The sequence below is a fragment of the Neodiprion virginianus genome, chromosome 3, assembly GCF_021901495.1.
Source record: "Neodiprion virginianus isolate iyNeoVirg1 chromosome 3, iyNeoVirg1.1, whole genome shotgun sequence".
NCBI classification, from domain to species: domain Eukaryota; kingdom Metazoa; phylum Arthropoda; class Insecta; order Hymenoptera; family Diprionidae; genus Neodiprion; species Neodiprion virginianus.
Genome location: NC_060879.1, coordinates 5,628 through 129,456, shown reverse-complemented (window position 1 = coordinate 129,456; position 123,829 = coordinate 5,628). Strand labels below are relative to the sequence as shown.

The 123,829-nt window shown below is 39.4% G+C and overlaps 8 protein-coding genes and 1 long non-coding RNA gene across 48 annotated transcripts; 5 read left to right on the top strand and 4 right to left on the bottom strand.

Moving 5' to 3' along the window:
* The first annotated feature begins 12,330 nt into the window (after window positions 1-12,330).
* LOC124299934 (proteasome subunit alpha type-7) lies at window positions 12,331-14,567 on the top strand. 2 transcript variants are annotated; one of them, XM_046753408.1, is made up of 7 exons: window positions 12,331-12,629; window positions 12,935-13,061; window positions 13,166-13,279; window positions 13,385-13,518; window positions 13,650-13,832; window positions 14,002-14,098; window positions 14,242-14,567. In XM_046753408.1, exons 1-6 carry the CDS (start codon window positions 12,528-12,530, stop codon window positions 14,089-14,091), a joined length of 750 nt encoding a protein of 249 aa, XP_046609364.1. In that variant the 5' UTR covers window positions 12,331-12,527; the 3' UTR covers window positions 14,092-14,098; window positions 14,242-14,567. The 2 variants fall into 2 exon arrangements, with proteins under 2 accessions (XP_046609364.1, XP_046609363.1); XM_046753407.1 differs by lacking the exon at window positions 14,242-14,567 and having other exon boundaries at window positions 14,002-14,204.
* Window positions 14,186-19,785, bottom strand: LOC124299935 (uncharacterized). 10 transcript variants are annotated; one of them, XM_046753412.1, is made up of 4 exons: window positions 15,563-15,838; window positions 14,598-14,712; window positions 14,407-14,494; window positions 14,186-14,323 (listed from the first exon to the last, which is right to left on the bottom strand). In XM_046753412.1, the coding sequence occupies exons 1-4, from the start codon at window positions 15,614-15,616 to the stop codon at window positions 14,290-14,292; spliced, it is 291 nt and encodes a 96-aa protein (XP_046609368.1). In that variant the 5' UTR covers window positions 15,617-15,838; the 3' UTR covers window positions 14,186-14,289. The 10 variants fall into 10 exon arrangements, 5 of the variants coding, with proteins under 5 accessions (XP_046609368.1, XP_046609366.1, XP_046609369.1 ...); XR_006907113.1 differs by adding an exon at window positions 18,006-18,016 and having other exon boundaries at window positions 14,290-14,494; window positions 15,563-15,630; XR_006907118.1 differs by adding an exon at window positions 18,006-18,016 and having other exon boundaries at window positions 14,290-14,494; window positions 14,598-14,699; window positions 15,563-15,630.
* Window positions 17,378-23,724, top strand: LOC124299930 (ketohexokinase-like). Of its 3 annotated transcripts, none has more exons than XM_046753393.1 (5): window positions 17,378-17,395; window positions 17,792-17,940; window positions 19,055-19,379; window positions 21,746-22,020; window positions 22,164-23,724. In XM_046753393.1, exons 2-5 carry the CDS (start codon window positions 17,798-17,800, stop codon window positions 22,609-22,611), a joined length of 1,191 nt encoding a protein of 396 aa, XP_046609349.1. In that variant the 5' UTR covers window positions 17,378-17,395; window positions 17,792-17,797; the 3' UTR covers window positions 22,612-23,724. The 3 variants fall into 3 exon arrangements, with proteins under 3 accessions (XP_046609349.1, XP_046609350.1, XP_046609348.1); XM_046753394.1 differs by lacking the exon at window positions 17,378-17,395 and adding an exon at window positions 17,397-17,405; XM_046753392.1 differs by lacking the exon at window positions 17,378-17,395 and adding an exon at window positions 17,515-17,541 and having other exon boundaries at window positions 22,164-23,326.
* LOC124299931 (epidermal retinol dehydrogenase 2-like) lies at window positions 23,556-33,355 on the bottom strand. Of its 6 annotated transcripts, none has more exons than XM_046753400.1 (8): window positions 33,211-33,355; window positions 29,502-29,661; window positions 28,310-28,467; window positions 25,603-25,780; window positions 25,194-25,323; window positions 24,218-24,341; window positions 23,833-23,958; window positions 23,556-23,722 (listed from the first exon to the last, which is right to left on the bottom strand). In XM_046753400.1, the coding sequence occupies exons 2-8, from the start codon at window positions 29,640-29,642 to the stop codon at window positions 23,656-23,658; spliced, it is 924 nt and encodes a 307-aa protein (XP_046609356.1). In that variant the 5' UTR covers window positions 29,643-29,661; window positions 33,211-33,355; the 3' UTR covers window positions 23,556-23,655. The 6 variants fall into 6 exon arrangements, with proteins under 6 accessions (XP_046609356.1, XP_046609352.1, XP_046609351.1 ...); XM_046753396.1 differs by lacking the exon at window positions 33,211-33,355 and adding an exon at window positions 32,216-32,250; XM_046753395.1 differs by lacking the exon at window positions 33,211-33,355 and adding an exon at window positions 32,177-32,214.
* A 1,163-nt stretch (window positions 33,356-34,518) lies between these two features.
* On the top strand, window positions 34,519-94,163 carry LOC124299923 (phosphatidylinositol 4-phosphate 5-kinase type-1 beta). Of its 16 annotated transcripts, XM_046753369.1 has the most exons (23): window positions 34,519-35,382; window positions 35,703-35,737; window positions 36,451-36,579; window positions 37,568-37,816; window positions 37,931-38,083; window positions 38,279-38,443; window positions 38,569-38,641; window positions 38,744-38,784; window positions 39,293-39,516; window positions 39,970-40,105; window positions 40,302-40,389; window positions 49,828-49,890; window positions 51,310-51,387; window positions 52,177-52,224; window positions 53,168-53,533; window positions 57,217-57,424; window positions 57,544-57,755; window positions 57,878-57,978; window positions 92,084-92,227; window positions 92,334-92,481; window positions 92,568-92,778; window positions 93,514-93,730; window positions 93,951-94,163. In XM_046753369.1, the coding sequence occupies exons 1-23, from the start codon at window positions 35,271-35,273 to the stop codon at window positions 94,146-94,148; spliced, it is 3,399 nt and encodes a 1,132-aa protein (XP_046609325.1). In that variant the 5' UTR covers window positions 34,519-35,270; the 3' UTR covers window positions 94,149-94,163. The 16 variants fall into 16 exon arrangements, 10 of the variants coding, with proteins under 10 accessions (XP_046609325.1, XP_046609328.1, XP_046609329.1 ...); XM_046753372.1 differs by lacking the exons at window positions 92,334-92,481; window positions 93,514-93,730; window positions 93,951-94,163 and having other exon boundaries at window positions 34,533-35,382; window positions 38,569-38,784; window positions 92,568-92,612; XR_006907110.1 differs by lacking the exons at window positions 92,084-92,227; window positions 92,334-92,481; window positions 92,568-92,778; window positions 93,514-93,730; window positions 93,951-94,163 and adding exons at window positions 59,650-59,755; window positions 70,716-71,168 and having other exon boundaries at window positions 34,535-35,382; window positions 38,569-38,784.
* LOC124299937 (uncharacterized) lies at window positions 70,943-74,450 on the bottom strand. Its single transcript, XR_006907119.1, has 2 exons — window positions 74,164-74,450; window positions 70,943-74,089 (listed from the first exon to the last, which is right to left on the bottom strand). It is a non-coding gene; the product is annotated as an uncharacterized LOC124299937 (long non-coding RNA).
* On the bottom strand, window positions 74,843-80,994 carry LOC124299933 (epidermal retinol dehydrogenase 2-like). Of its 5 annotated transcripts, none has more exons than XM_046753403.1 (8): window positions 80,839-80,982; window positions 80,280-80,759; window positions 77,672-77,864; window positions 77,062-77,418; window positions 76,538-76,652; window positions 76,191-76,272; window positions 75,931-76,041; window positions 74,843-75,711 (listed from the first exon to the last, which is right to left on the bottom strand). In XM_046753403.1, exons 3-8 carry the CDS (start codon window positions 77,849-77,851, stop codon window positions 75,645-75,647), a joined length of 912 nt encoding a protein of 303 aa, XP_046609359.1. In that variant the 5' UTR covers window positions 77,852-77,864; window positions 80,280-80,759; window positions 80,839-80,982; the 3' UTR covers window positions 74,843-75,644. The 5 variants fall into 5 exon arrangements, with proteins under 5 accessions (XP_046609359.1, XP_046609360.1, XP_046609361.1 ...); XM_046753404.1 differs by having other exon boundaries at window positions 80,308-80,759; XM_046753405.1 differs by having other exon boundaries at window positions 80,322-80,759.
* Window positions 94,164-95,989: 1,826 nt separating the features above from the next.
* LOC124299929 (E3 ubiquitin-protein ligase Mdm2-like) lies at window positions 95,990-99,336 on the top strand. Its single transcript, XM_046753391.1, has 6 exons — window positions 95,990-96,445; window positions 96,523-96,570; window positions 96,693-96,824; window positions 97,003-97,154; window positions 97,454-97,633; window positions 98,586-99,336. Exons 1-6 carry the CDS (start codon window positions 96,406-96,408, stop codon window positions 99,276-99,278), a joined length of 1,245 nt encoding a protein of 414 aa, XP_046609347.1. The 5' UTR covers window positions 95,990-96,405; the 3' UTR covers window positions 99,279-99,336.
* A 792-nt stretch (window positions 99,337-100,128) lies between these two features.
* On the top strand, window positions 100,129-113,088 carry LOC124299927 (triokinase/FMN cyclase-like). Of its 4 annotated transcripts, none has more exons than XM_046753386.1 (10): window positions 100,129-100,719; window positions 103,962-104,031; window positions 105,170-105,280; window positions 105,504-105,592; window positions 107,401-107,617; window positions 108,822-109,067; window positions 109,408-109,815; window positions 110,609-110,889; window positions 111,600-111,733; window positions 112,448-113,088. In XM_046753386.1, the coding sequence occupies exons 1-10, from the start codon at window positions 100,594-100,596 to the stop codon at window positions 112,455-112,457; spliced, it is 1,692 nt and encodes a 563-aa protein (XP_046609342.1). In that variant the 5' UTR covers window positions 100,129-100,593; the 3' UTR covers window positions 112,458-113,088. The 4 variants fall into 4 exon arrangements, with proteins under 4 accessions (XP_046609342.1, XP_046609340.1, XP_046609341.1 ...); XM_046753384.1 differs by having other exon boundaries at window positions 100,132-100,719; window positions 112,443-113,088; XM_046753385.1 differs by having other exon boundaries at window positions 100,134-100,719; window positions 110,636-110,889; window positions 112,443-113,088.
* The last annotated feature ends 10,741 nt before the right edge of the window (window positions 113,089-123,829 follow it).

Genomic DNA, 123,829 nt, shown 5'->3' with positions numbered 1-123,829 from the left:
TAACGTTGTATGAAAGTTTTAATGCAAAAGGCTAAAGGATTTTACCGCGAGACTGTACCGGAACTAGATGACGAATCTGGAGGTAGAAACACAAGAGAGCGATCGAGTGATCGGTCGCCCTTTTTATAGGGGTCGATCGTTGCGCAGAACGATCCCCCTCTCTAGTTTTTTGGTCACCTTTGCGCACCTCCCCTCTTTTTCTAGGAATTCTAATTAGGTCACGACATCCTCGCGCATACACGCCCGTTATCTTAGTTCTTTAGCTATTACTATATCGTAGGTTTTTACGTATGGTATATCGCTGCTTGGTGCGGTGGTGTAGGTGCGTGGACTTTGTTCCGTAGTTCTCCGAACTGCGTGGGCTTTTCGTTGTGGCGCCAGCCCCCTTTGTGGCGCCAGCCCCTTTTGTGGCGCCAGCCCCCTTTCTGGCGCCCCTCAGCCACTTAACTTCTTCCTGCCTACCTCTTAATGTTTTTGCTATCTTGTTCGTTACAAAGCCCATATTTCATTCTGGTTACCTGTCGTTTGTTAGTTTTACAGCTATATCTATATAGAATTACATATGTATTATAGTCGACTACTGTCGTTGTTAACCTGGAGTACAATAGCTATTGTTTATGAACATAGTTTGTTATTTGTTTAACATTATTAGAATCGCGCTGCTGCGAATATCCTTAGTTGTTTGTGTTATAATTATCTTAACAGATTTAGAGTATTTAGTAGTTTGATGATTCATAGCTTTAGAGCAGGTTTACATGTGTGCTTTTGTATATGATTCCCTTCTGTAGTTGTTCATTCTTATATTGATATGAATCGGCTTGGAAGCTTCTAGAACGTTTTCGTTTCGTCGGTAAGTTTCCTAATGTATTCTCTAGGTAAGGCTCTGTATGGTTCCACATTGGAGATCTGCATTGCCTTCAAAACGTAGCGCGTGTTGCCTACAATACGGCGTTGCGGAATAAGGTATAGTTCATGCTGGGTAATTAGCATTCACGGTTTGATGGTTTTGCAGTCTCTGGTTTTGTGGGTTATTGCAGCAGTGCTATCTTTACATTATATTGGTTATGCGTTTATCTATGGTTTTACAGTCTTCTATACTCCAGGCTATATAGTGAAGCGTATATTGCTTATAGTATAGCTCTCAGCTTCAAATGCACAAATGGCATTGTTGAGTGCTATATAATAATTGGGTATAATTGTGTTAGTTAATTATAGTGTTAATATGATATATAATAACGCATAATAGTATTATAGTTCTCTGTAGTACGAAGATCTCGTAACATGGTTTTTAAGCCTCGGCTAGTAAATTTCATAGTTATTTCCATCTAGGGATATTCCAAATAGTTAGACAGTTGTTTTAATTTCTTATGGTTACAAGATTCTCGTATTTCGAGTTTGGTTAGTTGATAAAAGTAACATGCAGTAATAATAGTCGATAAAACATACGGTCGTTCCGGTCGGATGTTACACCTCCCCCCTTATGCAAGAATGGCGAGCCTCTGCTCGATCATTCTTCCTGACGGTCGTTGGGTGCTGTAGGTTTCTCAATCCATACGGTACTTTGGTTGTCCTTGGGGTTCATGGTCGATGTTGAGACGTTTTTTGCAATTGGTGATTGGGTTGCTGGCTTCATATTTAAATTGGGGTATATGGGTATCGGCATTCCTTGGGGTGTTTTGTATTCTCCGTCTTGTTCTGTTGTTGGCTTGGTCTGGTTAACGTTGCTCGCATTGTTTCCCATTGATTCATAATATCGCGTGACCGTAGGTTTTGGCGCTGGTGCTTCTTGCTTGAAGGAACTGGGTATTGCGTATTCGTGTTTGATTGACATGTCCATGTGTATCTCGGGGATTCCGGAGCAGTGTTTCGGTTTTGGTTGTTCTTGGTTCCAGGATATGTCTAAAGGTTTTGGTTGTGGCGGCGGTTTAGTTTGATTGTTAGATGGTCCTTTGGATTCCGTATCATCCTCTTGTTTTTGCCTGGCTAGATGTAAGAGCAGGTTGGTCAGGGAATTCCATATGGCTCCAAACATGTGAAAGCTGCACCCGTAGGCTTTTCTCAGAGCATATCCGTGGATTATTGTGTCGAGGATGAATTTGGTTATTTGGATGGTTACCCAAATCCCGATTCCTCCTGCGGTGAGAGTGCCGAAGCTTACGAACCAACCCCACATTTTTGTCCATGTGTTCTTGGCTATTTTTTGCATTGCTTCTTCGGTTAGGAATTGCATGATAGATAATTGTTGATTTGCTATGGTTTGTCCTGACATTCCTCTTGCCATGTCGTTTAGTATTCCAGATTTCTCTGCTGGGAACATGATATGATCTCTCAGTCGTTCCAGATCTTCAGAGGAGTAGATTCCACTGGTTGCTAGGTTATTGGGGTTAATGTATTTCCATGTTGGTGTGGTTAAAGGTTCTATTGTGCCTGGTTTCACTGATTCGGTCAATTCTGGTAGTAATTTATACCATTTCTTATCGAGATTGAACATTACTGGGATGAAAGGGTTACACTCTATCTGTACTCCGGTTTTTAACAACATGCGGCTCTTCGGTGATACAAACATGCTGGCGTTTCCTCTGAATACTGGTAATTCTTGGTAACAGTTCTTCGTCTTTTTAATTTTTACGTCAACTGGTATGCATTTGATTATGTGGATTACTTCTCCTGCTATTGTTGCCATGTAGCCTGGTCCTTTCATTAATTGATGTGCGAAGTCGTCGGGCGTTACGGCTGCGGTTGTCAATAAGTTCCGTAAAACTTGTTGTTCCAATTTGCATTTCTGCGAGAGTACGTCTCGGTATAATGCTGACATCTGCATTCTCATATGTCTTTCCACGTATACGAATTTTGAATTTACGTAGGTGAAAATGTCCAAGTTGCTGGTTGCTATGGGTTTTTTGTGAGTGAACGCGTTTTTAGTTGGTTCTTCGATGATGAGTAGCTTTGGGTGTTCGGTCCGAATCAATTCGTACCCGCATACTTGTTGACGTCCCTTTTTCGAAAAGGCGAAGGTTATGTCTTGGGTGGTAACTGTATACACTTCGTCATAGGTTTCATCGCTGTTTTTGATTTTTGTGGCTCTGCCGTCGTATAAGACGTCGTATCGGTCCAGTTGACAGGAATCCTTTGGCAAGGTTTCCCAAAACGTGTTTCCTCCTTCATTGTCTACGCAATTGCCGTTGCTGAAGTCACACGTTGTTCCGGATCGAAATATGATTTTATTTGAATTTAGGTTTATTTTTGCAGTATATTCGGCTAGACTGATCTTTACATATCCTTGGACTATTACGTCGCTCCATGTTCCGTATTCGTCGGAGTATTGTATGCTTTCGCAGCAACTCATCACTGCGATTTCCTTTATCATGAAGATATGATTTCCCCCGTGGAATCACTGAAGGTCTATGATGTACTTCAATTACCATAGTTTCGCATCAGTTCGATTGTCGTTCATTTCGCATTGTGGTAGTTCCCTTGCACACAGGTTAAAGCGTCGTTCTCGTATGGCATCGTTTCTTTTAAGGGATTTGTTCGGTGTATATTCTCGTCGTACATTAGCTGTCACTCCGCATAAGGGTTGGGTGTTTCTTTATTCCTATCTTATTGTTAGATGTATGCTATATATATCCGATGTACTTAACTAAAGGTATCTATACGCGGCATGATTAGTTATGATAATGGAATTAGTTAGTAATGTGCCCGACAATGGGTCTTGTTATGGCTTTAGTTTATTAATTCATCGTCGCCGTTGTTAGGAATTTCGATTGCCGGATCGTCGATCATAAAGTGTTGCTTGACCTTGTAATTTTGATCGTCAAAAACTATTGAAAATATATCGCCATCTACGTCTTTGATCATTACTATGCTATTCGGATAATTCCCGTAATCGAAAAGATTAACGGTGGTGTATATATCGCTAACGATGTGGTCGGTATATATGCTATAGTTATAGGTTTTTGGTGGCAGGTCATCGTTCCATAACAACTGGCGGGTCACGCTCTTTACCCAATTTGGCATGATTCTATTGCATATTACGGCAATAATACTATCAGCTCGCCTTATTTCTAAGGTTCGCATATCTGGCTGAAATCTATCTGCGAATATTATGACAAAATTTTCCTGGTTTGCCAAGAGCTTCATCTGCAAAATCGAAATGTTGATATAGTAGTTGAAATCATAGTGTTGATGAGGATTATTAATTGCGAGCGGTTGGTTTTTAACGGGGTTTGTGTGGTTGGGTATGTCTTTTTGGAGTAGGGGAAGCGTGAGTTTTAAAATTTTTGGAGTTTATTCCTTAAGAAACTATTTGAGTTATAAGGCCTGGTACGGAAATTTCAAGTGTAACGTTCGGAAGCTTGAGGCGTTAAGTAGAAAGAGACAAATATATATGTATCTGTAAGATTGAACGTGCAAAAGAATGAGATGGGATATATTACAAAGCGTATCCTATACTCGGGGTCTCCTCTTTGTGCGGTGCTTCGTAGTCTCACTGTATAGTTCACTACCTCTGGGCTGAGAGTTGAATGTGTGCGTATGTTTGTACGTGTGTTGTGTGCCTGCGCATTACGAAGTTCTGCCGCAACTTGTACGTTGCTGCTGAGTAGAGGGTATGCATGCTTAGTGCATCCTAGATTATCGCCTGGTAGGCGAAATATATCTGCGTTTGCTCGGATTAAGTTATAGATATTCTCTTTTTCCTCGGCATTTAAGTGTTTTAATCTCAATAAGGATTCCAAAAGCTCGACCCTGGTTTTGACTAGGTTGTGGGAATTTTGAACCATAAATAATCGTTTTATTTTTGGGATATCTACTTCATTAGGTTGATTCGTGTTTTGCGTAGAGATATTCCGTGGGATTGCGCATGTTATCTTCCTTTTATACTCGTCTTCGGCTGTTTTCGTATAGGATTTAAATTCGGATTCGCGTAGACTTCTTTATTTCTTGTCTTCTTTTATATTTATTTGTCTCTTGGTTTTTATTGCATCGATCTATTTCTTCTTTAAATATCGAGGTGTGTTCATTTATTACAGCCTTGTTTGCGTTGTCGGTAATATACGGTCCCATTAGTTTGATTTTATTTAATTCACTCGTTGTGGGTTTATTGGATTCACTCTGGTTTACTATAGAATTATCATTTCTTATGGATTCGTCGGAATATTTATTCTTATTTTTCTCGGACTCGTCGGAATTACTTTTACACTTATTGTTCGTAGTTTTATTTTCGTACTTCGCGGATTCATTGGATTCACTTGGTATTATCGCAGTTTCATTATTATTTTTCATGGATTTATCATTATCTTTCATAGACTCATTGGATTCACTTGGATTTATTGTATATTCATCATTAATTTTCATAGATTTATAGGAATATTTCGTAGATTCATTATCGTTTTTCACAGATTCATTGGATTCACCTTGGTTTATCGCAGATTCGTCATCATTTTTCATAGATTTATTGGAATATTTCGTGGATTTATTATCGTTTCTCACAGATTCATTGGATTTATTTTGATTTATCGCAGATTCGTCATTATTTTTCATAGATTTATAGGAATATTTCGTAGATTTATTATCGTTTCTCGCAGATTCATTGGATTCACTTGGATTTATCGCAGGTTCGTCGTCATTTTTCATGGATTTATTAGAATTTTTCGTAGATTTATCATCATTTTTCACAGATTCATTGGATTCACTTTGATTTATCGCATTTTCGTCATTATTTTTCACGGATTTATTAGAATTTTTCGTAGACTTATCATCATTTTTCACAGATTCATTGGATTCACTTTGATTTATCGCATTTTCGTCATTATTTTTCATCGATTTATTAGAATTTTTCGTAGACTTATCATCATTTTTCACAGATTCATTGGATTCACTTTGATTTATCGCATTTTCGTCATTATTTTTCATCGATTTATTGGAATATTTCGTAGATTTATTATCGTTTTTCGCAGATTCATTGGATTCATTTGGATTTATCGCATTTTCGTCATTATTTTTCATCGATTTATTGGAATATTTCGTAGATTTATTATCGTTTTTCACAAATTCATTAGATTCACTTTGATTTATCGCAGATTCGTCGTTATTTTTCATGGATTTATAGGAATATTTCGTAGATTTATCGTCATTTTTCACAGATTCATTGGATTCACTTGGATTTATCGCATTTTCGTCATTATTTTTCATCGATTTATTGGAATATTTCGTAGGCTCATCGGATTCATTGTCGTATTTCATGCATTCGTCAGGATATATTTGATATTTTGTGGGTATATTCTTATAATTAACGGTTTCTTTTGCATTTTCACTTTTGATTTTAAAATTTTGGGTATCTGATTTTAAGGAGTCCGCTGTTTCACCTATTTCTTCCAGGATTTGCGGTGGAATTCTCAGTCTTACTTCCGAGTCTGACGTATTAATTGCATAAAGGTACGCTTTATCATCTCGGTTTGTCACTAACGCGTTCCCTATGTAGACGTTGTCACCTGCGTCTATCAGAGGTACGTACCCTTCGGTTAACTCAGTTTTTTCGAGATTGATACGGATGCCAAGCCGTGTCCTCGATGGAATTACGATAACATCTTCCGGATTTTCGACCTTTTCCTTTCCTTTAAGAGGTTCGGAAATTTCCGCCGTTAAATCGGATTTTGTATAACCGACACACCCATTAGATTCTACATCCAGGAGCGGTAAAACCTCGGTGCCTAGTTCGGTCTCCGCGAGTTTGTCGCAGTTGCCAGTCTGCGCTCTATACGGAGTCGTTTTTTCCTGCTGGTTTAGGAATGGGATTTGTACGTTACCGAATTCTAATGTGCCTTTATCAAAATTTATCTGAGCTCGATTTTCATTGAAGAACTGGGATCCTATTATTCCGTCCTGTGGGATTGGTAAATTTTCCGGAACTATATGGAATTGAGCTTCGGTTCCTATTACGTTTATGGGAACTTCCCCCATAGTTTCTATGCACGCGGGGACTATTCCGCTAAGATTAAATTTCTTTTGTTCGTTTATTTCAATTTCTGACCTTACACAGTTATTTTTTATAATGTTCAAGTCGGAGCCTGTATCCAACATGAAAGTACTCGGATTTTGTAACTCGCTCGCTTCTAATTTGATCGTAGGGATTGTACTCTCTGGATTTATGATCGTATTGATTGATTTGTCATCGGAGTTTTGAGGCGGATCTATAATTATTTGTTCCATATCGCTTGTAGCCAACGTCACTAGTTTTCTATCGGTATGCCCTGTATAATAGATAAGGTGCGGTTGGGTATTTTGAGAGCCTCCGAGGTCGCACCGTCGTTCGGCAGGCTCTCCCCGTTTCCCGAAAATGAGACTCGATTTTCTCGCGGTATTTGATTTGATCTATCATTTCGCTGTTTAATTGGACATTCGCTGATTGAGTGACCGTAATTTCTGCAATATCGACAGTTTTCGCGTGGTTGTTCTGTCTGGTATTCGTCAGGTCGGTTCGAATTGTAGGATTGATAATTTGTTTGCGGGGTATAACGCGTTTGTCTAATTATTTGATTATCGTCGTACTGATTTGGACGCTGGTTTCCCTGTCTGAAATTTGGTTGTGACCTCTGTGGGCTAGGGTCCCTTGGATAAGTTCTTTCGCGGTACGAGTTATTGCTGGGATAAATGTTTCCGCGGTATTGATTGTTCCCTTGATAGCGATTTTCGCGATATTGATTATTTCCAGGATAACCTTGTTGATTAGGGGGATTCGACCTTCGATTACTGTAATTGTCTTGGTTACTAAAATTCGGAAGTCCCTGTTGCCGATTGGGACGATTTTCTCTTGAATCGTAACCGGGTTGCGGTTGGTAATTTATTTGACGATTTTGATATTTCGGAAATTGATTTCTCGAGTTAGTATTATTTTGAAGTTGGTAGGTGTTCGAGTTACGTCGGGGATCCGAATAAGCATCCCTCGAATTATAATTATTCCGATAGTCTGCTCGATTACCTTGGATGACATAAGTTTGATTCCGAGGTTTACGGTGGTCGTAATAGCTTTTATCCGAGTTGTATGTGCAATCGTATTTATCGTGGTCGTTTGCTCCACATACAACGCAATTATATGGTTGAAACATCGCGTAATTTATTGTAGCGTCCTGAATTGTGCTAGGTTGATCTCCTCGTCTAAGTTGGATTTTAATTTTCTCCTGTTTTTCTATTTTCATAGCCGCGTCGACCAGTTCTTTCAGAGTACCGGGTATTGTGGGGATTTTTCCGTCGATTTCAGGTCTTAATCCGCGCAGGAAAGCAGCTTTGCCGTCCGCTTCGGTATTTCGCGTAAAAATTTCGAAATCATCTTTACGTTGTTCTTGCAAGAATGCCTGTCTTATATTTTCCATCGCTTCGCGTACCCTTGATGCGTACGTCACGACGTCTTCATTCTGTCTTTGAAAAATTTTCCCTAGTTCACCCTGACACAGATTAACGGATTTCGCTGGTCCATAAAGCTCATTTATTCGCGCGGTTAATTCGTCTATGGTGTCGAACCGTTCGTTCTCGATCACACGTCGAGCTACTCCCTTGATTTTATTACGTATTATTCGCGCGAGGCTTAATTCAACTTGAGGCGGGACCATTTCGCGTGCATCCTTGCATCCCTGCACAAAACTTCTAACCTGGGACGGATTGCCGTCAAACACTGGGACTGCCTCTAAGGCATCCTTAATTGAGATATAATGATAAGTCGGTGCGGGTAAGGCGGTTGCGCCTGTACTTGCAACGGGTTCGCTCACCATTTTAAATTCCTGAGGAATCTTAATATGTGTTTGGGATTGGTTTTCCGAATCAGGCGTTTGAATAAGTATTTGAGTGGGTTTTTCTGTTTTTCTCGAGTTCTCCGGAGAATTTTTATTCGTTGAATTAGAGTTTTGGCTGGAGATTTGCGACTGTTCAGGAGTTAGTCCTGAGGTTCCCGACGCGTTCGTCTCCACTAAATTTTCTAATTGTCCTTCGAATAATTGGGTGCCCTGCGTACTAACTTGTGATCTGAGTCGTCGGTCTGAAGGCGGACTATGTACTACGGCTGTGCGTTTTTTATCGGTAGGAGGGTCTTCCTTTCCCATTTAATGTTGGGATTGCACAATCTTTTGTTAATAAGGTTTATTTTAAATTTTAGATCCCGTGTCGGAGAAAAAGGAGGTAGGAATCGTTGGAAGTTTGAACGGGAGGTATTTAGAAAGAATTTTCGCCTTTTTCCTAATCTTTGCGTCTTCTTCGCTAATCGTTCTGGGTCGCGTTGGGGGCTCGAACAGCTTATTTCTTTCTTTTATTCGTTCTTCTGTATCTCCCTCGTAATAGCAAATATCTTCAGAAGTTCCGATGGTGTGGTTAGAATTCTGTGGTTTATTGAGATAAGGCTCCTTTACAGAGTCTGGGATTTCGTGCGGATCGCTTAATATAATCGGCTGAGTATATTGTTCCCAAAGCTTCGCTATGGTTCCGCGTTTTCCTCCGTTTATTTCGTTCGATTTCGGGAGCATTCGTTATGAGAACAAAGGGTATTTGTCAGAGATTTCGATCAAAGGTTGAAAACTTGGTTCGACAGGGTATTTCGATGAAAACGAGGGATCTCGGTGATACAAGGTCCCAGTAGTTGCGATATTGAAGAAATATTTGAATGGGGAATTTCCAGAGCGGATGGAAAAATTCTTGATTGATTCATTGACTTTTAGAATTTTGGCGAGTTAACGGGTATTAAAATTCGGGTTTGTTTAGTCATTTTATTAAATCGAGCGAGATTAGGATGAGAGTTAACGGGTATTAAAATTCGGGTTTATTTAGTCATTTTATTAAATCGAGCGAGATTAGGATGAGAGTTAACGGGTATTAAAATTCGAGTTTGTTTAGTCATTTTATTAGACCGAGCGAGATTAGGATGATTTTCAGTTCGTGTCGGTGGCGCGCAAAAATTCCGCCGTCCGTCGGTCGCTACTCGCGTCACAAAAAGTTTTTCGCGATTATAACGTTTGGTTTCCCGGCCGATGCACCAGAAAATTTTTATATGATATGTGACGTCGGAACGGTACCTAGTGGAAATCTCCAGATGTTAGACACCGGAAACATTCACACGCAGCTACAGCCAGACTCACATCAGTAGTTTGGGTCACCAATTACCGATTAAGTATTGAAATACACCGGACAACGGGCATTCTGTCGCTCTAATCGAACGAACCGAAGAGGGAGAAATTGTTGGATAAAAGATTTAATTTGGCTTACCTTTTCGAGAGTATTCTGGATGCGATGACTTGTAGATTGGTGAGAGGTTTTAGCGGAATAACTGACTTTAATATTTTGGATATTTTGACTAACTTGGTTTATTTTATAAGTTTTGATATTTAAAAGTCACAAACGCAGAGTTACACTTTGTAAGATCTTAAACTTAGTATGACAAAATGGATTTTAAGTTCGCTGAACTTTTGGGCAGAGTAACGTTGTATGAAAGTTTTAATGCAAAAGGCTAAAGGATTTTACCGCGAGACTGTACCGGAACTAGATGACGAATCTGGAGGTAGAAACACAAGAGAGCGATCGAGTGATCGGTCGCCCTTTTTATAGGGGTCGATCGTTGCGCAGAACGATCCCCCTCTCTAGTTTTTTGGTCACCTTTGCGCACCTCCCCTCTTTTTCTAGGAATTCTAATTAGGTCACGACATCCTCGCGCATACACGCCCGTTATCTTAGTTCTTTAGCTATTACTATATCGTAGGTTTTTACGTATGGTATATCGCTGCTTGGTGCGGTGGTGTAGGTGCGTGGACTTTGTTCCGTAGTTCTCCGAACTGCGTGGGCTTTTCGTTGTGGCGCCAGCCCCCTTTGTGGCGCCAGCCCCTTTTGTGGCGCCAGCCCCCTTTCTGGCGCCCCTCAGCCACTTAACTTCTTCCTGCCTACCTCTTAATGTTTTTGCTATCTTGTTCGTTACAAAGCCCATATTTCATTCTGGTTACCTGTCGTTTGTTAGTTTTACAGCTATATCTATATAGAATTACATATGTATTATAGTCGACTACTGTCGTTGTTAACCTGGAGTACAATAGCTATTGTTTATGAACATAGTTTGTTATTTGTTTAACATTATTAGAATCGCGCTGCTGCGAATATCCTTAGTTGTTTGTGTTATAATTATCTTAACAGATTTAGAGTATTTAGTAGTTTGATGATTCATAGCTTTAGAGCAGGTTTACATGTGTGCTTTTGTATATGATTCCCTTCTGTAGTTGTTCATTCTTATATTGATATGAATCGGCTTGGAAGCTTCTAGAACGTTTTCGTTTCGTCGGTAAGTTTCCTAATGTATTCTCTAGGTAAGGCTCTGTATGGTTCCACATTGGAGATCTGCATTGCCTTCAAAACGTAGCGCGTGTTGCCTACAATACGGCGTTGCGGAATAAGGTATAGTTCATGCTGGGTAATTAGCATTCACGGTTTGATGGTTTTGCAGTCTCTGGTTTTGTGGGTTATTGCAGCAGTGCTATCTTTACATTATATTGGTTATGCGTTTATCTATGGTTTTACAGTCTTCTATACTCCAGGCTATATAGTGAAGCGTATATTGCTTATAGTATAGCTCTCAGCTTCAAATGCACAAATGGCATTGTTGAGTGCTATATAATAATTGGGTATAATTGTGTTAGTTAATTATAGTGTTAATATGATATATAATAACGCATAATAGTATTATAGTTCTCTGTAGTACGAAGATCTCGTAACATGGTTTTTAAGCCTCGGCTAGTAAATTTCATAGTTATTTCCATCTAGGGATATTCCAAATAGTTAGACAGTTGTTTTAATTTCTTATGGTTACAAGATTCTCGTATTTCGAGTTTGGTTAGTTGATAAAAGTAACATGCAGTAATAATAGTCGATAAAACATACGGTCGTTCCGGTCGGATGTTACACATCGTTACTATGGGCCCGTCCCAGTGCGTTCGGGAATTAGATGGCAGCGCTAAAAACTCACTAGGACAGAGGCAGAGCGTCACGAACTCGGCAATCTAAAAGAGATAAAAGATTGTTGACAACAGTGGGAGCTAATATCGGAGCGCATTCTATATTATGTGAAAGAAATCCTGCCTGACGGGAGTTTTTTTCATGTTTTTTTACCAAAAAAATTCAGTTCAAAATGCACATTGTCGATATAGCTAACTGACATCTCAGTCAACGCTGATACACCGACAATTATATTCTGCCCTTTTCTATTGATGTGTATAGGTTGTAAATCGACGATTTTGAACACTTTAAAGAGTACGATTTAATCCCGGTAGGGCGGCGTAGCAGCCATTTAACATGTCAACGATTTTCCGGTGTGGTCTATGGGTTCAGCAAAATAGTCAGAGATGGCTACGTGTGTTCGAATTGAGAATTCACTTGTCATTCTGTGCTAACTTCATCGAAATGTGAGATACACTCAACCTCTAGTATACGGAATCCTCGAAAGTGAAAAAGAGTAGAGTCACTGTAAAAGTAAACGCTATTTTTAAGTAGTTTTACACGATAAAAATATGGGGTCTCGTTACGATCGAGCAATTACGGTATTTTCACCTGACGGTCACTTATTGCAGGTTGAATATGCCCAAGAAGCAGTGAAAAAGGGATCAACAGCGGTAAGTAGATGTGCCCTGTATAATAATAACCTATACGCCGGTCTCTTGTCAATTGTTATTAATTTACACAGACGTGGACGAATAGATCAATCGTATTTTCCGTCATATTCCGTAATCGTAAAACCTCTATGGCTGCTTGTTCACTGAATTGGCATTCAAGAAAAGGTGTGCCCTTATTTTCTCAACCACATGGATTGCTCGATTCAAAAACATATTTTTGCCACGAACTTTATTCATTGTACTCCTGATATTTCTCTGAACGCCTCTTAGCTTATTAAATTCATACGTAAGAGCACTGGTTCAAGGTTGGCGTTCGCGGCAACGATGTTGTTGTATTGGGTGTGGAGAAAAAATCAGTGGCCAAACTTCAAGAGGAACGAACAGTTCGAAAAATATGTCTCCTGGATGAACACGTTGTGATGGCTTTCGCAGGTATGAAAAACATGTATATTACTTGTATTATTACGTCAATGACTTTGTTACTATATATCAATATCTAATACAATATGACTAATTGCTGGATTCCGTATTTATAGGTTTAACCGCTGATGCAAGAGTATTAATAAATCGAGCACAAATTGAATGCCAGAGTCACAAGTTAACTGTTGAGGACCCTGTGACTTTGGAATATATCACACGATTCGTAGCAGGTAAAACTGAATCTAAAAACAGTGATACATGTAACAGAATTATACCTTAAATCAATAGTCACAAATTCGATATTCTCATGCCGTCAATTATGTTTGATTTTGCAGGGTTGAAGCAAAAATACACTCAAAGCAATGGCCGCAGACCTTTTGGAATATCGTGCTTATTGGCAGGTTTTGATTATGATGGTGTACCTCACTTGTACCAAACTGATCCATCTGGAACTTATTTTGAATGGAAGGTGAGATATTTTGCAGATTGCCTTTACTGTTTAAATTTCCATAATTCAATGCAAGGCAGAAATACATCGCTTCACATTCCACATAAGCAGTTCCCAGTATAACAACAACTTTTTGCATTGTTGAATATAAGGCTAACGCTACAGGACGCAGTGCCACAACAGTCCGTGAATTCCTTGAGAAGTATTACTCTCCTGAAGAAGTAACAACTGAGAAAGGTACCATGAAACTTGCCATTCGAGCGCTGCTAGAAGTTGTCCAGTCTGGACAAAAGAATTTAGAGATAGCTGTAATGCGCCGTGGTCAGCCGTTGCAGGTAAGTTCTATGATGAAGCTAAATACATATTGTACACAGGACTTTGTAATAACATCTATGTGACAAAAGGATGCAAAGTGTCCCATGAAGATGCAAATTTGATTTGCAAAAATCTTACACATTGAACATGCGGACAATAATTTATGGTTGCTCACTGATCTGTTTTCAGATGCTGGATGTTGAAACAATTGGTGAATACGTTACAGAAATTGAAAAAGAAAAAGAGGCTGAAGCTGAGAAAAAGAAACAGAAAAAGTAACACTAATGTATGTGATTATACATATAATTATTCTCAATTTTTAAATAATATCTTGGTACATCAAGAAATCATTAAGATACTAAAAATAAAGAATCACACTCAGTGTCCAATCATATGGTAACTTTGTTATTTATTTATTTTTTTTCTTAGTATCTGTTTCTCTGAGAGGAATGGCTAGCCATAGAATAGTCACAGAAGTCAGACAACTCTACTTTGCTGCTCATGTTGACGACTGAAATGGAATTTATTCAATTTAATACATATGAGCAAATGAAACATGTTAATTGTGTATAACGTAACAGTTCCGAAGCAAACCTTGAATCGCACTTGTCATTGAAATTCAACTCTTTCGTGGCTTCGTTGACACCGAATTTTATACTTGATACCCAAACTCCGATGCTACCTGAAAATATTTTCAATCTTGTAATCTGCAACCGCAGCCAAAGTAGCAAAAAAAAAAAAAAATTGCACTGTTGCATTTTTTGGTAAGTTATTCAACAATTCACCTGCTTCCTGAGAATTTGATAGTTCTGCCAATGGATCGTCTCTTATTGCGTTTTCCCAGAATTTCTCACGATGATACTCCCGCGTCACTTGCTGCAGGGCCTCTGTCAGGGCAAACTAATAAGAGTAAACATCGACAGGTTAACTGACAATTTCTGTTATTATTTAAGATTGGGTCAAGTCACGTTTTCCATTCAACGCCCCTATGTATGTACAGACGTTGATACCTGGCACATTTGCAACCGCGAAATTACGCGGACCTCATTATTATCCCCAATTTCACGTTTAATGGAATGTTTGGTTCGGAAGTGGTCGCAAATCTTGATTTTTCCCGCACCAGTCCTTCGGCATACTTTTGTCAGGAGATCGGTACGACTTGCGCGAAAATTTTCATGCAAAAATTCGTGGACGTCGGGGTTAAGGGAGTTGCACATTGGGTCACGATTGTGCGAGGTAACTTTACGAAATCCGTAGAGATTAAGCTGCCTTATGAAACTCGTTATGTTATTCGTTTTGAATATTGAATTTGGGGCTTTCAGATATTCGTCTTGAAACATTTTATAGTCCAATAATATCGTCCCACCATTGACGCTCCACCTAATCGCCCCTGTTTTGCACTCGTTCACAATTCTCCAAAGTTTCTGCGGGAACCGCATAGACAGAAGCAGGCAATCGTCGTACATCTCGACCACTCAATTCGTTCGTATATACGATGATACTTATTTGAAATTATGTTTCTAATCAGGTGGGTCTAAAAGTTTGCCTTTCGTACGTGATTTCTCCGTAAATAAATTTCAAACATAAGACGATCATTATGTAGAACAATTGTAATCCGTATTTCGGCACGTGCAGACCGTACCGTAATAACGCAAATATCGCAAGTCTCCTGTTATCGGATTTCAATCCAGCCGAAAGTGCAAATATAGCTATTAATTTTATAGTGAAGTAATTTCAATTCGAAACTTACCTCATCGAATTCGAACGATTCCCTCGCAATTCGAACTATTAACTTATGAAGCATAAAGGTAAGGAGGACTATCTCCGTGTCAAGTAAGTGTCCATAAAATAGAGTACAATAGAGATGGCGTTGCAACAGCAAAAGTCCCACAAAGCGTCAATCCGTTTGAACCCAATGGGGGACCACAGTTGTCAAGCTGATTGCAGGTGGCGCACAATCGTTGGTCTACCTTGCCGCGAAATTCCGGTGATCCAAAATGAAAAAGTATTTTGTTTGGACGATTGAAGAATTTAAACAGGTTAATTTACCATGCTGCTTTTCTCCAAGTGAAGAAAAAAGATCCTCTATAAAGGAAAATGAATTTTAACGTAATATTGTATGCTTGAATTTGAATTTTAAACCAACGATGGTGCTGCCACCAGGCTTCAAGAGTTGGTAGTGTGGTTCCCCATTGAACCCTGATTACTGGAGGCGTATGTATTTACGGGTATGTTCCGGTATACACTGCGAGCACTGTAAGGTGTGACGTCAATTTAGTATACTGCGAAGCCGTTCCTTTATAGTTAGGTATACTGGTTACTGTTTAAAACGGAACGCAGTACAGTATACTGTGATCGACATTTTTTGGCGTGGGTATACTTCCGTTTAGCCCATATCTCCGATCGATTTGAAACTTGGTGTCCTAATGTATTTCGATGCGCTGATTGAGAATATGGTATTCAAAATTGGCGCAAATTTTATTTTCGATGTCAAATCGAAGAAAACTAGGTTTCCGAATTTTTTTTTGCGTTTATTGCGATAAATATGGAAAGTGGCGGAAAATGTTTCAGATAAAAGTTGTAGATCATGACAAAACTAACATTTCATCTCTCCTACGTTTTTCATGTAGAACCGATAATTTGGGAGAGAAATACAAAAATCATCGGAATTTTTCATTTTTTCGCCAAAACTACTTCGATTGCAATACAATACAATACAATACAATACAATACAATACAATACAATGCTGATGCAGATTCCCTGTATCGTGTCCCGCGCCAACCTAACTATGTTTCACACACCATCCGAGATGCCCCGCACCCGCCCCACTTTTTCCCACCCGCCATCCGAGATGCCCCGCACCCACCCCACCATGTCCCACACACCATTCGAGATACATAAAAAAAATCCGAGGTTCTACATAAAAAACGTAAGAGACATAAAATTTTGATCCTTTCATGGTCTACAACTTTTACTTGAAACATTTTTCTCCAATGTCCATATTTATCGCAATAAACGCAAAAAAAAATTTTAAAAACGACTTTTCTTCGATATGACATCGAAAATAAAATTTGCGCCAATTTTTAATATCATATTCTTAATCAGCGCATCGAAATACCTAAGTATACCAAGTTTCAGATCGAACGGAGGTATGAGCTAAACGGAAGTTTATCCCCCGTCAAGTGTCAACTTTCGTAAATACAACGACGCCATTATTGTTTATATCAGCGTTGTAGGCGCGTGAGGCTCCTGGCGAATTGCCGCTGTACTATGACAATAAAATCACCGCGACCTAGGGCCAGTCGGACCACGTCTTACGTCTTATACCTTATGCACCGTAGACTGATCTCACAGAGGGTTCAGAGTCAAAAGTTATGAGACATTGAGGTACTGTGCATTTTATAAATATTTCTGGAACAAAAATATTTTTACCAGGCCTGTTACAAGGCCTTTATTCAAATATCCCGCTACGCTGGTATTATATACGTTAGGCGAATGTTACGTCATCGTAAATACCATGAATGTCAATTAGAACCATTAATAACATAGCGCGCATGGCGTCCTTTTTGTGCGTCCACAAAGGTATGTAACGGTAAATTACAGAAACTTGAACGTATTGACTGAAAATTGCTAAAGACAGTCAGTTAAGTGCGGGCAATTGCGAGATAGAAATTTTTTACCATACTGACTCATTGTCAATTAATATTGTAACCCCCATGAGCGAATCGGTAAGTGTAGGGCATTGCCGTTATCGGCGTTATCCCCGTGTCCTTTCGCTTGCTTCAAACTGATACTCGTGGCTGGCTGTCTTTAGCAATCTTCAGTCTACGGGTGTTCACTCCTCTCTTAAGTTCTCTGCGTCTGCGCCAGGAAGTATTACTTCCTGTGACGTCCTGTGTACAATACATAAATGTATGTAGATGCAACGGCAAATGCATACGTATATACTTGTGTGTGTGTGTGTGTATGTTTATCAAGAAGGAGATGATTTCAAGTTTTTACGAAAAGATCGTGGGTACGTCGCCTCCACCTGAGCCCAATGAACCTAAAATACTTTGTGTCGGCCTGATCTGCCTGGACATTGTGCAAGTTTGCAAACAATTCCCAGCTGAGGACAGCGATCAGAGGTATGCCTACATACATACGTCTTGCACGTGAATTTATATAAGCATGCATGTATAGACGAAGTCACGCACACGTATGCGTCCTGTATACATATACATTAATATCTACATGCAGATGTACTTCACTCATCTTCACTTCGTCATTCTCGAATCTTAGCGTTATTATCGTCACGCTTTCATAATTTTCGCTTGTTGGGGTGCCTATTTATATGCCGGTCAAACCTCTTTTGCTAACCTTAAATCCAATTTCCCACCATGCTTCAACCGTATCGAGAACGCCGAATTGACAGTGATCATATCAGGGTTACCAATCCCTGGATGGTATATCCCAACCGTATGGAAGTTTTCGGAAGAAATTCCTTCACTGTTTAATCCCGCTTTTTGATTTGATCAAATTACCGATACGGTGTCGAGTTGACATAGCTCTAGTTCCACTCGCCGTCTCTCAACACTCATTCCATAAACTCGAAGGAACATGCGTCATCGTTTCCTTGACTTCGGGACGGTTGTTTTCTCAGTTTTTAATGTAAAATCAATATGTCGAATCTGTAGGCTAGATATGCACAAGGTATTGGTCAAATTAATCACTAATTATATAACGCAAGCATGTTTTATGCGAACTTTTTTCATACGTGTTTATCGTACACAAAGTATGATCCGTTGCTATGACGGTAGAGTCAGTCTGCCAACGCGCATGCGAGCAGCCAGAAAGTATTACTTTCAACTCCTCCGCGCATGCGTAATCGCAAAAAAAATCTGCCATTACGCGATCCTGACCTCGATTTCGTGCTTCGCGAAAAAACGCGTAACATACTTTTGTTATGTAAAGTATAGTGTGGTATCAAGAAGGCAACGGTCTTTTCGCCCCGCGTATTTACAACTTGCTTACGCTCGGCCCGAAAAGAACCGAGTTTGCCTCCTTGATACACAACATACTATTTTCGCAATTTGTTCTGCGAGTGAACAGACGACTATTCACCAATCGCATTTGTCATGTTTCAAACTCACATCTGAGATCAGCTTCGGCATTGTCATCAGCTTTTCTTCGCCTGTTAAACATAAGAGGCTAGCTTTGAAGGTTCTTCAAAACCATGAAATGAATTATTTTCCTTTAAAGATGCGTCGCGCACAGGTGGCAGCGCGGAGGAAATGCTTCCAACAACTGCACCGTTCTATCTGAAGCTGGGAATTCGTGCGAGTTTTTGGGTACACTAAGCGCGGAGCAGCATTTAAATTTTTTACAAGATGATATGCGCAAATGTAAAATAAACTTTGCACACTGCCCGACGGTGGAAGGATTTGGCTGTCCAACTTCAACAGTCATCCTGAGCCTTAATTCGGGAAGTCGAACTATTCTGCACTACAATCCGAATTTGCCAGAATTGAGTTTGGAAAATTTTGAGAAATTAAATTTGGAAGAATATAGTTGGATTCATTTTGAGGTGAATTCTCTACTTATTTTTCATGTGCAAAAATGCAGCGGATGCGAGATTAATACATTCGCACACTAAAATCTGCTGAACAACTCTTACATCACATTATAAGCACTAATTATCATCAGTTTTTGTACTAATGACGGGTTAAATCACGTTTTGTGATTTTGGTCAAACAATTTTTGCAAACATTTACAACTATCTACCGTTTTTCCGAAGGAATCTTAATTTTTGTGCGTATTATCACTGATGACTGGATTAATTATGCAACAAAAAAATGCCTGTTACCCAGCATGTTACCTTCATGTTTCCTTGAACTTGGCATTGTATTTGTGGAGGTTGGAGGTAAGGCGGACAATGTCATGTGGGTTTTCACCTGGAAAAGTGTTCGCCACAAAGCAGCAAATAGTGGTTCAATAAGTCACCGGAGTAGCGCTGATAAGCAATAAGGGTTCAATCTGAACTTGGCCGTTATAGATGAAGTGAAGTATGTTACAGAGTAGTTGTAGTGACTAGATAGTTGATAAAAGTGCCTACATGTAAATGCATGGTCAACTGCTAACGTTGTGAAATGAAAATATACTCGATACATCCTAAAGACTTACCACAAGACGTTATTATAAAACGAAATTCAAATTTTTAACGATAGATTTGATAATTGGAACAAATAACTTTATTTAATTGAGACTTTAAAATGTCATTTAATAAGTTTTTTGAAAATGGCGCCTTCACAAAGCGGATATTTATCTTTTTCCGTTTAATTGTATCCTAACTCTATCAATTCTTGGCGCTTTCTCTTAAACGTCTTACTTTTGCTACAGCAACGCCATCTTATATGTACTCTACTTTACGTAAGTATAACACTTTGTATATACAGGCATAATCCTCCTTGCCTCTACCCTCCATAATTGTATTGTCAAGCACCAGTCTCGTCTTCTGAAATACAAACGAGGATCCGCATATATCGTTCAGCGAGCGTCAAAATTTATACATATAACTTGTAGGGTACTACGCGCGTATTAGTATCATGCGTCACAGATACTTTCGGCCACCCTAGGCTTTGAGTAGTTTGCCACCCTTTGCGTAAATCAGAAAAGCAGTACATATGGGGTTTTAATGATACACATTGATAATTTTTTTCCAGTACTAGCTATTTTCGGTCTGAAAGCAATGGTTTACAAATTTTTGGAATCACGAATATCTATTGCCGGTGTGAGGGATATTATTTTGTTATAAGTACTCATCAATTTTACTTTCAATGAAGAGATGTTGATAAAAATAGTTGGAGTGCTACTTTCTTTTTTCAATTTGAGAGAGTAATGTAATAATTCGATAAATAAAACGCTAATCTTCATACTCAATATTTTTATTCCGTCAGTACAGTTGTATTAAACTATGTTATTTTATTAGACTTTTTTTCTTTCCCACTCATGGTGTAAATTCTTAGTTTATATTGATAAACAAGTCCTGACAAACGCGAGTATTTTCGTCCGCGGTTAGGAGGGTGCTTGATCGATTACAAATTTTTAATTGCCCGCGACGTCTTAACTGTGCCGTTTGAGACTTGACATGTAACGCTAGTATGATTTACGCGTGTTATCTTTTCTGCGTTCCGTACTTAAAGTAATCGTTTCTGCATTACGTCCTAGTACTTGAAAGTGCACCTTTTCGTACTTTGGTACAAAAAGTTTCGTCTGCACTATAGAGACCGAGTCTCTTTCGCCTCGCGTATTTGTAATATCAGTTGCCGGCGAAACCCTTTCGAAAACTTACGCTCGACGTAAAGGAACCAACTTTTCATTACTTGATGCACAATCTATTATTAATCGCCCGTAAGGTTTATCTAATGTTTACATTAGAAACGTAGGCCTTAAAGCTGTTTTTTAAACAACGAAATTCTCTACAACACTCTCAAAACTCTACTTATTCAAGTTGAGATATGCATAGATTAACGAAAAAAAATAAAGTGGCAGTCTTATTGTCCCAATGCGGATAGAATATACATATTTGAGTAGCAGACTAAGTTTGGAAGTCTATGCAACTGTGAAAGGGCATTTCATTGTATTTGTAGAGGTTCTCTCATACTTGCTACTATTTATTTTCATGCATAGAGGTGACAAGATCTACGCTCATATATATATCTCGCCCATTCTTATTTTCACTCGGTTAAAATTTACGACATTTACGAATTTCGAATAAAAATTAACGCTCCCGAATACGTGCCGCCTTAAGCTGCAGGTGTTGGTATATTACCCAATGCTACATCCGCTTTAGAATGACTTGCAAACTGTTCTTCGCACATGAACTTAATTCATTCATCATTGATTATTGTAAGCTCAAACCCCGAACTTTGACCGCGACTGTCCTTTTTCTAGGGAAGGAACGTGGGCACGGTTTTGTCTATGATCAAGCATGTAGAGACGTACAATAACTCGGTGAAATTGGCTTCGAAGGACATTAAAAATCGTCTCGATCCTGCACTTCCAATGCCGATCACTATTAGCATTGAGTTGGAAAAATCTGACGAGCAGCTTTTGGACCTGCTGCCTTACGTAGACGTCACTTTCGTCGGCAGAACATTTGCCCAATTTAGAGGATTTGACAATATGACCGAAACACTGAGAAGAATATCTCAGGAAGCCAAGTCCGGGTCAGTACGTCTTCCACCCAAAAATCTTAATATATTACACATATTATATCCATTCCAAGTCCATACCTAACGCATCCAGTCCCTCCCACTTGCGCTGTGATGAGATCTTTTTTTTCTCATACTTATGTATATTTATTACGCAGAGCAACCATAATTTGTGCATGGGGCGACAGGGGTGCCATGGCGCGTACGCCCGATGGCCGAATTGTCCAATCACCTGCGTTCCCCCCACACAAGATTATTGACAGCCTCGGAGCTGGGGACACGTTTACCGCAGCGATACTTTTTTATCTGAACAGAGTCAAGCTACAGCCACCATTGTCAAACAGAAACGACTCTGATCTCGCAAGAAACACTAAAGGCGCAGAAGCCCAGTCAGATCCGAATACAGAGTTACAGTTGAACGAGGTGAAGCGTAAAATAACACAAAATTACAACATCGAAAGCCTTGAAGTGAGTCTGACGGAGTTTATAGATTGCACTGTTTTGCAAAACGCCGTTACTTTTGCTTGCAAAGTTGCCGGGGCGAAAATTGGGCTAACTGGTTACGAGGGACTTGGCAACGTTTTTAAAGATCTCTTGAAAGATTAACTTGACACCAAAGTTTACACGATGCCATGCGCACAATATGGGTGAAAGTACTTTTTTTAATTTCTTTTGCACGGCATCGTGCGTGGTATACAGTAAAATAGATGCGCAAAGTGTTTATCACTCTTTGTTGAATTTTCAACTAAATATAGTTTATATATTTATATATCTGTGACATAAATACCGCAAGGAGAAATAGAGAAAACCATGCGGTTAGTTGGGCTGGTAGCATAACTATCGGTCCTTAGCTTATCCAGCTGGGAAGTCAGTCAACTCAATTCTCACGAAATTCCGAGAGATCGTACAATTTAGCGATAATCTTACGTTATAAATCTGTGTTGTAATGCACCCACGCGCGCATGTACACGCACAATGCTTGGTGATGTGTATATACTTCCATTGTTTCTTTATATACATATATACATACACACACACACATATATATATATATATATATATATATATATATATATTAAATAAAAAAAAATAAACGATACATATGCCTTCGGCAATTTCATAAATTCATCTTATACATACGTATACCTATACTACACTTGGTTATCGGATAATCCCTTAGCGTTGAATGATGAACATTCTAATTACTACTACTACTACTATACATCGATTTACTACCAAGCACCGCGAGTGTTGGTAACTGTTTGGTGCTAGCAAACGAGATTTTAATTTTAATTCGTTCATTACGAAACTCTCACCGATTTTCATCTGTTTCTTGGCAGTATGTTTGGAACTTGAATATTATCATTAATCTCGATCGTGCGTTGTCATTTTACAACCAATGCGTAGGTATTAACATGTATAAATATGCATTTTCAGAGCTTGCAAAATTCGAATACATTCTTGAACCGTATCATTTCTCTACGCGTGTAAAATTCGAACTTGCATAAACGTCTGACGTACCGTCTGCAGACTTGGTACAAAGCTGACAAGACGTATAAAATATTATTTAATAATAATCTTGATACGTGTACACGAATATTTTCCTTAAAAATAAATTAACAATCATATCTTTATACGAGACATTTAAGATCAGTCTGCTTCAACACCGCTGTCCAGGAAGTCCCTCAGCAACAATCCAACTTTGGTAGGGAAATTCCTGTAATGGGAATTGAACGATCATAATTAATTCGCTTTCGACTTCCACCTAAGATGAATAATTAAAATCTTATAAGGACTAGATGTTTCTAGTTCGAACAATAAGCTTACCTCGCTACATTGTTGACATGAAAAAATATGCCAGGTATCGAGGCTTCCGGAATGTTGCGCCGTTGTGCCCTAACGATTTCAGTGGCGGCAACCTTTGGTGGAAGTAGTGACATTATACTTGGAAACCTGGAGGAATTAATCGAAATAATTAATTTAGGCCAGTTGACGTGTAGGTAACGTGAAAAAAGAACTGTGATCCTCGTTCTCTCTAAATATGAATCACTGGGAATTCACTGATATCCATATGTAATTACAGTAACTAGTTTCATTTTATAATCACGCCACTGCCTTTTCTCAGCGGTATATTGATATGTAATTGAAAATCAGCGACTATTCACTGACATCAGTGAATCTATACCCAGTCGAATTTAGGCATGTCGCTTACCTGACTTTTGGTTTTTTGCACAGCCCAGTGTCAACCATGTATGGAAAAACGCACGTGAACTTAATGTTCATTTCTTTCGTTGCCATCAAGTCCCGCAGCTCCAACGCCGTGGCTTCCATCAATCCTGATCAAGCATAATAATGATAACCAAGTATGAGTAAGATATTGAAAAAAGACCAGAATTATCCGCGTGCAGAATACAGGTACACGCCCACCGCGAATAAAGATCAGTTGGCATGACAACATTTTTTTCAACCCGTCAAAATTCTTTTTTCTTCTATCGTTTGAAAAATATGATATTTACTGACCTGAGCTGTTATTTTGTCTGTCACAAAGAATGCAAGCTTAACTCGAATGTGCACATTGATTCAACAATTACATGATCTTATACTTTGAATTCCACCCTTCCCATCTCCTTGTAAGACTTGTTAGTCAGATCGAAACAAATTTTTTTCGACTTCCTGAATTAACTAATTGATCCATCTTTACATAGGTACAGTTCTAATTAAAGCGTAGTTTAAATTTATTAACCCTTAGATGGCCGGCATTCGGAGATTTAAAACTCCCATACAAGTCGACAATAATTTTTAACGATTTCGGCCTGGTATCAGTGTCGAATATCTGGACGAATTCTACGTCTATATACTGCAGGGTATCCCATCGTGTGTCAGACATTAGATTATCTCTAAAACTAGAAATTCTATTGGAAAATGTTCCGAGACAATACTTGTATGGTTCTCAAGGGGACGCATGTTGATGATATCAGTTCAGTCGTAAGTATCATTACTTCCGAGATATTGACACAAATTGATTTTCTTAAATCGCTACCGATGTTTTTCCGATAGAAAAAACTTACCCAACATTAAGATCATTTTAAACATACGTGGTAAAAACACCCAGCGTTTACGCTTCGCGAATTATCGTTACGCAAAATAAAACGTCCGTAATCTGCTGCCCAACTATATGCATAGCTCACCTCTGACGGCAAATTTGGATCCGCAGTAGGGCACCAGGTTCGGAAGTCCCGAGATTCCAGCCATCGACGACAGGGCCACGACATGTCCATGATTTTTTTCAATCATGCTCGGCAAGAAGGCTTGGAGCGTCTAGAAATCGTGGCACGGTATACGCATACGATATAAGATATAAATGTAATGCAACTTTTACTTCGATGAACCATTCTTTTTTTCGTTATTTTATTTTTTTGTTTTCTTGTCAAGTTTTTCATACATTCATTCACACTGGAACTTCTAACCGTAGAGCAATTAAAGTGTCTTTGTCACCTTATAACGAATTGTTTTTTGGCCAAATCTTCCCGAGCACATATCTATCACATATTTTGTTTACGAATTATAATAATATATACATTGATGAAATTATCTTACCCAGAAATGGGCGATCACGTTCACGTCAAAAATCTTTCGTATCTCTTCGGGCGTATGATCCAGGAGTGTACGACAAGGCATGATACCGGCATTGTTTACGAGAATTGTCACGTCACCGACTTCCTTTCGCACATTTTCTGACACCCGGAACACCTCCTCCCTGTTCGTTACGTCGCATCTGCAAGTGAATACGAAATCTCTGCATGAGTATACGTTATAATTTTCTTGCATTTATTTCATCATTTTTTACGCTCGTTCCTCAGTTTACTAAGATTTTTGTGACGGCTGCGAGCACACACGAGATCGTAAGTTGTGAATTGTTATTTCACCAGGTGGCTCATTCAGCAGCATAACTATGCAGTGTTCGCTGAAATGGCTTATCTGAAAATCCGGATAAGCGTAGGGCACAATTTGCGCAATTATATTTGACGGATGAATTTACTTATAAGGTGAAAGTTCTATGATGCACATGAAAATTCAATACTTCGATGTACCGTATCGTTGCAACGGTGCATCCAATTTTCAAAATTGAAAAAAGAATTAGTTCGTTGAAAACTTATCAACTCATTGACCATTTTTCTCAAAAACTTCAAAATAAGGGAGGATCTTATTTCTCGTCGAGAATTTATGCAGGTGACGATTTTCTGAAAGTTTGAAAGTAATTTTTCTCAAATTTTTTTATACTTCCATCACGCTCTGTCTCAACAATAATACGTCCTAGATCAAAATGAAATAAAACTCGGACGGCTCAATAGTTGAGATTTTTCAATTCTAAGCGGAAACTTCAATTGCGCATATACTGAACTAGAATGTAAAAAGTGTTTCTGTCTATGGGAAAAATCCGTACCAGTTGAGATTCGGTGGTGAAAATGTAAAAATAAATAACAGAAAAAATTTTCCTCTCAAATTTTTAGATACAAGCTCGATCAGTTTTCTCAAAAATCTATATAATTACTCAGGTAATCAATGGCATTATTATTGAGATAAAGCGAGTGCAGGCATAGATAAAGAAAGAAAAATTACTCAGAGGTTTTAAAAAAAATGGGTCACCTACATAATTTCTTGGCAACTAAAACCCTCTTTTAATATTGGAAATTCGAATCGATGCATCCTTGAGATGATTACAACTCGGGTTCGCAGAAATTTTTATTTTTTTTTGAGTTTCTACTGAGATCGACAATTTCCAATTCTATACGTCGAATAATAACCAAAACCTTCATTTATTACTTATGAAGTTTGTTTTTGTCTCTTTTAAGTTTGATTAATAAGTCTTGAAGTCTTTGGTCGACAGCTAATATGGGTGCCTATTCAGAAGAAAAAGGAAAACGTTTTCATCAAGATGTGGTGGGCTTTATCGTTATCGACGTTATGAGGGGCAGTATTATGAGAGCATGATGGGAGATGACGTTTGTGGTTTGATACGAGAAAGTCCATACGGCAATAGTAGAAGTACGAAAAATATTTATTATTAAACTTTGTTTGCCAATTCTTTTACATTTGTAGTTTATTGTTATTTATTATTTTTGAATGAAAATGATTTGAATGCAAACCTGAAGTTTGTTTGATTGTTAGTTACAATAAATGTTTGAAGAAATAGGTAATTTTTCTTAAAATCCGAAATATCGGTTCGGTTTCTACAAGCACAAACTTTATTTAATAAAACTATTTTTTCATTTATTATATAGAAGAAATCAAAATTTGACATCTAGAGCCCAGACTCATAATTCGTGTTGACCGGTGTAATAATACAGCATGTAAAAGTATCAAATTTGCAGATGCATAGAACTTTCACAACATATTTAATATGATAGATTGGATCGCTGGAGTATCCCACTCTACACGGCGTAAACTTTGTCAATCTATTTTTCCAAGAGTGCGAAATTTGCATGATAAAATACGAACATATAATGGATGGCTGCAGATAAAAACAGAGAAAACTGTAATAGTAAAAATTAAAAATGGTTGTGAAAACTTGAGGAATGAGAAAGGCACTTGATGCGATTATACTGAATAGTTAGCAATGCTTATAACGACGTATCGCACTATTTTTCACATCATTTTCTGATCGTAACGAATAGACTGTGAAATATAGATAAGTGTAATTTATTAAATTACCAAACAAATTGTTTCACTGGTATGCAAATTGAAAACTTATATATATATATACTAATTTTTAACCGCGGTGCGGTTGAGAACGGCAAGGGCGAGGAGGGGTGTTGAACGATATGATTGGGAACTACGCGTCATTTGTACCAAAGTCAACTATATGCGTACAATGCTACAGATTCAATTAAAGTTCAACACTACAGTTGTTTTTTGTCTCGTTATACATTGCATAATCGCGTGAATTAATTATTCATACGGGGCATTCCACGTATTATCGGCCCGACCGAATCCTTGAACGTCTCAGAACTGGTTCCGACTTTGTGAAACGTTTCCGCCAAACGGCAAGAGTATTTGTGAATTTTGAAGTTATAATAAGCAAAAAATTATTGGCGTTTCCGCAAGTTGAGGAAAAACACCTCATATTCTTAGATTTCTCAAAAACTTAGCGCAGAAGCTCTGACTTTTTTTCCTCACCTTTCGCCTATGTTTTCGTACAGGCATACACCGATGCGATTGTGTGCGATTGTGTGTGATTGAGTGCGATTTCTTAACGAATACATATATCTTATTTTGTTTCTCTTCTGCCCGGATTTATACTTACTTGTAGGTATACACTGCCGAAGCAACGTTCGCTCTCTTAATTTCCTCGGCAGTTTCGTTGTTACTCTTCTCGTTCAAATCCCAACAAACAATCTTCGCTCCCAGGGAAGCGTACTGCAAGGCTAGCTCTCTGCCAATCCCGTGACCCGCACCGGTAATCTGGGCAACGAACATTAGTTGTGGAATATAGCATGATGTAGGCAGAACGAATTTATGTATATGAATTATCAATTCTAAACCACGGAAAAAAAAAAAAAAAAAACTTGTTGCGATAAATTATCCGGAGGCGACCTCTACTCTTTAGCAAAGCAATTATTCCAAGTAGGTACGAGCATACACATACAGCATAGTATACGTCGCGTTACTCACGGATATGGATATCACTCGATCGCGTAAGGTTGTTTTACCTGTTCGTTTCGAATAATCTGCATTAAAGGTAATATTACAACAACTAGAATTAGGTATACTACAAGGTACACATTACATTATATGCTGGATTTTTAAGAGATTCTGACATCATGCTTTCATTATAGCCTGCGATAAATGCGGGACTGACGATATTCTATAGTCAATTTGACAATAAGGTATGGAAATTAATTGTTTGAATGCATGTGGTGAAAATTTTGCACCACCATCGTGTGCACTTCAAATGCACGGAAACTTTTCCCGCTCTCTATGCCCATCATGTGAAACACGTTGCAGTTTATCCACATAGGTATATTCGGCTTATTGTTGGAACAACGATGATTTTCGCGGTACCTAGCGAAATTTATATCTTTAACCTCACGACGTTTCCAAAAATATCATTCCGTAAGCTAGATTGAGTTTTACAATTAGCGTTAATCAAGACCAACTTATGATATCAGATACGGATCTTTCTTCCCAAATTTGATTATAGCCGACGTTATTGTCTGAACTGCGATTGGATGTAACCTGCGCGCGACGGATCGAAAGTTTTCATTGATATCCATGGCTATAGTTATATGACACAACGTTTGCAATACGGGCATGTTATTTAATTTTGTTATACACGGCAAATAACGTAACGATTAACCGGAATAGCCTCGGCTAGGGCGGAGTCCGTTATCGATCTAAACAAAACATTATACATTCTCCGGAGAAGCGGGTAGCTGTGACAAGCCGGTAGCTCTTTAAAGTATTTAAAATTGTAAAATGAAGAATGATTGTCATACCAAAACAATTTCGCCGGCGACGCTCTTCTCCTCGACGGGAAAAAATATCCGGAACGTACCCTCGACGATAAAGTACGTCACTTTGACGAGAAAAAGAAAAATGTCAGCGAAGATCGCGATCCCTGCGTACGCCGTAACCATGATTGCACAAGTGACTGTCCTGAAACAGAGATCGAACAGTTTTTAAACTTGACTATTTCCGCTCGATTTCCACCTCTCTGCGACTGGATTCAACCGTCGCTTCCTGGTCTGAAATAACTCTTTCAAGGTCACGAAAAGACGGTGTGTTGGATATTTCGCGGGTAGGGGAAAGCAAACAATTTATCAGATGGCACTTGTGATGTTTACGTAGGAAAAAAAAACGACAGAATTACTACAAACATCTTGGAACGAGTTTGCGTTACGCTGGCATCTGGCTGACCATCGGAAAGCTTACTTAGTTTAGACTCGAGACTATACAATTTATGAAACTATGAATAATTATCAGGAGATCGGATGGTTGGTTTTGGATCTAGTTAGACGCTACGCTAATTCTGCTTCTACCGTTTCGCTGTAGTACAGGTATATCAATTTCCGATTGGACGAATCGTGACATCATTTAAACATGCTCACGCTTACAATGTATCGTGATATTCGAATATATAAATACGCTGTTAGGAGAAAAAGATGCGAGGCGACTTTTCAGTTCACCGTGACCGTACCGGGTAGTAATTAACAAGCGATGTGAGGTGTGTTAAAGTAACACATTACGCGACCAGATATAATATAAATACAAATATATACGTATAATGCACTACTGTTTCTGAAATTCTTTGTCTACTTGTAGCGTAGTTTCACTCAGCATTATACCGAACTTCCGCTAATCACAAGTGGGCGGCCCGGCCCTAATTAATCCGGATATTCCATATTCTACTGTACAACTGTACAACTTTGGATTTATGCAACGATCAGTAAATATTATAGATATTAAGTACACGTGAGTGTGACTCGGTATTCCTACTCTAAGCGAACCTCGCAGCGTCAGCGTATCAGTATGTATGTAGGTACGTAATAATTAATACGAGTGCTTATTCGTAAACGTAAGTTTACGCATGTCACAGGGATACGGTGCACGGTACAGGTGTCGAATACGTTCTAGATTGAGATCTAGATAGAGATCTTCAGTTGCCGAAAACAATGCGCGTCCACGTTTAATAATTACATTTAAACTTAAGACGGAACGGCCGCCGCCCTCTAAGAAACACATCACAAGCAGTTACAATTTGATATGATGATGTACTGTAATATACTGGACAAACTTGTATACACCGTCGTACCAGCTATACGTATATCAAATTTTATAGATAACGAGATAGAGATAATTCATTATGGCCGTGACGATTTTGGGCAATATACGAGGCAGACTTATCGCTATCCAGGTTAAAGTTTGTGCAGAATTCTAGAAAAACTTAACAACGAACGACTGTCCCGACATAATGCTTACATACTCGGCAACGACTAAAAATCGAAATGTGAAATGAAAGATTGCGACCTCCCACGTCTCGATTAATTACCGGATGAGTATGACTTTGCTGAAAGATTCTATGATTTCCTGATGCGGGAAACGGAAGACACAAATGCGGAACTGAGAATTGACCTTCGCTTCACTCTGACCGACTGTTACCACGTCTATAAACATGCTACTTGCCTTCGCGTATCAGACACGCCTCCTCCGTTCCCTACACTTACATAAAAATGCAGATGCCGAAAAGATTCATTCTGCTAACGATTCTAATGTACGACACGCGGGGAGGGAGCTGTTATCGATAGTTACATAAAACATATTACGGAATTTGATGAAACATCAAGTGGGGACTAAACCATCGTTCGCTAGTGCCGCAGCCTACAGACCTTTGAAAATGCTATGCCGCAGTAGTTAGTTATTCCTGTAATGAGTGCTTGAAGACGGAAAGAAAACCGAATTGTGGAACCCGGTGAAGCGATTGACACAAGTTTGAATCCGTAACTGCTCGCGTTCGAAACGATACTAAACGTTCCCTCCCCTCCATCTCATAATCAACTAGACATTATACGTACAGTACCACCAGCCTTATACTGTATGTTCTCATGCGAGTATGCTGGAGCCAACCGCAACCACAAGGTTCGCTGTTGTGGATAGGCGTACTACGCCAGACATATATGCTCCTTATTCTGTTCGTCTTCAATCGTCATTTTTTACCTCGAGTTAAAGTTGGGTCAAAAAACACGTTTTTTAAACCCGATCAGACCGTCCATATCATTACACGTGTATGAAGCATTCCGTATATACACGACCAGATTTTAAACCTGATATTATTTGTTTTCCTCAAACTTTTTCGCGGTGTAGCAGGACCTTAAAAACACCAAGACTATTTTCTTTCTGCTCACTTTTTTTTCCATTTACATACTGCAATTAGCAATGACTGTAGGAAGTCGTGGGAATGTTCTCATCTCTTCGAAATAATCAGACTCTCAATTCTTGCATTGAAAATTCCTCTTTGCCTTGACTGCGAACAGCGAATATGTGTCTGCTTGTTGAAAAATCTTTTCTCACCAATTGTAACAACTAAAAAAACTCAATTGAACTTCCAAATATCTTTTGACCCGACTTATCGGCGCGTCTTCTACATCTAGGCAAGCTAACGTATGTTACGTACGTGTCGAAAGTAGATGCGAGCATATAGGCGGGAACTCACCTCGCCCGATGAGACACCATACCGGTACGACTCGTGCTCTGTATTTCGTAATATTCGTTGCTGAGAATTACTTGTATCAGTCAATTTGTGAGCCAGTGTTAATTAACGAGTGTAAACTATGATGTTGCCAGTCCAAGAGGGTAGCAGCAATTAAGTTATGCGGAGCGGTTCAACGTTTTTGAATCCTCCGTTAATCAAGAAAGAGATTGAACGCAGGGTGGGGAGGACACGAATGAAAGTTTGGTCAATGAAATACGATTGCAATGCGAGTGCGAATAATGTTAATGTGTACGACGACTTGCAATCCATTATACACGGTGTACCGATTCCGCTACGTTGTGGGTATCTATCTACTTTGCTTTGCTGATTGCAATGTCCTACTAATCACTCTGCACTGTGCGCCGCAGGCTATAATTTAGGAGGGAGACAAAATTCAGAATTTTCACCATACTTTTCATTCGTTCGGTGGCCACGTGTTCCGTGTTCCCCGATATGGGCTAAATCGTTATGTAACATTAATATTGGAACGGAAGTTTAAATCGCTTATTAAAACTGAATTACATGTACGCGGCGTTGAATTTATCAATTTTCTACGGATGAATGCTGAGTGGAACGAGTTTCCAGGTTTACCAGGGTGAGAAACATTCAATAATACTCAAATGCCGATACTAAAACCAAATTTACTGAAATTTTACGCTATACTGTAAAAAGTATCAATCCGCAGGCTTCAGTAGAATTTCAGAAATATGTTAATTCGAAAATTCCGAGACTGCACATCTGCAGAGATTTGCAGAAAAATATTTCTCTACTCCAAAATGCCGTCGTTGTACCGTCTTTGTTTATTTAAGAATTTATGAATTTTTCTCAGAGGCATATTATTGGATTTTACTGAAAAATATTAATTTCTACTGAAATACCAAAGAACCACGATGTAGTTATATATAAATTCACGTACATGAATAATTTAGGTTCATGCTAAAAAAGTTCACACATACTTTTTGCATATAGGCAGGAATTGACAGAATTCTACAGAGCTGGTTTCATCACTGATTGTGAGACCAGTTGAGTCGAGGTATGAGTCGACAGTGATTGTATTTATAAGTATCCACCGGAAGTTGGTCGGCCCTGAAGATTGTCCATCTTTTACGTCAAGAGCGTGATGTACAGTTCAGGCTTAGAGCAAAGGGTTCAGAGTACGTTCGGACTGTGTTCTTCTTCCCGCTCCATTGAACCAAATTTCATGCCAGAGCGTCTATATTCATTATTTGTGTTTTCAACTCATCGTTAGCACACTTGTTTTAGCGACGCGAATATTGAAAAAAGAACTCACTATATTACGCATTGTCAGAATTCGAAAAACATGCGCGCTTGGCAGTTATTAGTTTTCTTATCGTACTCGCGTGACCGTTGAAATTTGCATCGTTAGTTCAGTACGACTTGAAAACGGGTGAACAATTGATATGTTTTATTCATAGGTGTCAGAGTCGGCCGCTCTGGTTTTGAATAAGTTGCGACCCTCGTTGATTCAACCAGGAGACTTACGGCGAAAGTTCACGACCCACGGTCTGAAAGGAAATTCAACTTCAGGATGTATTTTAAGATTCAAAGTCAGTACAAGGTTTGTTCTGTTCTTGACAATATTCGTAACAATCGTACGATCCAGCCCCAGTGTAGTCGTAGGATGTAATTTTGACGATAAGGACCTACTGAACTTTAAGACCTTAGGCAGGTGACGCCGTTTGTTCGAAAAAATATCGTACGGATAATGTAAGAGATCGTCAGAACAAAACTTATGTGGTAATCGACAGTTATACAGCTTGTTTCAATCATCAATTTTCCCAGAAAAATTGAATTGTTATTCCCTGGTGAAAGTTTCTACTACTACGAATTTTTACAGAAATTGAAACATTTCGTATTATTTCGTACAAAATTTTGAATATGAATAGTTTTTCATAAATCATTGTTAATTTTTCGTTAAAAATTGTAGTATCTTGTAGATTTGTTATCGAAAAAATACAAATTTTCATGTACATCTACAAGTTGTTATAAGAAACTACGCATATTTACAATTTTGTACAAAAACAATTTTTTGTACAACATTGTACAACATATCCTAATTTCCCTAAAAATTCGCAGCAAATCATAGAAATCAGTTTCACCACGGTTTGCTGATATCAACGATTATAGCAAATCAGTACGCGATCTGTACTGCCGGTACGGCTGACTGACATACCGACAAAAATATCCTTCCCCTTTCCATTCCACCGGTTGGAAAGGAACAGTGAATATCAGGTTAGGTTAGGTAATACTATCATCGACCGTACACCGCAGCAACACCTTCTTTTACCGAAAAACACTGTAAATTATACAATTTACCGAGCAACGCGTCAGCCCACGCCCCCCTCCCCCCCGAAGCTGCAGGAAATATTACCCAGGGCTGACTGCCGATGACAAGATATGGTTACTCGATAATGTTATGAATCACAGCTGGTCTCTGGAATATAGGCGGAGCTGCCGGGCGGAGGAGTGACTTGTATATAGTGATATCGGACGACATGCTTGCGGCCTTTGGATTTTATCTGCGCATATTTGCAAGGCAAAGTCAAGCCGGAGGCGCAATTACACCTGACAAGAAATAGGGAAGAGTCGAAGTGCCGTGACGTAAGGTAATCGCGGTTGCGGCCGACCTTCCCAGCTGATTAAAATTACGCTTGAAATGGCGACGGGTCAATAATCGGAAAGCAAAGAATTGGAAACGGAACGACGCCAAGGCCGATGCCAACTTTTGTCGTCTACGAAGTGAAATAAGCGCCAAGTGTTGATCTTATTCAAGAGATCAGTCGAAACTGCGATGATGGGTTGTTCGATCGCCGTGCGATAAGAGCGTCGAAGTGCTTCCGGCTTTGATTAAGGGAAGAAGCGCAAGCAAAACGAAAGGCAAGTTAACGGGACGACGAGATGCGGATCTACAGGGCGAAACTTGGGCGTTGAACGAATAGAGCGGCCAGGAAGCGGCTGGTGCCCAGTGGGCTGTGCGAAGCCGATTTGACACAAAATGGCTTCTGGGGATAATGTGGATGTGATTGAGGTTGTTGAATCGAGTTTCACATCCCCGGATTTGGAGATGGTGGACCGGGTAGGACGCGGCTTCGCCATGGAAGATGAAGGTACGATTGATTCGTAAAAAATTTATGGAGATTGATCGGTGAACATAACCTATGTCCCACACCGTACGTCACTTAACTAATAATATGTGTCATCTTCATTTTTAACCAATTAGCATGTGTTATCTACGATTGCCAGGCTGTCAAACGGTCGGTGGTACTCGACCGTATCTAATTCCGTATTTAGTTACCAATTAACAAGCGGAAATTCTCATTTGGAAAATTGGAATATTTCACCTTGTTAATTAAATTAATTCTGGCAACTGTTTAGTCACTCGGCATTAGTCACTCATGCTTCATTTCACTTTTTCTTTTATTTGCAGATAAGTCCACCGGGGAGAAAGTTACAGCCTTGGAAGTAAGTATTCTACTTCGGTGAAACAGGAAAACCACAAACAAGTTCAAAGTTTGATTTTCGGAATTTTGTGCTGCTCCCTTATGTATCAAATGATGCACCAGCTGCCATTCGACGATTTCTTATTTTCATTTTATCCAATTGGATCAGTGTACGATTGCAATTAGTAATGCATTGGATGTAACCTTTTGCACTATTACGAACCATACTAACTCAGTCCACCTCTCATGCTGCAATTTACTCAGATTTCAAACTTAATTTTCAAAATGACACCAAAATTCCCAACGCCGTGATCCTCTGAAAATGAATATAATTGGTGCTTAAGGTCAAGTTCTTCATCTTGATAATCTTTTTCGCACACAAATTTTTCCACACGTGAGAATTATCAACTGTATCTCTGTCTGTCTATTGAACCTATTCTTCTTAACCCACTATGATAAATGCTGGGCATTTTTCCACCTAAAAAAGCAAATTCATTTTTTAGCTACGAACAATCGTTGTGATAATCAGAGTGCTGTCATTTATAACCATTTGTAGTCCCCCCATTCAATACAATTTCTCGGTTTTGGCCAAAATATATTCACATTTGCCGCAACAGGCACAGCTATTACAATATTTATTTCATATATATTTGAGGTTATATTTGTTTTATTTTCCGTTCTATACCTATCCGTTAACCGGCATAAACATATTATATTCTGTCGCATACCTGTCAGGTACCCACAACGCATCATGGCTCTGGTGGTCCCAAAACTTCGTCGGGTATATCCCGAAACAAATCGGAAAGGGAAAGAAAAATTGGCCATCGGAGAGTCGGAGTGGGAGGTGAAATCACATATAAAAAGGTAAGACAAAGTTACACAACTTAAGAATAACTAAAATAGTGCACTTCTCGAACAACAAATTGTGAAGTGAAACTGCAGAATTTTAATTGAACTGGATGCGCTGACATGAAATAGAGAATTAAAGCATTTATTCATCTTCATCAAATATTTAGGGATTTGCCAATCTTGGATTATTTTTCTTCTTCTTGGTTGATGAATATGATTGTTATGTGCAATTCTTGCTGAAGCTATATTTAGTGGCATTTAATATAATGGCGCTATAGTGGGGCTTTGATGTAATACGGCAATTTCCTAAGTATATGTTGAAGCGAGGGTGACCTGATTACCGCAACTTACTTGCTAGTGAGAGAAAGTAGTCAATCATGCCGTGCGAAAAGACGATATCACTTACTATGCGCTTGGCGCAAGCACAGGTTTCTCCCATAGAAAGAAAATATTCCCGATTCGTGTAGCAAAGAATTATGTTGAAGCTGGTTGTCTTATAACGAGATCCCATTTTACTATGAATGAAACTGATTCAGAACTATTAGTTTATCAGAAATCTCTTTGATACTCTGCATAAGCTTAATTCTGTAAAGAATGTTTGAATTATGCATTGCATTGCATCTCCTGCTTTGGAAGTCGAAAACAAATATCAAGACAAATGTGTAGGATGTCATTCATTATCTGAACTTTACCCAAATCGAGCCATTCTATTTGTTTATTATATTCATTCATTATAATACTTATTTGACGGAAGAAAATAGATTGCTAGAAGGTCTAACAAAAGATGCTTTTGATAATAGTTGCTCTGGATATCTTATCATGTCCAGTATGTGTGTGTGAATGCTATGCATCATATTATATTCTACATTATGTCTTGAAAAAATCTTATGCAATACTATAACGTCCCATTCGTGTATTTGACTCTTACAGTCACACTTTTTTGTTCGAATATTGTATGCAATGTTTGGATGAAATTTAAATTCCATATTTATTCTTTAATCAGATTCAAACGACACAAATCATGGGATCCATTCAACTAGGGATCCAGCACGCTGTTGGGGGTCTTGCTAGTAAACCAGAGCGAGATCTTCTTATGCAGGATTTTATGACAGTGGAAACGACCAACTTTCCCAGTGAAGGGTCCAATCACACACCTGCCCATCATTTCTCCGAATTCAAGTTCAAAAACTATGCTCCTATTGCCTTTCGGTACTTCAGAGACCTATTTGGCATTCAACCTGACGACTTTTTGGTACATCAGCTTTCCCCAAACACTATCCATTTCTTTGTTACAAGCACAAATTGTATTGTCGCCTTTGCTACTGTTTCAATAAGAATATTAATACACGTGTACTTCTTACTACAGATGTCAATGTGCAGCTCCCCACTCAGGGAGTTGTCTAATCCTGGCGCAAGTGGTAGCATATTTTATCTGACAGAAGATGATGAGTTTATCATCAAAACTGTTCAACACAAAGAAGGGGAATTTTTGCAGAAGCTGCTACCTGGATATTACATGGTAAGCAAGGAATAGATTGATCGGCTTCTGTTTATTTTGGTTGCTCTGCTTTATACTTCAATAGGACCATGTTTTCTTTGAAAAATTGCACCTCTAGCTCATGGTTTTCTGCAACATAACATCTTGTGTAATCATAATTAATATATAAAATGAAAAATTACTTCAACTCGACGTCTTATCCTACTTTTCTTGTAGAATTTGAACCAGAATCCTCGAACGTTACTTCCAAAATTTTTTGGGCTGTATTGTTACCAGTGCAATAGTAAAAATGTCAGATTAATCGCAATGAATAATCTGCTTCCGTCGGCCGTCAAGCTACATCAGAAATACGATTTGAAAGGTTCCACTTATAAAAGAAAAGTAAGTATCTCATTTTAAGTAAACCTAATTTCATTTACCGCCGCAATGATTAGAAATCATACGCTTCAATTGGCGTCATCTGCACCCCAGCCATACTTTATGATGTACGGTTTCATCTTCATCAGGCTTCCAAATCCGAAAGATCCAAGTCATCTCCTACGTATAAAGATTTGGATTTTATGGAGCATCACGCCGAAGGTATTTTCTTGGAAGCTGATACTTATGGGGCACTTGTTAAAACGATACAGCGAGACTGTAGAGTATTGGAGAGCTTTAAAATTATGGACTATTCTCTCCTAGTTGGAATTCATAACTTGGATCAAGCGGCTAGGGAAAAAGCAGTAAGTTTGAATAGCGTTGTTATCCTGATTCAGAGATACAGAATAACACAGTTGTATCGAGAAGAAAAATCACTCATACTTTATTTTGTATAATTTTTTTTATTATAATCATATCGGGTATGCCTGTTCGACCTAATGGAATACTCTGATATCGCAAAGGCTTAATTGTTATCTGTACCAATTTGAGCAATTTGAACACGGTAATTTAAAATGGTTACTTGTCCCCAACTGTATTGAAAGAACAATAGTGCATTATATTCTCACTATTCAAATTGTGATATACTTATATATGTGCAGTATACAATCTCTATAAACTGTAAAATATTTTTATAATGATCCTTATATTTCACATCTATTCTATGCTTACTCACAGACATAAAATTTTCATTACGAATTTCTAGCTTCATAAACATCCCTGGATAATGCATCGGCATAGTAAAAAATTTGTAACCTAACCCAGCCATCTCTTCATCAATCTTGAATAATTGGAGCATTTGTTGCTTTATAGGAACAGAGGTTATCGGCAAGTGCGGATGAAGAAACCGGCGGAGCAAGTTCTGAGGCCGGTGCCCTTATTCAAGCGGAAAAGGAGAGGGAAAGAGAAGACAGGATTGGCGCGGCTGCGTTGAATCGATCTCGAAGTATTAACAGGCAAAGATTAGTAGCGCACAGTACTGCGATGGAAAGTATTCAGGCCGAGAGCGAACCTATCGATGAAGAAGATGATGTACCGTGAGTAGTTGAAATAAAAATATTTTTTTCAACTCGATTCAACAATTTTTTTGCTGCCACCAGGAAATAAATATTACTTCTTGGCTGTAATTGAAGGCTCAATTTATTTGTCCAAGCTAATTGTTATCGTGATCATGAACTGAAATAGTTGATGGATTTCCCTTCAGCAAGCCTCGCAGTAGTCTGTCAGCATGTTCTAAAATTCTCCCTCTATATGTTGCAACAATCTCCTGTTCCAACGCGAATTATTTGGGACAGCTGGCCTCCGTCAATACAGATGCAGCTTTAATAATAAATAGCGGGGATACGGATTACTGAAGGATTGTCAGATCCCAATGAGAGGACTACTGCGGGGCGCAATTTTATCTTCTCAAATTGCTTTTGAAATATATTTGAGGATGTTTTAATTGGTTATGACACCATTGTAATCGACATCTAACGCTGTTTTGGTAGCAGTCCGGGTGGTATACCAGCTAGAAATGCAAGAGGCGAACGTCTCCTACTTTTTCTCGGCATCATCGACATACTTCAGAGTTACAGACTGAAGAAAAAGCTTGAGCACACATGGAAGTCCATGATTCATGACGGGGTAAGAAATGTTTTGTCATACAACCTGTTTTGGCCTAAAATTGAGATGAGTTTGTGTAACACATGGAGTACAGACATATGGAAAAACGATAGATTACGAACAGCAGTAAAAGCAAATTATTTGATTATGATATAATCTTGCGAAAATTGACATTTTTGAGATTAAAATTTTCTAAAGATCGTCGCACATATTCTAGGATACAGTTTCCGTGCATAGACCTGGTTTCTACGCTCAGCGCTTTCAAGATTTCATGGCAAAAACTGTTTTCAAGAAGATTCCGTCACGTAAGTACCACCCCAATCAACCTCTCCTCAACCACCTTACCTCCATACTTGCCCTAAACAAAACCCGTCATTGACTTTAATGGTCCCATCACTTTACGTTGCTTATTAATTATGATTGAGGCATTAAAGAAATGTCGGAGTAATTTTAAGCTACGTTAAGCATTGATTTTTAAAGGATGTAATAGAAATATGTACATACTAGGGTGGGTAAAAAAAAAAAAAAGCTCAAAGTAGCGCTGTTGGTTTTTATTAGCACGGAAATGTTCACTTTTTACTTGGAAAGGCTCTTTTCGCTTATGCCGTAGCAGCTCTTACCTTGGCAGATTTTTTTGCCGCCTGTATGGTGCTAAGGGTGGAAAATTTCAGTATTTGGAATGGTAATGTGACACGAATATCTCTGACAATCAGACTTGCTCGTATGTTTGAAGGTAACGAATTTTCTGATTCGTTCACTTTGGAGGTGCCGCGTCTATTTACTTCGGCCGAGTTCAATACTGTGCATGGTCTATGTTCTAAATGTATGTCATTTCGACTTCATGCTGCTGATAATTGTAATTGTAGATATACGTATGATAGGGAAGGTGCCTCGATGGCAAGAAAGAAAGCAGCAAGGTATCGAGTTTTTATGGTAATTCGGATTGCTCAATATTTTCTCCTACACCAACAGGCTTCAATGTAATGTAATTTAAATGCAACGTTCTCACGTACATAGACTGACTCGCGACTGCCTGTTATAAAGTAATTAAAAATGTGCGAGTGCTACTTTTACGTTTTCCAAGTTTTCTATAGTTAAAAATATCTTTTTCACACAGTGATGATAATGTGATTAAACAATAATTCGCTATTTTCGTTGGATTTTTATTGAAAGAAGTATACAAACTCAAGAAATAAGCGACAATTCACATTTATGTATTTGCCTTCAAGCCTCTTGGGATAGCAAAAGATGTTGAATGATTTGATGAAAGGAACGAAGTACTTACTTTTCAAGTACAGTAGAACCTTGTTAGTGTCGACTACAGGGGGATATTAAAGAGGCCGAAGCAACACTGGTGGTGTGGCTTCTTTGATGTACATACATAAATATTGAGCGTCTTCAGTGATTTCGGACTCTCTATCTTCTATAACAAGACCACCACAAGTGTACATGGCGTGTGTGACGCTTGATTTAATGGGGAAACGCTGCAGTATGCACCTGTGGTGGGGCAGTCACAGCCCAGTAAACCAAAGTGAATTGAATAGAATTGACAACAACCAAAAACGGAATTAACTCGAATTAAAGCGAATAGAAAAGATTTATGTGCCAATACTTTTGAATTTGTTTTCGTTTGTTTCAATTCATGTTGATCTCGCTTTGCTGTATTCTATTCGATTTGGTTTATTCGAAGGATGTTTGAACGCAGAAAACTCTCGATATTTGATAATCCACAGTAATCTCGGGTTTGGTCTGGGTGTGCTGGGTGGCGGACTACTGCAGCCCCCTGCAGTTGACAGAAGTTGTCAAAGAGAGGGCCGTATGATAGGGGATGTTAGAAGTTGACACTAACCGAGTTTTATTGTGAGTGACCATATCACAATATTTGTGTAACACAAGAAACTGAAAAATATACTCTGGGTTCTCTAATGCCACTATACTAAGTACATTTTCACCTACGGCATACAGTTTACATCGGTAATCATTATTTTTCAAATAATTTTTATTCTTTTTGTGCCGCTCCACACATTATGCAGAAATCTATGTTGACAAACAAATGTTGGTATCTACATTGAATGTTGAGTTGAGGCAGTCGTTATGAAATCTCATTCTTTTACATCATTTCTACTTTTAAATGATATTCAAAACCATGTTTAGGATTTGGTTTATACAGGGAACCTGGTTATCTGCACAAGTATAGCCATCACATTTTTGTCTTTTCACACCGGTATACAATTGAAAAAAAAAGTCCGTTTCTATCTGTGCCATAGATGCCAATAAGCCTAAACGTGCACAGGATTGGCTAAATGTTGTATGTTCGTGTCGGTACACAGTCGGCCTATAGAATAAAAAATTATGAAATATATACCATGAAACAAAAATTTGATGTACACGCAACAAACATAAAGGATTTCACTACATAATACTAGGTATTCTTCAATTGGTCATTATTATTAGATTACAAGATGGACACAATGTGATCATTGGAGGTATTTTCAACTTTGCAAGAATGCTATGTATACAAAATTTATCTTATCATTGTAAATGTCTACCTAAATTTGATTCCGTATGGTTTATTTCATAAGCGCGAATCTCAATTCCTTGTTAAATTGTTGAAAGTGCTCACATCTACTTGTTGATACCAGTAATCCTCAATCGAAACCAACTAAACACAGTGTCGAATTGATGTAAAACCTGCAAAAAGCTTCTTGATCCAAAGTAGTTTGGAATTAAGAAATATATCGGGAGGATTTCTTAAGGCTTAATGATGTGAACAATCCTTTGCCAGCAGATAGGTAACTAAACTTACATCTGGTGTACTTAATGCGTGTAAGATTTAACCTTGGCTGCTCATCTGCCAAAGCCTCGTCCGAGTTGTAAACCCTTACAGAATCCTCCCAATATAGAAATGTATTGTCAAAATAGATTTAAAGTTTACTCGAAATAATAGTGTGCAGATCGCATACTTCTATGAAGCCGCGCATCACACGTGGTTGACTTGAATAAATAAGTGAAAATTTTAAAAATTCGCGGTATTTCAATATCTATCATTATCATTTTGTACTCGAAAACCTGACCAAGGAACGGTAACTCTGATGCTATAAATTTAACGTAGTCAAAAAATTATTGTCATTTGGTGGCGCTGGTGACACAGGATCTGCGGTGGTAGCACCGTCGGTAGCACATTGTAATAGACGTAGTGGAGAAGTCCTTTTCCCTATGATATCTATATCGGGTTTGGTTTACCCTTTCCAACATTATGCTAATTTTTATATGAAACAATGTTGAGTATGCGCTTGAGAATTGGGTGCCTGGACCGCTGAACTTGATGTTTTCTACAACCGCCAGGCGTGACATAATATTTTGGGCGGTTTAATACAACTACACTGCAGGGAAAGTGTTAACATTTGTTTCGAAGTAACCTTTCGCATTATATAAATTTTTTCAGATTTCAAATGCCTAGAAGAAATATTCCAATTTATTAGAGTGTCATCCTTACTATCACGTTTTGCGTTTATTTGATTACTTTTAGGGTATGCATTGGCGCTTTATTTACTTATTTAAATCCATTGTTATTATTCCTCTCTGAATCTTCAATTGGTTGTTCGATATTTATTTATTTTTGGTCTCACATTCCACCTCCCTCAATTGTTTCTTGTGCATTTGTGGATTAATTTGTTTTTTCGCATTCAGTTTGTGGCTGATCGACTATTTGCAGTGAACTAATGAGTAATCTTCTCTATTATCACCAGCAAACTTGAATCGTTGATCCGGTGTCCACGGTAATAGCTGATTATCTATTCACTAATCATTAGCTGATATCATTTTATTTGACTTTACGGTGAACCATTTTTAAAACATGTCTGCCTTGTGATCATTGCAATATTCTACTTTGATTTACGAAATTTAAACAATGATAATCAACATTTTGTTCTTCTTACCGAAATTCTGTATAGAGCAGCTCTACAGGTATAGAATGGATTCCATTTTTCATTTATCTTACGCTTGTATGAATAGAAAATTTTAAAATCGACTTTCAGCCCTGATTAACCTCGAACTGTCTGATTTAGCTTCGGCGTAGAAAATGTTTATCTGCATTTGACTGCATTGGATTGCGTTTAGACGAATATTTGTTATGATAAATTTGATTATGATTCTTGTTGAAACCATAATGAAGAAATGTATGTGAGAAAAGAGGGGGAAGATTGATTAAAAAAGTTATGCATGAGGGAAGGAGTAGGGGTCTTCGGACCTTACATTGATGAATCGTGGATCGACCCACGATTCTACTGTAACGTAATTTATGAACGGGCCATTATGTAGGTAGTACTTTTGATCTAAAACGATGTGAAATTCAAGTTATTCATATTAAACGTAGTGCGCATCAAGATCCGTGGCCCTAGTTTTAACCCAATACGAAGGGTAATATATTGAGGAAACGGGATCAAGTCGGAGTCTCTAGTAGATAGGAAAACATTCGAACAAGGTTTAATTGGACTCTGGCAAATGGGATATATACATTGCCCATATTATTATATGTATGTGTAATCAGCATACCGAGTTCAAAATAATTTATGTATCACACCGTTAAAGGGCGATAAGCTTTTTTTTTTTTATTTTTTATCAAGTGCATGACCATAATCAGCTGTTATCATTATGTGGACACCGTGTACGTAAACATATCAAAATAAATATATTCATTGTTAGCAAACCCATTTCATTTACAATCCTTTCCACTGTCTGTCCCATATTATTATTACACTACTGTAGTCTTACATTTGTCTGGCTGTGTGTTTTATTGATTTCATCGACGATTTTAGTTGATTTATTACAGCGTTGTTTTACGAGAACATCAACAATATGATTTCGCTTATTGTCAGTGGAATGCTTCGAACGGTGAGATAAGTCAACTAACATTCTTGAGTTTTGATTTCTATCTCTTACTTTTTTTTTGTTTTCGTTTTATTCTTGCGAAACGCCAAATATTTTCGTTTGTCTTTTATCCTTATCTCATCAGATTGATTTATTGTGAATCATCATTGATTCAGTTGTTTATCACGCAAAATATGTCGGTTACTAGTATTTTATGATTGAATTTTGTAACTCGATACAAAAATCCCTGTCGGCTAAGCAGAGTTATGCATTTTGACTAGGTGAAAATCGGGATGTAGCGCAAGCGACTCAGTTTTGTAATTGTTGCCAGATTTGAGACCGATACACAGCAAATATTCCGCCCTTCAGTATGAAATGTTTTTTTCCTATGCATCAGCGTTTTACTTAGCTCAGTCAGTAATCATTATAAAATGGTAGTGTGCTAGTGAATTTACGTGTGCGCGCTGCTTGGAGTGGGTCTCTCCAAGTATTGGTACAAGCCAAGTTGTGACGATTAACGGATACTTGAAGGAACGATTGCATATAGGTTGAATTATATACTCTGGGGTATGAAAAACCACTGCTTCAGGATAAGAAAAGTTATTTCTTTCTGTTACTGTAGCGAAAGTTAGAAGGCTCTTCTTTTGCTCTATCTCTGTTCTATACATTCAGCCACTCACGAGAAGAATTACAAATATTTAACCGCTTATCTGTGAATATTTTTATAAAAAAGCCCATTGACAAATTTTTGCAACTGCTTTTTATCTTAAATTTCAGAGCTTGAAGGAGCTGAATGAAATTTTCAAAACTATTATTTTTTTTTTTTTTTACCAATTGATTGCGTGCTTTTTCATGGGCGTAATAGCCCCATAAGATTTTTTTTAACAAACTATTTTTTGTAGAGGTTGCGGTCTGTGCCCCACGCAAATTTCACTATAACCTTCCAAGTCCGACCCAACCTTCTGTATTATTTCACTCGTGTTTTTATTTTCGCACCAAAAAATTCCGGTAAAGTTGCTTACAATTAAAAATTGAGATCTAGTCATACTTTTTCCCTTTAGTTGTTTTGCACCCCATTTTAGCTTTCCCATTTAATGCAAGAAAACGCAGGATCACACCGGGTAGTAAGATGGGCCCATTTCCGGAGGTCTGCTAGCACAAGTATACATTTCTCCGACTTACTTGTAGTGATTTTAGTAAACCTAGAACTTTCGATAGTTACATGTACCAAGAATCGTATTTATTATTGATGATGATTATACATACGCTGCATCATGCGTGAAGGATGAAATCTAAACTTACCACTAAAAATAGGTTGCTCTATAGGAAATCGAGATTCACAGCAATGTATTGCCTTTAAAGTGAATATTACCAGCGCAAAACTACACAATTGAGGAATACCTTGTTTGGCATGTAACACTGTCATTCTGTAATTGTCATATTTCATGGATAATGTCGATTCTTTATGCTGTAGCGTTATAGAATATACATACGAAAAATTTGTGCCACTAGTAGTCAATCATGATGGCAGCTAATCGGGACCTCGATTAAACTGGTGGTAATTGACAGATTTTATCAGCTGGGAATAATTAGGGATCAATGTTTATCTACAGGCACTGTACACTTTTTCTCTTATCGCTTTTGTCGAGGTTCAGGCTCCAATTTTTATTGGCAAAATTAAAAAATGTTACAATATATACTTCGTCAAAAATCTGATGTAGAGTAATTTACTTCTTGGATTGAATCCTGTAAACAAATGTAGGTCGATATGTCTTTAGTGGATTCGAATTTGACATTGAAAAATTGGATTTTTGGGTGGTGAAATTGGATTTCAGTCAACTTGTCACAACTCTGTCAATCTGAAAATTGATTTTCTTCAGCAAAGATGGTGAACGACGCGTGTTTGCTTTATAATTTTAACGATACCATAAGATTTTTGGAAAACCGCATGGTTGTTGCATTTGTAACACCGTCCCTTACCAAAAACCATGGGCAGCCAACTTAAATCTTGAAAAATTATTGACACTCGTGAAATCTCTTACTCATTTGTTTGCATATCAAAAATAATTCTGCAAGTCAAAATGAAACTGGTCTTGAGAGGTCTGTCATTGATTCTCTCTGCAGTTAGAAAAACTTAAAAACGTCCAGAGGCCTCCGAGCGATGACTAGGATAGTATTTTACCAGTGCTCAAGTGTAAATATGCTACCGAACCTAGAGTATTACTGCTGCAATGCACAATTTCAACTGCAGTAATGCATAATGTTGAAGTGCAATTGTGTAGAAGCAATGTAACGAAACAAAAACAAACAAGTATAAAACAGCACAACACAATCCGCAAATGTGTAATCCTTAAAAATTATGTAAACAAACAATGAACCACTGCCAGATCTATTAATTTTATATGTATGGGCTATTCCGCGTCAACCGGATCAGTCATCTCTCAGATATTTTTTTAATTTGGCATGTGGATTGTGTAGGGGGAGTTAGATTTTTGTGCCAAAGCGCGAATCTCATAATGCAAAATTCGATTTTTTATTAACAATAACAAATTAGACTCCCATTTTTTTCAAAAATTCATAACTTTGGCAAAAAATTGAATACAATATATTTTTTTTTTTCAAATTACGCGGAAAGCTCCATAGAATTTAAAAAAAAATACGAAATAGTAAAAAAAAGTTGTTATCAATTGTTTATTTAACAATTAATTTTTCAAAGATTTTTAAAACAGTGACTGACACGATCAAAAAATTTTTTTAAAATTTTGACATGTTCCTTGAACTTTACTACAACCTGTGAATTAATTCCAGAGGGGTGTTTTTTTTCGTTTTCGAGTAAAAAATCATTAAAGGTGTCGATGCGTATGAAATTGCGGCGCGCCGAGTCTCTACGTAATGGCGGGCGGCCGGTTGCCGTCCACCGCTACCCCGCGGTGGCGTCGCAGCGTTATTTTAGAGTTATTTTCACGATGTAGGACATGATTGAAGAATCTGAAAAAAATACTGTACCTTCACAAGGCCTGCTCAAAGCGATAAGTGAAGTTTCAGGAATGTGTTTTTATTTCAAAATAAGTAGCAAGTTATGTAATTATTATCATTTATGTGCACTCTCATGGTGTGTAACCGTTATTTTGAATCTCTGTAATAAAAAAACGGTGAAAAACACATTCCTGAAACTTCACTTATCGCTTTAAGCAGGCCTTGTGAAGGTACAGTATTTTTTTCAGATTCTTCAATCATGTCCTACATCGTGAAAATGACCCTAAAATAACGCTGCGACGCCACCGCGGGGTAGCGGTGGACGGCAACCGGCCGCCCGCCATTACGTAGAGACTCGGCGCGCCGCAATTTCATGCGCATCGACACCTTTAATGATTTTTTACTCGAAAACGAAAAAAAACACCCCTCTGGAATTAATTCACAGGTTGTAGTAAAGTTCAAGGAACATGTCAAAATTTTAAAAAAATTTTTTGATCGTGTCAGTCACTGTTTTAAAAATCTTTGAAAAATTAATTGTTAAATAAACAATTGATAACAACTTTTTTTTACTATTTCGTATTTTTTTTTAAATTCTATGGAGCTTTCCGCGTAATTTGAAAAAAAAAAATATATTGTATTCAATTTTTTGCCAAAGTTATGAATTTTTGAAAAAAATGGGAGTCTAATTTGTTATTGTTAATAAAAAATCGAATTTTGCATTATGAGATTCGCGCTTTGGCACAAAAATCTAACTCCCACTACACAATCCACATGCCAAATTAAAAAAATATCTGAGAGATGACTGATCCGGTTGACGCGGAATAGCCCGTATTCAATATGACAGTGAAACTTTAGTTATAGGTTTTTCAACGGATACGGAAATGTTGATGTATATAAGTGAGAGTAATGTGAAATCGAAACACCTAAATATTCCAAACCTCCATGACTGGAAGATGAAAAGTTTGTGATTTTCAATGATTTTATATGTATCATCTTGTCATTTCATTCACCCCCTAGCGAAACTGATCAATATTATTATTAGGGAATTTCATCGCAGCGTGTGCTAGGTTAACCCTTTGAAAACATACCGGATCGTTCTGACCGATACCTTTTTCTTCTAAAATAGTAGAACTTCAAAAAATTCTCTATTTCCAGATTTTTATATCACATTCGTGAAATACATCTATAGTTTTACTATTATGCCATTCTAAAATACTGAAAGTATAACTCTGAATTTATTCAAGTACATCTTACTCGTATATTCGAAATGGAAACACATCAAAAATGGAACATGGTCATTTTGACCCAGGGTGTTCTCTATGATAGAACAAATAGGTGTGTTCTCGATGGGTTAATAAGGTTAATCCAGTGACAGTATGTAAAGATCATCTTTCCGTAGATTGGATGCTAATCTGAACGTGCCAGAATGTGTATGGGATAGCAATAGGCACATAGGGGTCAAGCTATGCCATCTAGCGGTAGATCAAACATTGTATCAAACGATTAGATTAAAAAAGTCAAGTGTAATAACGGAATAGCGAACAAGGCTAGGTGACACAATGCGGAGTGTATAAGTGCGAAAAACGTATGAAAGAGAAACATAGAAGTGAAATATTTCCACATGGTTTACAGGCAGAAATTGCGAGGACTAAGAAAATGTAACGCATAAACGAGAAAAACGTACAACTGCGAAACGTATAACTGAGGTTTCACTGTACAAGTAGTCCTTCCGTCATTTACATTTAGGAATTTTTACAAAACATATATAATTATGACTATGATTACTGTTAATCACGTTGGGTGTTGGTTTAGCTAAATGTTGTTGTTTTTGTGTCTCTGCACCCTTTGTCACCCCTCTGACACGCATCACCTGCTACCATTCGAACTGAAATCAAAAGTGGACCTGCCTGAGATTAAGGGAAACCATCGCAAGTTCCGTAACCTGGTCACCAGCTACATAGGTAACTCTGTCTGTCTGTATGTCTGTCTGTCTGTCTGTCTGTCTGTCTGTCTGTCTGTCTGTCTGTCTGTCTGTCTGTTGGCCATTGGTCTGCCTCGTTCTTTACCCATTTTCACCTTCTTTGCTTGTATCCTTTTTTTTTCTTGTATTTCTCTCCATTTCCCTCCAGTTCTCTCCACTCTGTTTACATATTATACATGCATTGACCCGAATAGCTGTTCATTTACCTATTTTTCTGTCTGTAAACACATTTGTACTACCTATACACCACCAGCCGCAACACTTGGCATGTACCATTTCAAGTAATTGCTCCTCAGACTGTTATGATGCATCGCATATAATGCTTGTTTCTTATTCACTTTTACCTGGCTTCTCGCTGTTACATCCAATTGCTAACCGTCTTTGCATTGAAATTATCACAATCACGATCCTCACTACTTGTCACATTTTCTCACGAAGTCGACACTCAGTCGGACATCAACACTGTTTTTACAAAAATTTTGTTCACTTTGTATTTCTCTTCCTGACACATTAGAGATAATATGGACTTAGGATCACTTGGATGCATTTTCATCAAAGCCTTATTTGAAATTATTTCACATTAATCAATGGTGGAGTGAAATTTGCTGTAATATTTGATGCTTCTGGACAATGTAACGTATCAGTCAAGGTGATTTGACACAAAAATCTCGGCCGTGTATAGATTAAAATTATGAGTAACAATGAAATACAATCGATTTTAGTCAGCCGATGGGTAACTATGCATGCATTTCCCTCTCAGTCTACCTCATTGACGCTTGCAATAATGGAGCAAGCGCATTCAATCCTGTGTCGTAGAGTTGAGGCTGAGAAGTGGATTTGCCTCTGTATCTGTTACATCATTTCCATTACATTCTACTCTTTTATAAAGATACAAAACGATAAGTATGTCAAAATTTCAACTCGATCATGATTCGCAGTATCTTAGTGCAGTTCGGTAGTTGATTTTTTTTTTTCTTATCTTAGCTGTATTTGGCCTGGCTTCGATGCTATTGACGTGATACGATAAGTGTGTTGTGAATGGATTATCATAACTTTGATCACAAAGTCTTAAAATTGGGTAAATTGGAGTGAAATTTTACTTTCCAGCAGCCAATATGCTTGGAAATAAAGATCGAATATATCGCTGCTGTGCAAATTAACTGAAATTAATAGCAGTTGGCAATAAGTCATCCTAAGAAATCGTCCTTTAGAAAAAAACGGGTGGACGAGGATAGTTTTTCATTCAGTAATAACTCGTAATGTTCACATAGACTTTGCTAGTGCTACTTGATGCCGGGGTGTCACATGCTGAACAGCACTATTCTTGTGTCGTATTCTAAATACGAATATTTATTTTTATTTATATTACGTAGTAAAATTCATTGACCATCTGTTACAGCTCTGAAACATTCCCCTTCGAAACGGAAAAGTATTACGAGGCCACTGAGACCGTTGGAAGGAGACTTTGATTCCACAGGTGAGTAATTCTAATTCAATTAATATATTGTACTCGTATTGTGTGTTTCTACATTTCAACGATGCAACAGTATTCACTATTCGTTGTGCAACCAGAACTGGATTCACTTGATTCTCCACATAAATATCACGTTTCTTAATGGAATTAAGTTGGTCGATTCTCACACTTAAACTATTACACGTTTGTCCTATCAAGCATTAACACTCAAGTTGAGTTTTCCGCCTTTCCCATTATGGGCTTTACTAAGAATATTTAATATTCGACTCATTTGTCATTATGCCATTTATGAAACTTCCATTATTTTGGCGAAAGTTGATACCACACGGAAATGTTATGATAAACCCACAGTTGTGTAGTAGCTCAATCCATTTCCTTTGTCAAAAGGCTTTACGAGCATCATCCGTGACTTGTTTGTAGATTCATAATTTCTGCATCCAATCCTGTTATACTAGTTAAACCGAATCAAGATTGTACATGCAGAAATACATAGCCATCTTGAATTACAGGAAATGTATATTCTGCGAATGTGAACCCAGTTCTTTCTTCAGCGAGGTCACAAATTTTGTTACAAAAATTACGATTAAAATAAAAATAGTACACTATCAGAACATAATGGGTTATAATATTCTTTATCCATCTTTTGCAAATAATGCTGGCAATGAGATAGGTTAGTTTGATACATGGTGTGGGCTGGTAAGATCAAGGAAATGTTATGAATTGATACCGTGATACGATAGCAATCAAACCATCTGATGACAGTATAACAGTAATGTGGTGGTTTAACGGTAGCAGCGTCTGGAAGTTCAGCAGTGCATGCTTCAACGAACTCTAAGCCTGGTGAGTCTTTGCTCTGGCAATATCCCTCCCCTCCCGCTATCAATAACAGCAAGTGATTATCGTATCGAAAAATGGTTAATCTTGGCTTCCGCCCTTTGGTGATTTGAACATTAGTGGGACAATGTGCCGGTTGAGATGTGAACAAATTTAATGTAGGAGCGTAGGTGTCAAGTCAAATTTAGCATGCACCTGTGCGTTCTCGCAACCACTCAGTTTTGCAGTTACGTTTTGTCGGAAAATTGGAATAGAGTGAATCAGAAATAGTGATGCCAATTTTAGTTCCATAAATTGGAGTCAAATACTAGATTTCACATATTCTGGGCCTTACTCTGCTTGATTACAAACATTATATATCTACAATGATATTTCTATACGATACAACTATATTGGCATCATGTACTTGTATCAGTTATCATGCATTTGTAAAATATCGAAGGTATGCAATGCCAAGTACGAATCGCCCCAACATTTTCAAATTCATCATATTCGTAAATTTCAAATTTAATGAATAGCATACCTACAATAATTTTAATGTCACCGTTTAAAATCATAATAGAAAAGTTATTTTGTATGCCACCAAGAGTAGTGCAAAACAAATGCCCTTCACATTTTACGATCATCATAAACCGATTCTCCGATCACCCGTTTCTCTAAAGTAACAGTCAGGCGGATGTTGTGTACACATATAAGGTAAAATGAACTTCCATCAGTTCTATAGAGTTGTCCGTTTCAATGAAAGATGTCGTGTTCGTTGCAATGTTGGTGGAAAATATTTATCTGCCGATTGTTACTTGTTACCACGAAATAATTACTTCGTGCTTGTTACTTACATCTCATATCCGACTCGCTCTCAGAAAAATTCAACAATTCTAAAGCTTGTTCTTATTTCTCTGTTTGTTCCGCACGCGTCGGCCAATGACTGTGCTTCTTGATGGTTGCTTAGCAAGCCCCACCGAGTTGCCTGCCTCATCCATAGTCATATCTGCTGCACCCACAATATCCACAACGTCCATTCCAAACGCGACATCAACTCCGATAAACTTGCCCACTGTTTGCAAACCCGTTACGCCTCCGTCTCTGCTCTTTGGCACGGCAGATGAAACCAACCACCATGATATAACAAGCTTTGGTACGTCAAGTTACCCAGCTGTTTTGAAGGGCAGACGCGGAGCCAGCCCTCCTAATCCGAATCTCGTTCCTTCCGGCAAAATTCCTCCACCGGTACCTCCTAGGGGATCTGTTTCGGGGAGAAGTCGAGTCGACGATCATCGGAGAACGTCGGCGAATAACGCGACCATCTCCAGTCGAGGTGAAGCATTCACACTGCATGCCACTTTGCTGCCGTCACAGCTGCATGCATCCTGTTTACGGCAAAATTCACGCACCACGTCCAATGCGCCTGACATACCCATTGACAACTGTGACACTGCTTATTGTTTGAATCAATATTTTAGTCACTACAAACACAGTGTGCCACCCAGAAGTGTGAATATATCGAAATATGACGTTAATTCTTTATATATTCATGGAGCGTATTATTCTGACACTGACGAGTTTGTTAGCGTTGAGAAAGTTGATGAATCCTATATCATCAGAACGAGTCCCTGCCCGTTCAAACCTATTAGACGCAAACACGTCTTATCTGCATCTGGTGTATCACATAACGCTGTCCAATCGACTTCAGAGCTGAGTTGTGGGTACCCTCCAAATTGTTCATCATTACCGATCAAACAGTCTACGCTTTCCGACTCGTTAAGCATTGCACCAGTTTTCAAATCTTGTATAAATAATGTCAATGTCTCTGCCAATTTTGGGAAACCTTCGATATCGATGTCCGATCTAGATAAATCTTCTGAAGCTCATAAATTTACATTTGTACCGCAAACGAATGCTACGTTGAAAAGCAGTTTACAACCCGCTTATAAAATGTCTCGCAAGGACAAGAAACACTCTGAGACTTACAACGAAAGGTTACGCAATAAGCGAAATTGTGTTACTTGACAGGGTCTAATTATAACAAAATCAGTCAATACTCTGTATAAACAATACAACATGGAACGTATTTAATTGCCAGTAATTAGCTCGAACTTGAATGAAACTAATCGTTTCTATACTCAAATGGCTCTGAAACTAATCAAATTTAAGAAAACTGCCCCTAAGGCGATAAACTCTGCTACTAAACCGATATGAAAGTGGAAGCTAGGTCTACGCGAATTTGTACAGTCACGCCTGAATATGACAGATATTTAAAAGTAATACAAAAGTCTAATAGCAATACCATATCTGACAATTAGCCTTCCGTAGCGCAGGACAGAAGAAGTTCAACAACTTGCAGAACACCAAATTCACACCTGTCTGATAATGAATATAGCATACAGTTGGCTAATCTACTCAGTTATAAAAGCTGCATTGCCGATGTGAAAAACACATCGTTTTGTTCTTGCATAGCGTTGCTGGCATGCGATTATCCAAACGTCATATTTCGATGCACCTGCAATCCGCCTTTATTACTACATATAGTATATTAAGTCACGAAGTTCGAATTTCGTCCCTTGTGGTTTAATGTACTATTTATTGTTTGTTCAAAGTATCTTGAGTACGATGCGTTATAACTCTGACTAATTAGTTGCGACCTGTTTTTGTTTCTTTCCTCTTCCATGAATATTTTTCATGTTAACGGTGTGTTGATGCAAAAAGCATAGTCGTAAATAGAAAAATGTTAGTTTATCCGATCCTTAAAATTTAGAGCATTAAAGAAATCTACTAGTCATTGTGAGATGAAACTAATCTATGAGTGTTATTCTAGATATAAGCAGGTATATCATTTGTTAGTCATGTGGTATTAATTCGTCACATGTTATACTAAAATGCATCAATAATTACAATAAAATAAAAGATTCATGAATTACGCCTGTCATGTTTTCAACTTGATATAGTTTTACCATGCATATGGACAATTTAAGCGATACCATTTCTCAAGTTAATTTTTGTCCAGCCTTTGTCGACACATCAACTATTGACTATATGAAATATACTCCCAATTTAGTGATCATCCTGTTTGATTATTATTTTTCTTCAATGGATTCCAAATTAGAACTTTGGAATGGACATGCCTCACAGAGTTGAGGTCATTCTATTTTGAAATGATTCAACAACTATGCGAGGATTAAATCCGATGGTTCTCGATACTTTTAATTTGAATTGTATGGAATACATGGACTAAACTTTAAATTTGAATATTTCTGTTCTATTTTTTTACGTCATCAACTATCTGCATGAAACCTTCGGCCTTAAGAATATTTTATTTTTAATACCACATACACATATATTTGTCCATCCACGGCTGGACAAGCATTCTCTGCTGCGAGAATGTGGTGGTTGAAATTTCAAACAACTGATCAACTTAGTTTGCTAACAATATTATGATACATTCGTGATTCGCAATTGATTTAGTCAATCAAAGGGACCGGAAAGACAACGTTCTTCCCATAAGATGCTCCCCTGTAATTTTGTACACCCATTACAAATGTAACTTTTTGAAACAATTTTGGCTGTTGATATTTTCAAATCTTCTCAAATCTGTATCCTCGTTTTCAAATATGTAAACCGCCGCTTTTCTTGTTTCCCCTTTTTGGTTCACCAAGAACCCAGTATGATGGAACAGTAATACATATACCTTGTGCAGGGCCGGTACTTAAGTCACCTTTCTCATTGTTAGCCACGTTTTTTAATGAAGTATCTTTTTGTCACTCTTTACAAGAGATGGTCACTTGAGTCACTTTTTCGGTTTTAATTGAGTTTCGTGCATAGAAAATTTGATTGCACAATTTTTTTCCCACGCGGTATGCATTGAACAACATTTTATTTGTTAAGTATTATAGTATTTTCACCGAGAAGATCAGTTTCAGATTTATTTCGGAAAATCAATTAAGATCAGATTGTTCGTTGTTTCTGTATCCAAATGTTCCTCACGAGAGGACAACAAATTCATAAATCACAGTTGTTGTTCACTTGGCATTCATTTACCAAATATCATGTACAGTGTTACATTTTTTTAATGCGGCAGAAGACGTGAAAAACAAGAAAAACCCGTGTACAGCGACGAAATAGCAAATAGGGCAATTTCTGATGAGATGAATAACACTGTGGTAGCACTTGTAGTTTCATTACTAGTTCTTATCAGTCAGTTTTACGTCACTTTCCTTGGACTTGAAAGTCACTTCTCTCACTTTTTTGAAACGACTTACAATTAGCAGCTACCAGCCCTGTTTGTGGCGACTGTTCCGAAATTTACTCGTGCCAACAAAACTGCAAGATAGAATCAGCTAGCAATTATTTCAAGTGTAAAATGATTTTAGTCCCTGACAATACCACCAGTTAATTTGCAACCTAGCCAATAATCGTGCAAAAACTCCAACAACACAATTTTGAAAAAACAATTCAATAATGGTGTTGCTTCTATTCTCAAGCCCAAGCTACTCTCACTGTAAAATATTTATTTATAATAGATTCATACTTTCATAAGACTTTTCGTGATAATTTTGCGCTTTTCGTTTCTCAATATGTCCTACAAAAATTTTGAAATCAACGCCCAGTTTGTCCCGAGATTCTCATGACTCTTTTGAATTTTTTTTCCCCTCCGCATACAAAATAATGTATAATAACATTAACGATCCCACTGAGCTGAAGCTAGTTGACACTCTGGTTAATGCAACTGTAGTGGAACTCGAAATACCTTTGTGAGAACTAAAAATGCAGTTTGGTCTGCATTCTTCTGTTTCGTACATTCTGCTGCAATGTAACGGACCCGATTTGCTGCTTGATTGTTGTTAGATCATTGGAGTATTCTACGATGGACAGTGTTTGGTGTTGTTGCTAGTTCTTATTTCTTTATTTGTTCTTTTCGTAGTACAACATTGGACAGCGTGCAATGTGCCGATTTCACTTACCTTTATGATGTACAACGGTATCATAGTAGTACGCTTGTTGTAGGTGGTACCCTTCCCTCTACATGCTCCACCCCACCTCCGCCATTTGACGACGCTGTTACATCGAACGACGCAACATTAGCATCGGGGGGTCACCATTCCCATCACGGAACAACGACGATCCTCACTAGCAGCTTGAGTTCGTCGCATACGAAGCAAAACAAAATAGTGCATCACGTTACTTTAACCAAAACCTATCACGATGCTGTTAGGTAAGTTTGCTCAACATTGATTAGCTTATACAATGTCGTATGCACAATGCTGGTTAATTTCGTGGACGAGGTATCTCTATTCATTTCAATCAATCACTGTCTCTCTATTTCTCCTCTAGTATATCTGACGTGCATTTAGAAAGCAGTGGTAGTGGCTGCGGCAGCGTCGGGCGTGAAACAAAGTCGTCCTTAAGCGTAGAAAGCGGGGGTAGCAGTCGTGGCGGTGGTGCGTTGACGTGGACACCACCTACCGGCAGTGTCGAAGGTTCTACTCCTACATGGACTGAGGGAACGCCATCCTTTACAGAGAGTTCGAGTAGCGGAGACATGGGTTAGCTCGTCTATTAGTAGTTCTTCATGTGAGAACGAAATAAATGGAATAATCCAACATGAGGAAGATTTGCCAGCAAATTTTGTAATGCTTAATTTACACCATATTAATCATATTGATAGGCTGTCCCACAACACCGATTAGAAGTGGTATAAGAGGGGAAGAGGATAATCGAATTGTCGCTACAGTCGAGGAGGCATTAGCTAGTTTGACATCCGAAATGGTAAGTCAGTAAATTTATCAATTTTTACTAGTTTACGAATATCCTTGTTTCGCAAGCTCAACGTACGGTTGCGATTTGACGCTCAATCATTGTACAGTACAAGGTTTAAGCAAAATGTATGCTTGCGCAGAGAAGGTTGACCGAATTTATCTTGACACGATATAATGGATGGTTCAATCAGCTATAAATTTTTATTGGCGTTGGTAAATGAGGTGATAAAAGAAACGGCTGGGCAGCACCTCAATTTGGAAAATAATTTTTTCTCACTGCTAATATACATTCATGTGCTAAAGTTCAAAAATATAGGTATGTAAAGCAAATTTGAAACTTTCGAAAGAACCTATCCAGCTTTCGTTTTTGCTTACATGAGAAGAAGATAAGAGTCGTAGAAAAATGGTATTTCAGGTTCTTGAAAACTCGAAACAGTCAGCGAATACTTTTACAGATATTTGTGGCTGCACTCCGGTGATAATATTTTTGTAACAACTCTTATTCCTTTTGATTACACTTGCTCGGTTTTTCACCAATCGGTAAAAATAATCTAACCAATTGTACGAAGTTGATAATTTTCATCAAAGCATAGAACGTCAAGATAAGAAGTGATAATCTTATCCCAAGATGTAGCAAAACTTCTCCTAAATATTAATAAGATTCAAAATCCATACTAGCATATTGAGGAAGTTCAGCAACGTAAATGGCCAAACGCGATGCAGGATGATTAAATATTGTTGTGATTGACACTTTTCAAGGGGTTACATCCGGTTGAAAATTTTTTCGTTGACAGAAAAACGGCGTTCATGAGTTCCAACCGAAGCTCTGCGCTTTTCGCAGGACCAAACGGTGTATGTTGCAGCGACCAAGTTTCGTGTCTGAAATCAAATCTTCAAAATTCGTTTTAATATAGATGACAATAGTTATGGTATACCGATCGGCATTTCGCAATTTCGAACAAATCCAAAAGATATGACGATTCGAAGAAAATCGTCGCTTTTTTTTTTTTTTTATCATCAAAAATCGCTTCGTATTTTAACTGGCATCAAAAAGCGCTAAATCTTGAAAAAAAATTCCAGTCAATTTATCATGCGGAATCATAAAAGACATACATATGTAAAGTTTGAACTTACTCCATCGAATGGTGTCCAGGTTAGGATGAACAGCGAAGTAGAAAATGTAGTTTCCATATGAACGCGTTTAAAGCTTTGACCTCTGGTTTGACGTTGATTTCTGTATCAGAAGAAATAGAAATTTTTCATGCCCTTAATCGGCGATTTCTCGGGCATATAGAAGGCCTTCTGCCGCATTCTCAGCTTCCTGAAAGCCTGATTTTTCTAGCCTTGAACTCTGCTCTATTAAGACGCACATCGCGCATTGTTTCATTCGAGTGCTCATAAATTTCTCAAGTTTTGGAAACTAGACATTGGCTTTTCGGCAAAATATTCTTAGATCATGCAACTATAATAATATGCAATAAAAAAAATCGTTTTTTGAAAAGTTGCGACCGCATGTAACCACTTAATAATATCTTTCAAAAAGGCCTACTTATCTATTGCGGAGCCTAATTTAAATGAATACAAACGCGAATGCACAGTAACTGTAGTGCTTAGGAATGATATTGCCTGGATACAGTTTAATCACATGCCTTCTCATGACAGTAAATAATAATACGCACAGACGACGTTCGAAACTACATGCCTGGAATGTGAATACTGTTAATAATTGCCGGCCGGATAATGTGTCCCAAGTGTCTGGATGTCGTCGCCAATAGATTTATAGAAAGGTAATCTTTATTTGCAACCGTGTATTACAAAGCGATGCGTTCTTAATTTAAATCATAATTTTTACCATTGGTCATTCTTATATTTGAGTTCAGTTTAGTTTATTGTTTCTCATATGAAGGTTTTCTTGTTATATTTTGCAGTGCAATATCAATTATGTTTACTGTTACATTTGTAGAGGTAGATTCCCGCGCTTCTTCGTGTAGAGTGCCGCGCCGTTTGTTTGTTTGACACAACTTGTGCGCAGGGTATGCAGGGGTCGGGTATCTCGCTTCAATTATTGTGTATATGTTGTTTTCCCTGTGTTATGGTTCATTATTTCAGTTGCGTTTATTTTGGGTTTGTTATTTTCTCGAATAATTTTTTTTTTCTTTCTTGAATATCTATTCTTTTAGTGTACAGATTATTACACTTTACCCATCGATAAGAATATATATCGTTCGTGTCTGTATTTTATGTTGTGTTTCGATTTGTTCCGATCTCAATGACATGCGATTCTATATTTGTACGTGTCAGGCGATTCTGCAGCGGGAGTGAAATGTTGCATAGCTTTGGAACCACCATTGGACAAATTATGCTGCAACAATGAATCTCCACAAAGGACCGTCACTGGTCTATGCAAGTTACACGTCCTGCAAATCGACATGTTTCCTTTTTTTCCCTTTACCGTTCAATCCATGAAGTCAATTATTAATTATCAAAGGACTTTATCAAACGACAAATTGTCCTAAGAACGGCAGCAAATTGCAGTTCTTTGCCGTACGTACAATCACCTACTCTCGTGTTATGTCGGCATTTGCGTTTTTATTGGTAATTATACACTACTACTACATCGAATTTTTGGTACTCTTTGGTTTTTGGTGAAAATGATCTCATCATTGCGTTAAGAGGTAATCTGTAACGTTATAAACATCGATTGGTATTCAATCATGAAGCTTTGCCATTCTTTCTAATTACTGGTCCCTGATCGGCATGCCGGGCACGTTGAATCCAGTTACTTCGAACTACAGCACAATTACTGTTATCGTAATTCTACTGGAAGCACCATCCAAGAATGTATAATATATTGTAATATCTGAGGCTCACTAAACGATCATATACAATTTTCATTTATAGCTAGTTTTAATACAAGACCACGACCTTTGCAGTAGAAGTTATTATAGTTGCTGAAACTTTATGATGCATAGATTATTTGACAAATTTTATGGCTTAAAGCATGAGATTCGTATTCTGAACCTGGGAACGCAAGCTAAAATAAAATGCCAATAAAATTAATTATGTAAAAAAAATTCTCACGCCTCGTGTTGAAAACGAAATTTAAATTTCTTCATCAATTGGAAGGATTTATTCAATTTTATATGCGAGTGCACCAAGCAATATTAATCCTGCCACAGAAGAAATTCCTTATGTAAGTTTGCACTAGCAGTGACTGTCTCAGGACAAAATCATCGTCGGTAGGCGTACACACATAAGAGGAGTCAATAAAATTCTGAAAGTGAGGCGTACTTGCATACCTCTTTCTGACAACAACAAGTTACAAACTTTCATTATCGCTAGTGTTAGATTAGCACGAGCCTGGCTGAAATAATGTTTACTCCTAATCCTGAGTCTTATACCTGAATATTGATTTTTGGACAATTGCTAGACTCATAAACTAGTTACAAATAATACATCATCGCGTGTGTCCAGCGATCTTGAATACTTCAAAATATCCCGAAATTTCACAAGAGTACTTATATAAGTAAATTTTTTATTTCTGGACGGATCGGAAATACACGCATACGCACACACACCCCGAAATAGCGCTGCATAGTTTACAGATTACTCCTATAACGCATCACAAAAACTCGACTGTCCAATATTACTGTAGTATACATACCTATAGGTATAGTACTGCCGAGCGCGTTTTGATGTAAATTCAACACTGTTTGGGTAGTATTTCCGAAAACTTCTTGTATTTTCACATGAGTTTTCTCATACCCTAATATTTACTCTCGGTTGTTTGTTTGAAAATAATTTTTCGTTTCTCTCCAATTTTCAATCTAAGAATAAATATCTCACATTTAAATACATCATGGGTGATTGCAGTAGAACGTATAATTTAGAGTGGACAAATGCTGTTTGTTGAAGAAAGCAGAAAGTTGTATTTATTTCCTATGATGATTGGAAAACTAAGTTTCTGAGTCTGGCAAAATGGGTACTTTGATTTGAAAAAGTTGGAATTCTCGAGATATTTTCAAGTACCTGACGGCTGGACACCATTATTGATGATTAAGCAGGAGAATTCTCCATGAATAAAATTGGAGTCAGCTGGCATATTTTCTTATATCGCTTTGCTGTAACTAATATGATATTGGTAATATTTGGATTCGATTGAATTTAAGACCAGTTCGTTTACTCGCATATTTCAACATTGGATGTATATTGTATAATACTAAATGAAAAAATATTTAATATGTTGATGCGAATCTGAGCTGACGTATAGCTGTGGCAAGCTAGAGCTTGCAGATGATTGTCTGCAGCAACGAGTTTCCTCATTTGTACTAAATATGTGTATTCAAGAACGTGATTACATCAGTGGCTTTTCCATTTCATTGGGCATATCCTACCTTCTCCAGAGGTAAACACAAACTTCTGTCAAGGTATAGTTGTGAGATGGCGATGTTGAAAATTTTGTCCATGTTATTGAAAGTGTCTATGTGTTACAGAAGATGATAATAATGTGTACCGCATATTAGACAGAGGGAAAACTGACGGTAGCAAATAATGATAAATGAAATTTGTTAAGTCTGGTACCATTTAAATGTCACTTATTGGCTTCACTTGACACCAGTTTGGGATCCTGAGAGGTAGCTGTCGATTATTGATGTAGTTTATAAAAGGATGTAAATACTTAGCTGATATAACCGAATCAATACTCAAATGTAACTTCAAGTCTCAACATAATCATAATATGTACGTATATGTGTGTCTGTTATGTACCACGTATAACTCCTTATACGTTATGCGTTATAAAGTCGTATATTTAAAAACTGTGTAACTATATATTAACGGGAACTAAAAGAAAAAAAGATATCGTTTCCAGTCTAAATGTTACAAAAGCCAAAATGTCGTTCAACGATTGTAATTAAGGGTTAACGCTTGCACTCAAAATATCAACGAGTACTTTCTTAGAAATCGTAACATTTGTGAATTCAATTTTAGATGCAAAATAATCAGTTTCACCATTTGAATTTGAATATATTTATACAGTATTCGTTACTCTTTACTGTTAAAAAGTGACTACATCAGTGTTCAGTGCATTATGATCTAAAAGTAGTGATCAATGTACAACTACTTTCACATTGTCTGTCTGTACATGATAATTATTGTAACTTCCATAAGTTTAATTTAATGCTAATTTTATTTGATCTGGTGTGAAAAATTCATTCTCACGTGCTTTTGAAAGGTCGTCTAGAAACTGCGGTTCCTCAGGTTTACCAGGTTTTCCACAAATTAACATGTTGCGGGGTAATGGAGAAATTGGACGACACCATAGATTTTTACTTTGTTCCTTCCCTTTTTCGTGCCGCTAGAAGCACTAGAATTGACTTAAGTTCTAGTGTACATGTAAGATTCGTTGGTATTTTGTATAAATAATATTGATACGTACTATAACCATTGCTTATATCGGATACTATACATATACAGAAAATAGCTTTGCTGCTTTTTAAGTATGATTGTTATGTAATTAAGATATTGTATAAGTGTTCATATACTAGTTGACCCCATCAAGTATAACATTACGAATATGCTCCGTTTCAGGCTCTAGCCTGCTTACTGTTCTTGGGGCTGCACAATCATCAAAGCTTAGCGCCAAACATCACGAAAGTTTATCGATAATAGCGATTTTATAATCGCTATCCAGAGCACCTATGGGAACATGAGTCACATTGAATTTTTTGCTTCCAATTTCGAACCATACCTGATTATAAGAAACTGTCGAGTTATTATCAAAAACTCTGGAAATTGGGTGCAAACCGAAATTGCAACCTTACGTTGTGTTTTTACACTATTTTCACTATCATTTTATGAAACCTTGTTCAACGCATGTTCGGAATGCCATGCGATTTGAGGCGTAACAAGCATTTAAAATTGAATCATGCAATTTGTCGGCATCTGAACTAAGGAAATAACTGTACTCAAAATAAATTTACTGTTCAGGTATCTCGCCCGACGCTCGTAGTATTAATATACTTACTAATCTATAAAAGAGAACTGTGTCGTCAGCTGTACAGGCTAATTTATTCGTTGCTGAACATGAGAACCGAAACAAAAGAGAGCCGTGTAAAACGACTGCGTCAGTTGTACTCGTGTTCACCAACGAATCAATGACGCTGTTTAAATCACGGACTACTACATTGACTTGAGTCACGTAAAGACCGCTGAATATGGCAATGGCCCGAATGATCCTGAAGGTAGTTTCAGGTTCTTATTTTTAGTCGGATCAACTTCTGATCAGGTCGGTAACTGCCGAGTACCTGCCGACGCCTGTCGCCTGTCCAAAACTCGAGACACTGTGATCCCTTTAAATTAAGCAGGCTATCAACATTTTCAGTCAACACTACTGTACGTAGTTATTCATTCGATGTCAGAAAGGTATAGTTTATTTTGAGAGCACAGTGGAATATTTATATCTATTTGCATTCCAGTATCATACCTGCCGTGGTTCAAGAAATTTCTTGCTGGCTTTTAAACGACCTGCTTTTAAGTCTAACCGTACTCTGTCAGATCTTAGGATATCCCTTCAGATATACCTACTTCATTCAGACTTAGGATAAACTTAGAAGTAGAAGTCATTAATCACCGCATGAAATTCCCTTGGTAAATTTACATTATATCACATATAAGCAGGGGTTAACTTGGAACATTTGTTGATTTTATATTACCATAGTTGAGAGGTTGTTTTAGAAAACTTTAAACGGGGTTCATTAATGATTGATTAATACCGCTGGCGTTAAATACGCTTGACTATAATTTGAAATGTTATTAATGAAAAGTTTTTCATTAGAAACTGTGTATCTGTTTGATGTTTAGCTTTGTGAATATTGCTGAGCTCAAGTCTCAATTCAAAACCAGTACTTCCACAGTTGAAGATCTGCTAAATGATTGGATATCAACACTCACAGCAGCCCCCATTCCCCTAATAGCAATATATCTTTTGAATGTTCTATCCAAAATGCAAATTTGATGATTCTTTCATTTATCCTAATCTACACAATTTTCCTGCTAATTCCAAAATCCCGGCGGCTTTTGACTTTCGTGTGCTACGTTTTGAAGTTCATCGGATTATGTGCTAATAGCTTAGTATACATTTTCACGATGACTACAGCTATATGCCAATCAACGTGTGCATCACCACAAATATACGTACAGGTCGGGATGAAATTCCAAGTACACATCCGGTCACCGTCGGTGACAATAAATTCATCTTGTGCGTGTAATATTCTCTTTTCATTCAAACTGTGCGGACATTTTGACTCGAAAGTCCTTCCGTATCTCGTTGCAACTGTACGTTATAAGGTTTTGTCGAACAGTTTGAATTAGCGTTGATTTTTCTTAATTGAGAGGCAATTGTGAAGTACTTTTGCAGTGAATTGTCATGCGGTAGAATGCAATCGGTAAGAGACGTTATATCTAATTATCCTGTAGTATCATCTGTTATGGGTGATCCAGAAACAGATTACCAACGATAACGGGAACGAGACTCGATACGAACATAGCACAGGGACCATGTTTTGGAAGCCAGGGATCAGAAACAGAGTTAGCCTGAGCCGCATAGTCCTTGCCACAACAAAGCTGAAGACGCTGGGTCTGGGTGTAAGAAGATTACAGTGAGACCACATCAGCTTTTGTCGTTTCACTCATAATTAAGCCACGAAATAGACTTGTATTACTTTCCAGTATTCCTCGGTTCAATGACTAGGTATCAGTCTTATTAGTTGAACGTAATGCGAGGTCCAGTCACTCGCCAAGTTGCACATCCGTAAATACTCAAATACCACAATTAGTGTAAATTTGCATAAAAAAAAGTTGAGCCTAAATTGCTAGATTCGCCAATTACTGTGCTGGTGAACTTTATTAGAATGAAAACTATTTAACATGTGTGGAAATAAGGGGAAGAACGTGTAGCCACTCCTGTACGATACTTGAAGTGAGTAATAAAATTACTATTTTTATAAGAGAGTAGTCAAGCTATTAGACAACGTTGATTTCATGCATACTTGACTGTAACGTCAAAAAGTATATTGCTACGGATAAATAAGGAAATCAAATAACATTTACTAAATCTAGTTAGGCTTGTAAAGTTACGTACAGATTTATTTTTAGCTACAGGTTTATATAAGTCAGTGTTGATTTAGCGGGTTCCTGACAATCGCGATGAGGTCAACCCACAGTGATTAGCTCGGTGGACAAACGTTTCTGCTACGTTCACTGCAGCGGTAGTGGCTTTCCATTAATTATCTGTGCAAGTGCGTCTGTGTGCAAGCAAGTGCTCAATGTCAGAGTGAACAAGTTTGTGCGCAGGACTCATTGTTGTATACACACTCCACGGAATCCTTGTGGTATATACTGTATGCTGATAGTGATTTGTAAAGTTCACATTGCTGGCACCAAAGTCGACGTTTGAGTGATAATAATTGAATCTCATTCGTTTAACGTTGAAAATCACATTGCAAATATTTTTCAATGATCCTGTTTTAAAATTTGTTATATACTAATCATGATTGCAAGTTACGAATTTGTATGGAACGCCGTCACAATGATATAACATTTCAAAAAGGTGGAATAAAATCTTGACAAAATGCCTTTGTCTTATTTATCTGAATTAGTACAATCGGTTTCAAAAGTTATTTTAATAAATATACATGTGATCATACGTGATGGTACCTACTTTTCTTGAAACATGCGTATATTTACTGGGGGTCCATTAATTACGTTACACACAAAGTGGAAGGGAGGGATCCAGAAGGTGCGGTGGGGGGCTACAATTATAATACAAGTGAATATGGTTATGGGCGGATTGATCGTAAGAATATCATTTTGAAGTTGAAAATTGGTTGCATTTATACTTTTTCAACGCGCTTTATTCAAAACATTCGTGAACTGACTTTTCGGCCGCGTTTAATATTCATACACCGAAAAACAGATAATGTCTTCGTTCGACGCTTACTTTTGCTCCTTGACAGTCGTTTTTTTAGTTCTGATATTTATTTGTCATTAAAAATCAACAAATTATACAAGTTTCCGTTTGATAAACAATGACAATGATGCCTTATATTTGGACGAAGAAGACGTTGACACTTCCAAGTTTCCCACCGCCTTCCAAAAAAATAACAGTGCGTGCTATGTCAGTAATGAATAATGTAAAAGAAAAGCCTGAATTTCTTGTTCAGTCAAACACAATATAATAATAAGAAATTTTTTTCTACTGATTTTGAGTACCTATCTATTGCCTGAGAACGTACAAATTGTTACTTTATTTGAAAATATTGTAATATAATGATAATATTAGGAGTGCTTTTTTAATTAAGTTCTAAATAAAAAATTGCTAAATGAGTGTCGTCACAACAGGGGCGGGAGGGGGAGAAAGTTCCACATGAATGTGACTACTTGTGACAGCGACGAGGGAAGCATAGATTTACATCCAATATATGTATTCAGTTTACTCAGTCGTCTCGAATAGTTACATTTCTGGACCGCATGTAGCTGCACTTTCCCAGTCGTACGTTTTTCCCCAGCCGAATCGCGAAATTAAGTATAACCAATGGTGACTTCGCAGTTTTTTCCTCTTAAAGAGTTCTTATCAACGTTCTTTGAACCCTTTCAGACGCACCTCTAACACGAAGAAGGAAACAAAAATCTGAGAGAAGAATTGCTATGAAGATGCGTTCAGAAATCTCCAATAGAATATATATATATACATAAAAATCTAAACAGCTAAACCAAACTGTTTTCGTAACTCTGTAAGTTTTAATAGTAAGATGTAATGTACAGATTTGCGCAAAGTACTTCCAAGTACGGATAATCATGTGGTCTGTTTCCATTAGAACAAGTATCAAGTATTTCTTACTCTTATTGTAAATTTTATTTTAAACTATATTGTTCTAGTTTTTTCTATTTCGACTTGATATTAATGCTATACACAACTGGCACATCACAACCACTGTAGTCTTCCATTTTCTTTCATAACCGTTGTATATTTACATATATTTAACCCCGACTCAACGGTAATGGCCACTTTATTAACCTGAAAAACGGGACGAATGTAGCATAGGTATAATTCCCTCTTATCATTTTTTCGCTCAAACTTACTTTCTGCCGCATTTGCGAGGGAAAAGTTATTATTTCCCGCTCATTTCTGGGAAAACAGCAGCACTTTTCTCCCGCTAATGGGGTAGCTACTTTTCAAGTCAACAATTCTCGGTCAAATTATTCCCTTGTTACATAATGTACTAATATATGTATGTCGTTAAACATGAAGTATCATTTGGACGAGGTATGCATTTGTTATTGGCTGGTATCGCGCTTGTATCCAGAAATTGCATATGTTGTGAAGTTTGTTGATATTATCATTACACTCCCATTTGGACTTCAATAGGTACAAAATTACTTGTTTGAAATATTTGAGAGTCGATCATATATTATTATGTTGAAATTAAATCCATTTAATTCACATGTTAGAAAAGTTGATGCGTCACAGATAACGTTTCACTGGAAGTTGTAGAATGTACTAATTTTGTGTTATTATTTCTTATTTCCCAATATTTTTCATCTTTGGAACATATGATTGTCTACACTTGGTAATCACTCCCAATCTTGAAGTCGCAATTAAAATCATTCATTTGAATGCATTGAACTATTTGTGATGCATTATTTCTACGAAATGTAGTCACAAAATGGTTCGAAAAATGAATCCAGTTCCACGTCTTATGAGTCACGGTGGAATCCCGCGGTTAAAGGGCTTAGATATACACGTGCATTACGTGGTATGGAAATAGCATATTTGGTATGTCCACCGAAATAAAACGTGGCTAATGCAATGGATACGAATGGAACGAACATGTGATATATATAGGAAAAATTATACAGCATTATTGTTGATGTGCTTTTTCTGGCTGTCCAATTGAGATTGTCCATCAGTTTATCAGTATCAATTTCAATATAACGAAAAAATATTCAAAGCAATAACGATCCTTTGAATCGCAAATCTCCCCGATATTCAGCTATAGAACGAAACATACAAAATTACCAAGGGCGGTATAGGGAACATTTGATGCCATCGAAACTCACATGCCGACGATAGTAGCGTAACATGTAGCGTACGAGACTGAGGAACGGGAGGACTAGAGTTGAAATGCCCAGCGTATCGATGCGGACCTGAGCGACAACTCGCAAAAATTGTAAAAAAGTGTCACATTGCTCAAGCACGTAATCGGCAAGCTGAGGTTTGAAACAAGTCCGGCTATACTTGAACAAGATTTTCTGCAGTTTTCCTTGTCCCTTGTGTGAATGCGGGTGTTTATAGTAAATATCTTGAGACGGCTGCAGACTAATCTGTAACGGTACTAATCCACCCCTCCCTTACCCTGCACAAGCTGCCAGCTTATGGGGACATACCCGAAAGTGTATAGCGGGACTGTAGTGATTGTTACTATTATTACTATTACTATTATTGCAAGTATTATTATTATTATTATTATTATTATTATTATTATTATTATTACCATAATCATCATTGTTATTGTTGTTGTTGTTGTTGTTCTTGTTATTGTTATTATCTGTTACAATTGTAATAGTATGTACTTAGTCGTTGTGAATTGCTTTGATCTTAAGTTGAACAAAGAGAAAGGGACCATTGTTGTACCAATCGATGCCTGAGCCAGTCAGATGGTGAGGTAATGTGACTGAATACACTTGCATACCAGAGCCAATGAATAGGACATCAAGATGCTGGCTGAGTGGCCCAAGTTGCTAATATCGAGGATGATAACAATCAGGTTTTGCTATATTTACACTATTCACCAAAAGATTGAATCGAACTGGTAATATTATCGCAATTTCTATAACTGAGGTCACTCAACTAAGGCACATTCTTGTTTCCCATGTGTTTATACACATCACTGTACAACAGTGGAATGGTGTTTGCGAACATTCCAACACCGAAAGTACCCCGCTAGTCAGGACATACTAATCATCAACTTGCTCCAATTGTACTTAAGGTTTCTTAAGTAAAAATTTGGTTCGTGGTATAAAAAAGTCATTGTTAGATAGTATTATTGTTTATTTGTAAAATCAAATATTCGAGTAATAGCTTGATACCGCAATCATTCGTTTTCGAGTGAATTGGCTAAATTACGTAGTATTAATTATAGAATCTAATTAGATATTTGAAAGGATAGTCGATATGGAAGTAATAAACACATTCCAAGAGTATTCTAACCATTCTTCGTACAAAAACGTAACATATAGATTTATATAAAATATGTAGAACTGTATAAATGTGCGCCTATGCCGGGCATGTATGTACATGCCACACGATCTTATATGATCTTTATGCATAGGGGTCTTGACATATATCTGGCTAGCATTGGAGGGGGGGATCGGCTTTTTTCAGGTCACGGTCCTACAGATATACAGACACGAATGTAGGAAAATCATCATATCATCGTCACACATCATATGTCATACATCATACATAGTATTAAAGATCCAAATAAAAATTTCGGATGTTCGGAAGTTCAGAAATTACATTTTGACATCACCGAAAGTTTTTTTTCTCTTATAATATATTCGACCACCAAAATCAGTCGGCAAAATTCCTCAGTCCGGAAATAAACGCGCAGCAGAGAGGACGTGCGAAAATCGCGCTCCGGGAATTTGGAGCACCAGGTCCTCTACATTCTGGGTACTGCGTTCCAGGTCCTCTACCTGGTGAATTTCGACGTTCAGGACGAGCGCTCCCTAGTTCCTGTACTCTAGGTCCTCTATCTATCTGACGAATTTTAACTTTCAGAACTAACACTCCGTAGGTTCACCTGATAGATACAAGTTTCCATTGATACTGATTCAATTATAAAATCCTACGTCAGCTAATTCCATAAGGTTGTATCTACCAAAAATTCTTATTTCACTTTTTCTGTACCGAGGTCTTCATATCATACGCGATTGTACCACTGAAATCACGTTTTCGGTGGTGACCACATTATGCTATTCTATCAAAAAAACTCTCATGGATTGTAATGTGAGCTGTAACTTCGGTGGTCTGCCCTAGACGCATGATTATTTCGATAATAAAAAAACCCACGGTATGTATGATACACGGTAACTAATGTATAATAATTGATGTGTTCCTCAATAAATCTTATAACGATATTTTCGTACTTGAAGTTTACGAGGACGTAGATTTTGCAAAATATTACGTTCCTTGAGAAATCCTCTTTTCTTAGATAGGATAAAGAAAGTATGCTGGTGATATATACCTACATGTCAGTGTGTAGTGTATATATTTAATAGTAATCAGTAACCCTTGTACATAAGATATATCATTTATGATTCGTCCGCCTGTGTATTAACTCATATTCATTGAAAATTGCCGGCGTCGATCTTAGTTGATATCCAAACAGCCGTGGAGTACGGTACGTACGGTAAGATCGTGGGGACATTTGTTTAGTGAGTTCCAAGGTGAGTTCAATTTATTGTCAATAATGTTATTCGTTGAGTATATTTCACTAACAAAGCAACATGTATGTATCTACATACGTTTTAGGAACCAATCTAGAAGTACAGGAACAATCGAAGAAAATTGAAAATAACGAAAACACACCTGTCGGTGAGTTGCTAATATAGTACATAATCAGACGAATGGTATACTGTAAGTATAGTGGAGATGTGGCTTTAACCTGGTGCGATTTTTCAGAGCGTCAAAATGGCGTATTTCACACGGCAACAAACAAAAAATTATGTCACGCAGTTTGAGAGGAAATTATTTATGCTATATATATTACGATGTATACGAGTAATATTATCAGGTAGTCAGTTAAATTTCACTATTTTACGAACATAGGGTAAACCACTAAAAGTAAGGCTTATCCAATTGAATGAGCGAGCGTAGCGAGCGAACGAGCATAAAAATCAACCATACTAGGCGTACCGACCCCGAGCGAGCTTTAACGGCCAAGGGTTTTAAGGGGAGGGTACACCCATCAATTCGTGTATGTGACGGAAAAGTCCGATCGGGCCAGTGATTTTTTTTCGATTACTTCTTTCCACGCCGAATGCAACGCAGAAGACCGCTAAAAAATAACTTAAATATTTAAACAATTTCTACCAGTGTCATTGCGAAGGAATCGACCTACTTCAAATTCCATGCCCCTATTTGTGAGAAATGTTAAAAAAAGCTCCCAAAAAAGAATTCAAAATTTTAAATCAATTGTTACGACCTCTGAAGCATTTTTTCAGAACAAAAAAGTTGGTTTTGCCGAATATCTCCATAGATATGAGTTTTCTGACGAAACATGTAGACATCAAAGCTGCAGGTCTTGTCGAGAGGCGTATATTCAGTCCTATACATTTTTTCGCTTACTCGCATATTTTTATTTACAATGATTGAGCACTCGAAATACAAGTTTTTCTCGACAAAAATATAACTCTTACGGCAACGTTTATAACATAGATAGAGTATTATTTATTTAACAACGTTTCAGTACCTTTAGTACAATACAGTAAAGCTATACTTATATGTAACTTATGTCCTTATAAGACTAAGATACATGATTAATATTTTCATCGCTAGCGAAAAGGGGGCGGATACAGAAAATCAGTTTTTCATACAATTACGTCAAATTATCGAGTCTTATTGGAAGCCAGTGCATTTTCATCGGCAAGCTGAGGCTTTTTCACATAAAAATATTCTTTGTAGATATTTATTTGAAATTAAAAAATTCATACTTTTTATAAATACTTGAATCCATGCTGCAACAAAACCCGGTAAACCTTAGGCAAACATTATCACAAAAGTAATAGAAAAATCTACATATATTGCACGGGTTGCAACTATTGGAGGCATTGAAAATTTAGTTACAAGGGTATAGAATAAACGTTTTACTGTATTTATTAGTAACCAGGATACAGACATATTCATACCGTATATTGGTAACAGAATTGACATACAGGCACAACTCAAACGTTGAAGATAAACATAAAATCAGATATTTTTATCTGTTATCAATGAACAAGGAACATACGTGTATATTTATGCCAATAAAGCACAGTGAAATCAACGATTTAAAAAAATTAATTGATTACTCATTTCATGCAGACGTATCGATAAATTGACCCGGACGACAACACGGATCGGTTTACGGATTCGTTAGACTTCATGTTTTTGATTGTTATTACCCGCAGATTGCGAAATATCGTTATCAGAATTTATAATTGTTGCAAAATTCGAGCTCACTTCATTAGATTCTGCAGGAATACTAACAGCAGAATAAACTGACACTCGCATTTATCGTGTTACGCTCCGACGTATGTTTTTTACCAAAGCTGCAACCGCGAGTTCTTGGGCCCTCAAGCCAGAAAATTCAATTGAAAATTATAAATTTGCACAACTACTCTTATCATGAATCACTATCTGTTCTAGCAATGATGGTAGCGAGCATCTTCCGCCGCTTCGACATTTATTCACTTATATTTTGTCCCGGGTACTTCACTGCGGCTGTTGAACGAAATTAATGAAAAATTAAACGCAGAGGAAGAACGTAAAGCGTAGTGGTCTTCTTCGATTTTTGAGTTCCGAAGAAATTAAACTGGACGATCGCAGCTTCCAGTCGTTGGCGCTCTTGGGCACGCTTTGTTCGCCCTGCATTTGGTGCATAAATTTATACGCTCAAATACGAGCGAACGGTTGGTAACATTAATAATTAATCTAGACTCACCGAACAGTTTGGTTTACTTTTAGGGGTTATCTTCTGTTGGCATCAACTTAATAAGTTTCGAATTTTCAGAAAAATAGGTGAAAATCTATTTCAATAGTAGGTCATTTATATTTCTTGTAGATAGTCAGTTCAATTCTGCGCGGCTGAAGAAGAAAAGCAAACCTCTGCGTTGTCCCGTTGAGGTTACGTATGCTCGTAATTGTGACAGAGGTGACAGTGGCAGAGGAAAAAGAAGCCAATCTATTTTCTTCCCGGCGAGTGATTATAACTGCAACAGGCTATACGACGGCCGAAGGAAATTGAAAAATAATTTCCCTGAAAAACCATCCACTCCCCGGAGTCGTCACTCGTTACGTTCTGTCGGAGGTCAGGTTCTGATGTTTAGATATTAAATAATATAAGAATCATAATGTATTAAATAATGCGTATACCTGTACGAATTGCGACAATCAGCTGGAATTTGTAGGATTCCCCTTCATCGACCGATCACTTTACTCAATTATTCTCAACGTATATGCGTATCTTTCGGCCGAATTCAACGATTCTCGTCGCAGGTTGATTTTGACAATGTTTCTTTTTTTTCTCATCATCAAGAAATTACGGACCAGTTCGAATCTCCCGAAGGTACTTTCAGCGTGTATAAAATATTTGGGGATGGCAACTGCATGTATCGTTCAGTGAGCTACATAATATGGGGTGACGAAGACGAGCACAGATCACTCCGAACAATGGTAGGTATAAACAAAGTAAATCCTGTCACCGACAATGCAACCAACTCGCAACGTCGTCGTCGTCAGTGCCGATTTTATTCACTTTTTTAGGTGGTGGAGTATATCAAGGATAATTGGCATGACTACAGTGCATTCGTAATGGCGGAATGGAATATCTCCAATCGACAGGATTACTACGAATATATGATTGCTAACGGTACCTACGCGACAGAACTAGAGTGTGTAGTCGCGACGAAACTTTACCACATGAATTTGTCGATTTATCGACAAATTGATGGCAGGAAAATTTTGGAACGGATTTTTCATAACCGGGTAAATAAAAATTACCGTACTGCAAGACTGCTGTTCAGTGGAAACACGGACAGCGGTCACTATGATGTACTAATTCGAGATTGAAATTTATTTACAAGCCTTGACAACCTTCGACTCTATGGCATAAAACTGACTGAAAATTTCACCACACTTATACATAGGTAAATATATTCGTGGCTTTATCACATTTCATATGTTATGTAGTGTATGGCATTACATATATTACGTTTTGTACTGGTATGCTTACAAATATTTTATGAGTATGTATGCGCTGCACCGAGTTGGTGAAAAAAAGAACTCAATAAATCTGGAACATGGTTAGTACAAATCTAGCATCGTACCGAACCGATACATTTTCATAACTCACTGTAGAAGCATGTAGTTGTGTACATGTGTGTCCGTGTGTGCGTGCGTGCGTGCGCGCGCGTGTGTAAATCAGACCGGCCCTTAGCAAGGGTCCAATACAATTTTCATCCGGCTGCACTTCGGGTGAATTTGAGAAACAAATTAATTTTTTACTATTAAACTATGGATTGAAATCAGTTTTGTTGTAGTTTCATCTTGCACTAAGCTTCCGTTTGGATGGGATAAAATTTTTTTGAGCTATATGCTCTGCTCAACTCTATCATTCAACTACGTATTTGACAGAACTTTCATTATGCAAGGTTACTTCTGCAGTTTACAAAATGTATTTCTAATATTTTCCTGGCATAACGCAACATTATGTTAATGTACCTATTGCAATATAAACTGTATACATTTTTTGAGAAACTATCATTATCTCTACTACGCTTCAACGAACGATAATAAAATATACAGTCAGACTGACATTGAACTCATGCGTCCTAATTTACGGGAAATAATCACGACTAATCTTCACAACCTTGCCTGTACAACCACTGGGTGAAAGTGTGGATTGCTTCGTAGGCCATGCAGCTGAAAAAAGGTAGACCTATGAGCAGACAGGCAAGGCGCAACAATGATGATGATGATGATGATGATGATGACGGTGGTGGTGGTGGTGGTTTAATGTCAAACAATAATCTTCGATGTGAGCGATCATTCCAGAATGATGTGGGCTAAAGCGGTAGTAATCATATACATACATTATTAGCTGCTAACGTATTTTTATTCTAACCAAGAGTAGACACCTACCAGACAGGATACAACGCGTCAGATCCCCAGCTTGTGATCAGAGTGTATTGATCTCTACGAACAGCTTCGACTATATCTTGTGCCGTTTGTTGCTTACTTTGGTTCATTAACCTGATTAACGAAAACATGGAACGATACATGAATATTCGACAATTCGGGGTACTTTAACGAACTATTGTTTACACTTGTCCCGCTTGGGATACAGCTTGGTGTTAGCTGAGTATTATCGCTCGCTCCAGGGAGTTGAGGGCTTTACGTACCTTGCCTCCGCCTTCGGAGCCATGGTGGTGAACGTCAGCTGGTTTGCGCTATTAACGTGCTGTCTGATCGCTTCAATAATACCTGAATAGACAACCATCGATAAGGAACAAGAGTATTATACCGATTGATCAATATATTGCTCAGTGCCTGCAATATACGTACTCAAAAATTATTTGTGTAGCGATAGTCTCTTCAATGGCAATTATTTATACAATTCATATCGTGGCAATGCTGACAAATTATACCAGATTGAAGATAGCGAGGATATTCCCAGCTTGTTCATTTTTTTTTTTTTTTTTTGAACATGGAAAGACTCATTACGACACAAAACAATATTTTTACCAACCAGAAACAGTTGCCTTCGATCCCATATGAGCATCCTCGGTTGACGTCGTCGGTATTACGGCGACGATGTGACTGTGATCGCATTGTATCATAAAAGGTATGAATGCTAAAATTGTCTGAAACATTGGTAAAAAGGAGAATAGTGGATACAAAGCGACGAATCAATTAAATTTTAAGATGTTCAAAAATTCTGTCCTTGTAGTGTAAGGTTAATACGCTGTTGGAAATTTTACACTCGTTCGAAATCTGTTTGTAGTTCCGAAAGCAATGTGTTGAATTTCCGTGTGATTTTCAGCACACCTTATTGGGCACCCTTAATTCAATTTGGATTTCAGTGTGCAAATGGTTTAAGATGAGATAAAAATTTTTAGTAAACCTTTCATGACCTCGGGCGTATTTTGAAATAAACATATTTTTTCCAACAGTGTAGCGGTCGATGATTATTTGGTAAACATGCCTTATTCGACAGATTTAGCCGACAAGAATATTTAAAGACCGGGAAATACAGAATAGAAATGTTCTAACCCAGTAATGACTCATAAGATGCGTGGAAAGGGAGGTGATAATATCTTTACTAGAATCCTCTGGGCAGGTGATTAAGACGTCTATATGTCCAACATCTCTGTGAATTTTTTCCGCCACATCAGAGATGTTCGATCTACTCGCTGAATCGCACTTGTACGTAATTATCATTCGTTCCGTAGGTACTTGATAAAATTCATTAAACCGCTCGAAGTCATTCATTTTTCGGTGCTGCGAAGCGGGATCTGGCGAATTGTTCTGATTTAAATTCAAATCCTGATCAATAAACGCTACCACGCACCCAGCTCTAAAGAACGCCTGAGCCACAGCTCTTCCCAAGTCGGATCCTGCCCCGGTTACCTGTTGGACGAAAACTATCATAATCATTTCACTCTTTCCCCCCATTTGATTGATTTCATAATGTGTGTTATACGTATGTGTAGGTTAAAAAAGAAACTGAATTTATACTTATAGGTACCTCGTAAAATCAGATTCCTCTGCCTATAAACTATAATATGTCTCATACCGTGCAGTGCCCGCAGTATTACCACGAGGCGAGGAATTGATTTATCTGTACTACGCAACTATCGACAAAGTGCGTTTATATTCATACCACAACTTTATAGTTGGTCAAGTCTCTGGGTGGTTTTGGCAGTGTACTCTTTATGATAGCAAGCATAGCCAATGAGAGACCGATCAGTGCTGCAAGCAGTATCTCTGCTCCGAGATAGAAGAAGGTTGTGACAGGAACTCGTGCATTGTGATTTGATGGCTCGCTTTGATGTGTCAACATCCTACACCGGGATCTGATGAATAAAAAAAAATTGAAGTTCAGTATATTGTGGCGCCGTATCGTTTGGAGAATTTTTATCAAGAAATCAAATGGTGTGACATTTATCCCGGGACAATATTTTGTAGGCAATCGAGCCTGCGGAGTGATAAACGCGAAAACTTTTATGTGACAATTAGTAATCTTATGTAGTACTTTAGCATAACAGTTATTGTCTACCCCGCTAAGACGCGTCAATGTCGAATTGTAGCAATTGCCGGTGATTGATCTGGTCACAGGGTGACCACGGTCAGGCAAAAACATTGATGTTTCAGGGAACTCTGTTATCTCTGTTATCAGCCGGTGATTTTTTTCTATTTGCTTGCGACTTAAAAAATTGAAGTAAAAAAAGTTATTAGCCGCGCTCTTCCGTACACCGTCACTTCATAGCTTCACTCTTCGCAAATGAAATTAGTAAAACATGCGCTGTGTAATAACGTCCCGCGACGGAAGAATGTAGAAAAGATGTATTAATTAAACGAACGTGTTTCAAATTCGAAAAGGTTCGATTTTGATAGTTCGTGCCGACAGAGTTAAACTTTGTATTTCCCTCATCCGACCATCTTTTTAGTATTGTTTTCTATCCTAGTTGTTCTCGTTCGTATTTTTGAATTGAAAGAAGAAAACCTCATCTCTGTATGTATTTTTTTTTAGCGTCGGTGCAGGGAAACAATAGATTTTGACTAGGGGAAGTCTCAAGGATTTTACCGGAATTTCTGTGGCCACCTGTATGGCTATAAAAAGTATTTCAATGGTGATCTCGCATGTAAAATATGTTGACTTGATGCGTATCCTCCAATTCATATAATTACGCGAAATCGAGGCCATCATTAACGTCGGAGCGGAAGGAGTTATGAAAGCTGTCTATCCTTGGCAGGTCAATGGCTTCGAACTAAGGCCAACCCCAATGTTTGCGATTCTAATAGTCGGAGATTTTGGAGATGCAGCAAGGTAAAACCAAGGTATACCCGAACAAAGAGTAAGAATCAGAAGGGCTTGATGTTATAGATGCGAGTATTTTATTGGCGTCGGAATCACAAATTACAAGCGAATTACGAATTTATGGAACGTTTTCCGTCCCCTAGCATTTACCGACGTAAAATGTGTGTTCGAAATTCTTCTATTTCCGCATTCGCTCCCGAAAACTGGTTTCATGCGTAGCACACGACACACACTACCAACCATGGATAAATGATATCTGTCACCTATAACTTAATTAACGGGGTTCTTACATCGATATCCTTTGTTCACAATATATTTCATCAGTTGAACATTTGTACTTTGGAATTTAGATCCCAACCGTGCGGGAAATTGCCGGCAGGAGTTGAGTGATTCCAATACCTATAATCGCGGCATAAACCGTTAGATATTGATAGGTGAAATTATTCAATTATTCAATTATTACTAATCAATGTTTACAAGCGATTCTGCTGTACAAAATCGACAAGATGAATGGATCGGCAGTGAAAAGCAATCGGTATACAGATACGTATACGCTGTGTATGCCATGAGTATTCCGTGAAACTCCCCGCTCAACGCTATCAGATATAGGCAACCAAAGCTGCATTTCATAATAAATTTAAGAATCAGCCGAGCGTTGAGGCCCACGGGAAACTCTTGGTATACATAGGTGTAGACGTCACGCGTAGGTATCCTGCCCTGTGGAGCAACCTGTACGAAAGTAGTGCGAGGGTTTCATACCTATGCATCATTATACCTTACATACAAGTATACATATACGTCTAAAGAAATCGACGACGGTATTACGAAAGTGATTGTTGTTTCGCATATAATTCTCAAGGTGAACCGGTATAACGTATTATATATTTCAACTAGACATCAGCGCTGATCAGCTCACATTGAACTTGGACCTATCGGGCTTGTGCTATAAATCCTGTCTGCGAACGATTTTTCTGAAATATACTAACCGACGCGAGAAACACATTGGTGCGATGCAAACGAAATTCACTATTATATGTCGCGTTGTCAATCATTTGGAATGTATCGTAAAAAAAAGGGTCAGTTTTATTTATTTATTTTTTTTCGGTTCCCCTTTGTAAAAGCTGTGGCAATATCATATAAATGGATGTTTTGAATTCACGTAATTCATGCCCCGTTATCTAGCTAATACTAATTGGGTTGTCTATTTCAAATAATATGCAGTACATTGTCCTTTTCGGGCAGTTATTACCACACCAGCTGGCAATCAGTTTTCATACATCACTGGCAAGTTATATTGAACACAAGCCGCTAGCAATAGGGAAATATACGCGACGCGCAGTCGTCGTCATAAACGCAATACAATATAGTGGAAACATGATGGACGTTGAATTGAAGATTACTATCTATATCGAACATCACACATTGGGCAAATACCGCATTCTGTACTTACATATAACTAGGAAATTTGAATCGCTTACATTATTATACGTACCTATGTCGAATTTGATACCGTTCACCGGTTTACACAATCGTTTCAATCACGACTTGCGTTGCATTCGCAATAATATGTGGTCTACACTGATTGTTTACTGAAAAGTCATACACATTAAACCGTATGAAAAACACGAATCACTGCCCGACAATTTGATAATGAAAATACGTTTTCATTATCCCTTCAATACGCGTGTAGAAATTACACATCGCAGGTAGGTATGTTTGTAGGTATACATGTACGGATGATGATTAATACAAGTTTTCAAGTTGACGGTACAGTTTTATCTGGAAGCAGTTCCATTATAATACCGCAGCGTTGAAACCTTGAATGAAACGTTATTGCGTTGAAATTGTGACAGTTGAACGCAGACCTCGTGTAAATTTGATAGAATAATGATCGATGACTGGTCGATTCACCGTAACCCAATGACGATGCCTATGTGGTTAATAAATGTTTATTCGTCAAATGGCTAGCGAATTTTCATTGAAACATGTCAAATATCTAATTCTCTTACCGCGTTATTGCACGAGGCTGCTCCGTTCAGTTTGAATAGCCCCTCGTAGCATGCACCGTAATCAGGCAAGGTTCTCACCGTACTAACCACTTGTTACTAAACAGTGAGAGGCCATTCCTAGGCAAACGAGCCCGCAAACCTACCGCTCGCAACCAAAGGCAAGGTTCTCGTGCTCCCCTCGCCTCCACCCCCACCGCCGTTTCATCTCGAACAATTTAATGTCATGCAAATTTAATGACCGCTAATTATACGGTATACCTGAAAATAAGATACTTTTGCAAGGTTATCTTGACTTTCTCTCACATCTTCGATCGCCATAGTGGTTAATGAAACGAACGTGTATCGGTACTATAATATAGAGCAGCGGGGAAACAAATAGCAAAGACGCACATGGTTCGAAGGAACGACCAGAAAATGTACTGTACAACATTATACGCACACGACATGGGAGTATAATATACGCGACTCATTGTTGGGTTCAAGCTTATTGTTAACCACAAAACTTTCAAGAGAAAAGGAAATTTCATAAAAGTCGATGACCACGAGGCCACATGGCCGCATGGCCCCTATAATCAGCTAGTTACACACGCCTGTGTATCATGTGCATGTATGTAGTACAGACCACTGGCACAGGCACTGATAATGAGGGATAACATCCGCCGGTAGCGTAACCATGACGAGATGACATTTGAGAGATGATAAAACAGACATTGTCTACATTTGTCATCTTAGTCATAATAAAAAGTACGATAAGCCGTAGATTTCTTGAAATAATCGTGATTGTCTCGGGCACCGGTGAACTTTTTATAAATAATATATAAATATATGCGTATATATTGTCGAAATGTGCTGCAGAAACGAGATGATTGTAGAAGCTTGGCGAAAACTTGTCTTAATACTGCGGAAAACTGTACTCGTGAGAAAAAATACGTTCATCTTCACGCTGCTGCAATTTCTCGTCACGATAATATTCACTCTGCAAATTCGGTTAATCTTTGAACCGCGAGCGCTTCGTTCAGAAGTAATAAATAAATTTCGAAATACCTAATATATCAACTAACATTATGCCATGGAGCGAAATTACCATTATTGCGGGTTTCCCCGTTATCTCGTAAGCTGAGCAAGCTGAGATTTTGAATTTGGAGAATCTGGAAAAAAGTTACCATCCGTGTACTTGTACGGGATACATATAGCGGGCGTGACTCAGTGCCGCTCCTTTTGCTCGGCACGTTCCGATTTCAGTTTTATAAAAAATCTGCGAATGCCGGAAACCTGCAACGATGCAAATATTTTTAGTTGAGTGTAGCGTCGCTCCTAATGCGACCCGTAATGAATTTCTGATAAAGTTCAATAATACAATGAAATGATGTTCCAGCTGAACGAACCTCTGAAGGTTGCAGAAATTTTTAACCAGATGCCGAAAGATGTGAGTTGTCGTTACACCCCAAATCACCGATTCGTGAGCGAACTAATGTCGGAAGCTGCAAAGTTGTTGAGAATCAATAGTAAGATTATCTCGACCTGGGAATATTGAAAATTCGGATTATTCATTTAATGAGCATCTTAATTGTACATAATATGCGTACACACCTACCGCATTCGCAGTTGCACCGGTTGCTGAAAACGAAGCACACGGCAAGAATACTCACGTCAAGTCGCTGTGGGCGATTTTTAACATAACCGGTGATCAACGCAACAAGCCGACGGTGTTGGATTACAAAATTCGATCTTACGATTTCAGCAGCAGTCTCTCTGCCATGTGGAATGACGAGGAGCCATCTAGAGAAGGCAAGCGTTAATTATGCATAACTCGTCCAATAGTTGTAATTTCCTTTTCGCAACGAAACGTTAAGTATTTATATTACCAATGAATCGAGGATATTGGGTCGAAGTGCGTACCCAATATACAACGAGCGAAAAGTACGTATGAAGAACTTCAAGTGCCTCGATTATATTTCAGACCCTTACATGGTCACTGGTTTCATACCGCTGCAAATCGCGATTGACGTTTCGTTTCTGAATATGTGGAACGACGGCCAGTTGTTCAATTTAAAGAACAAGGTAACGGGAAAATGGGTAATGTGCTGGCAGTGTTCGATGAAATTTGAGGTCAACGTCTTGACGAAAATTAATTTCACGTAAAATCTCCCAGTAGATTCGGATTGGGCGTTTCCCCTATCATACGCTAAACCTGTTGGTCATGCCCGTGCTTTTGGAGCCTTCGGTAACCGTTGCATACTACCTGATAATCATCGCGCTCCTATTGATACCTGCCGAAGTGTTGTATAAGGTGGTCCACGACAAGTACAAAGGTTTTCGGGTAAATACACGCTACGCGAGATACATGTGCCGCATGATGATTACTACCGCACGCAACAGTTGTATACTTATGTATAACGAATAGAACTGCGGACTCGAGTCAGGGGCGGCATGTTTTTTGAGCGGTCCTCCGACATCTAGATGTTGACCGCTCGAATATATAGACTTTTTATAATGATTCAGGACTTGATGTATGCCATGGGAATGTCGCCGAGCACTTTGTACGCAGGCTGGATGTCGTACATGTTGATGGTTGGGTTGCCTGCGGCGATAGCATCTACCATTATATTGAATCCCGTATTCGTGAACACCTATCCTCCAACTGTCTGCCTGTTTGTTATACTTTATCTGACAATGTCGACGTGCTTCATGGTTTTCGTAGGGACGTTTTTCGATGACTGTAAGTTGAAGGTTATAGGCAATAACTCACACAAAGCCCCCTGTTTTAGACAGAGCTCGACCACTCGACATAGGACAGTAGCTTTCTGAGAGCTGTGTAGACTTAATTTAGACGTACTTTACCTTAGCTCAACCTTAGTTTTAGTTACAAGTTTGCTCTTACTGTGCATATAGCTCATCTCTCTTTGAATATCCACTTTCAACCTCATTCTAGTAATTTTTCTATCTCTGAAATGTGTGTACGCTTGGCGACAATGAACCTGAGGCGGGTAATTTTTTTTTAAGCACCATAGTCGGCCGAGCGCGAAACAAACTCAACCTCAATAAACATAACACAACCCATGACCGTCGAATCTAACCTTAGAATACGTGTCAATTCAAAACACACACACAGACACACGCACACACACGCTGTTTCCCTCTTCTGTCGATTACATTTGTACTGTTATCCAATATTGCTATGGATAAATAAACACCCTACATTATTTATCGTGATGTCGGAGCGTTGTATCGTCCGGAACGTCACGGATCAATGTTTACACTTCAGATGATATGTATGCACATGCCTATGTACAGCTACGACATGCATTGTGATTCGTTTTTGTAATAATGCCGATACTGGCATGTAATATTATCTTTCAGCATTGAAAGCATGCCTCGTAGGTACTATGCTGTGGCTGGTACTGAGTTATTTATCAGTGATATTAAGCCAGAAGACAGAAAACATGAGGTACTTTATACAACTCGCAACACTGTGTCTACCGCATACCGGATTGCTCTATGGTTTGTCCAATTTTGCGGCAAGGCATGATACGAATATTGGTAAGCCCGCTCCCATTGCTGGATGCGACCGTCCGAAATGTCGGATTAAAAGCCAAGCTCGGACTTTGGCAGGGCGCTGGAGCCCTGAATAACAAGTACCGCCAGCGCTCTAAATCTCTTCCCTCGTACATAGGAGAACGCGTCGTCGGATATAATTCAAATAACACGCCAGTTTCGAGGTCGGCACCGATGGAATCAAAAGCTGTAGATTCCGAAGAAGCGATCTACTTGGTACACGGGGAGCACCGACCATCTCTTACCATGATTCTAGCGTCTTGGACGTTGCACGCATGTTTCTGGATACTATTGACACTTTATTTTGACAGCCTGAGGCCAGGTAAACTCGGGGCCGCCAGATCATGGTACTATCCGTGCGAGGTGATTCACACTTATCTACCTATACGCCCGTAATACCTGCACTCTCCAACGTAAAACAATTCTGCATATTGTCAAATGAAATAATAATTCAATTCATTGTAATTGTGTCAATCGAATATCGACGTTCGATAGCAGCTCTCACCTGGTTATAAATGATTGATAAACCGGCAAAAAAAATGTTTTTCCAGACATTTAGTTCGGGGTCAGAAAATCTCGACGTCAATAGTTACAACGGCACGACAAAGCGGTCTACCGTTGAGAAGGCGCCGACCGGTTCGGCGGTGAGTATAGTTTCGCGATCGTTATCGCGTACCTTACGCCCCGAGCGTAATACAGCTGCCGCATTGTGATATTATATATCTGTCTACCCAATATGGACCTTAACCGCAGAATTTTCCTAATTACCAATTGATGTCGCGTAACCGATCGATGTAACAACTCATTGTCGGTACTAATCTGCTACAGCCGATAATCACAATCAGGCAGATTACGAAAACGTTTGGCTCGATGAAAAATCGAGTGGCTGCAATCGATGGTATGAATATCGATTTCTACGAGGGGGAATTCCATATTATCCTTGGGCACAACGGCGCTGGGAAAAGTACTCTCCTAAAAATGATTGTAGGTACTGCATGACAATTGGTTCTCACATATTAAACGGTGATAATTTATACGCATCGAAGCGAAACCGCAAGCAAAACTTTAGACCCATAGAGTATCCATGCCGGTAGAGTGCTAATTTTCTTTTACATATGATTTTGTTGCGAAATTTTGTCCTATATCAAAAATAGATTCTGGTCACTTTCATAGTAATTTTCGGAATTCGTATTGTCGAATATAACAACAACCTTTCAGATGGTGAAATACTGGATAGCTCTGAACTTTCTTTATTGATCGTGAATCATTGAATAGATAAAATAACGCAAGATTGATGTAAATAAATACACCTCTTGCACACAAAATTAGAAAAAAATCCACCTTTACGGTCACGCTTTGTTACTTCAGTTTTAAAAATCATTACTACGTGTACATATTATGACTTACAGTAGACGTCACTATACTTGAAACTTTGCAGTCATTTATGAGTGCAAAATGTGGGACTTCGAATGCCACTTGTTTAAAAAAATCTGTCGTCTGCTTCAAAACTTGATATCATTGTTCACTGAGTTTTTTTTACACATCTCACAGTGTATTACTAACAATTGGAATTAGGAGTTTTGCAAAAAGTTCATTCAAAAATAACAATTCCGAAAACGACGAAGATACGGCATATCATTGTCTAAATAATCCGATACAAGAACAAAAAGACAGAAAAATATCAGCACCCTTCCGATTTGTCAGAATCAGAAATTTTGCAATTCGTCATTTGACAGATGTGTAACGACTCACGGGGCTATAATTTTGCTTTAAGGCCACCATAAAAATATAATCTTCAATGCATAGATACCTATATACGAGATTTAATTAGGCCATAAATATAACGTAATATCAATTGCATAAGTATAAAAATCCGATACGAGCAGATGGATGTCTTGTATAAAACAGGTATTCACAAGCCGTCGCGGGGAGACATCTACATCCTTGGAAGGGATTATAATAGGCAGAAGGACTCGTCAAAATACCTCATCGGATACTGTCCACAAGATAATATTCTTGTCAACGATCTGACTGCCATACAACATGTTTACTTGTTCGGAATGGTATGACAGAAATATTTGAACTTGAGAGTTTTTCATCGTGCAAACGCGTGTCATTTTCTCGCATGCACGCCCGCATACATGCAGCCACGCAGGCAGAATCGCGCTAACAAACATATCATGCATTTTGTGTATGAAACATGATCATTGCAATTTCGAGTATCGTATTATACGATTCTTGTGCAAGTCATGCGATTTCTACAATATGCAACGCATCTATATTTAATGTGACTAAATTTAGCTAAAAGGGATGGCTTACAAGGATGCATTTGAAAAGGCTGAAATGATGCTTACTCAGCTGGGATTGGGCTCGAACTGGAACGACAAAGTTCAACATTTCTCGCTGGGTATGAAACGACGTGTCTGTCTGAGCATGGCCTTAATTGGGAACGCCAAGGTATATACTAACAATTGATTAGCCCAGGTTGCCAAGGATACTTTTTACTTTTTCTCATCCGGTTCATCACTATAAGTTTACAAAATAGAAAACACACATGTACCTTAATTATACACACGTATGCAAATACCTTTAATGTATTAATTGGTTCTCCGATATTTAGATCCTAGTCTTGGACGAACCCGGGTACGGCGTCGATCCTCAGAACAGGCGTAGAGTTTGGGACACGCTACTGGTGGGTGCAAACGTGTTGTAAAACTCAGTATACATTTTATAGTGTCATGGGAAACAAATATATTATTGTATGTTGAAAACGTCAAGGCGTTTAGGGAACAGCGAACCATAATAATGACAACAAATTCGATGGAAGCTGCGGACGTTTTACCGGATAGAATTGCAATTATCGCAAATGGTAAAGTCGAGTGCTATGGAACCAAAATGTATCTGAATCGACGTTTCGGTTAGTTTTTCATCATCATCATCGTCATCGGCGTCATTATTATCATTATTATTATTATTATTGTTATTGTTATTGTTATTACTATTGTTATTGCTATTGCTATTGTTATTGTTAATGTTATTATTATTATAAGTATTACCGGACAGAATGGATTGCTTATTTCTAAAAATTCGGCTACCTAAACAACTGAGACACGCGAGAAATAAACAAAACGAAGCTAGTTGACGTTCATCACCTAATTGTAAGATTGTAGGGTGTTTGAAGACCGCGGCGTAATTATTCAATTTTTGGAAGACCCGGACAATAATTTCTCCAATCTTATGGGTGAAACTTGAAAACAGGTGTTGCTTACCTGCTAAGTATAGTAATCGAAGAGGACTGCGACCTTGACCTTCTCACCGCTGCGATCCAGAACTTTTCTTCGGATCAGATAAAATTGCGAAGCAGATTGGGGTTAGTAATAAAGTATGACTTACCACGAAGAACTATGTTCACAAGATTGCTCAAACATCTTGAGTACAACGCTTATTCGTTGAGAATAAAGACTCTCGGATTGAGTGTTGCCAGTATTGAAGAGCAATTTCGTAGGTAAATATTTAGAAGTAACTTTAAGCCAACTCCTATTAATCCAATTCAAATAATGAGTGATTCGATTTTCATAATCTGAAATAGTCAGTTGAAAATGATATTACTAATCTCAGTCTGTATCTTTGGCTATTTCATGTGTGTGATCCAGAATAGGATTCGCGAGTCATATCAAGACGCGGCACGGTATAAACGGCTTTTACAACAGTAATGAATTCGAAATGATGATCAGAAAAAGGCGGCGGGAACTCCTTACTACAGGTGATACTTTATTACACCCTTGTCTAGGTACAAGCTGGGAGGATAATAATACGAGAACAGCACCCGTTTATTTCTCATTTTTTCTATCAGAGTATTTTCGCAGCCATCAGGTTCAAGTTTAAAATTCTTAGTCACCCGGAATCTACCCTTGGGATATGAATTGTAATACACGAGTACCCTACACCCTACGTACATAATAGTATTGCAATTTATTTCGGAAAAATTTGTACACACCTGCAATGCATTATCGCATCTACTGGGTATTATATTGTATTATTAAATAATATGAATCGGATACAGGCTTTGAAAAAAGTTTATTTGACGAGGAAAACAGGCTGTAATTATTTCAGCAAAGGCATGGAAGAGAATGAACGGATGGAGGCTTTTCATGCAACAGATTGGCATTATGTTTTACAAGAAGTGTTTGCACGTATTTACGTTGTGGAATGTCTACGGTTATTCTGTAAGTTTTGTATAAACGGCACGCTGATCGCAAGCCCTAGTTACCACTATTCATGTGCTGGAATCCGTGATGTTTTCTTGTAAACTATTTTCCAGCTGCTATTTTCATTGGTCACATCTATCGTGTGTATGGAAATGGCCGGCTCAGCGAATCTCCGTATCATGACATCAAGGTAACATAATTAGGCAATGCGTATCATGCACCGTAGTCTGAAAAGTATTGCCGAAAACCGAATTATTTTGTGATGATTTGTGATCATCATCACCCTTAGGCGTGTATCAATATATTTTTCGTCCTACATGATCTGCAGGGTGAACCAAGTTAACATCTCAAAGTACACTGCCGCGGGTCTCGGGATTCTGCTTCACCGCAGCGATGGAAGTTCGACGGCGCTGCTCGGTGATTTGATAGATACGAGCAGGTTGTACGATTCTAACGGACAGGGTAATTATTACTACGTGTCCAACGACAGTGTCAGAGAGCTTATCACAAAGCCCACCTGGAATTCCATAGAGGTAAATTTAATGAAAATTGCGGAAATTGTTTGACGACCTGCACGACAGTAATTCATTCTACCTGCAGTGATGGAATACGTGTAGACAAGTTCATGTTCTCTAGATCAGAGAACGATATTTCTTGGGAATTGATGTGTCCGAGAAAGATGGAATAGACCTTCTGTACTCTGTAACCGCATCGCACAGTGGCCCAATTTCAGTCAATTTCCTCCACAACGCGCTGCTGAGACACAACGGCTGTAAGGAGTGTTTCATTAGAATACAAACAGAGCCAATTTTGGATCGTACGCATGTAAGAGTCTTGGAATGGTCTTCTCTTATTTCTTCGATTACTTGGAAAATTTGATGAATCGGAAACATCAACCACTTGCTTTTTTCAAACAAAATTGAAACATTAACAAAGATTGATCCTTTAGTGGCAAAGCCGTATCATCAACAGTCGTGGGATTAGAAATTGGCAAAACTTCGCTGTCATTGCGTCCCTATTTTTACTCTTGCCAAGCATTGCTTCGGCGACGACGGAATTCAGGTCCAGCTCAAAACAGTTGCAATTGAATACTATCGGAATGTCCGTTATAAAATATTGGGCTCCGATCTATGTCACAGATATTATGATTTATTTGCTGTGTCTTTTGCTGATTGCTTTTCTCGTCCCTATCTTTTACAATGTCATCCCCGATGTCGATGGGATCGAATATGGTAAGGGTCCATGAGAAATCTATATACGAATGCCTTGCGATTCGCAATTGAAGCATCGATATGAATGAAAAACTGTTCCAATCATAGTCCGAATGCTGGTGATTTTCCTATTGTACGGGATAGCAGCGTTGCCAATGGGCTATATTATACATTTCTTTGTGAGAAGAGTTGAAATTATGTGTATACTTGTGGTAATACTGAACGTAACAATTCGTAAGTATCTATATGATGCAAGATGAAAGCAATCCTCAATTATCACTGTAAGCTTGGCGTGGCAATGGAAGAAAAAGTGAAAATTAGGCTTGGCCAGCTGGTTCTTTGAATAATAATATCCTTAATAACAAAAAACAAAGCATAAAAAAAAAGTGACATTTTGTTATTTCGTTCACGGCGGAGAACCCTCTCTTAACAATGATCTACTTTTCAGTTACTTTTACTAATGGAACTCTGACACATCCAATATTAACGCGAATTGTTTCAAAAACTGGAAGAGAATTGAGCGATATGTTGCTCCACATATTTCCTCAGTATACCTTGGCTTGTGCGGTCGGAAATTTCCTTTCTATACACATTTACAACTACCAATGTAGACAATTGGACAGTTGCTCCACCCCATTCTGGGCAGAAGATCCATGCTGCCGTAAGTAAGATACGTTCAATTTAACTTCTCCGATCGTATTAAGGCTACATAGTATACAAGTACAGAATGAATGTATAGTTACAGTTTCTAATTACACACACCCACATATAATACGAAATTTCGCTTTGCGAATTATTTTTTTTTTTTTTTTTGTTAATCTTATCGTAGACCTCTCATTGCCATATCCAGTTCTTTTCAATCGGACAAATTATACTCCTACAGTCGAGAAAACTGACGTGATCCGTTTCAAATTCTCACACTTGATCGCTTCGGAGCTGCAATACCCTTTCAGATATAAGTGCATCGTAATTAAATCTTGCATGCGTTGGACGGGCAATGAATGATCAATTACAAAATAATTCCAGACATCTGTCAAGCTTTCAGAGATCTCACAATACAGTTCAACGGATGATGCTCGGACTGTTTATAACCCGAAAATTGCGACAAGTGATTTTCAACTTGTTTGACTTCGTTGTAATATATTCTTACGAATTTTATCCAACACGGTACGAAAAATGGCACTACTTGGATGCGGGGAAAAGTTACGAATTATCTGCAAAGTTCAGACAGACCGTCACCTCAGAGTAAGTATAACCAGAGGAGACACTTGTGGCGACACCGAATTGATGTTTTTGATTCCGGCCAGCATTGTTCAGATCGAGGGCATTTTAATCGCGCGAAACATCGAATCAACATCATAAGTGAGGCATAAGTGAGGGTTAGCAAATTCCGGAATTTGGACCATTAGAAGTTTTAATCGTTTCGACCATTCTGGACTTTCGACTAACCAGTGTCATGGTCTGTCTGAACTTTGATCATTAAGAATTTCGACCAGTGCCCCACCACAGTGCATAACACATCTAACGTTGGCGATTTGGTATAAAAACATAGCTTCTGAATGACTTTTTATAAAATTTTCTTGAAAAAAAAAAAAAAAACGAGACGGCATAGTCTGAACGACTAATTAAAAGCTGGCAAATTATAAAAAATATACAATTGAAATGAAACTTGAATTGCTCCGCAGATGTTTGCGGAGATAAAGGCTGTTTTCGGCCGCTGAGTACCATGCGGACGAAATTGATTCATCATTCTGTAATGCTTGACATCGCCATATTGTCACTGGAAACTATTATGCTTATAACAATGGTAATGTTTATCGAGTCTTCGTACAAAGCGAGAATCCAAAAATGGTTCGACGGGCGGTGCTACCCGGCTGCGATACATGAAACTGTTGAGGAACCGTATGTTCTTTGTGAAAAAGAACGAGCAGATGAGTTCATGCGCGGTAAAGTTGAAGAATATAAGAAAAATAGAAATGTCAGAGCTGGCATGATTTATTCGAATGCTTTCAGATTGCCTATGCATACCTATAACGTAACTTAAATTTATAGCTTATAAATCAGGCGAAACGGACGTCTCGTCCGATGTAACGTTATCGGTTCAAAGTCTAGCAAAGAAATTCGGCAGAAAGGCAGTGGTTCGAGGAATCAGTTTTAATGCAAGTAATCCGTCATTGTTACGATCAGTGTATGTCACGTACGTCTAACGGTATATTTAGCGGAATTCGATGTTGCAACTTTTATGAAATGAAAATGAACGGTATGCTGCAGGTATACAAAAATGATTGTCTCGGATTACTCGGAATGACGGGGTCTGGCAAGTCAACGATATTTAAAATTTTGAGTGGGGAAGTACTACCGACAAGTGGTAAAGCGGTTATCAAGAACTACGATTTAACGAAGGAGAAGCACTTGGTAAGTTTTTAATTTTTGCTACCAATGTGAAGCTAACCGAGCTGAAGTTATTATTGTTTTCGATAATACATAATGAATACCATAAACTGACATAAAAATGATCAAGTTCGCTAGCATGATTGGATACTGTCCCCAAATCGGAGGGTTGAATAAATTCATGACTGCCAGACAAAACTTACGCTTACACGCCACTCTTCGTGGCGTACCCCCGGACCGAGTACGAGACGAAGTGGACAAATGGCTCGATGTGTTTGGTAGATGCCTCCAATTCTTTTTTTTTTTTTTGTTTTACGTATTTCATCGTCCGAAGACTAACCCAACTTGACATGTATGCTCGTAGATCTTTTGGATTATGAAAATATCAGAGTAATGCATTGTCCTTGGGGTATACGGAAGAAAATTTGTATCCTGCAGAGTTTAATCGGCAATTTGCCTGTTGTTCTGTTGGACGAACCGACTTCGGGATTAGACGCAATCGCAAGGCAGGTTGTATGCGATTCGCTACACCTCATCCGTGAAATGGGCAGGTCTTTATTGGTCACTACGCAAAGGTGCAGTTTCTTTATCCCTATAGTTCTATTCTTTACAAACGGAGAGCCAGTGACAGTCAGACATAGGTTACAATATTGAGCTTAAGATATCAACGTTTGGGTGTTACGAACCTTGCGCCACGCGTGCTTCGGCAGGTGACAGGTTGGACTCTTCGGACGTGTTTGGCTTTTAGAATAATATCGCTAAACAACCGTCCGAATAACATGTATAAGATTCAGATTTAATACCGTAACGTAAATGACACCGTTATTGTTTATGATGTGAAATATGCCTGGTAATTGTCGATTCTATTTTATAATGCTATCCCATTGAACATGTCAAGAAATTAGGTTTGATATCATAACAGGCTGCTCAAACATTTTTATGCCTACCTTCAGCAGTTGTTATCTGCCAAAGTCCGCGTGACTCAAGGTTCGTAACACCCAAAGTTCTTATCTACTGTGCACCTGTGCACGGACGTCAAAAATCTAAGGCCTAACACTGCAACGCATTATATGTCTGGCGGTCGCTGGCTCTTGGACTATTATATCCTTACTGTTTATTATACTCCTTATACATGGTGATTTATTCGTTGCTGAACACTAGTACGACGAAGGTAGCCGTTTAACCAGGCACCCGCATAAGCGGCTTTCTCACCCGGATCTCATCCTCAGCAACGAATAAATGACTCTGTATGTGTAAGTGTTTCCGAGGAAATATGATTAGTAGATACGTGCACAATCTATATATTTCAGCATGGAAGAAGCAGAAACCCTTTGCTTTAGAATAGGAATATTGGTCAACGGACAATTTGTCGTGTTTGGGAGTAGCGAGCAGCTCAAGCATCAACACGGCGATTATTTTACACTGAATATTGCTATACCGGCAACGCTCAATCAAAAGACGATTCAAGATATTAAAGGCTTTACAGAGAAAATTTTCACCGATGTTAACTTCAAGAGCTTCCATGCTGCAAGTTCTTTCTATACCTAATACCACATATATTTCACACTGTTGGGGCCGTTTTACCCGTTGAATGATGAATATAATGACTAAATAAAACAACTAGCTGCAATAGAAGTATTATAGTGTTCTATAAAGAAATTGATGCAAAGCACCTAACTCGCCTTCCACTCTCCATGCAACGCGTTCCAATTGGCAGTATAGTAAACTTTTTCATCTTCATTTTCAGGGTATATTGAAGTATGCAATCAATGCGAGCGCAGAAAAGTATAGTGTGATATTTGAAAGGCTTGAGAAGCTGAAAGCCAGATATCCTGAAATATCTGACAGTTCGGTTAGTCAAACAACAATGGAACATGTGTTTTTGTCGCTATGCGAAAAATATCAAGACGAAAGAAATGCAGAAAAAAAAATCGATGTGTGTTGATCGAATTATAAGTAAACTGCAATCGCGTCATCAAGACCTTCGGACGGATTTGTCGTAAAGTTGAATGCACGGGAAAGAAGAACGCCTATCTACAAGAACTTGATCACGTTGCGGTCCAGAGATCATATACGGTAGATTCTAATTGTTTATCCGAGGTAATGTGGGCAGAGGACGTCTCGGATGTGCGTTGAATCTCGGATAATGCGAAAAACATGTATGAATCGTGACACTGTAAAAAAATACATCTAAACGTGGGCACCAGCTTGTGAGTTCAGTTTCATTTGAGTTTTCCTGTATTATACAATACGAGTTCACACCTCAGTTAACGCAGAGTGCTCCTATGAGTCGGATGCCATGCGTAACGCGGAGCTTCAGTCAATCGAATGCCGCATAAACGAGGTTCTACCGTATTGCCCATGGGTTAAGGCGGGCTTATACGAAAACTCAGCTACATTCAATTTCAAGATCTGTACGATTCGATCCGCAACGGGTAGGCACAACATGATATCGCGCGACCGCCACCATTAGACATCGTTACTAATAGGCAGCTGCCAACTTTTTTTTCACTTCGGCATCGCAGGTTCATCATTTTGCCAGGTCCGGTATATCGTTATTATCTGAGATATGTTTAACGATCAATATGCAACTATTGTGCGATTCAGCATGTAGGCGATCTACTGCAGGGTGTGCCAGTAATGTCATCCGCTTGAAATTTGTGGCATTGGTATTCGCCCATTGAAAAATTATGTGAATGAAAATCACCCCAAAAAAATGATTGACAATGATAAGTAATTGTACGAATAAAACGGCTCACATTGTTCTAAATCGATACATTTTTATTACAACTTTCTAGTGTCGGTTGATGCCTTATAATTTGAGAAGGGCAAAAAGCATTATGGTAATAGTAAAACCGGGCAGGTCTGCAGCCCCCCACCCAGGTAACTTTTGAATTTTTCTTGGAGGATATTGTTTGATGCACGCCTACCAGTGGTTGCACAGGTATATATGTTGTATGTGTGCCCGGTTCCGATTTTGACGTGATAACGTCACGTCTTATAAATCGATGAACACCGGTTGCACGCACGAAAAAGTGTCACGTTCCACCTGAGCCTGAGCGCGCAAGCGAGAGCGCGGAACAAGCGATAGAGAGGCACGATCGGCCCAAAAGCGTCGCGGCGTCGGCCTGTACCACGGTCTTACATACAGGTCTGGTAACTCCGGCACTTTTGAGTGGTAGGGGGTGTCACCGTTAATGAGGCACACGGTCTTGTTTCCTATCTATTCGGTAGGGGCGCCATTGGCCCGGGGTATGTTAGATATAGATATATACCGATAAGATAACCTGCTCATCGAAGTTTTTGACAGTTCATAACTCAGTGTAAAGTGTGTAAGCGGTGGACCATCTCCACAAGATCTCAAACTGTCTCAAAAGTTGTGAGCCCTCGCTTGATGTTTATGGATTTTATTGACTTAAACATTTGAGGATTCCGTTAAAATAAAACAATTATCACGCCCGCCATGGAATGCTAGTAAACATCTCTATCATTTTTTATTCGCATCTTTCTTCATTTTTGAGTGTTATTCAGGATTGTTGATGCCGAAAAATCAGCTGTTCGGATCTGATTTACGATAGGCTCACACCGAGGGGGCAGCGCTGCAGACGGCGAAGACGAGAACCACGGTTTTGCCTCATTATCCGAGTCATTCCCCACCCTACTAGTTACCAGACCGGAATGTAAGACCGTGGCCTGTACACATTTATCTCTCTTCTCGCGTGACGTCAGAGCTAGCAATTCGAATAGTTCTGCTACTTGAACGCCGCCAGAAGAACGGAACGCAGTTCGCAGTTGACTGCCTGACGTTACGGTCGGCAGTACTGGAAGTATATATATTTCGGAATAAATCCCTAGTGTTTTCACTAGTCTATTCCGTTAGACCCGACCAATAAAATCATGGTATTAAATTCAACTTTGAACGTCTAGGGAGTGCCGTAAGTGCTTAGACAGTCCGTACTTAGACATCACGAAATGTGAAAATGCAAGCCAGTTCAGCAGCGCCTTAAACGGTGTTACATACCCAACGGCCAATAAAAGAAAATAAAAAGTATCGAGGTTACTTTCTTTTGTTAAGTCCGTAGAATTTACCCATTTATCTCTGGTTCTGGGTTCAGTAGTTGTTGGCGTTCGACTTTTCTACGCAATATTAAAATACATGGAAAAACACTTATAAGCCTTGATGTACGAAAAACCCCAACGCAATGAGCTTGGTTAATCTGTCTGTAAATACTCAGCCGCCTGGTGCGTATTAAAATTTAGATCTTGAACGAATATATTCGCGGTATTGAGGTTATTCTACATCTGGCATGTGATTCTAGGTCTTCTTCGAGGTTCTTGGTTGAAAAGGCGCCCAGATTCGGAAAATGGTATGTTTTATTTCCTCGTTTTTATTAGAAACATTCAAATTGTCTCCAGCGTGCCCAAGGACCGTTACAGAACATCAATCAGTCAACTGTCTGTGAATCAATATTGTTTCCTCTGAAATTAGAGGACGACAACGGTGAGGGAATTCCTTCAAAGGTTCCACGTTATTCGTGGTATGTTACACTGGAGAGCGAATCACCACAACCAACCGACGAGGATGACGAGTCTGTGTATAGTGTCCAAGATAAAGAAACAGGTTAGTACGGAGAATTTGCCTTTCCGTTGAATTGATAAGTTTTTCGTAATTCATGCAATCGAAAGTGTGCACCTGTTGTTGCAGTCCGCACAGTTGAAACAAAACACGAATGTCTCGACAGGGTGATGAACAATAGGATTTTCTAAATTTCATGAATGTTCTTCAATCATTGCTACAGATTACGTCACCGACACTTCTGACACTTCAACGCACACTTGGGTCAGTAGCACCGATGGCGGCGATTTGGCCCTTCATGTAGAGTACGAAGTTGCCTCACTCTCCGAAGATCCCAATCCATTTGACAACAACACGTCGTCGTCTGACGTATCTGTACGTATTAAGAACAATGGTCCAATACTGTAGATCTCAAGAATGGTCTATTGACGGAGTATTTTGAAACTTTTTATACCCGATACAATCACTGAATATATTCCGAGTTCCATATAAAGCTAAACGAAAGTCCACTCGGATAGAATTGGTATTAATATGTTCACTGATATTAATTCCATTCTGCGGTTTACATTCCCCACTGGGTAATGAATAAGTAATTTTGCATCCTATAAAGATCCATACTTCAACCCTGTGAGGGGGATGTTGGATTAAACGATTACTATTGGAATATTTGACAGGATATCGTGGCTATGGGTGTACTGACATTCTGCGACTCTGACCTTGGTTTAGCGGATGACAGCAACGATTCCCGAAGCTCGGTTGACAGCGAGATTGGGACAGCTGACTACTGGACTTGCGTCCAGTGTAATACAAAGAATAACAATCCCTTATTTCGTTACTGCGAAAAATGCTATCAGGTACAAACCTCACATTTTCATGAGCCACCCTGGCAACTGTCTCATAACAGAGAAAAGTACTGCAACTTTCGGCCACTTATGGTGGGGTTACAACCGTTAGCTGGCCTTGTGGGATCCCAGATGATCCCACTCTCATTCATCGAACGCTCATACTAATTTTAAACCAATCAGAATAAAGAAAAAAATTTTTTTATCTAAACAACTTGTATTATCTTTTGAGAAAACAGTTTGAAGACTGGTAATTTTTACAAGTGCTAGCCAAGGGTTAATCATGAGGTTGGGCAAGGTACTGGCAAGGTAGATGCAGGGCGGAATGCGGTGCGTAGCTGGATTCATATGTAATTTATTAAGCATCCACACAATATGGGTGCATTTCGTTTTAAAAAATCTTTGTGGCAGTGTTTTATTTGGAGATGCGGAAGTTTATAGAGAAATGGGTAGTCGCTATTAGACTTCTTTATCTTGCAGCTATTCAGCAATTATTTTGCAACTCAGGCTGTTGCTATGGTAGCCTGTGCTACAACTAGAACCATAGTGTTCCCATCTTCTATGCGCTACTATTTATGTCACAATCAGGGTTGTCACTTCATCTGTAAGACCTGGAATAGCCAGGGAATTTTGTTCTACCCGACAAAATTATGGAGAACCCAGGGAATATTTTCAATTCCCAGATGAATTATAATTTGAAAATCAAATTCTTGTATCATTTTATATATTATAGTTTTCGCAAAATACTTAGCATGCCTGTATATGCGTGATCAGTTTCATATGAAAAACTTGAACGCGATTGTGGTACAGAAGACTTTGAAATAAACAAAATGTAACACGTAATGGAAGATTAAAATTGTGGATTTGGAAGTTCTGAAAAAGTCAGTGAAGTTTAAGATGCAAAATGGGTAGCATCTTGCATCCTCGTTATGATAACTTTTCAAATTCGTTTGTGAATTTTCAGATACGAAAAAATTTTTTTCCCCCACGACCAAAGTGGAGGAAAAGCAGACGTCAACTCCAGTCATGCAAAGATAGCCTGAACAAGAATTTATCCGAACAAGGGTCGTTCAAGCAGGAATTAAGCAGTGTAGACTCGGGTCTCGGTTCAAGCCAGGATGGCAAATGTTCCCCGATGCTAGATGTGGAGTTGGATGAGACAACGATACCAAGCAAGACATGTGTCACATCATCATCATCATTGCCAATGTCACCTTCTAAGCTTGGACAATCTGGGGATACGGCTGACTCTGGATTCAAAATTGATCGACCAGCAGCTGTTGATACCTGCCCTTCCTCGATTTCCCAGGACATTTTGAACGAGTCAGAATACACGACTGGTAGCATGTTGGTGAACAATGGTAACAACGATAGACCTAACGATGAAACAGTGAATAGGAATATACCATGGATGATGAACCGAGACCCCAAGTATCGTGATAAAATTATCGTTGAGACGCACTCAACGCTGGGCGAAACAGAGAGTAAGTTGTGCATCACATGTACAGCAGCTCCCAAAAACGGTGCATTTGTTCACGGAGCTGTAACCCACATTTGTTGTTGTTATCGTTGCGCAGTGAAAGTGTGGTCTAAGACAAAACGCTGCCCAATTTGTAATCGAAAAGTTACCAACGTGCTTAAAGCATTTTACACTTGAATACACATACAGGAGACTGGGAAGAAAACACAGGGAATAAAAAAAAAAGTACCAGTGACACGATTTGTTACTCATGTTTCTCCAGCGCTCAGTCTTCTATCGTCTTCATCCTTCCACCTATTATCCCTTCACCTCGTGACGCGCACACACAAACATCCAGGTTCACTACCGAAAAGAGGGATTAGACTTATTACTAGTCGAGCGCACATGGAAATTCTCGCGAATAATGAGTAACTAGTCTGTGATTAACATAGTAATGGCGTAGTACGTGTGCATTCTGCAACCGGATTACTTATATCAAATTCCAGTTTCATATCTTTAAACCATATTTTTCATTGAACCTGCTACTTTCCAGTATATACTTATATATATATATGTATATGCGAAAAAAATCAAATTACTGAAAAAAAAAAATTATTCGGTGTAAAAATTCATAAAAAATTACTGTTTTGCCAGCCTACTTCGATTTTGGTCGGGATATTTTTCTTTTTGGCAACAGAATTTATGTAATTTTTATCATAATTTTCAAAAATGTCCGATTGACCGTTTTCGAAAATATCATCACTTAAAGGGTCGGGGAGCGTCAGGGGGGTTGGTAAAAATCTGAGAAAAATTTGGAGATGTTATTTTAGGCTAACAAAACACCTCCGGTCATTAAGACTCAGATTGGAGAGGGTGAGGGTCAGACCCTTGTCGAATTGACCTGGAATGCCCCATGTATATATATGTGCGCAAGCCGTTTGTGAAAGCTCTGCAGCGACCCGTGTGTATATACATATATATATATATATATATATATATATATATATATATATATATACACATATATATATGTACGGAAAATTTTGCGCGAAGTTTTGAAATTCGTCGGAATTCGCGATCCACCTACTTCTCAGCCACTCAAGTAATCCACGTGCCGCAATTTAAAGTTTATTGTAGGCATGGTGATCGGACGGAAAGCGTGTGTGCGTACATGTTGGTAGAATTAGTGACCGAGATAAACCAAGTTTGCCCTCTATCCAACGCTGTCGTAATCCACGCGATACGCTTATCGATAACTGTTGGTTCAGGAGTTAAGGCCGACAATTCCCGTAGCACATGTGTCCTATGCATGTAAGCATCATATACTAGGTCCACCAAAGTTTGCCAACAGGCGCCGCGGTGTGCACTTCGATTAATCCCATCCTCCTCCCCCCACACCTATCCAACCCAACGAAAAAATCTAATCTAATCTCATCCATCTCCATCTGCTTCTCTATCTGTTTATGTACCCACCCTGTATTCCGATCAAAGCAAAAGCCGACACATTACCGCAATGGCATCCGGTAAGAAGCTGATCAACGCTCCCGACGATGTGGTTAACGAATCTTTGTCGGGTCTTTGCCTGCTCTATCCTCAGCTCGAATACCATCCTTCAAAGAGAGTCGTTTTATCGCCAGATGTAAGTTTTATTTCTGGATTCTTAACCTGGACCAATTGCAGTGCAACGCGATCTATCCCCAGCTATTGTTAAACGGTGTATTCGATCGCGCCAAACGTGCCCATTCATGGTTGTGATAATGTAGCAGTTGCCACTCCGAAATTTCCGTACATCGTCGAACTATTTAACCACGCGTCCGAATAATTCACTCGAGTATCGTCCGATATGTACTGCATGCTATTCTTTATGTAGCCTCGGATGTAATTCAAGGTGCCAATAAACACCCTTATTACGTAAGGTGAAAAAAGTTTCCCTATTTTGAGTACACGCACACATACCGTAGTCACTAACTGATACGGAATAGTAGCAATAATTACAACTTCTGTCTGGACGTCATCGCCGCGTTGTAAAGTTATTGCAATTCAAAGTTGTAAAGAAAAAAAGATGTAATGTGCTAGTCTCTGCGTTTTGATCCACCGTGTTTATCTGATCATACCTCTCTATATTTAAGAAAAGATGTTGGAAAATCCATGAAGTTCAGTTTATTAAGTTGCATGCATTTAGCTCTTTAAATAAGTAAGATGAAGTAAGCTTCATTAGCCTCTCTCTATATGATTCACATGCTTTAATGCGAACAATTTAATCTCACGGGGGAAAAATTTTCTCCTCCAGTGAAAGTGATTAAAATCATGCTGCGATAAAATAAAACAAATAACCATTAAAATTGTTCCGGGTGGTAATTGTCTGTTCAGGGTATTATTGCACTGCTTGTTTAATACCGAAGAGAAACTGACAGAGGTAAGGAGAAGTACTGTTTTACACGTTATAAAAAATTGGCGAGAATACGACGGTTACATCGGGAGTGATGAGTCCAATCCTCTGACGATTATAAGCGTTACATGAGTAAAAATGGGATTCAAGCTGGTGATGTCGAACTGACTGCAGCGGCAGAAGTTTTCAAAATACATTTACGATCAAAAGTGAGGCACGAAGTTCCAACAATTCATGAAAGCATTTGAGGCAGACGTGTTCGATACTATGATAAACGCGAATTAATTTTGTTTCCTTCTCTTTTTTTGGGGAATAACAAGGAAGGTATATCAGTTCGATTTCTCCGATTTGATTTCTTTTGTCAGATGTTGAAGTAGACTAAAACCTAAGCGACACGTAATTTTTTTTTATCTGCCGTACACTTTAACGGCGTGAAATCACTCTTCAAAGTAAGGTATGTCAAGAGGCGATTTGGCGGCTTCACTCACAAGAACATAATATCTCTTAGCCAATCCAACTGGAAAAGTTGACTCATACGAAAAATGAAAAAGCTAATTTTCTCGACAAAAAAAAAAAATAAATAAAATGTATAAAAAATAAAATAAAAAATTTGCCGTGTCCCTCGTTGACGTACCTTACTTTCGAGGCTGATTTCACCCCCTTAAAGTGTTTAATGGTGGATAAAAAAAGAATACGCGTCGCTTAGTCTTGAGTCTACTATGACATATTACAGACGAAATGAAATCGAGGAGATCGACCTGGGACACGTTCTTTGTAAGAAGGTATAAGAAATGCACATCGGGTAAATCATTAGATAATTAGTATACTTATATTATACTGCTCGTAAAGATAAGAAAAATAAATAAACGCTTGCCGCCCTGTGACCGCTGCGATATATATCAATTGCTAGCACTTCAGAGTTGTAAAAGAAACGAGGGTGTAACTATATTATACGCTTATAAGCTTGCCTCTCGAACTAATGTTAGTATGTGGCTCCCAGAAACTTGGAAAATCCCAATCCCGATCACGTATTATGTGACGGTAGGCTACTTAATTAAAGGGTTCAGTGCAACGGTTTCTGACTTTCTAAAAACCGAAGTGAATCCCTTCTTCAGCAATCCCTAATTCCAAAAATTCTACTATGTAAAGGCAAACGCGACGACTTGTTACTACAGTTGTATTTTCAGACGCACTTTCGCCCGCTCAAACTGGTAACACAGAACTCTGGACCTCTGCCTACAGTATTTTTGTGATGCATGCAATGTTCTTAACGCGGTGAATTAAAAGGCATACACGAGCCGCGGCGACCGTGCGGTGCAGCTTTTTACTTACAGATATAAAAAAAAACTATTAGATTCGGACGAAAATCACTTTTTCCAATTTCAACGAATCCGCATGTCGGCCCGTCCAACAAACTCCGACGATGACCTCAGAAACGACTGGTTGAAAAAATTTGAAACTTACAGGATTTTACAATAAAATGACGGTTGCGAAAAATTGCTATTTCCCGTTTAATTTGAACTTCCTGTTCTACGGGAAATAAATCGGTCTCCCATGTTTTACTAACAAACACGTACTTTCTCGTGCTCATTACTTTTTCCAGTTAAACGACTATGTTTTTCCCAGCTTATGTACTCATTTTTTTAAAATTGTAAATTTTTTGTGTTCAGAAATTTTTTTCCCACTCCTTTCAAAACTCTTTTATTCGGCTACCAAGTCATATCAGTTATAAGTCAACGTGAAAATCGACCAGGGCACCCCTTTAAGAAACGTATGAAACAGTACGAGTAATAAGAGTCGAAATACCAGGCAGAATGCCTGATACCCTAGATGGATGTGGACTAAAGGTCAGAGATTGATTAACACTGATCGTAGTGCTGAATATATAAACGGGCGAGTGGATACCGTCAACATACAAGCCTATCGAGTGGTATACTAAATAACGCATGTATAGATATCAGTATAACTTATTTAGATACATAATTTTGGTTACATTCTGTGTGTGGAATGAAGTTAACAGATCGATGTAGATGGTATAATAGTATAGTGATGATCAGTAGTAAGCAGCGAATAAATTATTAGCTGAGAGAATAGCTGAACCTGATATGTATATTATCATTGTTTTTATTTTTTGGTTAGGTGAAGAGGGTTTATTGACAATTATTAGGCACACCTAATGGTCGCGCATACTCTATCCAGTTTCTGGTGTGATTTTATAAATGTGATTTCACACTTGTAATATATTGGAATGGTCTTTACAAATCTACAAACAGGTCGGCAATAAGAACATAATCGGATACTGTCGACATCGAATGACCAACAGTCGTGTTAACGAAATAAATTAAAATCCACCATTGTTGGCTTGTTATGCAACCACGAAATCCTCGCCATCATTGCGAAGTTACGAGGGCAACCAACTTGTGGTTGAAAATAATTATTACTGCCTCGTCAAAAGACTTGCGCTGATTTACAATGTCTTATTGGGTTTACAGTGGAAGACGCGCAGCGGTAAAGTAGCCATAGTCAGCGGTGGAGGTGGAGGACACGAGCCATACGCAGCAGGTTTCAATCACATTGATTTTATTATACGCATGCATATCACTAGCAAAGTTCCGACACAGAACACGCTGCAGCATACTTGATTTCTGACGTATAATGTACAGTACAGCAACCTGCATGTATGCACATACATAATAACATATCACTCGAAACGTTTGAATGATCATACTGGCATATAATATATACACGAAGCTGGGTAATTAATGACGGGCAGATTATTTATTAATTACTATTGACTTGTGTAGTCGGGGAAGTATAACGCTACTTCGATACAAGAGCGCAAAGCTGGTGGCGCTTCCCGTCCGTCAGTGCAGCGGCTTCACTCCAATTGGGCTATGCCGCTACACAGCACGCGCGTTGACCGGATACATATCAATTCTTCTTTCCATTTTCCGTCGAGGGTCGTCTTGCATTGCCATATACAGGTTCCGGAAGTGGTTTTTCTTAAATGAGACTGAGAGATTAGGTATTCACGTTGCTGTCGGTATGGGAGTTAAATGTTCTCGCACGGGGTTTGCGAAATACTAATTACGGTGCTTACAGACGGTACGAAAAAGGGCACCATTTCCATTCTGGTGTTGTTGAAAGAAAAAATTTGAAACCTTAAATTTGTCCATTCGCATCGCTTCCTCGTATACATATTAGTATAGTACATGTACCTTAGTATATCTCGTCGAATTGGTGCGAGGAAAGATGAAGAAGAAAATTACCATTCTTTGCGACGAACTTTCCTCTAGTTTACTTGGAGACTTCCGTCTGTCTGTATATGGGTGTAAAATTATTATACAAGGAGCAATAGAATGTTGTATAAGTCTTTACGCGTAGTTCGGCCGTTTAGTTCACTAGACGTAGTCGGCAAGTTCAGCATTCAAGTCAAATTGAAATTATGAGGGTTACTTGTGATTGTGAATTTTCACTACTATACTTGTTACTGTAGTAATTTTTATATAGTAATATGACTATAGTAATATAATACTACGGTAATTTTTTCTACTCGAACTCTCTGTAACGGCATTAATCACACAAAATCGAGAATACGGTAGAAATCCGACAACTCTGTTATACCTATAACTACTTACAATTAGTTGAATATCCTTTATAATTACAGTGAAACATTTGTGTGTAATTTTTATCCCGTCAGGCTTCGTAGGATCCGGATTACTGACTGGTGCCATTACGGGGCCGGTATTCGCGTCTCCTCCGTCCAATCATATTTTGCACGCCTTACAATGTGTATCAACAAACAACACAGGTATTGTCACATATTCCTATAACCACTAACCTCCGCAGCACGAAATATTTGAAAAATATACCTGACAATGAGACACCTCAATCAAAACTTCGAATATTTCCATTTTCGCATTCTCGCGATTTCCAAACACCTCAAGGCAATACTTTCATGAGATCTGAAACATTTTTCAAAATATCTTGCTATAATAATAGATTTATATAAATATACACCGCATGTTTTCCAGCTGGAATATTAGTGATTGTCCCAAATTACACCGGGGACTGCTTGAATTTCGGGACAGCGATCGAGAAAGCAAGAAACAACGGCGTGTCGGTACGAATGCACTTCTATTATACACTGCTGATATACTTGATTTACTTTTCATACATGTACACGTTCATATAACATAACTGCAAACGACGTCCTACATATCTTTCCGTTATCACGTGATATATCTCGATGTGTTCGAATCTTGACTATCAAACTGGTTGACTATATTACATTGAATGATGCGCGAATGTATCCTTTAAACTTTCCATAAGTAGATAAAAGCTTTAATTTCTGATAAAGCTGCTCAATAATGTACAGGCCTACAATGGATTCAGATAAACATCTAGACAAAAGTTCTGGTTGACTTTTTGGATGACTACTAGACAAAATGATAACGAAATAATTGCCAATTGAAAAGTGTTTGGGTTCATGCAGGCTATAGACGCAGGTCTGATCAGTGAGTGTCCCTCGTAGAGGTTTGCGAAAATAATCTCCCCGGTACTCATAATAGCGTATCAAATGAAGACTATTGTTAGGAGCGAACCATGCATGTCTCTTAGTGCAATAATAGTCGAGGAAATAAAGCAATGGACTGTCGATTTTTTGAGCAGTAAGACGGATTTTAATGCGGTTTTTTGCATTCGATTCGTAAGAGCGCCTACAGACTTTGTGAACTAAATTGATTAATTAATTTTTTGAAAATGCATTATGGCATTAATAATATGCATTTTGCAAGTGCACTTCCAAGAGACCCTAAATAAAAAATTTGCTACTCGGAGGTTTTTGGGGTCGCTGAACACGAATATCGCCACGGCAACCGTCTCCGAGGTACCTGGTGCCCAGGGTGGACAGTATCAACGTCTTCTCCTAGAGTTTTGGCGAAAATTGTGATCGAATTTGTCGAAACTCATTGCTTGGGGGTTTTTGGGGTCACTGAATACGAATATCGATACGGCAACCGTCTCCGAGGTACGTGGTGCCCAGGGTGAACGTTTCAACGTCTTTTTCTGGAATTATCTTGAGTATTATCATTTTTACCTCAATTAAAGAACATTGTTCTTAATTCAATCACAAATTCGATCACAATTTTCGCCAAAACTCTAGGAGAAGACGTTGATACTGTCCACCCTGGGCACCAGGTACCTCGGAGACGGTCGCCGTGGCGATATTCGTGTTCAGCGACCCCAAAAACCTCCGAGTAGCAAATTTTTTATTTAGTGTCTCTTGGAAGTGCACTTGCAAAATGCATATTATTAATGCCATAATGCATTTTCAAAAAATTAATTAATCAATTTAGTTCACAAAGTCTGTAGGCGCTCTTACGAATCGAATGCAAAAAACCGCATTAAAATCCGTCTTACTGCTCAAAAAATCGACAGTTGGGCCGTTTTTAGTGCTTTATTTCCTCGACTATAATGTACACGCGTATAAGTGATTTTTGCGGGATAAATCCATGAAAATTACAAGGTATCTGTATTAACCCTCCGTGTAAATACTGGGTCTTACAGGGAACAGTCGTTTTCTGCATACAAATTTTTATGAACAATACTTCAAAACCTTTCAGTTTGACAACTTTTATATAACGTAGTTAACACTTGTAGAGGAAACCCTGATTTTTTCAGATTTCCCGAAAAAGTTTATAATAGACAAAAGGTGTGAAAAACAAGCGTTCACACGGAGATTTAATTCTATGATCGAAAAATTATTCCTTCGGTGAAAATTTTTGCCGTGCAATAACGTTCCATAAATAGTAGGTTTACATTGTCGAAGGAAACATCGTTCCTTCGAATACCTATTCATCCGGCGGATTCATACTTGAGCCCAGAACCAATGTGGAAGCTATGAACCATTTGTAATTTCATTACGTAAAGGTGACAGAGTTGACCGTCGGAGAGGATTGCAGTATACCTATGAGCGAACTGGGGAGGACTGGACGTAGAGGTCTTGTGGGAATGTTGTTTGTCGGTAAGGTAGCTGGTGCTCTGGCTGAACGTGGGTTAAATCTCAGCTCGGTGGCCCAATACGCCGAAATAGTTACCAACAACGTGGCCACCTATGCGGTCGGGTTAACTGCCTGCGCCCTACCAGGTATAACTGATAACTTTCGCTTATGTGCATGCATTAATCTTCGCATAAGAGACGTTATTATATCAAAGTAGTTACATGGTTCCACTTGCTTTTTTTTTCATTCGTATAACCAGAATAGTAATATTGTAATGTCACATCAACCTTATATAAGGTACAACCTCCTCATAGGCATGTCTCAGCATCCCCTTGTAATGCGTATACGAGGTGTGGCTATTGAATAACCGGACTGAAATCATAACACTTTTTATTCGTCACCAATTACAGCAGAAGTTTTTTTGCCTCAATGTACAGCCCTTGGCGATCGCTACACCGCTCCATACGACGTTTCCATTGTTGAAAGCAGTGCTGGAAGTCCTCTTCTGTTAACTGGTCGAGAACCTCCGTCGCTTTTGCTTTAACCGCTTCCACACTTCCAAATCTTTTATCCTTCAGCGCCGACTTGACTTGACTTGGGAAATAGAAAAAAGTCACAAGGGGCAAGGTCGGGCGTGTACGGTAGATGTTCCAACACAGTGATGCTGTATTTTGCGAGAAACGCTTTCACAGACAAGGCAGAATGGGCTGGTGTATTGCCTTGGTGAAGGATCCAGGACTTGGTTTTCCACAAATCGGGTCTTCGTCTTCTGATACGCTCACGTAGGGCCGTCAGAACCTCGATGTAGAAGCGTACTCGCCCGACCTTGCCCCCTGTGACTTTTGTCTATTTCCCAAGTCAAGTCAAGTCGGCGCTGAAGGAGACAAGATTTGGAAGTGTGGAAGTGGTTAAAGCAAAAGCGACGGAGGTTCTCGTCCAGCTAACAGAAGAGGACTTCCAGCACTACTTTCACCAATGGAAACGTCGTATGGAGCGGCGTAGGGATAGCCAAGGGCTGTACATTGAAGGCGAAAAAATTTCTGCTGTAATTGGTGACGAATAAAAAGTGTTATGACTTCAGTCCGGTTATTTAATAACCACACCTCGTATACATCGGTATGCATATACTATTATGCTACTTCATCGTCAATAAATATTTATAGTTCACAAAAGACCCACCGCACATAAGGCGTTGGTAATTAAGTCTATGCTGCTATATTATTGTATACACGCACATACATTGTATGCATATATGTACAATAGGTATCCATATGCATATGATGAACTAATAAAAACGCCGTGTTGCTGTATGATGCTAGATCCAACATCATGAACTTTCCTGACAAACAGGGCAAGGGCGAATGTTCCACGTTCTCGACGATGAGATGGAAATCGGTCTGGGGGTACATGGTGAAGCGGGATATAAGCGAATGAAACTGACGAGCGCATCACAAGTTGTTTCACTGATGCTGCAGCATATTTTGAAAACCTTGTTACTGATCAATGGCGAATCTGTCGCTGTAATTGTCAATAATTTTGGGGCTACAAGCCAACTGGAACAAGGAATCGTAGTTCATGAGGTCGTCATGCAGCTTGGTGAGGGAGAACCGATGCGCATATATTATACCTTTAATTTGCATGCACGATTAAGTGATTTCCAATGTCAGAATCGGATACCGACTTGTCGAAGTTAGGGGCTGTCAGGCCCGCTTTATCCCGTGCGTCTTATTTCAGGGTTGGCGATCGCAGCTACCGGCAGGCAGCGGTGGGGCGCTTATTCAGCTGAAAATTCGTTCTCAGAAAACCTCTCAGTATGACTGTATGCCTGCCTGTAGTCAGCTACCAATTCTTCGGAATAACGCACGGCGTGTATCGTATATGTTCATTAAAAACAATAAATGGTCGACGTATTAAAATTACTATCCTATGCATGTAGGTTGTAGGGGTATACAGCCACTACGGGTGTACGCTGGTCCATTGATGACATCTCTTGACGGTGCTGGTGTACAAATATCAATTTTAAGACTCGGCGATCATCACGGAACAAGTCTGGTGAGTTGTCTGGATCAGGCAACCGACGCGCCTTGTTGGCCAGGCAGCGTGTACAGCGTGTCGTTGCTGTCTAGGGGGGTGCAGGGTACGTTCAAGCCTGCCAGTACCGGAGACGCAAACAAGAAAATCGCCAAAGTTGGTCCAACTTTGAATGAGGAGGGAGAAAATTTACTGCGCAAATGTCTGAAAAGGGCTTGCATGGCGATAACGGCGAAAGAAAATTACATCAATGAATTGGATACCGGATGTGGCGACGGGGATTGCGGTACGACCATGCGACGTCTCGCCGAAGGTATGGGCACGCGATTTATCAATTGATATATGTAGCATTCCATGTCAAATCAGCAGTCCACGTACCTCACCCGCTTCGGATTCAATAGTTTTCTAGTACGATGTTCCTACCGATTCAGAACTATCACGGAATTTTCTTCACATTTTATTGCCCACGCGTGAAATTTGAAAAAAATCGAAAAATTAATTCCGAAAACGCCATCTTCAAGAATCTGAAAAAATTCACACGGGCTCTATGATTTAAAATGTGATTTTTAAGCACTACACGGTAATGGGATTTCAATGTCTACAAATTTATTCATAAGTTTTTAGTTTTTCCATGCTCGGAATTGTATTTTTTTTTTTTTCCAATCTCCGATCTATACGGAGATCACGGAATCATCAAAATAATGTGATTCTGCAATCTATTTAGAGCGAAGCAAAAAAAAAACCTGACATGGAAAAACTAGAAACTTGCAAGAAAAAAAAATAAAAAAATTAATACTGAGATGCCGTTGTCGTGAGGTGCTTCAAAATCACATTTCAAATCATAGAATCCGTGTAAATTTTTTCACATTTTAAAACATAGCGTTTCACAAATTGGTCATGTGACTTAGCATAAATTTCACCAGTGGCTAAAGAAAATATGAAAATATTCCTGAGGCCCTTTTGGGTGGATAAAAACATCATACTAAAAAGTAATGCAAACTGAAGGAAGTGAGGTACGTTCAACGTGAAACGCCCCATATATAACTGCTACGTTTTCACGATCGGCGAATGGGCGTTGTTCCTCTAAAACAAATCTGGATATGTAGTGCTTCGTGCGCGTTTTTGGATTCAAGGAATTTCGTTGTCACTGGAAAACCTGCCCCTCTCGCACCCTTCATCGGTACTGACGGCATTGTCGGCCATCGCTGAAGAAACGATGGGGGGAACTTCAGGTGCAATTTATTCGCTGATGTTCACTACGGCGGCGGCTGAGTTGAAATTACCACAATGTGGTCAAGTTTGTCCACTAACGTGGAGTCAAGCATGGAGAGGTGGTATCGATGGAATTCTGAGATACAGTAAGGCGAGACTGGGAGATCGTACAATGGTAGGTGGTGAAGATCTAAGAAAATATTTATAGATATCATTCAAATCTTGTGCCTGTCTAATACGATCTGTCAATGCAAAAATTCTCGATCTATAACTTACATCTATAAATTATCTATCTAGTTTGATAATACGCACTTAGGATCTAATGAGATCTACTTAGATGCATGAATCGTACGCGGTTCGATCAGGCTAGATAGATAAAAAACTTTGATCTAATTAGATGTATTCATTTTTCGCCAAGGACGCAACCTCCGTCAAGCATAAGCAATCCATGCATGCAAATGTACTAGATTTAATGCCACACCGACACTAGCGGCTCCCAATTATTTGTCAACGATCTGTAATGGTAAAGGACAAGCTACAAACTAATGGGTCTCTGGTTCGAATTGAAACGTCTCGTACTGACTCCGCAGTTGAATTGAAACAACTGCCGTAGTTGACCAATCGTATGGATAGTAGGAGAGCTATTCATATACATGCTGTACTGTGCGCAAGTCCTTCAAGAGTTGATACAGTAGTCACAACCGATGCGTTGGGATGGTTGCCCAAAATGCACGTTTTTCTCCTTCGTTGTTCAGCAGCGTCATTGACACAGTTGCAATAACGGAGTCCAAATATTATTAGTATAAATATTTTAATGCGACTCACACATAGCTATGATACTTGCCACGATAGAAAATAACATGATCACGGGTATTCGGTTTACAGTTGGACGCTTTAGATCCAGCTTGCAGAGAATTTGAGAGTAATGATTTCTCCGGCGGGTTACGTAGGAAGGCTTTGGAAAAGATTGCCAAAGCTGCCCAAGATGGATGTGAGGGTACAAAACATATGGAAGCCAGGTGGGTGTTATGTAAGATATTCAATATTGATAGCGCAGGCTCAAGATGTAAATATATTCACATATACTGTATGGCAAACTTATTGGGGACCGTTCTTAAAGGACGTCCCCGTTTACGTAGGACGTGGGGCTCATAAAATGTGACAATGCGTGACCAGGGGAGGGGATATGGCTGAATGTAACGTCCGTTACAGAAATCTCGTTTATAATATTTGTTGAAAAATCTGTGCTTTCTTCGCATTGAAAATTAACATTTTCTTGCAACATTTTTTCACAAATTGTTTTCATATTTATTTCCGAACGTCGTGTTTGTTAATCTGCACATCATTTCAACACTCTCTTACGTGGTTAATTAATGACACATTAAAACTTGGTCCAATCAAGATTCACGCACAACATTATTTAATTACGAAACTAAATGCAGCCATATGAAACTTAATCGTTTGTGCAGAATTTTACTTGTAGTATACTTCGATTCGGACGCAAAAGGGGATGGGGTCCTTGATTGCGATCGTCAAACGATCCGTAGGGGGAGGGGTTCAAAAATCGATACCAATTGTGACAGGGATGAGGAGGGCCCAAGGCCGTAGACATTCGCGATTTTCCTTTACGGACGCGGACGACCCGACACCGACACGGGGACTCAAATGTGAAGTTCAGTGTACGGCAGTTATAAAGTATATGTTCAATCGCAATAACATATTTTCCAGGGCAGGTCGTGCTAGTTACGTGAAGCAGACTACCTTCTTGCAAAAAGTCGACGCTGGAGCATTTGCCGTTGCCACATGGATCACTGCAATTGTCTCGACAATGCTCGAATCGTACGATTAAGACTTTTTATAACACCTGCTCTGGAAGTTGACTTTTCGAGCGCTGTATGTCATCTCCGAAATACACAATAATCGCATACTTGACCATACCATGTGTTTCATAAACGCACATGTTCGGTTAAGTATCAGATAACTGCACAGATTCCACCTAAACTATACTACTATAGAAATGTAACCACACGAGTACAGTCTGTATTAAACTCACTCTATCTTTGTCACTTTACCAGAAACTACTCAAACACCATCCGATGCCGCTACAGTAATTTAAGTTTTAAAATTATTATATTCCTCTCAAATTTGACTTCCAGATCAGTTTTTGTAAAAAATATTGTATTCTACGTGTGGGATGAGTAGCAAATATGACAGTCGTGATTACAACACTCGCTGTAAGGTTTATGAGACATTCGTATGAGAAGACTCGTGCGGTTGTCGCAATACGCTATGCGTATAATATACGGAGTAGTTAACAAATAGCAAATAATTGGTAAGAAATATTGAGGGCAGTAATAAATAGCAAGTAGCACTACCTTATTATTATTGATATGCAACAGTACTGTAATCACAGGACAGGTGCAGACGGGCCGGCGCAGAACCCTTGCGTCAGCAAACTCTGCGCCGGCAGTAGGCCGCGTGTGGTACGTACGCGGAGCAGTACGGACAGGCGGTTGACTAACATTAAATGATGATTGCTATAACAAATAGTAAATAATGCCAACAAAATTAGGTGTAGGAGACTAATAACAATCATCATACTGTTAGAGAAAAAATGATGGCAGGGACGACGGTTGGTAACGGCGAGGTGCCAGAGTCGGGCGCGCGGCATTCGCGGCTCGATCACGTGGCTTACCAACCACGTGATCTGGTCGTGGGGCTGGCGGAAGCACCCCACCTCGAGCAGTTCGCCGCGTACCGTCCGAGAGAGAACGTGCGAGTGAGAAGTGAACGTGCGAGCAAGGAGGCGAGTACGACCCACGATTGAGTGGAGGGATCGCGACCCCTCCATCTCAACGGTGCCTGTGTGGCCGGAATTCTCTGTGTGAGAGCCGTGGGTACGTGTGTGTTTTCTGTGTGAACGATGAGTGCAGTTGCGCAATTACAGTAAGCGGGAGGAAGACCGCATGCCGACGACGCCATTTTGTAAGACACAACGGGACGAGATAAAGCGGAGCGCTCAGTCTCTCTTTCTGGCCAATTGTACGGCGAAGCCGAATAACTTCCCCTATCAATTGTAATACCATGGTTAACGTTATTTGTTTTTTTTTCAAATCCGTTAAAGAGAACGAATTCTTGAAGTACAAATCCCCTCCCCAGATCCGACCGCCTATGCGTCGATTCGGAAGTAAGTGTTGATCTCTTCAAAAATACTATAATTGCTTCAATACACACACATTCCACCTCTAGCCAAAACTTGATGAGCGCTACGGATCCTCGAGCTTCAAGAAATTGAAAAAAGTAACCAAGAGCCCCTTTGTCCGAAAGAATTTCTGGCAGAGTTTTTGATAGCCGCGATTTGAATGTGGTGACCTCAAATTTCTGATCCCTGCAATCTTCGTCTTCCTCTTCCTCCTCCAAGCAGTGCAGCGGGCGGAATTCTTGGCGGAATACATCTACCGCTAATTTTCCATAATTTTCAGACTTTGACGACGATCCAGGCTTATCGCGGGGCCCTGAAATTTTTTCCCAAGAATCAATCATAATTACTAGCATAATTTCAAGATTCTACATCTATATGCTTCAATTCCTCAAGGATTGAACAACGACAAAATTGTATTGTGTACTCTCAATAGATTTGTTGTCGACCCCGGACTTAGTAGGTATATTTTTTCAGTCATATTTGGACCAACCTACATCAAATTTTTGAAGCAGCTTCTAAAGGAGTAACAAAATACAAACCATACTTTTCATTCGACAATTCCACGGATTGTTTGCTCTGAGGAATTGTTTGCCAGATATTTGTGTTGTCAAATTCTTAAGGGGATATGCTACTGCATTTCTACCGCGAGTGCTACATATGACGAACATGACTCTTGTCCATCATTCGTAACATATGACTAATAACATTGGTCAAGCTGTTCTACATATTGTTGATTGGAATCAGCTATACCGTTACTCGTAATGGTACTCCATATTTTTCCTGCTACAACCGGAGACTGCTTACCAATCAACTTTACTCATAATTGTTTATTCATGTATGTACATCGTTATGAAACAACAAAAATTTTCAAATAGACGTGGGTTCATGTAAATTCAAGTTCATATGCTGTGTTGACGCTAAACGAAACAGTACGAGCAATTGATTAGTTTTAAGGTTACGTCGTCCTGACGGGTCATTTAAAATCGTGAAGAGTGATAGCGTTATAAAAAACGAGTGGGAAACTCGCGGACCCTAGAGAATAAGTTGATATCCTGCAGAGTAATTACCAGATTTTTTAAAAAATTGGAGCATTGTTCATGTTAACAGCAAACATGATCAACGACGCGCTGTGTCAAATCTTAAATCGACAGTCAAGTATTTCAAGCACGGTGTACGAAAAAGCGGTGGTTCGACTGCCCCATGGACGTAATATTTCTTACGTCCGTGGACTGCCGTTTACTCCCCATGTAAAGCTCAGTGATTATTTAACTAAAGTCCCCTGGCTCTCCGCCAGGCGTCTCACGCACGGTGGGACGGATCTGGCGCGTGGTGTGGGTATACATGGGGGGGGGTATTCCGAAATATACTTTCAATAAAGTCTATGCTTCAGTACTGCCGACCTTGACGTCACGCAAACGCAGTCAACTGCGAACTGCGTTCCGTTTATACTCCGAGGTCTCCGAGTTGCCAGTCGCAGTAAAATCGGAACGCTACACCAAGGACGCGGACATCTCTCAAGTACTGCAACTGCCTCACGCCCAGACCGCAGCAGTTACGGTCAACAACGTCACAAATTTCATGACGTCACTGACTGGCGGCAGTAAGCTGTCGCGCGATTTTGGAACGCGGTTGCCAGTACTTGCAGTACTGCGAGTATATTTCGAAATACACCCCTCGAAGAAAGGGGCGTGTCGTAGGAGTCCTAGGCACACCATGGGTGCAGTCCTCGGTGTAGCGTTCCGATTTTACTGCAACTGGCAGCTCGAAGTAAAAACGGAACGCAGTATGCAGTCGACTGCGTGACGTCACGATCGGCAGTACTGGAAGTATATTTCGAAATACACCCGGAATACACCCATACTCAGATTGATTGCTGAAATCAACCAAGAGTGGGCGCCACCGTAGTTATCAGCTGGGACGTAACACTGATCGGAATCTCGAAAATGAGGTCAGTATGTTTTTGACCGTCAACGCGACTATACACTCGTTACAATATCCAGACAGTTAATTGACGACGAGGATATATCCAGTGATTGAGTGTGCACAGTGTACGCGTGTGTATATGTGTATGTGCAGTACACTTTTTCGACACAATCTAAAATCTAATTCCCGAATCTTCCGGAACGCTCTGTAGAGGTCCCACGATTGAGAAGTGCAGGCGTCGGTGTTGCGGCGATACGTTCAGGGTGTTCACATAACCCAGGGACGCCGTCCGCCGAGGCGTCCGACTGGACGTCGGTACGGTACCTGGTGGAAATTTCCAGATGCTAGACACTGGAATCGTTCTCACAGCTACAGTTAGACTCACATCGGTAGTTTGGGTCATCAATTACCGACAAAGTATTGAAATACACCGGACAGAAAAAAACAGAAGAGAGGACAGTGAAGCATATAAGCGCGGAAGAAAGAATCCGGCGGGGAACGCGCACATTCAGATCGTGCGGGGTCCAAACGGCGATACAGGAGGAAAGGGCCACGCCTGCTAATAGGGCCAAGACCATCGACCACCCTAGGCAAGGAGCCTTCAGCTACGCAGAGGCGGCCAAGGCTAAGGTACAGACGAGGACCCCGCCGTCGCATACCACACCCGTGGCCACCGCTACTGCGACGGCCAGCGGAGGAAGAAAGAGAACCAAAACACAAGCGGTAGGGCAAATCCCCGAGCAAGAAGGAAGTAAGAAGGGACAGCGAAGGGGATTCGCGGTAATGGTCAGGGTCGAGGGGGAGGGGTACGAAAGAACCCTGGAGAGAATCAAAAGGGACGTTCCACCACCGGAAGGCGGGGGCCTGCGGAGTATCAGAAGGAGTAGGGACGGGTCCCTCCTGATGGTATGCGAGGAGATGCCAACGGCCAAGAAAATGGCGGACTTGGTGGCCACAAAGCTAGGAGAGGGGGCCGACGTCAAGATACTGGGCGACAGGGTAATAATCAAGATTCGCGGGCTGGACGCACTAGTGCAGGCGGAAGACATCCGAACCGCACTCATCAATGAGATACCCACGGAAAAGGACGACAGCGACCAGATAGAAGTTATAAGGATTATCACCTACCCGTGGAATGAGAAAGCCGCCATCGTGAAAATCAGTCGGCGCACCTTACAGGCCTTGAATGGGAGAGCCAACATGAGAATAGGCTGGACCATGGCCAGAATCATTGTAGGCCCGCAAGGGGTACGATGCCGTAACTGCAATAGATACGGGCACAAGGAGGAGGTGTGCCGTGGCCCTGGAGGGCAGGGACAGCGCGGAAACCTGGCAAAAGGGACAGAGCGCAATAGGATCCCACAGGGAATTTCCCCGCGGGGGACGTGCCAAGAGGTCGCGGAGTTTGACAGTCTGGTAGAGCAGGGGACCACCCCAGTTTCGAATAGTACCAGGAACGAGGTGTCCCCAACCGGCACCGGGCTGCAACAACAACAACCCGGAACAGAAAATGGCGGTGAGTCTTAACTGCCTACAAATCAATCTCAACAACTCGAGGGCTGCGGCCGATCTACTGGCACAGACTACCACAGACCAGCGGACAGACCTAGTCATAATTAGCGAACCTGCTAAAACAGGCAGAGGCTTCGGCAGGTGGTATAGTAGTAATGACGGGAAAGCCAGCGTCGTTATTATAAATAAAAACCTGTCCGCAAAAAAGCTGGTGGCGGGCAGGGCATATGTGGTGGTCGAAGTAGACAGAATAGTAATTGTAAGCTGTTACCTCGCACCAAATGAAAAATGGAGGGATTACGGAAGACAGGTGGCCGAAATAGAAGACACACTGCGAGCCATACTTCACGAGGGTCCGACCAATAGAAAGGGACGTGGGGTCATCCTGGCTGGAGACCTGAACTCCAAATCAAGGGTATGGACTGACAGGACCGACCGGCGAGGCAGGAGGATTGAAGAGCTAATAGATGCGCTGGACATGGTGTGTCTGAACTCGAACGGAGAGCATACCTTCGAGCGAAGGGGATGGTCCGCGGTGTTAGACGTCACTATAGCAACTCCGGACGTGGCAAGCCGAATATCAGGTTGGACGGTCCTAGAGGTAGAAACCCTTAGTGATGACAGGGCAATATGCTTCCGACTTCAAGGCAGGGAGGAAGCGACAGGGCAAAGGCCAGCAATACAGGAGGATGGCACCCGTAAATGGATCCTCAAGAAACTCAATGAGGCCAAGCTGAAGCGGTGTGCGAAAGAAGTGAAAACGCCACGCAAGGGAGACCCCGAGGACATGGCGGAGGAGCTTACAAGGTCCATACAAGGATTATGTGACAGGGTCATGCCAAGGCGGCGTCACGGCGGCGGAAGGAAGACCGTCTATTGGTGGAACGAGGAGATCGCGGCAGGCAGACAAAGATGTATGAAAACAAGAAGGTCCCTGCAAAGGGAACGAAAGAGAAGGGCACGTATGGGGGTACAGGTCCCCGAAGATCAGGAGGACAAGCTCAGGGAGGAGCGACGGGCACTTCGCAAGCTCATAAGAGCAAGCAAAGGCAGAGCTTGGGATGACCTCATACGAACCATCGACGACGACGTATGGGGGAAGCCGTACAGAATCGTTACGGGGAAACTGAGTAACGCCAACGCGGGACCTTCGAGTATGGAGGAAGCGATGGAGGTATACGCCACGCTGTTCCCAGCGGGTCCGACTCTGGCGCCGAGCGGCGAGGACGAAGGACGACACGAAGACCAGCGGGAATCAGACACAGCCGACGGTGGACCTCTAGGGTATGCCGAAATAGACAGGGCAGTAAGGAGAACCAGGACGGGTAAGGCGCCGGGACCCGATGGCATCTACCCCGAAGTGGTAAAAAGGATTTACAGGGTGAACCCGACCCCACTGGGTGAAACGATAAAGAGGTGTCTCGAGCGAAGATACTTTCCGAAGATCTGGAAAGAAGCAGAGCTGATCCTTATACCGAAGGGTACGAGCAAAACCGACGGCGAAGGAGGAGAAAAGAAAAAGCAGGGATACAGGCCGATCAGCCTCCTGAGTGTCCTGGGCAAAACGCTGGAAAGAGTGGTGGATGCTAAAATAAAAGACCACCTGAAAAATAGAGGCTTCCTCAGCAAGAATCAATACGGCTTCCGCGAAGGCCTCTCGACGATTGACGCAGTGGACCGTGTGACGACGGCCATCAAACAAAAAACTGAGAGGAAAGGCTGGGGTAGCTGGGGTATGCATAGACATTAAAAATGCGTTTGGATCCATCCCCTGGCCGGAGATAATGGAGGCAGCGGCAACGGCTGAGCTCCCGAATGACCTAACAGGGATCCTCAGATCATACCTACAAGATAGACACATCCAGATTAGGGCTGGGGGGAAGAGCGTCAAGGCGCAATTGACAAGAGGCATCCCCCAAGGCTCGATACTGGGGCCAACCCTCTGGAACCTGGCTTACAATAAAGTGCTATCATAAACGTATAACACAGAAATGGAGATCACCTGTTACGCGGACGATACCTTGATCCTGGTAGAGGGACGGACAGGAGAGGAGACCGCAGAGAGGGCTTCCCGCGCAGCAGCTGAGGTCATTGAACAGATCGAAACGCTAGGACTTCAGATCGCGGTTGAAAAAACAGAGGTGGTCTTCTTTACAAAGAAAAGAGCTCCACCACCAGAAACAGTGCAAATCAGAGGAAAGGAGATCCATGCTGCCAAAAGCATGAAATACCTAGGCATCATCCTAGACCGAAAACTGAACTACTCGGAGCACCTGGACATGGCGTCGGCCAAGGCCATAAGAGTGATGAATAGCATCGGGAGGCTTATGCCCAATATCGGGGGACCGAAACAGGCGAGACGAAAGCTACTCGCTCGCGTCGGCGAGTCCATTATAATGTACGGGGCTCAAATCTGGGGCGACGAGGCCAGAAAGGAGACGCGAGCCAGGAAGCTCAGGGTAGTTCAAAGGGCATGCGCACTGAGGGTTGCGTCGGCGTACCGAACGGCACCCAATGAGGCTCTTACCGTCATCGCAGGTCTACAACCTCTGGAGATAACGGCGCAGAAATGGAGGCGGCAGTGGACCAAGGGAGGAGCAAGACGGGAGATGGAAACCTACCAAACCCCGAAGCAGAGAAAAGAGGCGATGAAAAGAGAGGCGGAGGAGGCGACGTCCTGGGCGAGACAGGAGTGGTGCACCAGGTGGAGGGACCACCGCAACACTAGTAACTGGGCCAGGAGACTTATCAAAGACCCGAATAAATGGTTGGACAGGACGCATGGGGAAATAAACTACCATCTGACGCAGATGCTCACCGGACATGGGACGTTCAACGAATACCTGCACAGATTCCGGAAACGGACAGCGGCAGGATGCGGCTACTGTACTGCGACCTCAGACAGCGTCGAGCACACAATATTTAATTGCCAAAAATGGAACGCAGTGAGAGGTCAATCCTGGAAGAGGAGGACTGGAGAACCACTAAGCCCGGACAACATCGTCGAGGAGTTGCTCTCCAGCGAGAAAAGGTGGAAGGAGATCGCGGCAATAGTCTACGAAATCATTTCAACAAAAGATAAGGACGACAGAAACAATGGCTTCTGACAAAAGAAGACCATCTTGTAAGTCTTGAATGATTCCTACTCGCTTATATCAGGCATGGTAGTTATTGACGCGTGTTATCATCGTTACTTACTTCCATTCCTATTTATCTATCTATTTACTCTATTTATCTATCCTATTTATTCTATCTATCTATTCTGACTATACACACGTAATTCATGTATTAGTTTAAACTATATACTAATTTACTTATCTTACTTTTTACACACTGACTATCCTTCTACTCTATTTATCTATTTATTTATCTCCATTTACACCTTGTCTATTGACAAGTTTTAAACATCGTAACGTCCTTCCATGTCTATTTTAAACCATACACTAATTTACCTATCTTACTTTTTACACACTGACTTGTGACGTTGCACCTAGAGTGCAAGTCACAACAAACCCCAAACCCGCGGGGAAGAGCCGAACGGGTGAGCCCTGTCCCGTCGGAAAAGACCCGAACATCATCGAAGCCCCCCGACGCTCGGCAGAGCCGAGCGCGAGATTCAGTACGAGCACGGCCGTAGCAGCAGCCACACCGGCGTAGACCAACCCAAGAGCGAAAGCGAGAGAGAGAGAGAGAAAGAAAGAGAGAGAGTCACCGACACACACACACACACACCGAAAACCCAGCTACCCTCCACCGCACCTCGAGACCTCCACACACACACGTCGACGTCACCAGGTTAGCCTGCCTTCTATCGCCGATCTGCTCCTCCCCTCGCAATACCAACCCTGTCTACCACACACTCCCCGTCACTCTACACCACCCTCCCCTCGCCATATCAACCCTTCCGACCCCACATTCCCCGTCACCTCCCACACTCCTTCCCCCCCCCCCTGCGCGCGTATCTGTAAATTAGTATTAAGCAACGCTAAGGGCTGAGGCGTGATCAGCCACCGCTTACGTCTACAACCCTTTTGTACATCTTAATTTAAGTCGAGCCCTGGTGCAAAAGAAAAAAATACACACACTAAGTTTTACCGATTATATCCGCCCCGTCTCTAATTGTCTTCCCCACCCATATTATTCGTGCGGACTCAAAACCCGTCACAGACTATCCTTTCACTCTATTTATCTATTTATTTTATCTACATTTACACCTTGTCTATTGACAAGTTTTAAACATCGTTACGTCCTTCCATGTTTATTTTGAACTATATATTGATTTACCTATTTTACTTTTACACACTGACTATCCTTTTTACTCTATTTATCTATTTATTTATCTACATTTACACCTTGTCTATTGACAAGTTTTATACATCGTAACGTCCTTCCATGTCTATTTTAAACTATTTATTGATTTACCTATTTTACTTTTTACACACTAACTATTTATTTACTCTATTTATTTATTCTATTCTTTCTATCCAATCTACTTCTTCCATTTACTCTATTTATTTATCCTGGTACATGGAAGGTTGGAGCGGGTTGGGACGGGTTGGGACGGGTTGGGACGGGTTGGGACGGGTTGGGACGGGTAGGGACGGGTTGGGACGGGTTGCGGCGGGTTGAGGCGGGTTGCGGCGGGTCGCGGCGGGTCGCGGCGGGTCGCGGCGGGTTGCGGCGGGTTGCGGCGGTCCCCCGATATTGTCACAGTTTGGACATTTTCGCTCATACGAACGATCGCAACATGCTCGTGCCGAGCCACTGTTACAGCTCCACTATGTAAATTATAGTAAATGTAGAAATAGCTCACGTCACATGTACTGTCCTGAAAACTTTCGTTCACATATCCGATCTTCGAAGATATGCTTCCAAAAGAGCTTCTTTCCTAGGTTCGAGGTGTCAGAGAAAGTCCAAACAGCTAGCCACCTCTCGTAGATTTGAGAAAAATGATACATTGCATTGCATTCGTTATGGATACTCATATCGATCATCCTAAATTCTCAATCCGCGTCCGTGAATATTCTTTGTGCTTACACCAATCACAGTTGATTAGATGTGGTTCGTGTTTTACTGTTAGATGTAGACTTTTACTGTCCACAACTTAATTGTCGCTGAGATGTACAGCATTCTAAAGAAATATCTTGTAGAACAAATAATAAATATGCATTCACCTACATCGACTCTCACCTGTTATGCAGGGATATGTGTATATATCGTTCAATGTCAAGCTCTGGCGAACCTTATTCCAAGCTTATACCGAGAGTCTAATGTGGAGGTCGGATTACAAGCAGCGCGGTACCGTCAGCTTCAACACAAGCACAACCCTTACCGAACAGAGCGTAGTAGACAAGTGCTGCGGACGAGAACTTGTGCATATGTGGCGCTAGCAGTGCCACGTGGCAAGAAATAATTGATAATTACACAGATATTAGTCACAATTGCCAATTCTCGCCATAAGAATAAACAGATCATACCAAGGGTTATACACCACATGAAAGTTCTATAAAATTGAAATTGAGAGAATATTACGACGATGACATTATAACGACAGTAAATATTGCATACATGCAACCCTGAGTGACAACCGGTAGACTTCAAGAGAAGTCGGTGGCTGCAAAGAAAAAGTCGGAACCACTTAAATAACAGCCGAAATCACAAAACGTGACAATCCAAATTCTCGGATTCAAGCATGCAGCTTTGGTTGTCACGATCGAGCTTATACGCCACCTAGCGGTGACGCCTAGAGGCAGACAAATAAAGATGGCTGCAGGCCGAACACAACAAAAGCGTCCTCCACATTTATTACATGGCGCAGTCTGGACTAGACACTACTAGTGATTTCGAAGACGCCTCAGACGTCACGGTAAATCTAGAAGAATCGACGAACGAGAATCGCTCAGTCGATGAAGCACTTGCCGGAAGAAAAAGTGACGAAGGAAACATGGCACAGCACTCGAGCAACCTGAAGCCGCCAGAACCTCTCTCATTTAGTGGGAATATTTCAGAAAACTGGAAGAAGTGGTTCAAAAAGTTCGGTATATACCTGCTAAACACGGAATCGAATAACAAAGCCGCTGAAGTGAAAATAGCCATCTTGCTTCACGCCATCGGAGAAGAGGCACAAGAAAAATACGACATGTTCGAGCTCAGTGTAGCGGACGCGAAGAACTACGGCAAAGTCGTGAAAGCATTCGAAAACTTTTGTGTGCTAAAGAAGAATGAAAGTGTGTGCCGACATGTGTTTTTCCAAGGAAACCAAAAACCGGATGAATCGTTCGAAGGTTTCTTGACGGACCTGAAAAAGTTGAGTCAAGATTGTTCGTTTGGGGCCTTGAAAGATAGCCTGATCAAAGATCGCTTCATCAGTGGCATAAGAAACGCACAGCTAAAGGATCGGCTCCTCCGAGAAGAAGAAAACCTGAGTTTCGAGAGGTGTACACAGTTGTGTAGAGCAGCCGAGCTATTCTACAAGGCT

Bases quoted from the DNA above. Each gene is read 5' to 3' on its own strand.
- LOC124299931 (XM_046753395.1), bottom strand. From the start codon at position 32,199: ATGCTCGCATCTACTTTCGACAC. The intron at 28,468-29,501 runs GTATGACAATCA...TTCGTTGCCCAG, and splicing joins TCGCCGGCGAAATTGTTTTG to ATTACCGGTGCGGGTCACGG. The intron at 25,324-25,602 runs GTAAGATAATTT...CACGATTTCTAG, and splicing joins ACGTGATCGCCCATTTCTGG to ACGCTCCAAGCCTTCTTGCC.
- LOC124299935 (XM_046753409.1), bottom strand. From the start codon at position 15,616: ATGCTTCATAAGTTAATAGTTCGAATTGCGAGGGAATCGTTCGAATTC. The intron at 14,713-15,562 runs GTAAGTTTCGAA...TACTCTTATTAG, and splicing joins AATCGTTCGAATTCGATGAG to TTTGCCCTGACAGAGGCCCT. The intron at 14,495-14,597 runs GTGAATTGTTGA...AAATATTTTCAG, and splicing joins ATCAAATTCTCAGGAAGCAG to GTAGCATCGGAGTTTGGGTA.
- LOC124299930 (XM_046753392.1), top strand. The intron at 19,380-21,745 runs GTGAATTCTCTA...TCCTTTTTCTAG, and splicing joins ATAGTTGGATTCATTTTGAG to GGAAGGAACGTGGGCACGGT. The intron at 22,021-22,163 runs GTCAGTACGTCT...TTTATTACGCAG, and splicing joins TCTCAGGAAGCCAAGTCCGG to AGCAACCATAATTTGTGCAT.
- LOC124299923 (XM_046753369.1), top strand. From the start codon at position 35,271: ATGGCTTCTGGGGATAATGTGGATGTGATTGAGGTTGTTGAATCGAGT. The intron at 49,891-51,309 runs GTAACTCTGTCT...CATCTGTTACAG, and splicing joins CCTGGTCACCAGCTACATAG to CTCTGAAACATTCCCCTTCG. The intron at 92,228-92,333 runs GTAAGTTTTTAA...AAAATGATCAAG, and splicing joins TAACGAAGGAGAAGCACTTG to TTCGCTAGCATGATTGGATA.
- LOC124299929 (XM_046753391.1), top strand. From the start codon at position 96,406: ATGAGCTTGGTTAATCTGTCTGTAAATACTCAGCCGCCTG. The intron at 96,571-96,692 runs GTATGTTTTATT...CTCTGAAATTAG, and splicing joins GCGCCCAGATTCGGAAAATG to AGGACGACAACGGTGAGGGA. The intron at 96,825-97,002 runs GTTAGTACGGAG...TCATTGCTACAG, and splicing joins TGTCCAAGATAAAGAAACAG to ATTACGTCACCGACACTTCT.
- LOC124299934 (XM_046753408.1), top strand. From the start codon at position 12,528: ATGGGGTCTCGTTACGATCGAGCAATTACGGTATTTTCACCTGACGGT. The intron at 13,280-13,384 runs GTAAAACTGAAT...TTGATTTTGCAG, and splicing joins TATCACACGATTCGTAGCAG to GGTTGAAGCAAAAATACACT. The intron at 13,519-13,649 runs GTGAGATATTTT...GTTGAATATAAG, and splicing joins GAACTTATTTTGAATGGAAG to GCTAACGCTACAGGACGCAG.
- LOC124299933 (XM_046753402.1), bottom strand. From the start codon at position 77,851: ATGTTGACACATCAAAGCGAGCCATCAAATCACAATGCACGAGTTCCT. The intron at 76,653-77,061 runs GTTAGAACATTT...CCAATGTTTCAG, and splicing joins ATCTTATGAGTCATTACTGG to ACAATTTTAGCATTCATACC. The intron at 76,273-76,537 runs GTTGGTAAAAAT...TTGTCTATTCAG, and splicing joins ATCGAAGGCAACTGTTTCTG to GTATTATTGAAGCGATCAGA.
- LOC124299927 (XM_046753384.1), top strand. From the start codon at position 100,594: ATGGCATCCGGTAAGAAGCTGATCAACGCTCCCGACGATGTGGTTAAC. The intron at 100,720-103,961 runs GTAAGTTTTATT...TTGGGTTTACAG, and splicing joins GAGTCGTTTTATCGCCAGAT to TGGAAGACGCGCAGCGGTAA. The intron at 107,618-108,821 runs GTATAACTGATA...CCTGACAAACAG, and splicing joins AACTGCCTGCGCCCTACCAG to GGCAAGGGCGAATGTTCCAC.